The following is a 144,179-nucleotide window of genomic DNA, read 5'->3' as shown; positions in this document are numbered from 1 at the left end:
TGTGATTCTACTTTAAAACAGGGTTTCAAGGTTTTCTAGGGAAGGAGATTGGTGTCAGAATTTCCAATAAAAGCTTGATTGTGTGATAGATGACCTATTCACGCAGTGATACAGAGTTTCCAATAATTTTAAAAGCACATTTAGCCCTCATTCCACCATACATATTACACAGACTTTATTCGAAATTTTGCAAAAGTGCTACCCAATCATTCTTTGTACTTAAGTTGAAGGGGAAAGCTGTAAGTTTCACTAAAGCATGACATTTCCAAGCCCATATTCACAATATATATATGTTTTCACATTTTTCCTTGAACACTTAACAGGTCAGTAGGCAGGATATTATAGAGACAGAGTACTTTAGTGTAATGCAAGTGTTTTAGAAGTAGATTGATGTCTGTCCTCATAAATTAGGAACTGGGCGATTACAAAAAAACAGCAATTCAGCAGCCTTTTGTTTTCAATGAAGAGCTAGAAGACGACAGCCAGGGATGTGTTCCAGGTAACTTCAATGGTTATCAGGAAGCTTCGTGGTACACGATTGGGGGTGCAATTAAATAGCACGATCATGAACATCACTGATGGCTTTGGTCAGGTCTCCAGTGCAGTGAAGTGTATGACCATGATTTTCTTTCCAGTTGAAGAGCCTAAAGAGGGAAGTATCTTCAGGGAGAGAAAGTGGTGCCTTGAAGTAAAGGAGAAACAACTTTCCTTTTCTTAGTTGTTCAGAATCTTCTCACTCTGTTGAGCAATCGACACAGAGACAACTGACGCTATGGATTTGTCCCATGGTCAAAGAAGGTGAGAATCAGAACAACTTAGGAGGAGAGTAGGTGCCACGGCACTGAGAAGCCCAATAATACTTTCCCCAAATGCTCAGTGAGGAGGTGAGCTAAGACATACTGCACTGGTGAGGTAGTGTGAGGGGTTCCTTCCATACATTAAAGCAGGGAACAGCACACCACAGCCCTCGGCCCTATCCTCCTGCTGTCTGCTTTTGCGTGGCCCATCAACTAAGGATGCTTTCATATTTTTATATACCTAAGAGCAATCCAAATAATAAGAACAATGCTATGAATGCAAATTTCATTGGCCCTAAACAAGTTTGTCTTGAAACACAGCCACACACTTTCATTTCTCTCTCTCTGGCTGCTTTTACACTGTAGCAGCAGTGTTGAGTAGGTACAACAGAGACTACAGCCCACAAAGTCTAAAATATTTACTATTAGTCCTTTAGATAAAAAAGTTGGCAACTCCTGAACTGAACATTGAATTAGTGCTGTTTTATGATAACTGCAAATAACATATCCTTTGGTATTATCATGTTTCTGTTTTTCAGGTATTCTCAGGAATGCTGGGATGATGGGCGAAGAGAGAGAAATGACATAAAACAAACAGCCTAGACAATGACTTGTCTTAAGTAATGATTTAATTATGTGATAGACAACAAGGGGAAAATCTCCCAGCTTGGAGGATTGGGATAACAGAGAATCTACCTTGGAAGCCCCAAAGGGCAGGTTGTCTCGATAGCTGTAATCAGAGCTGGGGTGGAATCTGGTTGTCCCTAATTAAGCACAGTCCACGCCCCTGAGGCAGACAGCAATCTGACCCACAAGGCCCTTTAGTGCCGCCTCCGTTTTTTCTCAACCTTGTCCGTCACTCCCCCTCAAGATTGTGTATGTACCATCATATCCTCACATCCATTACAGCCCATGATTGAATGACTCCCTGATGTTACTGAAGGCTTCCACATTAATTGTATTGAGGATTATTTGCCACAGCTAGCAAATATGTAAGAGAATTAACATTCACTTTTGTATTATTTTTGTGGGGTCAGGTAAGTGACATCTGCAGTACAGTAGTTTTACTATGTAACAGACAACACTCAAAGTTTTTTTAAAATTTATTTCATTTTTATGGTTTTTACCAATGTTATCTCTGTCACTCTTTTTAACAACTTGAAGAGGTGAGTATTATAAGCCCATATTACAGCGAAGGAAATCGAGTCATAAATTATAAGGCCATACAGGTAATGAGTGTCGTGGCCAGGATACTGATTCTAGAACCCCAGCTCTCAACAATCCTGATCACATTTGCGTTTCTGGACATAACCTAGACTCCAGCTGTACACTCTGATGGGGAAATGCTAGTGAAATTTGCAAATCTTTTCGGTATTTTCTCACTGATCCCTTCTCCCCTGCTCCATCCCCCCCCTCCTTGGTCTTTAATGCTCTCACCAGAAAAGAAGGTGAGAGATGACAGGGACTTTTCTAATGAAATAACTAAGACATGGAAGCTCTATGGGGAGGGATCCTAGAGGCTCTTTTCTCCCCTGATCCTGTCCTGGTTTGTCCCTGGGGAAATAATGCATCAGGTCCAGAAGATAATATTCGAGGAGGATCCATCTCACTCTCAGCAGGACCCTGGCCAGCCCCAGTGTCCACTGGTACTTGAACCTGGACATAGTTTAAATAACCAACACCACTGTGGCAGTCCTGGGAAACAGTCACCTCACTGTCCATGAAGCAGTAGACGCTCAGTGCTCTCCTTTGGCAGAATTCAACCCTGGACCATGTTTCAGTTATAGAACATGTGTGACAGTAAGCTCACTCATATTTTTTCCTAGATCACATCACTCTTGTCATATAGGCAAATAAATTCTTCTTCTTAAGCTTCCCACTAAAACGCAGAAATCTCCATCTCCATCTCAATGCATATTTCTGCTCAAAGAGAAATTGCACTGTTTTGCAAACTGATGTTTTGATATTCCCTTGTTCCTTCTTGGCACAGATTCCTGCAAATGGCTTCAAATACTACAAAGTCAATCTAAGTGAAAAGTGTCACTTTCACTCCCCACAGAATTCAAGGGTCTCCATCTTAATAGACTTACACTCTTTCTGCTACCCAATGATGTCATATAAATATGTGAAATGGTGAGTTCCGTTTATTCTGCATGAGTTGCTTGCTTTTCCTTCTATAGATGCTAGGCACAGTGACTTCCCCTTACATTCCAGGCTGAGGATAAGCCGTGTTTTCGAATGTCTCTCTACAAAGCTCTGTCCTCTATACGTCATGGAGAATCTTCTCTATTCCCATACTTGGGCTTCTCCTTTTCTTTGGGCATTTTCTTTCCTCCATTCTTCTGGCCAGCATTTGCTGCCTCTATCAGCACATATATACCTAAATAAACTTTTTTGTGACTTTCAGTACACTATCTTCTTAAATTGAGGTTGATTTACATACCATAAAATTCACTCGATTTAAATTACAATTCATTTAGAGATTTCATGAATTTATATAGTAGTGAAAGCATCACCACGATCCTGTTTTAGACCAATCTCATCATCCACAAATGTTTTTTCATGTCCTTTTTTCAATCTCCCTTCACATATGTGGCCCCAGACATCCACTGATATGCTTTCTAATACTATAGTCTTGAATTTAAAAAAAAATGTTGTGTCTGCTTCTTTCGTTTATCATGATGTTTTTGAGATTCACCCCTGCATTAGTGATTTGTTCCTTTCATGTTTCCTCTATCGCTGGGTAGTATTGCATTGTATGGCTATACCACATATTGTTAAAACAATTCAAATTTTGCTATTATGAATAATAGTGCTATAGTGAGCAGCATATAACTCTTTGTGTGGACATGTTTTCATTTCTTTTAGGAAAACAATCACTTGTAGAAGGGCTGTGATATATGATAAAACGTCTTTTATATTTTAAGAAACTGCCAAACTCTTTTCAAAAGTGGCTGTACAATTTTAAATTTACAAGTGTCACCAGCAATATATGAAGCTTCTCCAAATCTTTAGCATTCTAGTGGGCACATTGTGCTATGTTATTGCAGTTTTTTTTTTTTTTTGAGGAAGATTAGCCCTGAGATAACTACTGCCAATCTTTTTGTTTTTGCTGAGGAAGACTGGCCCTGAGCTAACATCCATGCCCATCTTCCTCTACTTTATATGTGGGACACCTGCCACAGCATGGTTTTTGCCAAGCGGTGCTGTATCTGCACCCGGAATCCAAACTGGGGAACCCCGGGCTGCCGAGAAGCGGAACGTGCGAACTTAACCGCTGCGCCACCAGGCCAGCCCCTGTAATTGCAGTTTTAACATTCAATTACTTAATAACTAATGATGTTAATCACTTTTCATGTGCTTACTTGACATTTGTATATTTTCTTTGGTAAAGCATCTATTTAAATAGCTTGCTCATTTCATATTTTTTTCTTCTCATTCTTGAATGTAATAGTATTTTCTTATATATTCTGGATACAAATTCTTTATCAATAGATAAATAAGGCCACTGAATTACTGCCATTCTTACCTGATGCAAAAGCAGTTTTTCAAGAGTAAATTTTATCAACTGGTTATCTACCTTTGATCATTTCCCAGTGTCTGAAATGGTTGCTATCAATAATTTCATCACTTTTATACTTGTTTCCTGTGGAGCAGAATTGTCCAATCTATTCATGTCTTCATTAGCCAAACTTAGTTTTCTATATGATCATTAAAAATATAATAATATACTTTAAATATAATTATTAACACTGTGTGTAACCTTTATTATTCATGTCATAATAGGATTGGAAGGCAATGCAACTCTGCCTATTCTTTTGTGACAAGAGTGACAAGAGTACGTGTTGTCTCAGGCATCCTTCCATGAAACTATATGTCTGGGAATTTGGGGGAAGGCTGAACTGGCGTTAATGATCACTGCAGAATTCTGAAAGATTCTGATCTGTGTCTTTTTCTTCTTTTTTATATCTTTCTTACCAAGGAAGAGATTGTTAATTTTTTGCCAAAACCTGTTCTCAATTTGTTAAATTTACCTTTAGGATCTGAGTTTTCGTTTTCGACAGTGTTCTCAGATAGACACTACATTTTTTGCAGCCTCACTGGCTATTAAGTGTGACCACGTGACCAAGTTTGGACCAAAGGTAAACGTGAAAAAGTAAAATTCACTATTTCAAGTTAATTTCCTTAAAAACAAAGTGATTCGCTCTGAACCTTCTCTTCCTCTCTCCCTCTTGTCTAGAAAGCGGAACTGCTTGAAGAAGCTGTCTTAGATCCAGAAAAGCAAGCCACATATTGAGGCTGGGAGAGCTTCACCATCACGCTGAGTCCCTGGATGACCTCGCGGAGCAGAATCTTTTCTTCTTATTCTACACTGTTACTGTTAGGAGGAAAAATAAACTTCTATCTTGTTGAGACATTCTATTTTAGGAAACACTCGAAACAGTAACACAGCCAATAATTTTATGAATAAACTCATCCTACACCACACACACCCCCACAGACACCACTACACATACATACAATATTAGTAAGCTCCTACTAAGCAGACTTCATTTTCTATTCCTATCACTGTTACCAAAGTGTATGAAACAAGTTAAGAATCTCTTACATAACAATAACTTAACAATAGTATCAAATCATCACATTATACACTTTAAACTTATATGCCAATTACATCTCAATAAAGCTGGTAGAAAAGAAAAAACAATAGTAGCCATCAGATGATTTAAGACCCTGAGTTAAACAACCCTGGGGACCTATGCACAAGAATACAATGTGAATGGGCACTCTGATAAGGGTATAGTGGTACCTCATTGTAATTCTTAGCATCTTCATCATTACCACTTCCTCTGCATGCCTTTTAAATATTTTGTTCCATCACTCACTTTCTGTTTTCACATATACCTTTTCTTTCGTTACTCACCAATGCAGACACCTCGGCTGTACTGGAGACACATATCTCTAACTGCTTACTAAATTTTGCTAGTTGTAATTTTTAATATTTAAACTATCTTAAAATGAAAATGCGCAAAACTCAACTCAACATTTCTTTTCCGAATGGACTTATCTCCTTTGCTTCAACTAATGAAACCATCTTTCCATTGTCCACTAAAGTCAGAGATCATTGAAGTAACCTAGACTTTTCTTTCTCTGTCACCAGACAATCACCAAGTCCATTGAGTTCTCTCTTTTCAGTATCTCTCAGATGCCAACTTCTTCTCCATACTTACTACTAATTTCTGCCTCAAGTTCACCTTTCAGTTGTACTCTGAAAATTTTTCTGATTTTTTAACCTTTATTTCTTTCAGCATTAGTTTACTTTCCACAGAGCTATTAGTGACTTTCCTAAAAATATATACTCAGAATGTTACCGCTTTGCTAACAACCCTTCAATGGTTTCCCGTGGTCTATAAACTAATGTGAAATCTCATTTGCATGGCACACAGGAAGTGATATTTAGCTGGACCTATTTATTTAGCCACATCTCTCTTCACCTCCTACATGCTTTATTCTCTGAACTGAAGTATATCACCTCCTCTGATGTTATACTTTTCATGCTTCTTTGTTTTCACCGACACTCTTGCTTCTTTCTAGAATGTCCTCCCTCTTTTATCTACTTTATAAATTCTCATTCCTCAGATCTCACCTTAAATGTCTCCACCACTGAAGTATCTTTTGCTGCAACCCAAGAATTATCATCACATCTTTTGTGCTCTGACAGCAGTTTGCATATATGTAGTTGTGATACAGAAATTATTTATATGACATTCTTCCTTAGAACATCATAAGGTCCTTGAAGATAAGCTTTATATCTTACTATACCTGTTTCCTGAATATGGCATGCAGTATCTGAATATAATTGATGCTCAGTGCTTCATAAATGCCTAAAACGCTAATAAAATCTGACATCCTTTTCTTTTACATGTTTTCTCTTAAAATTGTGTGTTGAGGAAAAAAACAGAATGAGTTATGATCTCTCTTCTTATGCAACTTGTAGTCTTGTTGGGGAGACATATATAATTCACACTAGTTAGAAACATCTTGGAGAAAGCATTAGTAGGTTCTGGGTGATAGCTCAGGCACCATATTTTAGCTGTGCCAACCAGGTAGCTTGTAGCTTATTGAGGAAGGAAGCCAGTCTTTCTCTAGCACATAAAATCTATGTTAATTATATCATTCAAGCTTTCTTCAGGTATGTAATAGCCTGTTATGTGGAAGAGGAATTTGGATTTGTTCTATAAACATCAAGTAAGGTCCAGAATCAGTGCTGGGAACTGGGAGAAGATAGACTTACCCAGAAATTATTGATCATCTCTGCTGGACACAGTTGGACTGGGCTCCTTCAGAAGGCAGTGACATGTTCAATCGGGTCTGAGTGAGCAAGTACTTGTCAGGAATAGAGTAGAATGGAAGCATCAGGTGGGTCACTGGGCGATATTGCCTTTCTTTATGAATCTTAAAATAATCTAAGATTAAAAGGCACCTTAAAAACATCAAATGGATTTTTCAAAGGAAAAACACATCTTTATAATGGCAAAGTGACAAAGAATGTATGGATGTAACTACTATTCATGAAGGTGCCCAATCAAGCATAAAGGCACATTATTTTTTTAGGTACAGGTTTGTCAGGGCCACCCATAAACTTGAAAATCTTGTTCAGGCCAGTGCTATGCCATCATTTTAAGTGAGGCTCTTTCTGCTGTGAGATTTAATGCAACAGCCAGGCAGAATAGAATATAATCGTATTACAAGAAACACATATATTTTGTTGTTATAAAAATACATCATTGAATTCAATTACGCACCAATCACAGGTGTGTTTATGCTAGATTAGCTCAATTTATTTTGGTCATTTTGGCACCTTGGATTTGCACCATTAACTGTTGTCTTAAATATGAAAAATCTAGCGTCATGATGGCTAAGGATGAGCTGAGCCATCCATTAGAAATTCTTATTTCCCATCATTTATTATGTCTGTTCTCCTGTTTGATGATGCTTTATATAATATTATGTTGAGTGTGAGAAAATATATTGCTGTCAGGCTAGACTAGTTCAGACTTTTATACAACATGAGTGCATTAAAATCCAAGAGTCAAACTAGTACTTTTTCTTTATTGGCTAAAGTCTATTGAGCCAGTTCAGGGTTCACCTCTCTGGTGAGTCCTCCTTGGACTTGTCACCTACTCTCAGAATGAATTGCTCCCCTTCTCTGAGAACCCCAATGCACTACGAACACTTTTTTAATTAACAAACTTTATTTTTTAGAGCCGTTCCTCTAGGGTGAAGTCACAGCATCACCCAGCCACGGAAGTACAGGTCTTGCAAGAGGAAGAAAGGGACTATATCCAGATGGAGTTGTAGGACCAGCCAATGCGTAGTGACAGGAGCCAGGTGAGTACACATGGCACAGGATTCTGACAGTGCTAGGTGAAGAAGAACATAAATTTGGAAAAGGGAGACATTGTTAATATGGGGACACTCTCCTAATATTTAATACTGTGGGGACACAGTATTTAGGACCCTGGCTACAGCCCAGGGAGGCTGTGCTTCCAGGCACTGCTGAGATGGCTCTTATAAGCTTAGAGAAGACATGACCAAAACTAAGTAATGTAGAAATGGCAGAACCAGCAAAGCAGATGGTGGGAGAGGGAATCACAATGTTTCCCCCCCATGGAGAATTAGCTGCCGTGGAAATTGCCCCCACTGACAAAATCTATGAAAGGGCTATTTTCAGAGACTGAGCCATAAGCAGTCAAGGACTGTGATCCCAGAGAGGAAAGAAACAAATGATGTGACCTTCTGATTGCAGCAACTACTGCCTGGAGACAATTTCCAGGCTGCAGTAGGGAAGAAAACCCCAAACAGTCCCCAGGAGCCTCTCACTTGAGGAGAAAGAGATCTGAAATAGAGGAGGCTGAAGGAACTAGATTTGTGGGGCAGAATACTGAAAAAAGGGAAGCTGCACACAGAGCTCCAGAGGATTCACCTAATATTTGGTTAGGATCCTATCAGGAAATAACACCAAAAAAAGACTCAACCAAACAATTCTAGAACATACAGGATGGGAAGAGAAATAGCAACATATTCCTGTAAGGCCTGACGCTCTCTGTTTAGTGAGATATTACTTGAAGTGGAAGATGTGTATTATAAATCTGAGAACAGTCTCTCTCTATTCCCTGTAAAGACTCTTCCCTCCCACATTTTTATTATTTTCTCCTTACTGCGTAGTCCTAATTGCATGCACACTTCACAGTTTTATGCAGACATAAAAAATAAGGTGGGCGTTAAGGTCATTCTGCTCTGTTTATGCTTGGATGGAGGTGGTACCCTGTACTGCTTTCTCAGCAGAAGATTCTTCCTCTTTCTGGACCATAATTTTTCACTGCATTTAAATTTTTTAACAATCGTTAATCTACTGAAATATTACCTTAGAGAGAAATGAGAAGTGGAAAGTTAATTCTATTTCAAGAGTACATTTTATTTTTCAAATGCATCTAGTACATTTTGCAGTAGACGATCAACAGACTCTAATCTCTTTTCTCTTTCTTTTAAACCTCAACAGCCTGTTAGCACTTAAACCCTTTATTCCTGGAATCCATTTGAAATTGATCTATCCTATCAGATGGAAAAGTTAAATTACTAAATTTCATTGAATATGATTGTTACATGAGAGAGGGGAGAGGGGACCTGGATAAGTCCACAGAGGAGAGAGAGAAGAGGGGTCCAGGTGAGTCCACACAGGAGAGAGGGAATGTGAGTAGCAATCATATTCTGAATAAGAAACTAAGTTTTATGTTCATATTTTATAATACTGAAATTATTCTAAATCACAGCTCTAATAATATAATATTAAAATTTTTCAAAAGAATTTTTATGTATTTCCCCTATTATAAAGATAATACTTATTCATTACGGCATAGGATTTAAGAACAAAATGTCCAGATCCACTTTTCCTTGAAAAAGTCCTTACTCCACCTCTTCCTCCTATTTTCCTCAGTAACTCTGTACCTAACATTTCTCATCTAAACAAATAAATAAATAAAAGTATCTAAAAGAATTACATTGTGTGATACATATAAAGGGTTTAGAATTTGCATGCATATTTTAAAACAATAAATATTGTTTTTATTATTGTTATTTATGCTACAAAGTCTAGGAAAAACAGATTAAAAAAGGATAAAAATTGCTCTGTTCTTACCGTATAGACGTAACAACTGTTAGCCTCTTGTTCTTTCAGGTTGTTTCTCTGATGAATGTTTAAATCTTTTCTATAATTTAAAGTTAATAAATATTATTAGAATAGGCACTCTTCTGACCTAAAAGCATGGAAACATTATTATTTGCCTAGAAATTAGTAGAAGTAGAATTTCTGGGCATGCCTGTATTTAAAGATTTTTGGAGGACATCTCTTAAAATACGCACAAAAGTGTTATGACAATTCAAACATCCACTGTAGTGTATCCACTTCTCTTAATGCATTGCCAGCACTTGTATTAATATTTTAAAGAGATTGGATTAAATATTTGACTCAAGTTTTAGAAAACTGAAATAAAAATAATCATTACAACTGGAATATAGATGGAAGTTTCGTTAAGAGTGTTGTTTATATGTTAAATTTACTGTTATTGAAAAATATACAGTTGTTATGTAAAAAGTATTCCTGTTCTTAGCCAATAAACACTGAAGTATTTTGGGGTAAAGGGCTTTGAGATATGCAATGGACTCTCAAATGGTCCAGATAAAAAATTGAGTCAGTAACAGAGAAGAGAGAGAGAGAGAGATTGATAGCAAATGATAAAGCAAATGGGATAAAATATTATTGACACTTGATTCTGGATACAGGGCTGCTATGGTCTGATTGCTTGTGTCACCCTCAAATTCATATATTAAAATCTCAAGCACCAAAGGTGGTATTTGAAGGTGGGGACCTTGGGAGGTGCTGAGGTCGTGAAGATGGAGCCTTCATGAATGGGATTAGCGTTCTCATAAGAGAGACCCCACACAGATTCCTAGCCCATTCCACGTAAGGACACAGCAAAAGGGCTCTGGCTCTGAACCAGGAAGAGGGCCCTCACTGGCCCATGCGGCCACACTAGTACCTTAATCTTGGACTTTTCAGGCTCCAGAACTGTAAGAAATAAATTTCTATTGGTTATAGTCTCCCCACTCTGTGGCATTTCTTTATAGCAGCATGAATGGACGAAGACAGGATATATGGACACTCTTTATAATATTCTTATTCTTGCAAATTCTATAAATTTCAGATTATTCCCAAATAACCAGTTAAAAATAATCTTCGCTTATAAACTATAGGAAAATAACTAATAAAACCAAGTATTTAATTCAAAAAGAATGGTAATATAAATAATTCTGAGGACAATGTAAGCAAAAACAAGACTAAAAAAATAAACAATAAGCCTATCTTATTAGAGAAATGTTGAGTTTAAAATCAGCAGTAACTATAGATGAGCCACAATTTTCAACATACAACAGAGATAAATCTTTATTATTTATATTTATGAAGGTACCCATCAGAAATATTTTATATGTTTAAAATATTTTTCCCATAAAGTGTAAGAAAAGGGATAAGGAGGATTTTGTGGTGGAGAACACTCCTGTTCATCAAGAGCTCATCTGCATTATTTTGTTTCTAGCACATCATGTATTAATTTCGAAGGAAAAAATTCTAATTTTTGTATTTTATATATGCTAATATCCATTAGATTGGTCCCCCTTTTAAAATATTGTGACCATAGACCACTTATTTCCTTTAATGGATACTTCATTTGAGGTAGGTCAGGAAAGTAGGAGGATATCAGGTATGTTTCAGGAAATCCAAAGAGAAGGAAATTAATTAAAACTCAATTTTGATTAAGTTACAAGGTCAAGGGCTATTTCTCTCTCCATATCCCCAGGGCCTCTCCTTTTCTGTGAAGGTTACTACATTTTTCTTTCTTTCAATCTGGCCTAGCTTTCCTTTTTCAAACAAGGTTACAGTACCCTTGACTTTATATGACACCCAGTTTTAAATGTTGAAAGGAATGTGTGCTTTCATGCACCTCACACAGTTTTCCCTCCTTTAGAGAAGTTCATTGTGATTTTCAATTTCTTTGACAATATGAATAATATCTTGACTTATTAGATAATTTCCTTGAAAACTGACACTTTTTAGTTTGGTGACTGTTGAAGTTATTGAGTGAGGGATGGTATTCTTCATTGGATAGTAATTACTAGAACATCTAGGTTACTTTTTCTATATATTGATTTACTCAGTGGGATGTATATGATAAATACTCAAAAAGCTGACCTAAGCAATCAAGTCCGGTATTCTCTATCTTTGCTAGGTAATACTTTAAACACATTGACTCTACTGTGTGCCACATTTGATGATGAATAATGCATCTTCAGTGGGGTTACCCTTGGAGGAGGCCTATGGCAAGGTATACGTTGTTGGATTTGGAGGTCCAAAATTGTGATAAGCATGAAGGTGTTTTAACTTGGAGATTAACTTTTGTATAACCAATGCCTAAGTTTCACATCAGATATTGTGTCCATCTAAGATCCTTTGTATAGTGGCCCATGAAAAACATACTCGAAATCAAAAAGCTAGTACGATCTATTAGACGATGGGTCTATAATATGTCAGTTTATGCTTTATTCAATGTAATTATACCTGTTTTTAAGGTAGTTTGAGAGGTTAAAGTTATTTAATATTACTTTTGTTTGTATAGCATGGAATAGCATGCATTTGTGTTTCCTGAGAGCCTCAATAGTATGACGTGATTAAAATCATATTTGAGACTTCCAGGCTCAAGACAATGGCAGCTTATGCCTAAGTCACTTTCCCAATATTTCCTCAAAAACAGTATCAAATAACAAGAAAGGAAAAGTAAAACTACACAAAATCCATGTCTCTGAAAAGAGAGATTACCCAATCTCTGAATACTACAAATAAAAAGAGGAAAACTATAATTCTTTATTCATGCTGTTCCCAATTTCCTTTTGATATCATTTCCTTTTTATCTGTAATGTTTCTTTAGCATTTCTTTTAGAAAAGGTTTGCTGCCAACAAATACTACTAGTCTTACTTTATCTGAGAATGTCTTTATTTCATGAATTCGTGAATGGTATTTTCACTGAATATAGAATTTTGGATTGACAAGTTCTTTCCTTTTGCACTTTAAAGATGTTGTGCCATTTCCTTTGGTCTCATTGGCTTCTGATGAGAAATCTGCAGTAATTTAAATCATTATTTCCATGTATATATATATACAGAAAAAATATATATATATACACATATACAGGTACGTATATATATACAAAATATATATTTTATATATATGTATATATACAGAAAAACAAGTCATTTTTCTCTGCCTGCTTTCAATTTTTTTGCCATTAGTCTTCAATTTAATCTTGTTGTGTCTCGATACCTATTTCTTTCAGTTTATCCTGTCTGGCATTTGCTGAATTTTTTGACTTTAGTTTTATGTCTTTTCGATACTACATTCTTTCTCCTCCTCTTCTGGATTCCATTGATGCAAGTGTTATATCTTTTGTTTTGTTCTGTAGGACTGTGAACATCTGTTTATTTTTTCATTCTGGTTTTCTTTATCTTTTTTGTTTTGGTTGGATAATTTCTCTTGATTTTCGTTCAAGTTCATTGATTCTTCCCTTTCTCATCTCCATTCTGCTATTGAGACCATCCAATGAGTTTTTAGTTTTATTTTTCAGTTCTAAAATGAATTTGTTTCAAGAATATTTGTCATTGCTTATTGGAACATTTGTATAATAGCTGCCTTAAAATTTTTGTCACAAAATCCCAACATCTGTGTCATCTCAGTGTTGGTATCTGTTGATTTTCTTTTCCCACGTGAGTTGGAATTTTCCAGATTCTTCACGTCCAGAGGTATTTTGGATCATTTCTGCTGGATGGGTAGTTGTTTTATCCTTCTCAGGCTTCCACAACAGAATACCACACACTGGGTCCTTCAACAACAGAAATTTATTTCTCACAGTTCTGGAGGCTGGAAGTCTATGTTCAAGGTGTTACCAGGGTTGATTTCTGATGAGACCTCTCTCCTTGGCTTCCAAATGACAGCCTTCCTGCTGTGTCCTCCCATGGCCATTTCTCTGTGGACAAACTCCTATGTCTGTTCCTCTTCTTGTAAGAACATCAATCCTATTGGATTAGGATCTCACCCTTACAAATTCTTTAACCTTAATTACTGCCTTAAAGGCCCTATCTCCAAATACAGTCACAGTGGGCTTTAGGGCTTCAACATATGAGCTTTGGGGGAAGAGAAGTTAGTCTATAAAAGCAGTATTCAGAATTCTAGTTTCACTCCCAATATTCCTATTATTATTTACTTTATATAGTCCTCAAATAACTGTTCCATTCATTCTATCCATGTCTTATAGTTGAGTTCAATGGAACAGTCAAATGGGAGTGTGCTTATCCATAACAGGAACTACTTTCTCTTCATTTTTAAAAGTGTTTTTCACATTAGGGACATTAGCTGTACATCTTTGATATAGGTTGAAAATATTTTCTTCCAGTTTGTGATTTGAATTTTTATGAAAAGAGAGTATTGAGTCTGATATGATTAAGAATGACTTATGTAGGTGACCCATTCAATATCCTGATATCTCTGTTGCTTGACCTGTTGAGCTCCAAGTATCTTTTCCTCATAGCCCATCTCAGCCACAGACTTCCACCATCATATCCTGGAACCATAACTATACACACTCCAAACTCTTGACTTCAAACATCTCTATGAACATCAGTGGCTATAGCCCACTTATTCTAGCAATACTAATTTATCAGTTTTCTGACCTAATTGAGATATTCTTTCCTTTACCTACTGTAGGTTTTTTAAACTACTTTTAAAAATTTATCACCCCTTCCTCATGTCATCACTTCTCTCCTTTCCTGACTTGGAATGCACAGCTCAGCACTATAATCAGTCCCTTTCAAACAGTCTCAACTTCCTTGCCTTTCTCACCTACCAGAACCACAGCTCTGCTTAAAACTATCTGCTTCAGCTGTTTGAATCTCACTTCATGTTTTAACCAAAGATTTCAAACCATCATCCAACACAACCAGATAAATCTCCTAAACTTTCCCAGAACACTTTCTATTACATTTCTTAAGACAACCATTTCATTCTTACTCCTCTTTCCAAAAAACTTCAGCGGCACTTCCTCAACTCTCAGTGTCAGTTGATGACTTTGCCTTCTGATTTGTAGAGAAAATAGTCATGATCACATTAAAATACCTTCTTGTTACTACCAGTAATTTCACTCCCCTACCCATATCGGCGCATACATGCCCTTCATTCCCTCTTGTTACAAGGAGACACATGTCTCTACTCCATTCTTAGACAAACTTTCTACTGAGCTATAGAAACCGTATCCTCTCCAAAAGCCTACTGTGTTTTCTTCCATTATAAACTTCTCTGTGTCTGGATTCACTTTAAATTTAAGAAGAAAACCCTTAATATCATCTATAAGACACAAAAGAGGAGTATCAAAGAAACTGAAACCCTCCCTTGCTTGACTTCATTAATTCTTGAGCTGTTAATCCTCATGGAAAATTTTTCTAAAAAGATGCTTATTTTTACTGTGTCCTCATCCTAAGGGTGGCTTAGCTTCCCGCCAGCTCTAGCATGTAAATTTCATTTAGTTCAAGCGAAGTATTATTCCTATTTCTGTTGCAAATACCGGAGTCTACCCTGACATTTGATGCAATTCTGATCAAAGACACTGAAGGGAAAAATCTGGAATATTTTTCCTCAAGCTATTCGACTTACCACATATTCTAATCAGCCTTTAATTCTCATCACTCTACTAAAGCAGCACTGATTGAGTTACTAATTATCTATATAATGCCAAAACACAATGGTCAATTTCCTATGGTCATGTTACCCCAAAAATTTACTCATCATTACAAGAAATAAAACATTTGAGAGGGTAGGGCTTTTTGTCTTTTTTATTCTTTCAATTTGTATTGAGATGCCTGGTATATCATAAGCCTTCATTATTTTTTTAAAATCAATGAGTGAAAGAGGTTATCAGCAACATTTGGCATGAATGATCATTCTCTTTTTTCTTAATTTCTAAGTATCCTCTGATCCTATACTTTCTTGTATGCTTCCTACTTTACATTCATGGGCTCTTCCTTTATTTTATCTTTTCCAGACTCCTCCTTTCCTATTAGACCTTTCCAATATACATACTTAATTTATGTACTATTGGAAAATCTGTTTTCCAATGGTATTATATAGTTCATGCCCTATGTTAAAACCTTGCAAAAGTATACTCCAATCTTAACCTTATCCTGTTAAATGTTATAAACATTCAATTCATTGCTCTTATTTTTGTTTAAAGGGATAAATTATCTTTTAAAAAGATTCAAAATGAAAATAATGTCTTTTGATACTTACTCACTTATTCATAATTTCTGGAAATGTGCGTTTTTGTTGGTATATATCACATTTCCTTTTGGCATAATTTTTACTCTTCTTGAAGTCTTTATTTTTTTTAATTATTTTGTAGTCCAGATCTGTTGGCAATTAATTATGTTAACTTCTATTGGTCTGAAAAAGTTTTAATTTTTCCTTCAATTTTGAAAGACATTTCCTCTAAGAGTTTAGTTTTATGGTTTTATTTTTAAGAATTTAAAGACACATCTCTATTTTCTTCTGTCTTGCTTGATTCTGAAAATGTCTGCTGAAAGAATTCTGAAAAAATAAGTTATTTATTCCTTTGTACATAACACATCCTTTATTCTGTGGAATATATTTATGTATGCACATATAAATAAAATTTATCAGCAGTTTTCAGAAATTTTATTATGTGCTTTGCTGTGATTTTACTCCTATCTTCTCTTAGAGTTCATCGAGTTTTTTAGGTCTTGGAGTTTAATTTTCCATCACATTTGGAAAAAAAATTGTCCATTATTTCTTCAAGTAAGTTTCTGCTCCTATTATTTGAGACTCCAATTTCTTGTATAGTGTGTTACTCTGTATTTTCCCACAGGTATTTAATGCTCTTTTATTTTGTTTTTCAATATTTTTCCCTTTATCTTTGTAATTTAGTTTGGATGGTTTCTATAGCAATGTTCTCAAGTTTACTAATATTTGTTCTGTGGAATCTAATCTGCCGTTAATACCATTTGGAATATTTTTCATTTCAGATATTGTATTTTTCATCTCTATAAGTTACATTTTAATCTTTTTATATTGTCTATTTTCTCATTATGTTCATGATTTTTCCACATTCTTGATATGAAGCTTCTTTTATAACAGGTGTTTTGTGGTTTAATTTCATTATTTCTGTCATTTCTGGATTGATTTCTATTGATCAAGTTTATTCTAATCGTGGGTCATGTTCTGCTGCTTCTTTGCATGACTGGTAATTTTTGATGGGATGCCAAATATTGTGAATTTTATTTTGTTGGGTGCTGTATTTTGTTGTATTTCTTTAAATAGTGTAGGGCAGGGGCTAGCCCCATGGCCAAGTGGTTAAGTTCGTGTGCTCTGCTTCACGGGCCCAGGCTTTCAACAGTTCCCATCCTGGGTGCCAATTTAGCACTGCTCATCAAGCCATATTGAGGCAGCGTCCCATATGGCAGAACTAGAAGGACATACAACCAGAATATACAACTAAGTACTAGGGGGCTTTGGGGAGAAGAAGGAAAAAAGAAGATTGGCAACAGATGTCAGCTCAGGGTCAATCTCTAAAAAAAAAAAAAAAAGTAGGGATTATTAAAAATAATAGTGGAGGGCTTTATCTGTCATATGGTTAAGTGATTTGTGATTAGTTGGATCATTTTCAGATTTTCTTTTCAGGTTTGGTAGGATGACTGCTAATGAGATGCTTTTCCGATGTCCTTGGATTACAGGGTCTTTCCATGCTGGCTGGTGGGATCATGAATATTTACACTGCTTTGTGAGCCCTAGGAATTTGTTGCTTGCTTACCACATTCTGGCAGTTATTTCCCCACCTTCATGGAATTTCACCCTATGCATGTACAAATCATGCCATTCAGCCAAGGTCTCAAAGAGACCCTTCTGCAGAATTCTAGAGCTCTCTTTCTGAAACACTCTCCTCTCCAGTACTCAGCTCCACAAACTCCACAAACTAGCTGTCTGTATCTCCCTGAAATCCAATCTCTGTTTCCTCAATTTAGCAAGACTTTTGGGCTCTGAGTCCTCCTCCCTATTCAGCAGCCTGGAAAGTGCCTCCAGCTGGTAAGCTGGGGAAATTGTAGGGTTCAGTTCTTTCGCTTCCCTTTCCTTAGGGATCACATTCTTGCAATTAGACCTTGCCTACTGTGCAATGTCTGAAAATAGTTGTCATGTATATTTTATTCAGTTTTCTAGTTATTTATGACAATGGCAATTCCTGTAACGGTTAATTCTCCATGGACAGAACTGGAAGTTCTCCCACCAGATCTTTAAATGTTGGCGTGCTCCAGAGCTACGCACTTAGACTTCTCTTTTCATTTTCTTTTTACACTCTTTCTCCTAAATAATCGTATGCAGTCCACTCACTTTAAGTATTATTTATATGATGATGGTTCAAGTGTATATTACACGGCCCAGACTTTTCTCTCTGCTCCATTCTATTCAACCGCCTGCCTGACATTTCATCCATTAGACCTCTCAGGATTATTCTGACGAAACAGAACTATTGATTCTTTGGCCTGCAATAAATTGAACCACCATTCACACAGATATTAAGGCCAAAAATCTAAGAGTCATCCTTGCTTTCTCTCTTTCTTTAACCCTCACATCAAATCCATTAATAAATTCTGAAGCCTCTACCTCCAAAATACTTATTCCTTTTTACCATGTCTTGCTATTTTCATTGCTATAGACTTAGTTCAAGTGAACAAAATTAATCAGATAATGTCACGCTTCTCTTTAAAACCCCCTTTTAAAATAACAATGAAATCAAATCTTTTTGCCACAGTCTGTAAAGTCCTCGGTGACCACTTAATTCTCTCCCTTTATCCTCCCATTGGCTGTGATCAACCACACTGGCCTTCTTTCTATCTCTTGGACACATTAGGTTGCTTCGACCTCAGAGGCTTCACACTTACTCTCCCCTCCCTTAAAACTTCTTCTGGAATTTGGCATGACAACCTTTAGGGGACAATTTATATACATATCTTTCCTTCGGAGAGGTGAGAAGAAACCATAACTGCCACTTTCTATAACATCACCATTGTATCTTCTATATTTTTATCACCATTATCAATGCTTCTTTTATGTTCATTTGTGTATTTATTTTCTCTGTTCACCAGAATGAAAATTCCTCAAGTGTTAAGACGTGATTTATTTTATAATCAATAAATTATGAGTTCTTAGAAGAGTGCCTGGTGCATAGTAGGAACTAAATTCATACTTATTGAACACATGAATGCATAATTATATTATAAAAGTATAACATACAGATGCGTAAATTGCTTTGATATAAAAACATCTGCCTGTGGCGGGGGTAAGAGTTGTGTCTGAAATTTTCTGTTGATACATGAAACATTTAAAAACAATACGTTATTTTGAAGTTTGATTAGAACTAAACCAGGAAATGAAAAAGCCTGGCTCCTGTGAGACTCACACAATAGAGAAAATATTATTCATCATATTATCATATTTAAAATGTAAAGAGGGGCTGGCCCAGTGGCACAACGGTTAAGTTCGCACGTTCTGCTTCAGCAGCCTGGAATTCGCTGGTTTGGATCCCGGGTGCGGACCTACACACCGATTATCAAACCATGCTGTGGCAGGCATCCCACATGTGAAATAGAGGAAGATGGGCATGAATGTTAGCTCAGGGCCAGTCTTCCTCAGCAAAAAGAGGAGGATTAGTGGCAGATGCTAGCTCAGGGCTAATCTTCCTCAAAAAAAAAAAGTAAAGAAACATTTAAATAAACAATATTACTTTGCCTCCCATTATTTTCTGGTCTACAGCCTAGTGATAGAGACTAAAGAATAAAAATCTTTTGGGAGAATTTTTAAAAGAATATTTTATTCACATCCATTATGCAGTAACCCCAAATTGTAATAACTCAAAGGATGAGGTAAGTATTTTTATAACTTCTTTATGTAATGCATATAACTTTTGTTAACTTGTATACTTTTTCTCTACTCCCACAGCTTTAAGACTGAGGTTGTCAGTTGTTGTGTTCATTATTACACTGTTTCTTAGTCTCACATCCACAAGTTTCTTTAATCGACCGAACCGTCCCTTGTTTGCTCGCATCATAGGGAACTTTACAAAGTTGTGTGTGAAACGGGAAGCTTTCATCCTTGACTATTTCATGATTTTGATAAGTTTCTTGCCGTTTCTAATGGAAATGTTTATTCAGTGGCAACTTCAAATGAATTGTGTAAGCAGTATACAAGTTAAGTCATATGGATTCTTAGCCCTGTCAAATAGCACGGAGAAAATATGAGGTATCCTTACAAATTTAGGTGAATACTTTTTTTTTCACAAATGTACAACTTCAACAATTCCTACCATATATATTGAAACACAACCTGTTATAGTAAAAGGAACAGAGACTTTGGAGTTAGAAGAGAAAATTGGGACAAGAAATGGGGATTTGATATCTTTAGAATTTAAGAAAGTTGTATAATTTCTTTGAGCTCCAGTTTGTGTATCTGTAAAGTGTGATATAGTATCTAGTTCATTGTATGGTTAGGAAGATGAAATGAGTTAATGAAAAGCAATCAGAATAGAGGCTTGCATGCAGTTAAATGATAAAGTTATCTATATTTAGTATTCTGTTATTATTATCCATCAAAAATGTTTAACTCACACCTTGTAATCCCGTTGTGTGAAAAGCAGAGAAGCATATACTATTGGGTACATAGTAAAACTTTAATAAAATAAATCATTTTTTATGATACTAGTAAGGACCAGAAGAAGTTACAGTAAAGAGTATCATAGGCTAGAAAATTTTATTTTTTCCTGACCTTAAAATTTACCTTTTCTGCTTTGTTTCCTAATATTAAAGTTCTTTGTACTGCTACTGCTAAAGACAACCATCTTGGGACATTCTAAAAAAGTACATTCAACAAATGTTTATTGAATATTTATTATCCAGGAAAATTTGTTTCTATATCCATTCATTTTATTTTTTGTTTGTTTATATGTCCATTCATCTATTTATTTACTATGTATTCATTCAGTCTTTCAACATGGATTTATTGCCTTAGCAATTTATGCTAGAAACTGGGAGAGGCTAGAAATAACAAAAGAGACAAAAAGTAAATGACCTTGCCTTTATGACTTTTATATTCATGAGGGGCTACTATCTTTATCTCTATCCTATACTGAGCACAGATAGAGTGGCAAGTGGCTAGGAATGCTACTTTGGATAAGACAGTCAGGAAAGGCCTTTCTGAGACAGTGATATATGCGTGATAACCTGAATACAGTGAAAAAGACCATTGAGACATAGTCCCAGCCTATGGTCTGGTGGAAAAGACAGGCATGCATAACGATAAATTATTCTCTGGGATAATTACTGTGACAGAATGTCAAATGGAAAGTTTGACTGAGGTGCCAAGATATGATAAATATCAGATATCAAATGAGTTGTGAGACAGATCAAAACGTAATTTTCAAGGGAAATATATATTAACAAGTTTCATAAGTCCTTAAACCTCTCATTCATTTCAAGGATGGGGAAATAAAAAACATGTTATGACGATGATGTTAGGAAGAGGAATTTCAGAGAATGTTACAAAGATTCTAGATAAAAACTTTGGAGAAAGTATCACAAACTGGGCTTTGAAGAACAAGTAGTCCTTTTTTTTTGGTAGGAAAGCAAGGGGCAAGAAGAGAAAGGGCACTTCAAGCAGGTTTAACAAGTTATGCAAAGCCAGTCATATAGAAGAATTGATTCTTTTCAACAAAGTAATCAGGTGTGAGGTACAGAGCATCAGTGATGCTGAATGGGAGGTTGAAGTTAGATCCTGAAGAGAATAGAAATCTTGAAGAAATTTTATCTATAGGTCATGGGAAGACATTAACAGTCATGAGAATAACAAGAAATTTCAGGATACGTAGCACACCTCTTGGCGATGGTGCCATGAACTGAAATATCCACTGAACTTAAATATTCTCTACACACTGAACACACTGCAACCTCTGACCTCATTTTTTGTTTTTAGTCATATTGACCTAAGGCTTCAGGGATCTGGAGAAGCTCTAGGCTTTCTCATGGAAGTTGCAGGATGAAACTTGTAATCTACTAATGCAACAGACTTCAGTAAAGACACCGAAACAGGCTTTGTGGTGGTCATTAATTCATTGCACCTTGCTTTTGCTTAAGGCACAGAAATTTTCTTTAAGTGCCTTATGTAAAATATAGTAACATTAAACTATACATGACCATGGAGGTCACTGAATAGCCTCCCCCTTTGCATGGAAAGCTTAGTAGCTGTCCAAAGACTTAAGGGAACTCTTTGGCAGAATTTTGATGCTTCTCAGTTCCTATGTCTGCTCAACTTTACCCCCAGAAATTCCAGGCAGCTTAGCAAACCCCAAATGTTGATGTCTACAGCTCTCACCCAGGAGGTGCCTGGTTGTGCTTTTGCTCTTCTTCCCTGTGCCATGATTTAGAAATTTGCATCCAGGCAGAAATCTAGGATGCATGTTGAAATTATCTTGTGTGTTCCTTTAAGGATGAAGCCATGCACTGTCTACTGTGTCTAGATTCATAGTTGTTAAAAGCGGGAGAGTTGATTTGATACCCTTTACTCCATCACAGTCAGATTTTTTTAAATTCTTTTGAGCATAGTAATTATAGTTATTTTAAAGTCTGGTTCTAATAAACATCTGGAGTCATCTACTATTTCTGTTGATTTTTATCCATGTGTTCTTATCATATAATGAGTCTGGATGTTTTTATTATGTTAGCCATTAAATTTGCAAAACTTTTGCAGAAGTAACTTAGACGCTAAGATAATATTCTAATGAGGAATTGCATATGTTTTTTTGCCAGGTGCTTGACATTAATATTCAAGGATCTTCTTAATCTAATTTCAGAGACAGGTAATTTAAAGTTGCACACCAGTCTGTGCACATTTCTATTACTGGTTCATGTTTCCTTTAGGGAGCAGACCTTGGCTATTTCAATCTTATGTGAAGAAAGCTCTCTGGGGCTATTCCCCAAACCTTAGGGGGAGCTGAACATCAGTCCTTTAGCCCTTAACCTGGAGAGATTTTAATAACATGTTTCATACTCTAGACTCTCATGATTGCATGCTAGACATGGCCTCAGATATAATACAAGGTCCCCAAATTTGGTTCCACCCTGCTGTCAATTCAGTGTGTTCACCACAAATTATTTTATTGCAATCCTAACCCCCGATATGGTGGTATTAGGAAGTGGAGCCTTTGGGTGGTGCTTAGGTCGTGAGGTGGGACCCTCATGAATGGGATTAGCCTCTATAAAAGAGATCCCAGGGAGCTCCCTCATCCCTTCTGTCAGGTGAGGACATAGGGAGATGTCTATGAACCGGGAAAGTGGCTGTCATCAGAACTTGACTATGCTGGCAGCCCTACCTCATACCTCCAGCTTCCAGAACTGTAAGAAATAAATTTCTCTTGTTTATTAGCTATTCAGTCTATGGTTCCTTATCATAGCAGCCTGATCAGGCTAAGACACAGATCCTGGGACTGACTCTGTCCTGGCAGGATTCTCTCTCAGTAATTCTTGATACTCTTCTTAGCTCTTCAGTCTACAAGCAGATAGTTTGTGTATTTCGTCCAGCTTTGCCAGTTGCCCATCTTCACCTTAATAAGTAAGGTTGATCCATATCACGTGCCCTTTCCATCCCACGTGCTGAGTCATCCTGAGACATCTTATGTTGAAGGGCAAATATGAGCATGAGGCTTCCTTGTTTAAATCTATTTAATTTTTTTCTATTGTTTTTACAATAAAGACCAAAGTATTTAGTAGATCTACATAGCTTTTCATGAACTCTTCTTGCAAATCTCACCAGCTGTATTTTATGCCACACTCAGTCTCACTTTGTTTGGTTTAGCAATACAGATCATCTTTCAAGTTCTTGGAACAACAGTGCTTATGGTGCAGGGCCTGCATACATGGTGCCCTCTGTGCCTGGAATGTTAATCTTTTTTTCCCTCTATGTAATTAATTACCATTCATCCTTCAGATGTCAGATTAGAATACTTCCTTAAAGGAGCCTGACCTCATTCCCCAGGTCTTATTACATCCTCTTAAATAGCCATGTGCTTTGTTTCAGAGCACTTCTCACAACTGTGAAATTTTGTTTATAATGTCTGTTTCCCATGCTAGAGGCATGCTCTGAACCCATTTTTTTTTTTTTTTTTTACTATCATGTTTAAAGCTTAGTATAATACCTGCTCTTAGCAGATAATCAATTCATATTTGCTTGATGAATGAATGAATGATCAAACTGTGATGTACGGTGAATAAATGCTCTGGGTCAACAGAACTTCAACAAAATCTAGTAGTGATAAGAGGTTTAGCAAAGTGTTTAAAAGGACAGCTTTCTGGGCCCACCAACCTGTTTGAGAATCCCAACTCCACATTTTAGAAGCTTTATGATATTGGACAAGTTAACAAATCTCCCTTCCATCCAAGTTTCTCATCTGTAAATTGGGTATAATAATAGTATATAGTTTTCCCATGATTGTCAGTAAATAGAATAGAAGTTAAAACATGTAAATTGCTTAGAACAATGTCTGGCATACAGTGGTAATTGTTATTTAAGATTATTTATGACTTTCTTACTAAAGTTGGACATATCATCACATTTACTTAATTTTCCAGGGTAAAGTTATTTTTACAATAGAAACTTTTCTTTTGGAATAGTATGGTAAATACTTTTCTAAAGTCAGAGTTATTAAAATATTTAATACATTTTAGACCGATAATATCCCATTCTAAAAGTGTGTCCTCAGAAGTAAACTGAGAGGGGACAGTGATTTTGGCATAACATGGTCCATCTCAGTATTATTTATAACATTTTTTATTAGTTACCTACTATAGCATAGCAATATTATCAAAAACCGAGCATGCATTTATTGTCTCACAGCTTCTGTGTGTCAGGAGTCTGGGCATGGGTTAGCTGGACCTTTTGTAAGGCTGCAGTCAAGAGTTTGGCCAGGGCTGGGTTCTCGTCTGAGGCTCAACTGGGAAAGATCTGCCTCTAAGCTCACATGGCTGGCAGCACCCAGTTTGTTGCAGCCTGCCAAAGTGTGGGCTTGCATTTCTTAGTGGTTGTCAGCCAGAAGCCACCCTCCATTCCTTGCCATGTGGACTTCTCCATAGGGCAGCTCGAAGGGTGGCAGCTTGTTGCTTCAACGGCAGTCACAGAGAGAATTTTCTAGCAAGACAGATATTACAATCTTATGCAACATAGTCACGTGCTGTTTTCTATGCTGTATTCTGTTGGGTAGAAATGAGTCACAGGTCCTGCCCACACTAAAGGGGAGGAGAGGACTCAAATGTGTGAACACCAAGGATGGCGTTTATGCGGACCACCACACTGTGATCATCACAAACATGCAGGTGTCAAAAAATTAGTTTAACAAATGATGGCAGATGTACCCAATCAAACACTAAGAACTAAAATGAACTTCTGAATACATAGGAAACCAGCATGATGTCATGTAAAGTTAAAAAAAAAGATAAAAGTGTATATATACATCGATTCCTACTAGGTACTAATATACTGCTTGCTAGAAACACTTTCGAAGTGAAAGTGTCAAGACATTATCAGATTTTGCTTTGTAGTGCTACTTTTATTTGCTTGCTTTGTATTATTTTTCCCATTTTCCAATTAATATACGACGTATTAACTACTTGTATAACTTTAGAAAACATAAATTTTACAAATTAAAATAAAAGTCCAGACTGCCTTTTTCCAGAACTCTTCTCAATTTCTTCCCCTTCCAGATGGCAGAGGATTGACAGAGATCCTGAAATCTAGGAATCAGCAAACTTTTCATTTGTGCTTGTCAAATGTCAAGAAAAGCTGAGTACTTACAAGAAACTCAGTGACCCCTGAGAGCTCTCTGCCTTTGCAGCAAAATCTCCACAGGATTGAGAGGAATATATCTGGGACAGACATCTGATCTCTACAGCAATTAAATTATCAAATACAGAACTGATACGTCTTTATGTGAAAAACTCCAACCAGGCGCAGGAAACTACTGACTCCCTCTGAGGGTCCATACTGTGGATACATTTGAAGCATCCTTCTTTAAATGCTTCCCAGTTGAACAGGGATCTGAAAGACACACATAAATTCATTTGCTATAAGCTTAGTTACAGTTTTAATGGAAATAAACGTACACAAAAGTTGCATCTCTAAAACAAAGAAGCTTGGGGGGATTGTAAGAGTTACAAATTCATTTTATCTAACAATTATTCTCAAAGTTAGTGAGGATGTTGAGCACCTGAAAATTATAGAGTTTGTTTCATGATGCTGGAAATCCTGATATATTTAATTTCCCAACAAAGACTGATTAGAATTATATATTTTTTGATATTATAAATTGCTTAGAAATAGTAAGTGAGTCAAGTTTACGTATGATAATATATATTATAAACATAAATTTACTACTTTGGAATTTACTGGTTAGACATTTCCAATTTGCTCTCTGAAATGTTTGTGTGTGTGTATATTTAACGCTGGCAGTTTTCTTTCATAGTTTATAGTATGTTTATTTATTTACCTTTTTCTTTCTCCAGACTGAAGAAATCTCTCTTAGTTTCCACTTCGCACTAATAAATGTTGAGAATGCTGAACGGACATGATGTGCATCTCATCCATCTTTTCTGGTGAGTGGGAGAGAATCACCAAGCAGACACATTGGGGCTTACTAAGATGCATCATCCGTATGATGCAAAGGCTCAGTCTGAGAATCCGCATTTTATTAGGCTGCACCATGCCTGCCACTTGCCACAGTTCAATACAGTGAATTTGGGCTGAAAACTGGTGTATCGTGGTGATTTGGGGTGGAGGAAAGTTTTTTCTCATAGAAATATGTTTTGATTATAGTTGAATGTAAAGAACTTATAATTTTCTTCTTGGAGGCGCTCATTACACAGCACCAGGAGAAAAAGTCAGGAAACAGCAGATAAGAGGAATAATTTCTACCTGAGTTTTCATGCAATACATTAAAGTAAATTCTCAGCAATAAAAAGTTATGATAATCTGGTGAGGAACACGAATATTATTGTTCATATTTAGTAAGTGGCCTTTTCCTTGTGTCTGATCTGAAATATATGACGTTAAATACTATTTGGGGAGAAAGTTGAGTTTATTACTTCTTACTTTATCTTACCAATTTTGTTTAATGACCTCTTGGATACATTCAACTGTAATAATCCTAGTATTTTACTTAAAGTTCTAATTAAACTGAGTAAATTCATATCTTTAAAATTGTTCCACTTTGATCATAACCAGGTAATGTATTCTGTTTTTATTGGTCTTAATATATTGTAAAGGATAATGTCACAGAGGGGGATTTCTCTTAAGTAAGAGATGTTTTAAAGCCTGTAGATACTCTTGGATCCAGGGAAAAGCAGTGTAAATATCCTGAGCCACATGGACAGGAGAGGGAATTGCTGTTATCTCTATTTTACCTGCGTAGCTTTAAAGAGTACTTAACAGGAGTAGCAACTTGTTAAAATTTAATAGCTAATATTTGATGAGTGCCTGTGTTTTCTCATATACCTTGATGTGCTATTACATGTTATATTTAATCACCAAAGCAATGCTTAACATGTTTATTTTATACTATCACTATACAGTGAGTGAACAGAAACCTAGAGAAACCCAAGTTGCAAGTGATAGAAACGGGATTCAAACCTGTGTGTCTGACTGCAAGGCACCTGACTAGAACTTTTCATGTTTTATATTTACCAGATTGTCTTAATTTCTCAAATAAAAATTTGACTGATTGAAGTGGTATGTGTACTAATGAAGTTACTTTTTATTAATCTTCCGCACTGTAGTTGTAGTTTAAGCTTTGCCTCCCACCCATCCATATTCATCGTAAAAACTGAAATATGCCTCACATCTACAAACCACTAATGGTAACTTACATTGTGAATATTCGGACAGATTATTCACAAACAAATTATTATATTAAAATTTTATATTAAGTTATATACTATGCATCTGGTCAAATATATTATGGCAAAAGAAATAAAAAGCTATCATATTAGCCTGATTAACTCCCTGGGGTAAAGAAACAAATAAAAAAGCAACTATGTTCATGGAAAGTCAAATTTACAAAATTTGTCCTGGGTATGATGGCATTCAAATCTGGCATCAGTCCTTACACTAAATAAACAAAGAAGTTATTTTAACAAATAAGTTTATATAAATAAATACATTTAGCAGTATAAAATGGAGTAAGCACTACAATATAGTCACTTGGTCTCTTAGATTATCTCAACTTCAAATACTTTCCCCATTATCACACCTATGGCAACCTATGTCCTGACATTATTGGAAAAATAAGGTTGGGATAATGCTGAAGATGTAGAGAAAGCCTTCTTGGGAGATTTGGCTCTTAAATAGGGCCTTAAACATTGGGTAGGAGTTAAACATGTAGCCATACTTCAGTGTTATTCCATGGGGGGACCACAATTCATCTATAGCATGAAATAACAATGGCTACCCTTTATTGACCTCTGTTATGAGTGTCATTAACTTTCTCTACAATGGAGAGACAGAACTTATTAAAATATGCTTTCTTCCATCTGGCAGTATATGACCTACTTGGAGAGAAATGTATCTAAATATTTATATGAGAGTAAAACATATAAATAATTTCTCACCTAATTCTTGTCACATTGTAGGAACACACTATATAATTATAAATATTTAATAATTATTGAATTAATTAATGATCATCTCTTTAGACCATCATGGGTGACAAGCATATGTTAATGGCTGCCTAAGGTCTCATTGTCTAGCTCCATTATCAAATCTCTTATCAGGGAAAATTCTATTAGTCATTTAAAGGAAAAAAATATATAATAAAAAAATACCTGATGACTGGATATACATCTTGCTTGAACCACTAATTCACACTAGTTGATTCTCATTGCCTCTCTGTGCATTTTTCCATCTTCAAAGTGTGGTCGAATCTCTGTCCTGATTATTCCTTAGTGTCGTTTTGAGAATAAAATGAGATAATAAATATGAAACTGTTTAGTAGACCATAAAGAAGTGCATGTGTGTTGGGGAATTATGTAATTATATACATCACTGGTTTCTTATCACAAAGGAATCTAAAATCTATTCCATAAAAAGTATGCTTTGCCTCGGGAAATAAATAACTTTGTCTTAATAAAGATACTAGACTTCAGTGAAAAAGTGGGAGGAAATAACTACTTGCAGAAATCTCTAAAATCAGTTCAAGAAGATTGGGTGAACTTGAGCATGTCTGCTTATGAACCCAGAATAAAACATCCTTGTTTACTAGGTTTTAAATTGTACTTTATGCTAATCTAACAACAGAGATCACTTTGTAAAATCCCCTAAAATTTGACATTGAACTTTGTTATCCAAGGATCAGAACAGCTTTATGTTTCAGCCCCCACTGTTGGTTGCATCTCCGGATGTTTATACGTAAAAAAGGTAAGACATATCTGTGTAAGCATTGGAGTGCAGATGCAAAATTACTTTCCTTTCACAAGTGAGAAGAGAACAAAAACTCAGATCATGAATTATAAACCAGACCATGCAGTCAGTAGGTATTTGGGGGGAATTGTTGGTCTCTAACAGAGGAACTTTGATATTTATAGTCACATGGGCAAAGAAGACAAAATCTTGAACCTACATGAGGAGTGGAATTGGAAATAAGACCCTACATTAATTTGGGATATTCGAACGTTTTAAACTTGATGAAAACATTACCGAGGGCGGAAGAGCTTTTACTCCATTCAGTGGTATAGAGAGAAATTTTTTTTGGTTTGGCTTGGACTCTGGGTTGGAAAAGCAAAAATATTAAACTTTTCTAACAATTGATTTATACTCATAAGGCCTAGAAAAACCCAACCGATAAATTAATGTTAAAATGAGGAGGCATATATTGTTTATTCTTATTATTATGCCTTGTGGACACATGACTAGCAGTTATTTACTGCAGCTGTTTCACAGTGACCAAGCAAAAATAACTATGCTTATGACTCTGCATATGCAGGAACTAAGTCTTAGGGACCTAAAGGAAGTGCGTAGGCACTATAACATGGTGGCTAAACCTGTCATCTCTGAAATCCAAAGCTCGGGTTAGATCTCATCCACACCACATATCAGCATGACTTTGGCCACTTTACCTTTGTAAGCTAACTCGTCCTCAACTGTAAAATGTGAAGAAGAATATCTGGCTCATACGCTTGCATGGTTAGTAAGTAGTTTAGGTACGATTTAAAGTCAGATCTGCTTAACAATTCTATACATTTTTCTATAAAATTCTACATATTTTCCACCATCTTGCTACATCCTAAATACAGCTCTCATTATTTTCCCCAGATCCCTCTGGTTCAGTGACTTAACTAGAAAACATCAACACTAAGGTAAAATCTGTAGCAGTCGTCCTTTGGAGAGGCTCCTAGTACTTACCACATAAAAAACTGAGTATTAACAACGATTATGTGAACAGAAAATGCCGTGAGGAATATGATCAGAGAATAAATTATTGTGAAATTCAAATCATCGAGGCAAACATTCTATACTTTAAATATATTTAGCTATAGATGTCAAACTGTAATAATGACATTCTTAGTCTCATGTTCTGAAAAACACTTAGAATGTACCTGGAAAAGTTTCAATGCAAGTTAATAACATATGAGTAATTTTACAAATACATGTTAAGTAGGTACAGTAAAGTAATATTCTTTCATTAACACGATGTTTAGATATGGAAATGTGAGTAAGCTACTGAAGTAGCTGTTGTTATATTTGCCATATAAACTATATAGAAAAAGTAAAGTTAATCTATTACAAATAGAAATTATCAAAAGGAAATAAACCCAGTTACTCATAATATATTTATACATTTAACTTCTAATCTGTTTTAAATTTCATATATTATTTCTCATTTTGTAATTATAGACATTATTTAACATTTTGTAATTTTCCCCTGACATTATAGCATGGGCTGTTCTTATGTTACAATACTCTTTAAGTAGACATTATATTAATAGGTCCATATTTACATGGATATATTATAATCTATATTTTATACTACTCTAAATCTAGTTATTTTTATATGAGGATGTGTTTAATAGTTTTCTGGTTTATTACTAGAAATTATAATAAAAATATTTGTATATAAAGATTGGTAGGTACTTCAGGTTACTTTCTCAGGATAGATTTTAAGAGGCAGGTTGAAATGAATGAATATTCTTTAATACATATCACCAAATTGAAAGGTTCTATTTGAACCAATAATCAGTAGGATAATTCACCATTAAATATCAAACATTTAAATGATCTGATTAGTCATCTGACCATAGTTTTTTTTTAAATAAATTGAGAAGATCAAACTTGTACAGAGGCTCATAAGGTCTGCATTTAAGTCTTACCTAATTTACTTTTTAAGTTTTATTTATCAGATTTTTATAATGCACATTTAACTGTGAAATAAGATTATGCTCAGAATGAGATAACTGGTATCACTATGCAGAGTTAACATAAGTACAGTTCAATTCAAACAAAAAACGCGTTTAGGTATACCTGTCTTACATTATGAAGTGTTTATATTTAATTTATATGTAACATCACTCTTAAATCCAATTAATACTTTTGCAGACACTTAGGATCTTTGAATCCCCTGTTAGGACTTATTAGACTACATAACTCTAAACTTTCTTCCAGAAACAAGATTCAGCAGCACAAAGAAAAGTGCAAAATAAAATAACCATAAAAAAGAATGATTCTACACAGCTGTAAAAGGTCAGAGAAAATGCCAAATACAAGAGAAATTCATAGGATCTTACTCGTTATTTTGACCAACCTGAAAAACTGCCTTTTAAATTTTTAGGGAGACTAATGCAAATTATATATGCTGTAAAGAAATAAGAATCCATTCCAAATCACCAGGAAATCATTTAAAAACTGCAACGAAATAAGCTTTGATAAATTTTAAGGAGTATTCCATCTTCAAGAAGTTAGCTTATGAATTTGATTTTAGTGCTAGTGCTTATAAACATTAATTTCATTATGAAAGGTTGTAAATTTATTTTCCCCCTAGGAAAGGAAACTCTGTCTTGGATTATATTTGCATTTCTTTTTTTAATAGCTTCATTCCCTTTTTGACATGTAAAAGGATTTATAGTGCTGGGAGGTCTGGTATTTTTGTACTCTTGGCAGTATTAGGAACAACTGGCTTAGTGATGGCTATGAAGCCACATCTTATTAATGTCACATCCAGGAATAAAGAGACCCACTCGGTGTCCCTAGATCAATGATGATGATCAAATGGTGACACTGTAATTGTACTTTCACATAGATATTGGCACTTCTCCAAAAAGTACTAATCCTAAGAAGGAGTAAGTACTTTTTATTGGGAGAGGGTTTTTTAACGTTTTAGAATTCTAAAACTGGAACCCTCTAAAATTGTCATTTTGATCGTACAGTTTGGGCTTCTTTTCTGAATTTAGTCCCCTCTTCTCATTTACTACTACTCCTGCCCTCGTTCAGGCTTGATTATTTCTTGTCTGGTCTGTTACAGATGCTTGCTAATTTATCACCTCCCAGTTCTGAATCTCCCTTCCCCGAACCCTCCTCCACATCTGTATTGTTCGGCCATTGTCACAATAAGGCTGTGTAAAGAATCACCCAAAAACGCAGTGGCTGAAGCTACAATCATTTATTTTCATTGCTCTGTAAACATCGGGTGGTTCATCTCATCTCCTCTATGAAATGTTTTCTCCCTGTCCCCATATCCGGAGAGCTGCCAATGCTCTTCAAATGCTCCTCTGTAACCTGAGCATGTTTTTTCACAGCATACATTAATCAGAATTTTTACTGAATGCCTACTGGAATAGGCATTTGGGATAAATCAATAAACAGAACAAAGATTCCTGCGCCTTATTTTATATACTGAATTTTCTGTCTCTCTTCTGCTATTACACTAAAAACTCCTTAAGATTAATTACTTACCTTCATATCTGCAGAGCTTAGCAGAGTGCTCTGCACGTATTTCGTGCTCAGTGAAAAAATAAATAAATGGATGAATAGATGCATGAATAAATTAATGTGCTCCGAGGTCTTGAACAAACTCTCCTGGCTGAGTCCTTTTGGATAGTTTTTCAATGACCTGTCTATGCTGTGATGTACCTAGTGTACTTGAGATTGGTTTTTGACTCTCTCTATGAGAAAATTATTTTTAGTAATAGTTATAGTAATTACAGAAAAAGGCACAATTAATTAATAAAATACATATTATTGGCAATAAAGGAAAAAACTAATAAATTAAGACTTTCAAATTGCACTAATGTATTTTTCAAAAGAAGGCATGTATTTAATGGCCTGTCACAATAATGAATATAACAATACAGTTTCTACTTTCTTTTTTCTTTAGTTTTAAAACATGCAGTCAACAATTTTAAGAAGAATAATTTTCTATTTCAAAGATATTCAAATTCAGTAAAATATTTTATGTTAAAACTTGCATTTAGCAAAGATAGTGTGCTTGACAGTTTGCATGTTACACTGTTGTGAATTTTAAACATAAATCTAGATTCCAAGTTGGTTTTCTTACGTTTTTTAAATTCTCTATAGACGATGAACTCACTGCCAGCATCTAGAGCAGACTGCTCCCACCACCTCTGCTCTCTCGATATGTCATCATGAAAAAAAATAATGTGCATACACACACAAAATTGTATGTTCTACTATAGTCAGGTAATGAAGAAATGATAAAAGCAATTCTAGAATAATGAGACAAAGTTGAAAAAAAACTGATCAAATAACCACAAAATGGAAAAAATGGCCCTTTCGGGAAGTAGTCCATTCTAAAGGATTAACTGTCAAGCCCTCATGAGAAAAATCACGCCCTGTTCTATTAAGCCCAGGAGCATCCTCCTGTCTCCTTAGTGATATATCAGTTGTGTTAACTTCTTTCTTCCATGAGATTCTTTGAGGATGACAGAAGAGGGAGTTGCCAAATAAGAGCTTGTTAACATGTGTTAAACATGGTCAAAGTATCTTGATAAAATTATCATTAGAGTAGGAAAGGGATATCTGTGTACCTGCCTAACTTGTTGGACATATCCATTGTAAGGCTTTCAATCAATTGCCCATTGAAAGGGGAACTCACACAGTTTGAATCAGGGTAGGATTCTGAAAACAGAGGCTGTCAGAATTGAGAATAATTACAAGATAACTGGATTAAATGTGCACGTGTGTGGGACCTGCAGTGGATGGGAAGAATGAATCAAGGGAGTGGATCTGAGGCAAAAAGTAGCATCTGCAAAATCAAGAAGCTGAGAGAGACCATGGCTTGTTCTTAACAAGTCATTCACTAAGGCTGTGTAGTGAAGGTAATGTGAGAATGAGGAAGATGAACCCAGAGTGGTGGATAAGAGGCTGAGTATGAAGGAATTTATGTGACATACCAAGAAGGGTGGATTTTACCCTAAGGCTATTGGAAAGCAATGAGAGTTTTTGGCCAGAAATGACATGACGAGATTTTATTTCCCTAGCTTGATGCATCCCCAAATGTAAATCAATTGGCATGCTGGTTTATAAATGAGTAAACACTGACAATGTGTGACATAAATCAGTCATTCAGAAACTAGTTCATCGCTGGGTTAGCAGGGGGAAAAATCTTATTTATGATTACCTTTCCTGAGGCTTTACCTGTCTTTGACATCTCTGTAGCCATAAATTTATACATTTCAAACAAATTCAGTCATGTCAAAAATTTCTGCATAGAAACAACTGAGATATGGCTTTTCACTACAACAATTTGTGACGGGGCTTAACATCAAATTTATCTGTGCAATATCTTAATTATCTTAAATTTTTTTCTTTGTAAATACTTGGTGATCACATCTATGTAAGTAGATTTTAAGATCAACTTCTTTGTGACAAAACTTTGCTAGAAGTTTACTGTCAAATTGGCCAACCCTACATAGAATTTACCATTAAAAAGTCAGAGGTTCATAGAGATCATACTTATTTACAAAAATAAATAAATAAATGAGTAGAAAAATTTTCCATTAGAAATAAACTCTACAGTCAGATAATTTCTTTACATTTTACCATCAAATGACAGAATCCTGGATCCACCATCCTCAAGAATCAGTCCTCTTCCAGCTATGCCAGCACAGTTTGTCCAGGTCCTACAGCTCCTTGCAATATAATTCCTTTCTTCCTTTAGTACACATAGCAGAAACCTTGTCAGATTATGTTGTGACTTGATCATAGTTATTGATCTGTTCTCCAGAAAAGAAGATCATGACGGTTTCATATGTTGCCTTGCATTGTGGTGGCCTCCACATCATCTTCATGAAATGGGTGAGTATATGCTTCCAACAGAAAGGAGTGGGCCACTTTGGCAGGCCTAGAGGATTCAGAGGGATTGCAGGCTTCAAGGTTTTCACGTTTATCAATCCACATGTCCTAATTTAAAGTCTTAGATTCACCCTTCCCAACAAGGGCCTTAAGTTGGCATTGCAGACTCACTCCGGCTGAGAATTTAACTTTCTATGCAGCTCTGTTACTGGCATAATTAACATCTGGACCTCATCTTTAACTTTTCCTGCTCTCTGACATGAGATAGGGCTTTCTTCATATTCTACTAAGGAAGTCCTCTTCAACTGTTGAATAAGCATGCTTAGCTTTGCCTTGTCTTTTTGCAATTCATTAATGGAACTCAGTAATAGCCATCGGATTGCATTTCCCTTATAATTAGTACTTTCCTTTAATCTTTCAAAAGTCTGAGATATGCCACTGGCCAGTGCATTCCTTTCTACCTGTGTCCCAACCTGGTTCATCACTGGTGAAAACTTTAACAATTGCAAACCTACAACATATCAGGGACTATCAGTACTCCCAGCAGGAGTTAAGGGGCCCTCATTGCCAGCTGGCTGGCGGGTGATTCAGCTCTAAAATATCCTTGTAGCAGCCAGCCCTGTGGCACAGCAGTTAAGTGCACACATTCTCCTTCGGTGGCCCAGGGTTTGCAGGTTCGGATCCTGGGTGTGAACATGGCACTGCTAGGCAAGCCATGCTGTGGTAGGCATCCCACATATAAAGTAGAGGAAGATGGGCATAGATGTCAGCTCAGGGCCAGTCTTCCTCAGCAAAAAGAGGGGGATTGGCAGCAGACGTTAGCTCAGGGCTAATCTTCCTCAAAAAAATAAAAAATATAATAAAATATCCTTTTAGAGTTGGCTTCCTTAGTTCTGGAACCAACTACCATAGGTTGAGTTCCCAGGATAACAAACTCAGGTTGATATTTGTGTACTGGAGGTACTTCACCGTGAAGGAATAAGAGAAGTAGGGTCAAAGAGAGAAGTCGAACTGAAAAGCATTTACTAAAAAGACCACAGCCGACTCCAGGGTGCGCTGGAGCTGTGACTGGCCTTCACAGTTGTCCCACTCTAAGCAAGAGGCTATTACTCCCGACCTTCTCCATCATGGACTGGTTGGTGGATTTAGCATGTCCCCAGGAATGGATCTTGATCTTGGGTGAGGTGGTTTACTAGGGAGAGGGCAATTCCTGGAGAAGATTTCAACTGACAGCTGTCAGTCAGTCAACATTCCAAGAAGCTAGGAGAATGAGTGCCTCAATTTTGAAATGGAGGTATGATCGGTCCACCACAACATCTTCTCCACTTAACAAACTGTAAAACAACCTAATCCACTTCACTACAACTTTTAGTAGAGGTGGGGAAAAATGATGTCTGTGAAAACCTGGTAACAAGTACTACGTAGTCAATCATTTTGAATGAATTAATGTTTCCTCTGAAGATTTTTGAAAGAGATTACCAAAGCTGAACCTAGGAGAAAAAGAAATTTCTGAAGGGAGATGATAGACAGATAGATAGATTTATCCTGCCATCTATTTCTATTTTTCATTCACTTAGTATCACTGAATTTTTTAGAGAATTGTTTTTCCCAATTTCAGGACTCTATAAGTGAATTTCTGTCATCATTATAGTACTCTTTGCAAAGCTATTTATTTAATCAAAAATTAGCTTTCAATGATGTCTACTTTCCCTTTAAAATGTAATTTTTTAAATTCTTCAAAAATGTTATATGCCTTCTACATGCGTTAAGTGGCACCTTAAAATGATTAACATTCTCAATACCCAAGAGAATTCAGTGGTTTCTACATCTATTTTCTGAATCTACCTTTCATTATTAGCATTGAAACATTTTGTTACATCACCTTCACGTAAAATAAAACAATCTCTTCTCCACAGTCTTCTCAATCACAGATCTTGGCCAAGATGGCCTTATGTTTTCCTCAGCTTGAGGAACTTTAAACACACTGCTTCTTCCTGCCTCTGAGCCACTGACCTCCCTCTCACACTTGCTCCTAAGGAATCTACATGGTCTAAGGACAGAGATCCCTCTCTTCCCTTTTTTTAGATCATTTATTTTAGAAAACTTGGAATTGCAAATTCCTTCTCTATCTCTTTGAAATGTAAATCTTTAAACATCTTCTTGCCAGTTTTATTACCTTAGGACTCTTTCTCAAGGACCTGGGAGCCATCTCTTTGCAATGCAGTCATCAAAGATGATATGCCCCTCTCTCAGTTTCTGTGGTTGGGTAGGAGCCTAACTTCCACAGGCACCTGCTCCAAGTTGTAAAACAATCTTCCATCATGAAGATAGGAGAAAGTTTACTTTTTCTTTGAGTAACGCCTATTAGCAAACACAGGTGACCTGTGACCCCCCCCACCTCAGCTCTTAAAAATTGTCCCCTTCAGCCCCTTTTTCTCAGCTGAGTTGATTAAGACTGCATTCTGGCACCTCTCCCCTATTGTCGTAGCCTTGAATAAAGTCCTTTGTCTTTTTAACTTTGTCCAGTATGATTTTCACTTTGACAATTTATAAAATTTCCTAATTCTTCCCATAATTTCTTATATTTTATCTATTTTATTTCTTGTTTCTCTATTTATTTCACTCTTGTAAAATTCAAAATTATTAAACTTTGTTTAGATTATCAATTTAATTTAGTCTTATTTATTTCCCTTTGAACTGGATATCAATACTAAGAAGTACAATGGACTCAGTCACATTCATAGATATTAATGTAATTAACAGAATTCACAGATATTAATGTATTTTAATGAAAAATCCTTAAATTCCCTTTTAGTTTAATTCACTAATCATTCTATCCTTCAAGCTATAGCTGTGGACTTTTTATATTTACACAGGAATATCAACAGATTGTTTTATATTCCTTTATTTAGACATTTCTATTCAGATTACAATATGAAACAAAAGACTAGGAGTAAATAGTACTACAAATTAACTACTGGAAAGAATAGCACTAACATGTAAAATGCCAGATATCAAGGGTAGACTGAACAAGAGATAAGAACAATTCAAATCCTGAGATTTTAATTTTGAAAGCATTTGGGAAATCTATTTAAAACCTATTTTCTTTAGTTTGCAGATAGGAAAAGCCAAAATTAAGATAATCTAAATATGAGTGTTCTTATGATATTGCTGGGAACAAAATCACAGACTGAAATCTGTGATCTTAGCACAAAACTATTTCCATTGACTTTTTTCTCCCAAAACATATCGAATAAAGTAGCTTTAATAAAAGTAATAAAAATATTCATGTTTTCTAAAACCTTCAAATTAGGACTAAATTAGGACCAATAGAAACATGAAAACACAATGTGGTTGTTACCACTGTTCATTCTCTGTAAGAATCACTATCATTCTCAGTGTAACTTCAATAAACACAATGGAAGATTCATCCCTACTTGTCTCCATTGCCTTAGACTGAGACATCTGGAAGCTCCCCACCTGTGTCTTAATCTCTAGAATCCTCCCACTTCCATCAGTTCTTGACATTCCATTGAAATAGTTTGTTTCTCCTTTTTTTCTTGTGTGTGTATTCCATACTATCAGGCACTTATTCCATGCAAAGCAGTCTACCAAGTTCTGCATCTAAAAGAGTGTGTACATCCTATCCTCATGGACCTGGCCGTCTCACAGGGTAAATAGTATTCATGTAGATTATTACATAAGTGATTACTTAGCTATAATTATAGTAGGATCTATAAAATAAGAATGCAGAGTGACGCCAAACTTTTTACCTGAAGGATGGACTAAACTTTAGAGTAAGTAGTGAGGGAAATACTCTGAGGGAGTGACATTTTGGAGGACTTGAAAGTTAACAGTAGGATAGAGGAAGCCTGGTGAAGAAGCACACGAAAGACCTTGGGTTCAAGGTCCTTGAGAAGGGAGGATGGTGTTGAGGCAGTAGAGGAATGGAAGATGGTGAAGGAAACCAGAGATACCAGAGAGGGAGTCGGGGAGATGCACCGAGTGCAAGTGGTCAGAGAGAGGGAACAGACAAAGGAGCTTTTTGAACACATCAAAGATTTTGGATTTGATACAAGAGCAGTCGAAAGTTTGACGCAGAGTAGTGTGTGAAGAGTTGAGCTGAAAGAAGCTTGGTCAGATTTTTTTCTTCCTTTTTAAAGTATTGTTTTCTTTCCACGTGGGTTACAGATTAGAACTGGGCAAAAACAATGGAGGGAATGCTATTTAGGGAGAGATGGTATTTCAGTTAAGGTATAATTGTGGTTTTTAAATTAGCAAATCATTACATTATAGAAAACAGAAACACACACACTTCCACTCCAGGAGCAGCTGTTATTATTTTGGTGCTTTTCATCCTAAGCTCTTTTTCTCTTGACCTATCTTTATAATTTTCACATTCTCTTAATCTTATTGTACTCATCAGGTTTGTTTAATCTGCTCGAATAAGTTAAGTTCCTGTGTTTTATCATGTGACTAAATAAACACTGCAAATGTTATTTTACCTATAATCTTAGAAGTGTATCACTCTAAACACATATCTTCACTGTTTACTGAACATTTCTATTTGGATATCTAAAAGACCTTTCAAAGGGGCTATATTCAAAACCAAACACTTAATTCCTTCCCTCACTCAAAAGCTGCTTTTCTCAAAATTTTCCCCATCTCAGGAAATGCCAATTCTATCCTATCTATTGCTCAAACTAAATCTCTTGTGGTCATCAGAATGTGTTTTTCCTCTTATCAAAAGTATCGAATAGTCCTACCAGCTCTAACTTTGAAACATATTCAGAATCTTATTTTTCACCATCATCACTACTACTGCTTATGTCTCTTGCCTGACTGGTTGATTTCAACGTTCTTCTTAATATCTTCCCTTGAATGTAGAGAATATGGGGCAAATACTTACTGACAAAAAGCGCCTACCTAACACTCTTCCCTCTGCTTTCCCAGACACACAATCTATGGTCAGAGGTTAACCAACTTGCTCACAATACATATAAAGTTAGTAACAGGGACAGGACTGAAAACAGACTTCTATTTTTGTCTCTACTTCTGTGGTCTTTGAACTTTATCATATTCCCATTTTAAATACTAAAACTTGGCCATTTATAGTGAAACCTAGACAGAGTAATATTAAATGAGATAATTGCCAAATGCTCATTGTTCAATTTAATGAAATTCAAGACAGTGAAGAATTATTACCTTCCTCTCTAACTTTTCTTTCTCATCCGGCTGCACTGTTCACTTCAGTTAGGCGACCTGTTAGATCTTTGCCATTTATTATAGCTTCCTGTGACTTATAATATTTCCCAACAGCATGTGATCCATTTTGCTTTAAAATTATTGATTAAAGTAGGCCAAATTAATGTGGCATGTAAATTAATGGAGTGGCATTCAAATTTTATGAAATGTTCATAGACTTCAAAAAGACATTTTTGCTATCAAACAATTAGAGTTATTTAGGATCTAAGAGAATGAGATTGTGGCGAAATAAATTTTTCTCAATTTTGACAGCAAGGAAGAGTTACAACTTACGATATCTTCTATCTTAATGCTATCTGATTTTAGATGCCCATAGTCTCCTGAATCTTGAATTTAAAGGTGACATCTGAATGATTAAAGGTAAATTTTTATGGAAATATAGAATTGAATGAATCATATCCCCAGGGTAATGATTATAGATTAAGAACACAGGGTTTAAGTCTCACAGTTTTTAGCTCTTTTGTTTACAAAGCACAGTTGTTAGCAAAATCTCTTAATTTCTAAGCCTCAGATTCCTTTTCTGTTGAATCTATATCCTAAAGTGTTTTACGAATTAAATAGACACCATATGTAAATTGCATCGCATGCTCTCATACACAAAGTGATTGCCCAATCCGTGGTAATATTATTAGTATCTGGAGGTAAATAAAACTGAAGCTTTCCTGAATAAAATGTCAAAAAGATGTTTTACTATACTTCAAAAATGATAATGAATCCAATAGTCAACTTGTCCTTTTCTCTCTCTTTTTCCTTTTGTGTCTATATTCTGTAATTGGACCCTTGGTGCTACCCACCTTATTCAGAAGTCTTCTTATTAGAAGGTAGATTTCAGCACTTAGCAAAGTGTTGGGTATATCATAGGCGACCAAGAAATATTTTAAATAGAAAATTTCAAACTATATGCCTTTTAATCCTTTTTAAAGTTTTTCTCAAATTGTCATTCCACTGGATTTAAGTCCCGTTAGCCCTGTCCTCATATTGCCCTTTATGTACATTCCTGCAGCCACACCTTACTCCTTGCTTTCTGCTTTAAGACCTCAGTATCTCCTAATGGTGGACAGTGATGTTTGCATAGCGGGTAATTGACCACACTCTGCAACCGAAGTATCTTCAAATGAAGGTTTTACTAATTTCAAGTTGGGCAAATTATTCAACCATTCTGTGCTGAAGTTCCCTTGTCAGTAAATGTGGTAATCATTATGCCTACATCATGAATGTTATGAGGAGTAAATGCATATAAATTAATTTTCTCTGCATACCACCTTACATAAAATAAGCACTCAAATTATCGTTATTATTGCTATTTAATTGTACCATTGTAATATTTCATCTCCCTGAATCTTGATCTTCCTGAAAGATCAATCCAATTAGCAATTCATTTGTTCTTTCCTTAGGGCACATATTTATTTATTACTACTCAGATGCTGTGATGGGTACTATATCCACAAAAGTGAATCTTTCACAATTCTTGCTACTCAAAGACTTCCTAGTCTTGAGCAGAGGCAGAATTGTTGAAGAGAAATAGACAAATCGTTGTTCAAAACCACTTCCTTCAAAATAAGCAAGCAAAATCAGAAAATTTTAATGACAAATCTAAGAAATAATTGCAAAACTAACGCACCAATTTCTGTAAGAACAGTTTTCATGAGGAATGGACTTATATTTATCATGATTTTAAAATAATTTTAATATTCCAATTTTTATATAATGAGATTATTTTTCATTTATCATCACAAGTAAATTATCAAAACTATTCCTTGTAGGATCCTGCCAAACCACTTACCCTCTTTTTTCACCCTCTCTCCCTTTTCATCTGACATAGACAGCTCCCCCAATGACTTTTCAAACATTTTCTCTCCTCCTCAATGCTTCCTATCTCCCTTATTTTTCTCTTTTCACAACCCTTCAGTATTTTTTCCCTTTGTAATCAATCTTCCAACAACGTCAGATGTCAGTTTTTCTCTCTTCACCCAAATAGCAATTGTGAATACTGAGAAATTATATAGTGTTTTTAATAATCATTTTTTCATTCTTTTAGCCCATTTAGATTATAAATTTCCTCTGGTCAAGAACATAGTGTGCTTCATTTTTGTATTACCTATTTGGCACACCCCGACCCCCCAGCCTCCACCTAAAGCCTGGCATAATGAGTGCTCAGTAAATATTTGTAGAAGAAAAATAAAAGTAAGAAAATAATTAACAAATAAGCAAATAAAAGAAATAAATTGGTCACTATGTTTCAAATTTTGTTCTGAAAACTGCTGGTCCCACACCAAGCTTCGTGGTGGGGACGGGCAGGAGGTGGGCGGGACAGGGCACACGGGAAGAACTGTGAGACACTTTATGAAAGCATCCCGCATTGTGTTCTCATCCTTGATAGTCGCAATAGACATTCATAACTTAAAGGCTCTGAGAAATATCCTGCTAAATGACCCAGCATTTCCTTTATGTATTGATTATTTATCCTCCTTTTTCATTTAATATACAAATCTAACTATATTTGAGAAATGTTGATTTTTTATTAAAAATATCCTTTACTGTGGTTCATTTCTTATTTGGTGTACAGTCACAGAAGAAAAAATCAGAAAAGATAATATTATTACTGTTAACAAATTTGAAAGATATATATAAGCAATTATATTACATATATATTAACTGTATATACATATGTGGATACATATATTACATATGTTATATACACATACATGCTTTTTATATATATAATCTTTAATTGTGTAAAACATAAAAGTTGCATGGTTTGGATTGATATGATAAAGTAAGCATACAGTTTGAAACAAGACTACACTAAAACTGATGTAAGCTGTCCTTCCAGCTTTGACATTCTGATGAAAGAATATCAGTAGTCTTAATTTTCTACTTTGTAATCAGGAAGACAAGGTTTTTCAAATTTCATTTTTTTCTCACTCTTTTTTTTGAGGAAGATTAGCCCTGAGCTAACATCTGCCACCAATCTTCCTCTTTTTTGCTGAGGAAGACTGGCCCTGAGCTAACATCCATGCCCATCTTCCTCTACTTTCTATGTGGGACGCCTGCCACAGCATGACTTGACAAGTCATGCCATGTCCACACCCAGGATTTGAACCGGTGAACCCTGGTCTGCCGAAGTGGAATGTGCAACCTTAACCACTGCACCACCCGGCAGGCCCCTTTTAAATTTCATTTTTATCGTACGTTTAATTACTGAACATCATGGCATTTTACATTGCATTAGTTTAAATTTTATTCTAGTTCTCAACTGTATTGTCTAAAGAACAAGGAAAATAAAAACAAAAACAGAATAGTACAACACATAGGGCATAGCTCTGGAAGACAGACGATGACAGTTATCATCTCAGTTCAGTCACCAACCAGCTGTGGGAACTTTGCCAAGCCCCCTCATCCAGGAACAACCAACACCACAGCAACAGTAGTATTGTTAAAACTGATAGTCATTGTTCTGAATACTGTCTCTTTCTTTCAAAATCATACACATACCCCAACTTTGTTATGCCTATCAGTCAAAGACTGCCAGAAACACAGCTGTAGTCCAACAAAGTTGGGTTTACTGGACTTGTTGCAATGAGGGGGAAGACATGCGGTTGGAAATGTGGGCTTCTCAGAAAAGGATTTTAAAAGGGACGACTTAAAGGGCTTGGGGAATTCTTAGATTTGGGGCACAGTTTAAGATAGGAGAGTTTTGCTCTTAATTGGGTATGTTCTGGAAGCAAGGACTATTTTATGCTTATGCATTTTTATTAAATCATATTTGAAGGCGAGAGAAACAAAACAAATCAAAAGCGATAATTGTTAAAAAGAGCAGCTCATTTTTTTTTAGTTGCCCATGTGAGACATGAAAGAGGATGTTTGGTCATTTTGGGGTTTTGGATAGTGTTCTTGGTATTGTCTTTATACTCTGAAATGATTATAGAATGGTCTTGTTTTTGTCCTACTCTATCATGTCACAGGGAGGCCTTGTTTGATGTTGCTGTTCTATAAAATTCTTCATGTACAAAAGGAGAAAAGCATGGCTGAGCTAAGAGTGCCAGGCCAGATTCTAGCAACCCAAAGGCTAGCTGTCAGTGCCAAACGAACTCCCCGCTGTCAGGGGCTGCTTTTCTTTTCTCTTCTCTGTCTGTTTCAACACATTGCTCTACATTATGTGCTGCATTAAAATTATAGTGCATGCTTGTCTCTTTTACTAGATTTTGAGATCCTAGAGAGCTATTAATTTTTATCCTCCTTTATATCACCCATAACCTATAGTACTGGACCTTCCAGATAGTAGGTATTAAGACATTGTTAATTTGAATAGCAGTGAACTCAAAGATGTCTCTTTCTATCGTGGTCCTGCAAGAGTTTAGGCTAACTGTGAGAATTCTCTAACTACAGAGGTGGAGGAACCACAGTCCACAGTCGTCCACAAAGATCACCCTCACTTTTGACACCAGCAAGTTTGAGGTCAAGACTACTCTTGGATTTGATAATTCACTAGAAAGACTCATAGAACTCACTGAAAGCTGTTATACTCACAGTTATGGTTTATTACAGGGAAAGGAGACAGATTAAGATCAGCCAAAGGAAGAGACACATGAGGCAGAGTCCAGGAGACAGACTAACACAGAATTTTTGCTGTCATTCCCCTGCTATTCTCCTGGCATTGACGGGTGGCAATACTCACAGAGTATTGCCAACTAGGGAAGATCACTTGAGCCTTGATTTCAGAATTTTTACTGGGGCTCCATTATGTAGGCATGGTTGATTGATTGATTGATTGATGTCCATGTGGTTGATCTCAGTCTCTAGATTGATTAATACTTCATTACCCCCACTATAAATCATCTTGTTGCTACTTCTGGCATATCTAGCCCTCACCCTAAGATATGGCCAGCTCCCACTCTAAATCATAGTGTTATTATCTGGCTACCCCAAGGCCCCCAAGCAAACAAAGATTACCTCCCAGGGATAAAGGGCAAAGGCTAGATCTCCTTTGAGGCAAGGTTAAGTTCTTTACTACACAGGCTCTCATATCAAATTCTTATAATGAAAATTATTCATCAGAGCAGATCTTTCTGTATCCTGAAGTATCCTCATTCTAACAATGCACCAGAAGAATGGCTAATTTCAGAAAAATCATAGTTCATAAAAAAATGGATCAGGAATAGACCTGAAAATTATACTGCAGATAATGAAAGTATAATCTAGAGAGAGGAAGCCTATCATTACAAACAGTTTGAAGATTTCTACTATATTTCATTCTTTTTTTCTCTCTCTCCCACTCTCTCTCTTTCATTTTCCTCCTCTGCTCTTATCATCAACTTTTAGCCATTCTTCTTCTTTCTTGAGTAAGCCATTAAGAGTATTATTTTTCCACTAACAGTGCCTGTCTTTCTTGAAAATAATGCTCTTTTTGAAAAATACCTGTGATCATTTCATAACATTAAAAAATCCCAAGTATGTTCTGGGATTTTCCTTAGACCTCATCAAGCATATTTTGCTAGGTTAACATGAGATTGGAGGCTGTACTGCTTTATAGATGTTCCCTGTTTTCTCTGTATATGTCCATTTGGGCACTTTCAATACCGTGTAGGAACTGCTTATTTAGCTGAATTGATATGAGCTTTTGGATAAACCTGTGTGTTGATTTTCATTGATTAGATTGGGTAATGTTGTGTTTGAGTGTGAATGTGTATGTAGGGAGTAGAATGGGAATGTGGTTGCTCCAGAAACCTAGAAGTAGTGTAACATCATTCATTCATTGAGCATTTATCAATACCTATCAATTGCCAGATGCTGTGGTCCTAACTATAGTTGCTATAAAAATGTGAGGCATGATCCTCTCACCCCAAGTTCAGGATATAAAGGTTACATATCTACACTTTGGAAGTACAACTATTTATTTCAAAACAAGTTTACCAGGCATTTTTTCTTATAGGAAAATTCTAAGTTTATGATTCAACTAACTTTTAGAAGTTATTTTTGAAATTACTAGATTTTGAATGAAAGGTGGAATCCCCAACTCTCTCTCCTGATTTGCTCTGCACTTTTCTTTAAAACAAGGATAGATTTCTACATGAATTGCTCTTTCCTTAGGCCATTCCAGAGGGTCTCATCTTTTTTGCGCCCAACATTGCTTAACATCGCATATTAATGGCAGTTGCTCTCAAACTTCTCTCAATTCCTCACTGAAATACTGCTACACTTTGGTGATTTTAGGACTCCTATATGTACTTCATGTCAAATTATATCAGTGCAATGAAGCTAGACACATTCATCAAAATTTTTAAGAATAGCAACACAGTGAAGATAAGTAATGAATTTAAATTTGTGATTAATTATTATCAGAGGAGCCAAATGGTATTTCCAGTTAATAATCCTACAGAACAATTTCCAATAGACAAGTGGTTTCTACCAAGAAGCTGCATAATGAATGAAAAGAACACATTATAGAGCCTGGGTCTCTTCAAGTGTAAGGTCCAACAGTTACCAAGTATACGAATTGGGCGAATGAATCACTACACCGTCAAAGTTATCTCCAATAGAAATCATCTAGTTACATAATACTCATGGTGTTATTTTAAGGCTCATGATAAAAATGAACAAGCGTTTGTGAAGTACTTTGAAAATGCTAAATATCTTGTTTCTATTTTAATTATTTCAGTGCAATTTTCCTTGATTTCACAGTGATGAGTTCTATGAATAAATGCAGATTTAAGTTGGGTGGGGCAGTCTAACTGGTTTAATTAGAACACAATTATTATTCCCTATAAAACTAACAATAATCTTAAATATTCATTGAATGAAATGATGAATAACAATGAATATGTTCTTAAAGCACTACAAGAAGTGATTCATTTTTCACTGCTTTGACCACAAAGAAGGATGTCAGAAACGATTACATGAAGCATTAATTTTTGCCTTAATTAGATATGTTGATGATGCAAAACTTTCATTGTAAAATATTACATTCTAAATCCTAAAGAAACTTTCAACATGCGGCCTTATATAACAACAGAAGAGTTAAGACTAAGAAAGTTAAAAAATCAATGGGAATCATTTTATTCCTTAAGTGGATAGGATCTTTGGTGCTAAATGATGACATGAATAGGATGCAGAAAGTCGACCTTATTTTTATTAACTCCTGCATCAAATTAGGCAACAGGTTCTATCAATATTTGTTCACTAAATAAACACAAACACACACAGTTCTGGTAGTATAGGTACCTAACTCCTTGTCCATTTATCATGTCCTTCAGGTCATCATTGACTCTTAACTAGGTTATTACAAAAATCATAACACTGATCACCCTGTGTTTATCCTTAAATATTTCAAATACCTGTTACCAAATTTCCTATTGTTGAAATAATCTTTCCATCATGCAAATATAATCATGCCACAACATTGCCTAAAATTATTAAATAACTCCATTAACAGGATCAGGCCTTAAATTCATTGGTTGGACAAATAAAGATCCTGCTTACCTAACTAATACTAACTCTTGCCACTTAACTCTCAATCTACAGTTTACAGCAATATTAAGCTACTTTTTCAAAAACATGATAGTATTTTTCATACATCTTGGATTTTGCTCACGTTTCTTCCTCTGCTCAGAATTCCATCTTCAGGTTTGTACATCTCAGAAAAAAAAATTGTCTTTTTCAAGTTTCAAGTCTCAGATCAAAAGTCTTTGAATTTTGAAGTCTTCCTATATTCTTCCAGGTAAATTATTTTATTGCTACCTATATGCTATCATTACCTTTTATACATTTATTAAGAAAAAAATCATTGTTTTGTCTACTAAGTAGCCTACATCATGATTCATTTATTTATTTTCTTATCTAGGCTTACTTCTGCTATTGTCCAAGATGCACTGTATTTGAGGTGACTAACTTTCATATCTTTTGAGGTCAAGAATTATATGATCATTTGGTATCTCCAGTTCTAGCACAGTGCTGGACACATATAAGTTGCAAATAAAATATTTTTGAAATGAGATAGAAATGGATGGAAAATAATCAAAAAAGGAAAAGAAAATCCTCAGCTTGAGTCAGCAATACTGTAAATATATTAATAACACGAGATAACGATTACTGAGTGCTGATTATATAACTTTCCTTGATAGCAACTGAGATCACAGGGCTAGCCATTATTAGAGATTAGGGTGAGGACTCTAATATGAGCAGTCTGATCTGAGAAAGATATGAGTAACAGAAATCAATATATATATATATATAATTGCATATTTATGTATATATATAGATATATGGATGTATATATATATATACACACACACATATATCAGGTATATTAGATAAAATCTAAAACGGCCTTTACTTGGTCTCATCTGTTTTATTTGTTTTTTTTTTGTTGTTGTTATTGGTCTGGTTTCCTTGGAAAGAGTAATCTGTATGCTACTAATTAAACCTCAGTGCTCATTCTTGGTAAAAAAAGGAAAGCGATGAAGGGAATCACCATGTACTGTGAATGATAATTTTCCAGGCACTCTCCCAGCTGTCTTGCATTTATAATTTCACTTCATCTTCCTAATAAATCTGTGAAGGAGGAATCACGACTCCCATTTCACAGATGGAAGCATGGCCGAGACCTGAATAAGGATACCTGGCCAGCACTGACAGATGTTTAGTGGACCAGAAAATATGTACCGGTCTAAGGCCTCAGGGCATATGAAAAAGCAGTCACTGTTAAATGAATTAAGTAGGTTAAGGTGATAGAGGAGAAACCAGTTTAAGAAATTTTCACAGGGAAAGTATTACAGAGCCGTCCAACAACCTTTAGCATGTGTTCGTTTCCTTCCCCAGTGAAAAGAATGAGAGTTCAGCAAATTAAGCATTCTGGTTGGTTGTATATTCATGGATGATTTAGGAGTATCGTTGAAGAAATAATATGGCATGTTTCTGAATCCAATAATAGACACGTTTCATTTTGATTACCTAATTGATTCTACCAAGAAGGAATAATAATGACTGGAACAAACTGACTACCCAATGCAGGAATAAATCTCAGGCCTTGTCATAATGCAAAATCAACAAATGTAGCACCCGTCTTTACACCCTAAAACATTAGAATGGAAAAAGAACATTTTTGTCTCTAATGCGGCCAGCAAGGAATGAGTGTGCCAAGGTCCACTACCTTTGTGTTTAGTCAATGAGTATTTACTGACTCCTATTTTGTGCCAAACTCTGTGCAAAAATCTGGGGACAAAGAAGCAAATAAGCAAGATTGCTTTCTTCTGAGAGGCTCAGTTTAGCGAAGGAGAAAAGAAGTTAGGCAAGGAGATAAAACATAGTGTTAAATATTGTAGTGGAGGTAAGCAAAAGTATCATGAAAACAAAGATTAGTATGCCCTTGGAAGGGTCCTCCTAACTTATCACTTGCAGGGTACCATGCTTTATGACATGTCTGACATTCACTTGCTTTTTAATTGTTACAGCAAAATTATTTGAAGTATAATTACTGCAATTTACAAATGAGGTCATGGGGACTCAGTTTAAGTCGTTGGCAAAAAGTCACAGAGACCAAAGGAGAGAAGCCAGAATTTGAAACCACTTCTACGTAGCTTCGAAAATTGATTTTAAGGGCACACTGCATCTCAAAAGATGATTCATGAATTTTTAACGCTTCACAATGTACTTTTCGACATATTACAATAGAATTCTTTTTTAAAAATTTAAGACCTGTGTTAACAGGTGCTTGCAGTTTGTTGACTTTTTTGAAAAAATCAAGTTGTAATCTTTTATTACAAATTAAAAATGAGGTTCTTAAAAATCTCAACTTGACCAGATATGAAACAATTTAAAAACATTTAAAGGTGTATCGAGAAAAACCAGACTTTTTTTTCTTAGACACGTTTGTCATTACCAAAAGGAGACATCTTTAGGTAAAAATAATAACAACCCCACGCTGCATAGATAACACAGATGGTTCTAGTTATCTGGTCAACAGGCAAAAAGCAAGCACTTAAGGTCTTCAGCTCCAGTCTTTCGTTCATTTCTTATAACTGGAATTTCATATGTATTTCTTATTGTTGCATGACTAAACCGGGAGATGGTAAGCTGGCATTTACTCAGCCCCGCCCCGCTCAGCCTCGGGAACAGATGAATTCTCAGCTGGTGGATCGGCTGCTTTTGTCTCTGCCGTCTTGTGGTTTAGGGTTTTCTGGGCGTCTGCGTTGGTAATTGAAGTTGCAGTGGTACAGACGTTGAGGTGGCAGCTGACCTTGGGTCTCACGTCCTTTATTTTCCTTATCTTCTTCATTGCCGTCCTCTCTAGGCTGTCTTTGGCGAGGAGAGCCGCTGTGGAATCCTGGGCTACAACCCCGATACGTATTCTGCCTCACTGGTCTACCTTGTTCCCTGCACCCTGGTTGTCAGCACCCTCCATCACTTCTCCTTGCACATGCTGCGTTCTTTTCCCCACTCTCACTATTCTGGTAATTCTGCTGGTGATTGCGTGGAGGAGCCCTGCGACGTGGATAGCGTCTACAATGATTACCCGTCTGCAGCATATTTACTGCCTTGCCCTGGAACTCCAGAGGGCCTGTAACATTTGCCGCCTCTGCACCTTTTTCTCCTTCAACATCAGACTTCACAGTCTCTCCATCGCTGGGGTTATTCTTCTTTATGGCAGCCTGGTGTACAAATGTCTTCCTTGATGTCATTCCTGTTAAGGAAACCATATCCGTTTCTTACATTGAACCATTTTACTGTTCCCAAAACCTTCGTTGTGGTGGCCTTCTTGTCCCCGCTGGCAGGCGCTGCGGACGTGAGGCCACCCGGGCCGCCGCTCCCTGCGCCGGGGGCGGGGGTCTCTGCCTGGCTGCTCACGGTTGTGGCGTTGGTGACTGGGGCCGGCTGCCGCTGCGGCTCCTCCCCGGGGTGTGATGGTAACTAGGCCGGCGGCGGCGGTGGGGTGCTCAGGGCTGTCTGAGGTCCGCTCTCCGCTCCCACTACCAATAGAACTCTACAACAGAATTCTTTAATTTTAGTGTGGTAGTTGTTTTCATACTAACTCCTCCACTCCGTAGCTTTGTAACTTTGGCCGTGTTACTAAATATCTCTATGCTTCAGCATCCTCATTTGTAAAATGTGGATAATAACTGTAACTACCTATAGTGTTGTTGTAAAGAATAAAATAGTTATGTACTATATAGATCAGAGGTTGGCCAAACTTTTCTGTAAAGAGCTAGATAGTAAATACTTTAGGTTTTTCAGGTAATGCCATATGTGAATGACTGCTCAGCTCTGCTGTTGTAGCGTGAAAGCAGCAACAGACAACTTGCAAATTAATGTTCCTGCAAATAAAGAAAACTTCACTTGCAAAAACAGATGGAGGGCCTTCATTTGCCAACTCCTGCAATAATGTATGTGCTGATTAAGTATTAATTAATATTATTATTACTATTATATATATATATATTTTCCTTTTTTGCTGAGAAAGATTTGCTCTAAGGTAACATCCGGGCCAATCTTCCTCTATTTTTCAGTATGTGGGCTGCCAGCACAGCATGGCCACTAACAGAGTGGTGTAGGTCTGTGCCTGGGAACCCAACCCAGGCTACCGAAGCAGAGTATGCTAAACTTAAGCACTGGGGCTGGCCTGTATTATATTTTTTAAGCGAGAAAAGTTTGGATGCTAAGTACCTTATCCAGGGTCAAACATATAGCATATTTATTAGAGTTGAAGCTTGCATCCGATCTTCTCAATTCAACTCCAGTGATCTTTCCTCAAGGGTAACTTATATACTGGTGATCTTTCCAATTTGTCTATTAAGAACATCCCATCATTAGAGTATGTTTCATGAGAAATAAGTGCATCTTTTCCATTTTAGGCTCCAACTGCTTACTCATTGAGGCAGAAAAACAGGGTTTTTAGACGGAAAAACTCTAATATGTTGATAAATGAAAGATCACTGGGTTTTGCTGACTCTGGAGATTGCTATACAGAGGAAAAGTATAAGAACAAAATTATTCTCACAGCTTTGACTGCTATTTTCAATTAAATCTCAAATAACATGTCATCAAATAGGCCATCACGTGGACTTTATGATCTTTCTCAATTCTATGCCTCTAAACCCTGTGGGAAATGTTTGGAATCTCCACTGATGTCTAGTTATCTTACTCTACTGCAAGCTGTATTTCAACGTCCCCCTACCACTGCTGGCATGTCTGGCCATTCCTCTGAGCATTGCTGTCATTTAGTACAAGGATATTCTTGGCCTTTATCACTAACATCTCATATTTCTTACTTAGTTTTACTGTTTACAAAGACCTTAAGGTCTTTCAAGTACATTATTTCTTTGACATCACTTACACTTTCAAGGTTGGTTACTTTATACACATATCAACTCCTCTCCAGCTAGTAGGAAGAGCCCATGGAAACCTGGGCCCCATGTGAGGAGATGGAATAGGTGGTGGATTTGCCTGGGTTTGAATCCAGCTTGTGCTTGGAATTAGCTCTGTGACCATGGGCAAGTTATAGGACTTCTCTTATCTTGCTTCCTTATGTAGAGAATTGAAAGACCGTCTATGTCTTCACATTGTTTTAAGGAATACTAAGGATATATAAGATAACAAATGCAAGAACTTTGCTCTGTGCCTGCAACCTAATTTTTTCTCACCACGTATTCCTTTTCTCCTAGTTTGTTTTCTCATGCTGCCTCGCAGAGAGGAGGCCCTTGGAATTTGTTAATTGTTTGACGAATATACTATTAGAGATTTGACCATTTGTTGTGTACTTGATGTTCATAAAAAATGACTTCTTGAATTCTTTCCATATTCTTCTTCTATCTTAATGAAAATATAATAATAAGGTAGCTATAGTAGAGAAATACTTGGAATGGTACATATTGTATTATGTGTCTTTTAAGATACATTTTAAAATTCATTCCACTTTCCTCAAACCATTCAATTTTTACACACATCATTTTATTTACAGCAAAACTGCATTATTTTGGTCTTTATGACTAAATAAATAGGTTCTCTAGGTTTATCTCCTCTATTTATTGTTGCAAATTTTTCAAAGTAATTTCACTTTTGCTTTCATAAAACCTCCCTGAAATAATCAGGGCAGGGATTTATCAATCCAATTTCCACACAAGGAAACACGCTGATGGAATCATAGTGACTACAGAAATATGTACAATAAAAGTAGAACTTGGGTCTTCTGGGGCTCAGTTCTTAAAAGATGTACCACTATCTTTGTTGCTGCTGTAAGCGCAAGTCAAGGAAAACATAAAGAAGGTAGAGGAATAGACGTGTTTGTAAAGATAAGGGCTGGATTAAGCGTAGATAACATGCAGTTCTACTTTCAAGCAACCCACGTACTGAGCTGCTTCAGTTTTCTGAGGTGATCAGTTTTGAGGAGGTAAAAAATAGGAATATTTGGATGAGACACAACTAAGAAACACTAATTTCCAGACAGGTAGACAGTTTTCTTTCATTTTTACTACAAATTGTGTAATTGTTTCATAGACATCAATTCCTACTGATACAAGAGAACGGTTCCTAATATAACAAATGTTTATATGATGTGAACTACATGCCAACATTGCATTACTCGATGAGGTATTATTATTATCCCCATTTTACAGATAATAGAATTGAGACACAAATAGGTTAAGAGACTGTCCCAAGATTATAACAGGTAGCTAATATGCCCAGGATTTGAACCTAAGAATTCTATCTGTAGGGCCCACAGTCTTAACTTCTGTATATTTTGATCCTCTAATAAGGACCTTTATTATTCAGAATCCCCAAACTAATTCTCAGCTCCTAGATTTTTGACTTGTTAATTACCCTGTAGACAATGAGTCTGTAATCTGTGGTCTCTCCTTCCGAAGAGCTGAGCCTCTTGGTTTGTCCCAGTTTCTGAGGAGAAAATAGTTTACTCTCACAGAAGAAATAGTGTGGGATGTAATTAACCCAGAATTTATCAGTTTGAGGGGAAAATGTGCATATTGTCCCTGTGTCTTTTCTTCTAAACATCATCAAACCACTTGAAAGCATGTACTTGAAGGCACCAAAAGAGAAACGACAGATGGAGAAGCCACCCACCTCCATGAAGGAGGGCTTCCTGAGGGTTCTACTTTTGTACCTTAACCAGGCTACCCGACCCTAGCACAAAGAGAAGGGATGAGACCGTGGAAGGGGGTTCAGTGGTAGAATCAATTATGAGTTTAAATTCTCTTTTAAAAACGTTGAAATGACCATAGTTTATTTCTCCATATGTACAATGGGGTTAACAATGGGGAGTTAGAACTGATAAAAAGAAATTGTCTGCTACCGTATCTGGTATTTATAGGGTGGTTACTAATAGACTATATGCGTGCATAGATACAAACACGTTTTCAAGTTTCACCAGCAGGTAAAATATGCTTCACTCAGTTTTTCTGGGGAAATAACCAAGGATTATGGTTAAAAACAGGAACACTGGGGTCAGAAACATCTGAATTTGGAGCTTGGCTCTTCCATTGCCTAATTGTCTAATCTTGGGCAAGTTACTCATCTATTCTCATTTTGAAGTGAAAAAAATTAATATCACTTACCACTGTAGACATTAAATGAGAATATTTGTGAAGGTTTGGGATTATGCCTAATGCACAGTGAGTGAAGTGTGTGATCTCTACTTACCACCTACAATATAACTATTAAATTCACATTTTAGAGTCAAGAGTTGCCATTTGATTTGTAGGTTCCATGTATTCCTCTCCCAAACATTTCTGAAAGTCCTCAGGTGTCCTGGGTAAAATTAAGTTACCTTTAAAAGTCTATGGGATCAGGAGGGGGTACAGGGTGTGGTAAAGCACATCTCATGGATAACCAACGCTCACAGGCAGAGCAGCACTTCTCTGCTTCACTACCCCTTGCTTGAGGAATTCCTCAATTCCATTGCTTGTCTGATTCTGTTGCTTTTATTAATTTTCCTTAGACTCTTCTTATCTGTGGGTCATTTATGATCCCTGTCTGTGCCACTGCTGATTTAATTTTTCCCCTCAACTAGGGCAGAACTTCTCAAGCTATCTGTGATGAAGGACTAGTGTTTGTTTGTTTTCCAATTCATTAACTATACTAGTTTCCTTTATTGTCTCACAGTTATGGAGACTAGAAGTCCAAAATTAAGGTGTTGGGAGAGCCATGTTCTCCCTAAAACCAGTAGGGGGGAATTCTTGTTTCTTCTAGCCTCTGGAAGTAAATACTTCCAGATATTGGTGGCCTGTTGACAATTCTTGGCATTCTTTGGTTTGAAGCTGCAGCATTTCCATTGCTGCCACTGTCATCATGTGGTGTTCTCCCCATGTGACTTTGTCTTCATATGGTATTCTCTATGTTTGCCTATGCTCAATTTTACTTTTTATAAGGATGCTAGTCCTATTGGATTAGGGCCCAGCCTAATGACTTCATCTTGGCTGGATTATATCTGCAAAGATCTAGGTACTGAGTACTGAGGTACTAGGGTTAGGACTTGGAACATATTTTGGGGAGGGGGAGGCATAATTCAACCCATGGCAGTTGCATGCAAATCTTTTTTTCCAATATCCCATTCAAGGAGACAAGCCCATTGATCATGTGTTTGAATGTCACAGCAACGAAAATGGTTATTAAAATCCTAAACACTATTGATGTCTGCCTTATCTCATCACTGTACGTTAACAGTTTATAGACTGACATCTCAACCCTACTTTAGGAAACATTGCTAAGGGACAAACTGATAGGTGCATGAATGCTAGTTGGTGAATTCTGCATCAGAGCAATGATGTTGGAAATGCTTAATAGATGAGCCTATTCAAGGTATGCTAACAGGATTTATGGGGCTTTGATAAATCCTCCTACCTTGCCATTCCATGTCTGAATTTCTTCCCTTATTTTCATCTAGGTAACTCTTGCTTGTCTTTTGTACTTCAAATTAGATTTTCTGTAACGCCCCAGGAAGTCTAATTTAGATGTGTCTCCTCTGCATTTCCAAAGCAGCCTGGTATGCTTCTATGCTAGCTCCATAATTATTGATCAACTTGTCCCTCTTACCTTCAATAAGGTGAATTAATTCCCCTGAAGGCAAGACTCATGTCTTATTCTACTGATTCTCCCAAGGTCCTGTTAGTGCCTGGCTCATGCTGCTTGTGTTGTTTACATTAATATGTGGAAAAATAAATCAATTTATTTCCTCTCCTGGGAAAAGTGCTTCCCCTTAGACTGGATGACTTGTCTCCTTTTCACCAGATGTTTGAGCCACCATGGACAATACAAAATTTAGAATAGTAATTTTTAGACTTGTGGACACAAGACTTCCACCAAAGCGATAAGGACCATTGAAGACCTTTCAAATTATGTTTAAATAGATCATATTTTTCAAGACTTATTAGTCTGCTGGCTGGTAAGATACCCTGGAGGCCATGATTATATTTGAGACATACGCTGTGCCCATTTGCTAACATCTAATTATGTAGCACACTAACACCTCTTATTTTATATATTTTATTTAGGATTTAAACAGTCACCATAGCAAAACGTAATGATTTCTATCTTTGCCCTCAAATTTGGACAGTATACTATTGTTGGATATTGGAGAGTATATATTACTGAGGTTTTTCATTTTTAGTGTACTGACTAGAGAGACATTTGTCTTTATCTTAGGGAGTAAACCTAAAACTCCCCTGAAATTCTGAATTGGTTTTCAGACAGGATAGTTTCTCACGTCAGTGATTCTTAACCCAAGTCCACGGGGGAGCTGTCCATGGGGGACAAGAAACTTGAAGCCACAGTGCCTTGAAAACAGTTGGCATTCAATTAATATTTGTGGAGCTGTATTGAACTGAATGTAATAGACTTGTCTACACTCTGATTAGGCTTTTCTTTTTCTAAAACTAATTCGTCATCATTTTTTATAAAGCAGTTCCTTTCAGGAAGTTTCATTCTAAATTTGTATGTGACCAAAATTATTCTATTCATTCTTTTCAACAGGCAATTATGAGCCATTAAGAGACTAAAAGAATGTACTATTAATCAAATTGGGAGTTGGTTGATTTATCATTGTCAGTTTCAGGTTCACATTTTTCAAGTTTCCCTTTCAAAGGGCACTGGCAGAGGTGAGTACCCTTCTCTTTCCCGTGATCCTATGGTTATAAGAGGCACAATCAAACTTTTGCCCAGGGATCAGGAAGAATTACCTTCTGCTGATTGGTTTCATCCCAGCGGGACATATGATGGACATGCATGAGTGTCAGCACCCATTTTGCAGGTTGTTTTCCACTTAGTCCCAGCTGATAACCTTGATCCCCACTCTGGCTTCCTCCTTCCACTGATTTTATCGACTGAACTGTCAATTGTTCCTGGGAATAGTTTATTTCAACAGAAGACAGTGATTAGAGAAAAATGAGCTTAACACAGGAGGAAGGAAAATAAATGATGTCCTTTTATTAAGAAGCTTGCCATTTCTGATAATGCTAACAGATCTGTTTTGCTTTCTGTGAAAGTCTTGCTTTGCTATTCTTAATTTTATATAATAACCATGTCAAAAGAAATCATTTGAAATTTATAGGAACCTTAGCTTACTTTTGCATACTAATTCCATTCATGAATTACTTTGAAAGTTTTTTTTTTTAATTGATAGATACAAGTTTTTAAATCATAAGGCAGACTATTGGTGGCTATTTTCTGAATTTTTCATATGTGTAATCTTCTCTTTTTTCTCATCCATCTGCAAGTCTGAATCCTAAATATTCCTTGTGTCCAATAATATGTAGTGCCAGAGGAACATTATTCTGGTGAGTAGCAGGGGATCGTTTTTGCAATCCACTTAGCTCTGGGTTAAGAGGATTTCAAGAAAGCAGTCATGAGAAAAGAAGAGAAGAGAAGAGATGCAGTGCTGTTAAACCTTTGTGTCTCCACTTCTAAAAGGCTCCTCAATGTGCTAATCATCTCACATTTTCAATATTGCAACCTTTGCTTTGCTAGCCTGCCTTCATGTCAATTCTGTCTCTATTGTCACTTGAAAATTGCCATGTGAAAATTGACTTTTATTGCTGCCAATTCACAATTTGTAGTTAGGGAGTGTGTGCGCGCGTGTGTGTGTATGTACCTCTTAGATCCATTCTGGCTTTTTATAAGATAGTGCTATTCCTCTGTAATTACTCATTCCCATTCAACCTCTTTGTCTATCTGCTTCCATTGGAATAGATGGAGAAGGGCATTATCAGTGGAAGATTTAGACCCAACAAGTCCTAGTTGACCCATACACTTGTACAGATGGTGGCTCTCCCAAGAGGGCGTGGTCACGAGTGTGAAGGAAGCCTAAATCTAACCCACGTTTTTCTTATTAAGTGTTTCCCTCGGATTTTCTGGCAGGAGTGTGTCTGTGTCTGAACATGTCCACCTAGAATAGGCATCTTTTTATTCTAATTTATGTAAAGGCACCATATAAGCTAGCAGTGCCCCACAATGAGGGCGTAAGATGAGATTCTAGATGAAGAAAGTTAAAAAGTTAAATTATCTAAAAGTCCCCCAATCCTATTTGCATAATGATTCAAATAGTCTGCCTTTGTATTCCTATTGATAGATATTTTTTGTGATGAGAATAATTTCATTTTTATTAGTAGTTAATAACATCATGTAATTTACATTTGATTTGCATTTTTTATATATTTCAACCTAGACTATTAGAATTTAGTAAACAGATTCCATTAACTAGAATAAATAAACAGCTCTTTGTATGTGATAGGCATATAATTAGGGCATTGTTCAGTTTTTATTCAGGAAAATACTTTTTCAATATCATTAAGTGTAAATATTGCCTTAACTATACCTCTAGACATATTTGCAAAGAACATTAATTTGATTTGTCTTCTCTAAATATCTGATAGTATTCATTTCAATTGATTATGTAGAAAAATGTCCTCAAAATAATCTCTTAAAAAAGACTAAAACTACTTGGGTTTTTATGTAGCTAAAAAATCCAAAGTTATATATATGAAGCATAGATATGATTACATGTAAGAGGCTTTTTTCTTACTTTCATGAGTTTGAAATCCTAGTTGTCTTACCTTACTATAAATAACCTTCCTCCAACCTTGCCTCAGCAAGATGGTGGAATAGGAGGTTCCTCACTCATGTCACCCCTCAGTAACAATAATTTGGGAGCCATTCATAGACAAAGGTGATTTTGTGGGAGCTTAGGAATAAAGGTAGGAAACATGTGAAAACCTAGTGGAGTCTAAGACTGAGGAGGGCCTTTTCAAGCAGACAGATCCATGCCCCGGTAGCTGACCCACTGACAGTGGTCCCGGCTACAGACACAGAAAGAGTTCCACACTCCTCTGGACTTGTCTAAAGCCCCATTTGGCTTGGGTCCAACCAGCAGCCCCATACACCAAGAGATTTAAGAAAAGTCACACCTGCCTGTGACTTGGGTAATAGGCACACAGACTGAGTCCTGACTGTGGACTCTAAAGTAGCCTGTGACCCAGCTCTAGCCCCCTATGGTCTGGGAGTCCCTGGAGACAAGCCTGCTGAACTCAAGAAAATATAATAATTGTAAATATACATGCATTTAACATTGGAATATCTAAATACATAGAACAAATATAACAGGACTGAAGGGAGGAATAGATAGCAATACAATAATAGTAGGGGACTTCAATACCACAATTTCATCAATGGATAAACCATCCAGACAGAAAAATCAATAAAGAAACACCAGACTTGAATTACATTTTAGACCAAATATACCTAACAGTCATATACAGCTCATTCCATCCAACAGCAGCAGAATACACATTCTTCTGAAGCACATATGGAACATTCTTCAAAATAGATCATCTATTGGGCCACAAAGCAAGTCTTAAAAAATTTAAGAAGATTGAAATCATATGAAGTAACTTTTCCAATCACAATGCTATGAAACTAGAAATCAATACAGGCGCAAAAGTGGAAAATTCACAACATACTTAATGGACAACAAATGGGTCAAAGAAGAAATCAAAAGGGAAAACAAAGTATCTTGAGACTAACAAAAATGGAAACACCATACCCTCAAACTTACGAGATGGAACAAAAGCAGTTCTAAGAGGACAGTGTATAGTGATAAACATCTACATTAAGAAGAAGTAAGGGTCTCAAATAAACAACTTAACACTATACCTCAAGGAACCATAAAAAGAAGAACAAACATAGCCCATCTTTAGCAGAAGAAAGGAAATAATATAGACGAGAGTAGAAGTAATGAAATAGAGACTAGAAAGACAATAGAAAAGATCAATGAAGCTAAGAATTCTTTTCAATAAATAAAATTGACAGATTTTTAGGTAGACTAACAAAGGAAAAAGAAGACCCAATTGATAAAATTATAAATGAAAAGGGAGACATTATATCTGACACTACAGAAATACAACAGTTCATAACAGACGACTATAAAAATAGGCCAACCAGTTGGATAATCTAAAACAAATGGATAAATTCCTGGAAACATACAACCTACCAACACTGAATCATGAAGAAATAGAAAATCTGAACAGATCACTAATGAGTAAGGTAATGGAAGCAGTCATCAGAAACCTCCCAACAAAGACAATCCCAGGACCAGATGGCTTCACTGGTGAATTCTACCAAACACTTAAAGAATTAACAGCAATCCTTCTCAAACGTTTCTAAAAAACTGAAGAGAAAGAAACCTCCCCAAACTCATTTTACAAGGTCAGCATTAACCTTATACCAAAGCCAGATAAAGACACTACAAGGAGAGAAAATTATGGGCCAATATCCCTGATGAACACAGATGCAAAAATCCTTAACACAATATTATCAAGCCAAATTCAACAGCACATTAAAAGGATCAGTCACCATGATCAAGTGGGATTTATCCCTGGGAGGCAAGGATGATTCAACATCTGCAAATCAATAAACATAATACACTACATCAACAAAATGAAGGATAAGAATCATATAATCTTGTCAATAGATGCATTTGACAAAATTCAACATCCTTTCATGATAAAAACTCTCAACGAATTAGGTATGGGAGAAATATAATTCAACATAATAAAAGCCATATGTGATAAGCCTAGAGCTAGCATCATTCCCAACAGTGAAAGTTTGGAAGCTTTTTCTCTAAGATTAGGAACAAGACTTTTCAACATAGCACTGGAAATTTTAGCCACAGCAACAAAATGATTAGTCAATGGGATAAAATATTTGCAAATGATATATCTGACAAGGGGTTAATATCCAAAATATATAATGAACTCATAGAACTGGATGGCAAATACAATTAGTAATAATAATAATAATCCAATTTAAAAATGGTCAAAGAACCTTACTGGATTTTTTTTTCAAAAAGACATACAAATAGCAAACAGGTACAAGAAAAGGTGTTCAACATTACTAATCATCAGGGAAATGCAAATTAAAACCACAATGAGGGATCACCTCACAACTGTTGGGATGGCTATTATTAAAAAAGTCAAGAGATAAGTGTTAGCAAGAGTGTAAAGAAAAGAGAACACTTACACACTGTTGTTGAGAATGTAAATTGTTTCAGCCCTTATGGAAAACAGGATGGAGGCTCCTCAAAAAATTAAAAATAGAACTATCACACAACCCAGTAATCCCACTACTGGGTATATATCCAAAGGAAATGAAACCAATATCATGAAAAGGTGTCTGCACCCCTATGGTCATTGCAGCATTGTTCACAACTGTCAAGATATAGAAACAACTTAAGTATCTGTCAAGGATAAATGAATAAAGAAAATGTGATGTGTGTATGTGCATGTGTGTATGTATGAATGTATGTGTACGTATACATACAACAATCAAATATTATTCAGCTGTAAAAAAGAAGGAAATCCTGCCATTTGTGACAACATAGATGAACTGGAGGATATTATGCTAAGTGAAATAAGCCAGACACAGAAAGACAAATGCTGTATGATCTCACTTGTATGTGGAATCTATAAAAGCCAAAACTCATCAAAAGATCAAAAGTCGATCTACATGTAAAGTACATCGGTAGTTACCAGGGGCTGGGGAGTCGGGGAAATGGATCATTGTTGGTCAAAGAGTACAAACTTTGAGTTATAAGATGAGTAAGTTCTGGGGATCTTATAACATGGTGACTATAGTTAACAATACTGTGTTGCATATTTGAAATTTGCTAAGACAGCAGATTTTATATGCTCTCACTACACCAAAACAGATAAATAAAAGGCAACTATGTGAGATGATGAATATGTTAAATAGCTTGATTGTGGTAATCATTTCACAATGAATATGCATATCACACCATTATGTTGTACACCTCAAATGCATACAATTTTTATTTGTTAATTATACCTCAATAAAACTGGAAATAAATAAAAATAATTTAATCTATTAAAAAACCCAAACAAACCTTGCCTCACTCAGACTTCACTTCAAATTCCAGTTCAGCCTCTTGCTAGTTGTATGATCTGGCTTATTTACCCTTATCAAGCCTCCTTTTCATCTTTCAATAAATGGAATTTAAAAAATACTTTCATATTTTGTGCTGAGAATTACACGACATAATGCATTTGGCTGTCTACCACGTCATATTACACACTTAATAAATGGAGCTATTAATTTTGAAAGATTTTATTTTTCAAAACCTAGTTGACATTTAGGGTTGATAGATTTAGCAAATAAAAAATGGAGGATACCCAGTTAAATTTGAAAATTAGGTAAACAACAAATAACTGTGAGTACAAGTAAGTCCTAATTATGATATGGAACATACCTCTACTAAAACATTATTTGTATGATTTAAGTTTCAGGTTTAACTGTGCCTCCTATATTTTATCTGGCAACCCTACTTATATCTCATGTTTTCCATGAGACTATTTCAGATCCCAAATTAATGAATTCAGCAATATTAATTCCCTCTTTCTTCCCTTCTAGCTATGCTTGCACTTACCTAAAACATTTTATGGTGCTTTTCGTAGCCTGTGTCCACCTCCTTGTTGACTTTGCGAACGACTGAAGGATAAATATTATGCCTTATTCATCATTATCCCTCCTCAGAATGAGCAGGTTCTTCCCTTCTCAAACGGTAAACCATGCCCGCTCAGGCCAGTGATTCTAAAGTACTAAATTTACATTCATTCCCCTTTCCTTCATAAGTGAATTTTTTAAAAAACAGATTCTGGAAAAATATTCATTTTCGAGTACTGATACACTCTGCTAGTTAAAAACTTTGTAACTCCAAATTTACAAAACACACGTTATACATTGTAATTTGCAAAAAAGTATTCTTTCCATTTTAAAGATATTCTTTCCTTTAAAATGTTATTCCCTGGTTGATTTAAAATTGTTTGACTTATTAAAATTCATTGTGCTCTTGCTTTCCAACACTAGGATAAAGTGAAATACAGCTAGAATACTTTCAAAAGATAATTTATTTGCAGCACCCACTAAAAAAGATCTAAATGCTTTTTAGTCTAAAAAACAAGAAGTGTCTCTAAAGATTTTCAGAGCAAACAAAAAATATTAGAACACTTCTACAGCTGAGGAATATCATGTAGTTTTTAAAAATTCCTTGGAGTGCCCTTATAAAATTTTCAAGAAAAAGCTTAAGCAGAGCATTTCTATCTGTTATAATCCCTCAACAATCTGACGTAGATCTTGTCCTTTTCCTCACGAATAGACTGCAGTCATCTAAGCACAGACATTATTAAGCAACATCCTACGCAGAACTTCTCAATGGTTCCCTGTTACCTGTTCTAAACTGCTCAATGCCAAAACAGAGTAGGGTGACCATACAATCTGTTTTCAAAACTGGAAGATTTTGAGAATGAAAAGGGTAATAAAAACAATTCAAATGATATACTTACAAATCATTATGTTGTATACCTAAAATACATGTTATATGTCAATTATATCTCAGTTTAAAAAAAAAGGTACTTATTGATTGACAAAACAGCAAACCTAAAAAACAGCTCTATTCAAATTCTGTTCTTAAACTAATTTTAAGTAAACAAAAATGTATCCACAATAAAGCAAGTTAAAAAATAAACTTTGTATTGTTTAGAACATGGCAGTAATATAACAGTAATAGTCTTGGAACATACTCAACATACTATAATCAGTTTTTTAGTCATAACTGTCATTAATTGCATGTTAGTGGTATTTTATTGCCAAAGTACATTTTTTCCATATGGTTTTAGTATTTTAAGCATTTTTTTCATAAAAAATTACAATCTTCTTCAAAGTTGCACTTAATTGAAAAAATAATATTTTTTCCTCCTTCAGCATATGCTTCTCTGCAGGCCATATTCTTAATTGAGAAAATATTATCTTATAAGTGCTGAGATAATTGGTAAGTTCAAAGTAAACTCTATTAAAAGAAGATATTCTCAATTCTATTATTCTTTGTAAGATATACACAAATATTTAGTTCCTAATATGTTCATGGAAACTATACTTTTACTTCTATTCAGTGTATCTTTCTTTGAACATTTTTTTATTGCAGTAACATTGGATTATAATATTATACAGCTTTCAGATGTCCTTCGTAATATATTTGGAATTCTGTGTAGATTACATCAAGTTCACCACCCAAAAACGAATTATAGTCCATTACCACACATGTCAGCCTAATCACCCCTTTTGCCCTCTCCCCACCCCCTTTCCCCTATGGTAACATCAATCCAATGTCTGTTGCTATGTATTTGTTTGTCATTGAACATATTTTTATAAAACAAAACGTCAAAATAGTTGTGTCTTTGACTTTTTTAAAGGTTCTACCAAATTACACCTTGAAGGATCATTAGCTTTTTAACTTTCATTTTACACCTATACAGAACATAAACTTAACTCTTAAAAATAAGAGTTCCATCAGAAGATTGTTTCTAAGAGTCAATACATTTCAAAATGCAATATAGAATTCAAAACTGAAATCCTCTGTATCATTTTGGCTCACAAAATTAAATTTATTCAACTTATTACCTGCTTTTGTAGAGAGAATTTTCAATGTCTTCTTATTTGCAAGCTTTATTTTCAATAAATATAATTTTCTAAAACCATAAAAACTGAAGTTTTTTTGGCTCTTAAAGTTGATATAATCACTTCCTCTTTTTTAAAAAAAATCTCAACTGCATTGGCCTGTCCCCAATTTTTCAGTGTTCATGAGTCATTTGTTGTTGTTGCTCTTCAAATTAACCCCTTAAACGTTATCTTAGAGACATACAAGAAAAATAGAAAATAGGAATGTTTGTGATTTCTATGATCGATGCAGTAAGAACAGCTAGATGAGTATTAACTGCTGCCTAACTAACTCTCACAAACAAACATTAATATGTTAGCTACAGAGGGTTTTTCCCCCTGAAATCTCTTAATTTTCTCTGTAAGCCAATGAATACAATCAGGTGACAGAATTAAATTACATATATGTATCAAGTTTTCTGGTCTAAGGAATTCCAGGGATTGGGTATCATTGAAATATTTTGGTATGCACATAGATCATAAAGGGACTTGAATAATATTCATAATTTCATACTATGTTTAAAGCTGAAATTAATCATAGATATCATCCAAACCCACCTTTTATAGATGAAGATACTGAGGATGAAAATTCGAATAGCTCCAACGAGTTGACTCCTAACAAGGTAAGATTGGAAGGCCCATTTAATGCCCGGTCTCTTAGGATGACTTTCTCCTCTTTCTCACTCCTCCTACTCCCCTCATTTTCATGGGCTCAGTCTGAGCATTGGCGTTACCTAAACTACTCAAACTCTGAAGCTGTATAAAGGCTCTGATCTCTTCTTCCTTTCCTTTCTCTCAAATACAAACACTGTGTTTTAATGTGATTTAAACATTTTACCCTCTACTTTTTCCTCAAATTCCTCTTGCATCACTTCCATTCCCAATGTACTTAGATTACAGGGACCATTAAAAGTGTTCTACGCTCTGACTGCATATCCAATGCTTTAATTTTTTTAATTACAGGTTTACATGAGATCCCTTACTCAGGGAATAAGGACTCTTCTCCCACAAGGTTGATCATAGCTTGACTATTTTTTAAATAGCTCTATATGTGATTTTGATGTAAATCCAATATTCTAACCAATTTATCTCCCTATCTTATACTACTTCTTACTTCTCTTTACATTTTTTGTTTCCATTTTCTTCCAAAACACTTAGAAAACTCTGTCCATGAGACCGCTGAGTGCTAGGCATCTCAAGAAAAAAAAAATCATACAACCAACCACTCTGATTGTTGTCATTAAAAATCTATGGTCTTTCTCAAACACTGACTTAAAGTTCCCACTCTCAAATTCCTTTTCTTTTCTAGTAAGTTTGCTCTTCTGTTCTCTCAACCTGCTTCTTCAATTATTTAATCGACCAATTAACTACCCAGCATCCTCCCTTTCTTTTACCAGGTGGACTTTTCTCTGATTTCCTCACACCTAGCAGATTTGCATCTGCCCCTTCCTTTTATCCTAGCAGAGGGAGAGAGATCCATTCTTCAAACTAAGACTTGTGCTCCGGGTTCTCTGTTATCCCGCTTTCACAGAGAACTTACCTTATCAGTTGTCTGCTCGACTAGCCTCTGTCTTCTGCCTCTCAGCGTCCACTGATCCTTCCCAAAGGCATTTACAGATCAGTATGGTCTTTTTCTTCTTAAAACACTGCCCAGTACTAAAACAACCACAACTACTTTTAGTCAGTGCCCCACTCTAGCTTTCATCCTCTCTCCTCTTCACAAATTCTTAAATTTTTAGTGAAATTCTTCTCTTAGACTGCCCCAATAAACTCTTTGATTTCAAATCCTTGTATTTTCCCTTAGTGGCATCTCACCTGCTGATCACCATCCTTTTTCACAAATTTCACTTTGGTTCCCACGAAACCACTGTCTCGGGGCCTTCCACTTCAAATCCTTTTGTGTATTCTATCTTTTGTTTATTCCACTAAATCTATTAAATCAAAGTTTCTCAGAATACCATCCATGCTCTCTTCTTAACTGTCTCTGCATCTCTTTTCTCTCACATCACCTTTAATCTAATCGACTAAGAGTCAGCCTCAAATAAGAGAAGGTGATTTCCTTAAGGTCAGTGATACACATCTGACATATGTCTTACACAGTAACTAGTAGACTGTCTAATACATGGTAAGAATCTATTAAATGTCTTTTAAATAAATGAGTGTCCACTCTGGATACAATGGGGCAACCTTATTTACTATTTCTTTGTAATTTTCTCAAACTGTTGATTTTCTCACTTATAAAATTATTTTGACTGTTTAAATCCTTTCAAGCTTGTCATGAAACTTCAATAAAATAATTTATGCCACGCATTGTGCATAACTGATCCTGTTCAGTTTGCACACTTCCTTTACTCACAACTGAGAGCAACATAGTCCATTAATGTTCAGCTTCATAGAGCAGCTGACCAACAGGAGGGAAGGCAGCTAGGCTGGGAACTGAATAGACTCGAAAGTGTAAGAAGAGGTGGAGACTATGAGAGCCAGTCATCTTTACATGGAAAAGATGTTTGCAGAAGAACAAAACTCACTCATACAAAAATAAAGGATATAAACCATCATTTGGTTTGCGCATGTATTCAACAGCTTTTCTTATAAGACCTAGCCTGTTTTATGGAGCAATCTGGAAAGGATATTAACTATTGATGAGGTGTTTAGAGAGCCAAGAAGGTGAAGAAGATAAGATATTGCTGATACGAGGTAGCAGCTGAGTACAATGGTTTTCTTCTTCAAGTCAATAAAAAACACTCAATAGCAGAAAAGTCAGTAATCCGGATTGATTGGAACCAGACCCTGTTTTAAGAAAAACAGTCTTAGCAGGCTGAGCAGCGGCTCACTGTGTGTCTTCTTATGGAGCAATAGAGATGAGAGGAAATAGCACGGCCCAGAAATGAGGAAATCATCTCTGATTTCTCTGAGACTGTCTCCTAGTATGTAAAATACTGAAATTATACCACACGATTCCAAAGACCCCTTACAGCTCTGAAATCATAGAACTGTATTTCTGCAATTAGCCCCTTCCCAAAGAGTAAGTCTTAGTAGGACTGCCATGGTAGTTTCCTTCACCTTATTCTATTACCAAGGAAATCAATGACATAGATGTTTTGCTTAACATCAGAGATTAAGGTGATACTTTATTATAAATACCTAGATGAATAGCTCCTAAATTACACTTATAGCAATGACCTGAATTTCTCCTTTTATTTCTAATAACATGCACATTATTAGTGTGTTTTATACGTGAAATTTGCTAAAAGAATAGATCTTACCACATGCAAAAACATGGTAACTAGGTGAGATAATGTACATGCTAATTAGTTTGATTGTGGCAATCATTTTGCAATGTATACCTACATCAAAACAACCACTGTACACCTTAAATATATACAATTTGTCAGACGTGCTTCAAAAAAGCTTGAAAAACAAAGAATGTACTATATTCTGGAAAATATCATCCTTTCTTATAAAGTATTGCCTATAAACCAGTGCTTTACCTGAGCCTTTAATGGCCTTATCCAACTTTCTATCGGGCTAGCAGCTTCTGTGTGTATGGTATGTGATATAATCAGTAGAGTCCAAGTTACTGCCCCACTGCACCTCTGTGGCTATAAAATGCATCCTTTGGGCTGATGTGATATTGTCTGGGCTCACATGGAACAAAAGCCCTATAAGTCCTCAGATAGTGGTGCTAGCTAGGCCCCGACGACAGGAAAGGCAAAACCATGCCCAGAATATGTGAAATGCTGGTTCTTCTAACACAGAAAATGTCCTGTGTGAATAATTTGCCAACAGGAAGCCTGTTGGTCTTTTGAAAGATAATATTGTTTAGGGGATTCGGTATTGGTCTTTGCTCCAGGCAGCTTGGATATTTGGTGACACCAGTGGCTAATCAGTCTTGATAAGTGGGAGTTCATATTCTTGGACCTATACATAGCTTCCATGGCTACTTAATATACAAGTCCATTGTACAACGCTGGGGTGATCAAGACAGACTAGTTGAACTTTGATGGCTGTGTCATTTTGTCCACTTGGTTGTGGGGATTAACTGACTTTATGACTTGGTGGGTCTCACAAAGCTCAGCGTATGATGGGCATTTACAGTTGCATGGTCATTTGATGACTCAAAGTGAGGCCCTTTTACTCTAGTAGAACCTGATAGCATGCCAACAGCTATTTTCAAATATAATCTCCGATGCAGTTGTCATGATCTTACTAGGGCTCTAGGAACTTTAGTAGTGTGCTATGATTCTCCCACTGGTGCTTATAATAAATCCTTCAAAACGTCCTTCCCACCAGTGATGCTTGTGAGTACCATGGCATCTACTGGATCATACGGGCCAAGCATCAGGGCCACTTGTACCATAGCCTGCATCTACAGCAAAACCTTTTTCCTTCTCTGACCTCTTTTTAAAGCTGGGAAACTTTTATATCACCCAATATATGGTCAAAACAGTATTCCCAGGGTGAAATATAATATTCTACATCAAAAACTGAAAGCAACCCACCAGGAATTGTGTCTCCTTCCTTCTTGTGGGATACGCAAGGAACAATGTGTCTTTTACTTTTGGAGGATATTCTAGCATAACTCAGACCTCTGATCCCCCTAAAAATTTTATTGATATTGGAGGTCCTTGAGACCTGGTAGCATGGTAGCATTTATCTTGCACCCTCTGGAGGACAAATGTCTTACCAAGACCTCTAACATGCTAGCCATTTCTTTCTCATTTGGTCTGAATATATGAATATATAATTTCATTGATATAATGCACCACTATATTGTGTTAAGGGACTATAGAAGGTCTAGATCTCTTTGGACTATATTATGACAGAATTCAGGAGACTTAACAGACCTCTGGGCAAAAGTTGAATTATATACTGTTGTCACTTCCATGTGAATACAAACAGGTTTTAATCCCCTGCCATTTAACCTGAGATGTGATGCCGTTTTGTATTTTTCATCTTGTCTGAAATGGGGAGAATCAATTTAGAGGCTTCCACTTGGCCTTCCTCAATATTGTAGTGCTAATCCCAAAGACTAAGGAGCCACTTTGGTGTTTGTGCTAATAAACAAGTATGTCTGTTTGTGGATTGTGTAAATGACCAGAGGATGGGTCTAGAATTCAATGGACCCACTGTGAGCCCAACATTGGGCAGGACTTCATTTATGACTTGACCCCAAAATGACCCCAACTTTCTAATAGAGCATCCCTGAGGATACTTTGGTCAACATTGCTTCTGTGTTCAATAGTGCTGAAAAGTTTGCAGTATTCCTCTTTACCTAAGTACAGTTCATCAAATAAATTATCATAGCTCCTTGGTGGTAAGGACTAGGCAGGAATATCATGTACATGTGCAATGTTTCAGATTCTCTCCTCCTGGTGATCCAGTCTCTTCTGTTATCTATCTATTCTGAGTCTGAAATCTCACTCAAATTTTGATACTGAGAAAGGGTCTTACTTTTTATTGGGATGATGGCTTTCAGCCTCTTGATTATCCACCCTTGATTTCTTTTGATGGTACATATTGAGTCATACCTTCTTGGCTGCCCATATATTTTGATCCCAGGGATGCCATATTTTATTAATCATCTCTAACATTTTTAAGGTCAGGCCACCCAGCTGCCCCTCCAATTCTGCCACTCACTGCAATAATTGTGACCACGTGGCTTCTGATGGTTGAGTGATACCTCCTGTCCTCTATTGTTATAGTGGTCTTGTCAGACCCATTGCCAACAGAAGTCCAGTTCTATGGCAGCATCTCCTACTGTTAACCCTGGCTTACAGAGCAGAGCCACCACTGAACTTCTAAGTGATGCTATTGCCCCTCTCACCAGTGCATTAGATATTGCTTTGGTAAATATTGTATCCTTTGTGGCCACCATGTGCCACTTCTGCAGACTCAGAGGGTCTCTAGGAAATTGGGATTACATTATTTTCAGGAGAATCAGTCTGATGTTTTCATTTCGTTTGTCAGGATCCCATTCCACCTCAGCTAAGGCCTTGACCTTGGCATAGCAAACCTGCCTGTATTAAGAGTTTAAACTTCTTTAGGGCTCATTTATTCTTAAGATTAAGTTCTGGTACTCAGCATTCTCTGCCCTATCACTGTAGGAGATGAGGGCCGCTTTACATGCTATTAATGAAGCCCTCTGAATTTAACATTTAGCTTTGAATTGCCAATTAAATGATCTCGACTTTTCAACATCTTTTTTTCCTTAGCAATAATTATCTTATATTGTTCTTACAGCTGCCATTTCACCCAGGTTTCTCAAATCCTTGATAAATCACACTAGCCAATGAATTTCTTTTGCTGGTATACCATCTGAGTTCACCAGTGGGGATGTTTCAACAATTGAATTGCCACTTTGTGCCAAAGTCAACATGTGTTTTACTTACCACTTGAATGGGGTCATCTCCCTGGCAGCTGGGTGACAGATGTTCCAGTTCCAAATTTCATCCCATAGCTTCTTTCTTATACCCCTGCCAGTTCCAATCATCAAAATTGAGTCCCCTGGGAAATAGAATCAGAACTCTTGAAATTAGATTCAAAGGGTGTCTTAGTCTGCTCAGGCTGCTATAACAAAATACCATAGCCTGGGTGGCTTGAACTACAGAAATTTATTTTCTCACAGTTCTGGAGGCTGGAAAGTCAAAGATCAAGATTCTCGCAGGGTTTGCTTTCTGGTGAGGTCTCTCTTCCTGGCTGGCAGAAGGCTGTCTTCTCACTGTGTCCTCACATGATGGAGAAAGAGCAAGCTCTGGTGTCTCTTCATCGTTTATAAAGATGCCAGTTCTACCAGATCAGGGCTTTGCCCTTATGGCCTCATTTAACATTAACCACCTCCTTAAAGGCCCTATCTTCCATACAGACATATGGGGGATTAAGGCTTCAGCATATACATTTTAAGAGAATACAATTCAGACCATATCAATGTGTCAGGCTTTTATACTCCCCATCCATCAATCATTGAATGCAGGCCACTTGGGAATGTGTCATGGCCTTAGAAAGTTGGTTCCTTTCAGATGAGGCAATCTCCAAAGAAAGCTGACAGCTGAGGACTACCTGCCATTTGTACCTGAGTGGCATCCCCTATATGTGCCCCTGGAATAATTGCTTTCAGCTGTGAACCCCTCAAACAAGGCCATGACTCTTTCCTAGAGACAGCCTTCATTCAATAACTGGTTGAGAGGGACCAGTCGCCTTGCCCCAAGTCAGCACAATTCTGCAGGGCTCTCCCATCTCCCAAACCCCTGTAGGATTTCCTGGATCTTTGTTGTTTCTGCTTCACAGCGTCTTCTCTTTCTGCCAAGAAAGACTTTCCGCCATCACTCCCTACCTCAGATGCTGATCACTAGGTTACTGTCCAGCAAACTTTCTGTATATTCTCTCCCCGGAGAACCCAACCAGTGCCATTGGAAATCAATAAATATATTTTAAAAATTGAGGGATTTTGAAGCAAGGAAGTTTTCTTGGTTGCACTTAGGTCTTTACATACTGTAAAATTGCATAAAACACTACAATAATAGTAGCCAAAAGAAATATATCCACAAAATCTATATTAAGCAGGCAACCAAAATGCCATAAATATAAGATTATAATCACCTTTAAGTATGTATTGTGCAATGGTATCTTTTACGAAATAGTCTTTTTTATGAACCAGCACTTGGAAATGCAAAGTCAGTGAATTGCAATTCAGTGAATCAAAAGCTTAAAAATTGAAATTCAAATTAAATACCTTCTCTATTCATAGCCATATATCATGCTGAAAATAATCTATATTTTTACTAGACAAGAATAATTTAAGAAATGCTTAGAGAATTGTTTAACCTAATATTTGCAATCGTGTTATATTAATATTATTAAAAAATTTCTCTCAGATATATCAGACTACACATAGTCACAGCAAAGCTATTCTGCATCAACATATATGCCTCCCTCAGTCTGATGATGAATATGCTGTGGATGTTAAAAATTGATCGAACAAGAGTTCAATTCCTTTTCAGCTTCCAAAGTCCAAAGGTCATTGCATGCTGGGAAAATATTTTGAGTTGTTCAAAACTTTCCCATTACATAGAAAAAAATAATAAAAATCACTCAGGTCACCCAAATTCAGTGTTATTTATTTGAGACATATTCTGGTTTAATTCAGTTAGATTTTTTTAGCAGGTAGTATTGTTCAGTGCGTATGAACTCAGACTCTGATGTCAAATAAGATATTGAATTTTGGCTTGTCACTTACCAGTAACCTCCAGCAACTGAATCTCTGTAAGCCTCAGTTTCCTTATCTCTAAATCAGGATTGATCATAATAAAGCATGTACCAAAGAGTTGTTTTTAGAATGAAATGAGATAATGGATGTAAAGTGATTAGCAGGGACCCTATCACACCGCAAGCAGTCAAGAAAGGTGAGCTGCTGTTATTATGGCTTCTGTTTACCTGTTGGAAAATAAGTTGTATGTGAAAGGAGCTTTGGAAACTACAAAGAATTATGTATAATTAAGGGTTTGTTAAACTACTATCTCCCAAGCCATAGCTCCTTGATTAATAATGAGAGCCAGTCTTTGTCCCTGTGCCAAGGGCTAATATAATTATATAGTAGTAATCTTCACAGCAGCCTTCAAATTAGACTTCATTTTCCCCTTTCTATGTATGAAAGATCTGAAAATCAGAGGAGTAAATGATGTGTTCAAAGTCAAACACTTGGCACATAATGTAATCAAGTGCCAAATTTATGTTTTTCTGAATTCAAAGTTTGCAGTTCCTTCCTTATACTATATTAGCTTTCTAAGAAAATGGTAAGAATAATGACAATTAACTGCATTATTCTCTAAAAGCTCTTTCAATGTCAACATTTAAAGATGCTTTAATTGGTGAATTTCTCGTGCCTTACATTCTCATGGCTTAATCTCAGAAATTTTCCACAAAGGGAAGTTATAGCTCGCTTGGCTTTGTGAGTTTTTATGCAGTCAAATTAATAATGTCCATGTTCTTAATCTCAAAGTTGCTGGCAATTTTGTGATTCATAATAAGACACTAAACCATCCACTGGCAAAATACCAAAAACGATGAAACTTGGGTATTCATAGGTCTCTATTTTCAACACAGACACTTTACATAGTTTGCTGGTAAAATAAATAAGAATTTAAACGTAGTCGTAAGAAAATAGCACTTTCTTAGTATTATTTTTTCCCTTTGGCTTCAAGAGAAGGCGATTGACTGAGGAGGAAACAGAAATAAGGTCAAATATACCTACTTTTTATAAAGGAAGGCAGAAATAGGAAAGTAAGAGAGAAGAAACTTTTTGAGCATTATCTAGAAGTTGGCTCACTGTAAGTCAGGCACAGGTGGTTTGGCAGTTTGCTGTAGGTAATGAGGATACCTGGCACCTACATAACTGTTAGAGGCTTCTGCCAAACTAAGATCCTGAGAGAGTCATGTATTAACATTTTACAGACAGTTTATATCTACCTATTATCTATCTCACAACAACTCAGGGAGCTGGATGGTAATAGCATTTTCTTCTGTTTTTTAAAGAAGAATATAAGGCTGAAAGAGGTTAATATTTTTCTGAGTCACAAAAATAAGGGTTAAAAGAATAAGTAATCTCTCTCTCTCTGGGTCATATTCTGGATAAATCTTTACTCTAAAATAAGACCTATTTCTCTGAATATAATGACAAAGAGAATGGGCCAATCTAAATTTTCGTGTATTTCATTTATATCTATCTATCTATCTATAGATAGATAGATAGATATACCAACATATATCTACTTATTTGGAAAAGTCCTTGAAAACTCTAAAAACTAACTTTATTTAGATTCCTTCAATCCCCTTAGAATTTATGTTTCATCTACTCTTTAGCTCTGGATATGTAGTGTAGTAAGACATAACACAGAAGGAAAAATTCAATAATGACTAACAAAAATTATATATATATTTGGTATGATGTTAACTGTTAATTATTCTTCACTAAGTACTAGGGAATTGGTGAAAGTTTTACCTAGGAGTCATCAGTCATGTTTCTGCCTCTTGATTTCCGTTAGAAAATGCATAATCTTTTGTTGTTCTATTTCTGGGGCTAATGCTACACATTCTGTGATTTTATATAGGACTTGGTCCAAAGCTGTTCTTTTACTTCTTGCTAACAACACTAATTTCTTAAATTAAGTAGGTTTTATAGTCTCTGTGACTATCAGTCCAGATCTACAAATTAAATTTCAGGCTTTCACTTTAGTCCAGTAACTGTACTTCCAGATCCTGCTTTTTTCCAGCTGTCTCCCCTGAAATCTGCATCTTTTGGGTTCAGCTCAGCTCTTGAATCATTCATGACTAATGCAAGCATTATGTTAGGAGCCGTGTGTCCCACAAAGGCTAGGTCCCAAATTAATGCTGTCTTCATAGGAGTTGAAGTGTGCTCACCTTGCCTTTATCCTCTACTGTGCATTGCCCTTTTGGCAAGATTGATTGGACTTCTCTCTTGGTTACATGCGTAACCATTGCCTTCTTGAGATGTATGTTCTTGTATTAGGGCTGACACCCCGTCCCTGGCTTAGGTTTGTTCCTATAACCTAGAAAGGCAGATGCCTATCTTTTATAACCCCAGTTATCATCTGTACTTTTGCTGCCAAAAAGCTCTTTACCCAGAGTCACCATGCAATTAATCCCTGTGAACTTGAATATCTGCTGTTGTCAATATTTCTGCAACCATACCCATCCTCACATTTCACATGGAATAGAGCATTTATTTTTTAATGTCAGGTTAGATCATGGTTACTCCAACCTTTTGGAGAAAGATTTTAGGCTTCTGATTCTCCCTTTGGTACTAATCCCAAATGCATGCTAGACCCCACATTCAAATTCTCTTTCTATTCATCCCAACATCCTTCCTAGTCTCCAATTTTGGTAATTTGAACTAAGCTGCATAAAAAGTTTGAAAATTCCTCTTGGGTCATTTTAATAGCAGGTCAAATCTAGTAGTGGAGCAGAAGAATCCGCTCTGCCCTTTTTTCCTGTACTTTCCCAGATCCATCCCAGCTCCCTGATTCTTAACGCTCCATTAGTGAAAGGATAGATAGTTGATGATGATAGATAGACAGAAGTCGACAGACAAAATCGTTTTCTTTGTGTTCCATGAGAAAGCTAGTTTAGAAAACAAATAAATAAAAGTTCTCTTTGCCCTTTGTAACTCTATTCCAAAGAGGCCCTCTTTCATACCGTAAGCCCACTGGATGTTCCTTATCATTTCATTTTGCCTGTGATGCACAGCAAAGATTCTTCTCTCTGGGGATGGAATGATTGTCAGAACTTTATAATTCTCCTGGAGAAATTCAAACCAAAGTATTAAGAATAAAGAAAAAAAAGGGTCGCCCTGTCTTCAGGGAACTTAAGATATACTGAAGTAGACAGTAAAGAGTGAAAGCATGACTGTCCATTAACACCAGGTATCCTTCAGATTTTTGTGAACTTTATTTTATCTGTCCTTACATTGATGTATATTATCTTGTCCTTATCACACGTGGATCCAGGATGGACCTGACAAATGCCCTGAGGAAGGAAGTTGACCGCAGATTGGTGTTCCAGTAAATGGAACACTATAGTGTGAGGTCTTTGTGTAAAGTAGCCAGAAAAAAAAGAACATAAAAAAGAGCATGCAAGCTGAGTCCCTAGAGATAGATGACAGACAAACAGTGGAAAATAAGAACATTTTTTAAAATCCGAGTTATAAGTACCTGAACAATAAGAGGCAATGAAAACATTCTGAAGAAAGGAAACACTGGAATAGACTGGGAAATGCATGTGAAAGGTAAAATCTGAAGAAAGGGCTCCAAGAGAACCATCGCCACAAAAGCCAGAGTGCCTCCAAGTTGCTTTAACTGGACATTAGTTTCTAACCAATGTAAAGTTCAAACTATGGGTCAAAATTGTGTTTCTATTTTCCCCACACATCTCTGTCTTGCGTTTGCCAAGACAACTAATCCACATGCCTGTCTATTCATGCCCAGAATGCTAGAAGTAATTTCTAGATGATGTAAAGTCATTGTGTTTCTCATATGTTGGAAGTTTAGGAGAGTCTCAGGATTTATTGACAAAGGAATGTCTAGTAAGGGAGTCAGACTGGATTACCTATCTTGCAATTTGTGGATGAATATGGAATAAAAATAAAAATGGCAAAGTCTCCTATCTTTAAAATCACAGAATACCAGAGGTGGAAAGGAACTAAAACACTTATAAATTCAGCCTTTTAAAAAGTAAAGACTCAGTACAACTAGAAGGACCTACAACTAGAATATACAACTATGTACTGGGGGGATTTGGGGAGAAAGAAAAAAAAAGTGAAGAATCTTGGATATGTGACTCTGACTTATTTTGGTTATCCGGCTTCCATTTGACTATCTTGAGGAGCAGGGGTAGCTCCTCACTCTTTACAATGTTATATCAACACCTGCTTCCTATAATCTCTGTCCACGTGAGATTTATGGAACAAGACAGCACTCGGTATTTTCTCATCCACATGACAGCCATTCAGAGATTTGGAAGTGTATCTATTGCCTCTCCTGAATCAACAATACACCCAGATATTCCAGTTCTTTCTATGATTCTGCCTATATGTAGACTTCTCAATCACTTCACCATCTTAGGCACCCCTGGTAGTTTTTCAGTGTCCCTGCATTTGTAGTGTCTCACCACTCAGTCATGTCTAAGATTTAATCACCAAGACAGCTATTCAAGATCATGCGTGTTCCTTGTGTGTTTGTTTTGATAGTGTAAGGAAATGTGGAAACATTTGTTCTTAGGAGATAATGTCAGAAGTAGATCTTTACGCTTTTCTCTAAGTGGGCTCATCTTTCTAATCTAACTCATTTGTTATACTGGAGCACAAAGAGGTACAAAAATAAAATTCTTAAAGTTGTTGAAAAGGTGACGCTGTCTCAAAGTAGAGATAATTCACTTTCGCTCTAGCATACAATATGAGAGGAAACTACCATGGACTTAAGTGAACGGGTTACAAACTGCACCTACTATTATGCTTTATACCCACTAGTACTCTATACATATTTGGTTGAGATGTAATAATAGAGTCTATGACCTTGGGATGCAGTGAAGCAAGAACAGCATGAGTTACAAAATCAAGTAAGAGTGCGTTTGAGTCTCTTCAACAGCATCTTTCAGCTGCGTGACATCAGTCAAGTTAGTTAACCTTTCTAAGTTTCATATATGTAAAATAGAAAGATAGCACCTTCCAGTAAGATTGAAATATACAAATAGGGTCCATATTTAAATATGTTACACACAGAAGATGCCGCATAGTAGAGTGCTATTGTATCTGATGCAATTATTGCAATGATGAATTTGCTCATATCTGTTTGATATGTCTTTGACCTTTCATGTATACGAGCATATACAGACAACAGTTATACATGATACCCGCATACAGAATGTATAGATGTAATAAAAGTCTAAAAATCAAGATTGTTGTATACAACTTCCAAAAAGTGGTTAATAAGCCTTTGCTTTAGAAATGAATTTGGAATATATTAATTCACTACGCATTACAATTTATAATTAACTTGAAAGGAGTGGCCATAACAATATTAGGGAATTGAGTTATCCAAGTGACAGAACTAATCATTTACAAGGTAATTCGATGTCATTCACTGATGGGATACAATATATTGAATTTGGTAAATCAGGAAGTGAGAAAAAATATGGCACAATGTAATAAATATATTATAAGGCTTAGGAGAAAATTTCCTTGATCAAAGAAGGAGTGTTTCCTGCTTTTAAGAGCTGATTACACTTTTACATAGTTTTACATTAAGGGAGTAACCACTTCATCAACCAGATTAGGGAAATTGGGCCTAGAGATTAATGGAGTGACAAATGTTTCAGTCAGAGTTCTTTCATATGAATTATATTCCAAATTCAGTCACTTAGTTGAGTATAATATTGGACAAGTAAATTAACTATGATGATTCTTAATTCCCTCAGCTATTTTATGGAGAAGATAAACTTACCTTCACAACACCTCATTTAAAATTACTTAAAGGATATAATGAAATAATATATATGAATGAGTATTGTGGCTTTAAATTGGCTATAAAATATCAGGTGCCAGTATAATAATGAGAATGGAATATTTCATAAATGTGCTTTGATGATTGCTTATTCATATGGAAAAAGTCATATTAGATTTCTGCCTCACATCATTAAGAAAAATAAATTTTAGTATGGTTAAAACTTAAGGTAAAAGAAAAAACTTTAAAATTTCAGTATGTTAAAAGGAGTTTAGACTTCCTCTTCTGGACAAGATGAAGTAATAGGTATCTGATCTAACCTCTAGGAAAAACACACAAACGAAGACAAAATATAGGGCACAACAGTTTTTTTTTTTTTTTTTTTTAAGGATTGGCACCTGAGTTAACAACTGTTGCCAATCTTTTTTGTTTTCTTATTATCCCCAAAGCCCCCCAGTACATAGCTGTATATTCTAGTTGTGAGCACCTCTGGTTGTGCTATGTGGGACGCTGTCTCAGCATGGCCTGATGAGTGGCGGCGCCATGTCCGCGCCCAGGATCTGAACTGGCGAATCCCTGGGTTGCCGAAGCAGAGCGAGCGAACTTAACCATTCAGCCATGGGGTGGCCCGGGCACAGCAGTTTTGAAGATGCTGGCAAGTGAGCAATATAGGACATTGATCCCTGAAATACGAGAAACAAATGAAGCTAGTCATATAAATAACCTAGCTTATTGCCTTATGAGAGTTATCAAACTGTGGTACAGGGAAGAGGAACCCAAGCGGAGTCCAGCTGACTATGAGTTAAAGAAATGAAGCTGAGTCCAGGAGACCACAGTGGCTAGACTTTGCAGCACAAAGCACCAAAGATGACAAAACTGCCTAGACTGAGAATTCCAGACATCAGCACAGAGCAGTTCTGGGGTATCTAGTAGAGTATAGATCAGCAATTGCATGTGAGTAAATTACTCAAGGCTGGGGAAAGAATCATCAGATCAAATGAGAAGGAATCATACCTGTGTTGACACAGGGTTAGAAATAGTGCCTGTTCCCACTAGTCAGAATGATAAACTTCATGATTTGTCTAGCATTGGTTAGAGTACTCAGAAGATCCTTGCTTTAGTATTGAAAAATAATTAGTCCTAGGCTAAATATGGTTCACTTCCCATTTAAAAATCTTAAAATCAAGTCCTGAAAAGATCAAACTGTTTTAAAATAACATAACTGCATCCAAGAACAAAAATCAAGAATTTTTATAGGCAAACAAAAATACCCAGCACTCTACAATGCATAATTTACAATGTATGGCATCCAATTAAAAATTATCAGGCATGCAAAAAAAAGTAGGAAAATGCAAATCATAATAAAGAGGAAAATCAATTGATTAAAACTGTTCCATATCTAACAGATGTTAGGATTATTAGACAAGGAAATTAAAAGTTATTACAATTGTATTCCATATGTTTAAGAAAGTTAAATAGACATATGTATGTTACAGAACATAGAAAAGACAAAAATTAAACCTCCAGAGATGAAATTATAATGCATTAAATAAAAAAATACCATAGGTGGAATTAAAAGTAGACTAGACATTATAAAAAAAAAAAAAAACCCAGAGAGAGAGAAAAAATGTAACAAAAAGACCAGAGTATCAGTGAGCTGTGGAAAATCTTCAAGCATACTAGAAAAGAAAGGTTGAGGACAGAAAAAACACTTAAATGATAGCTAAATATTTATTAAATTCAACAAAAACTATACAGCTTCAAGACAATCAATGATCTCCAAATGTAAGAAACTTCAAGAAAACTCCACAAACCCTCATCATAACCAAACTGTTCTATGTTTCAGTGATATAATAATATTGATTATTACTTAAAAATTTTTACATAAAAATTTTGTGAGGTATTTGAAACTCTTTAAAAGATCATCATGTTAAAAATAAGAACATGGTAGTGAGGGCTATATAACATATGTAAAACAAATGTATGTCAGCAATACTACAAAGTCTGGAATAAAGGAAAAAGAAATATAGCATTGTAACTTTCTTACACTATAAGTGAACATATATAGCACTAGAATATAGACTGCCATAAGTTAAATATAAGTGAAAGTGTAAACTTCATAAAAAATCAATAATAAACACAAAACAAAGGAAATAAGTCAAAAAAGCAAGATGAAATGAAACCATAAAAAACAGAGTTAATGTAAAAGAAGGCAGAAAGAGAGGAAAAAGTGAACCAAGAACAGATGGGCCAAATAGAAAATAAATAGAAACATGATAGATTTAAACAAAACCATATCAATAATCACATTAAATGTTAATTGTCTAAACATCTTAATCAAAAGGCAGAGATTTTTACCAGATTATAAAATAAAAACAAAACCATCAAAAGACCTCTTTCTTTCTGTGTATCTATAACTTACAGAAGCTGAAATATGATAATATACATCTGAAATTTACAGGATGTTAATAAACCAATGTGACCTCAATAAAATCATTTAAAAAAAACAATAAAATATTATGAACTTTGTACCAACAAAATTTCACAACTAGATAAAATTGACAAATTCCATGAACTGCACAAACTGCCGAGGCTCACTCAAGAAGAACTAGACAACCTGAATACAATGTATCTATTAAAGATACTGAACATCTTCATTCGAAATACCTCCAAATTGAAGACAGTCCAAATATCTATCAAAATATGAATAAATGAACAAATGATGATATGTCCATACTATGGAATACTACTTACCAATAAAAAGGAAACAAGTATTGACACACAATACAATCTGATGCATCTCTAAATAATTATTCTCAGTGAAAGAAGACTGACAGACATATGCATGAATTTATATGAAGTGCAAAAAATAAAAAAAGAGGCAAACTAATAGTGACTTAAGATCAGAATTTGCCAGGGAATGGGGGTAAAGCTAGGGAGGGATTACCAAGGGGTACAAAGAAAGATTTTGAGGTGGTATATATATTCATTATTTTGATTACAGTGATTTTTTGGGGGTACACATCTACGGCAAAACTTATCACATTGTACACTTTACATATGTGCAGTTTATTTCATGTAACTAACTACATTCCAATAAAGCTGTTAAAAATCAAGATTTAAATGTATGTAGAAGGATCATGAGAAAATGGAAAATTTCTGAAATCAGAGGCCTAAGAACCTAATCGTGGCATGTAGTAAAAATTCCACTCGTAATAATAAGGTGGCAAACAGTGAAAATTTGTGAGGTGTTATGAGTGGAACTTGCATGTAAATATCAAATCCGATCTCTAGTGTAGATCTGAACAGTAGTAAAACCAAACACAAAATGGTTATGAATGGAGCCACAGCCCTACTTGTTTCAGAAAACATGAATTTCAGAGGCAGCTCTTTACAGAATAAATGAAAAAGGAATCATAGCAAAGAGAAAGAGGATATCAACCAGAAATTTCAAAGAACTGCCTTCTAGAAAAAAATGATTTAGTATTTTAATTGGAATAACATTTTAAGAGACACATTATCTGCAATAGGATGGAAGAAATTATAAATACCAAATAGAAGTAGATATCTATAGTGATGAAATAAACTGAAATTATTATGAAGTAGATATCTATAGTGATGAAATAAACTGAAATTATTATGAAATGAGCATAGAGATGGGAAAGATAAACCTAAAATATAAGAGCAGAACTAAAATTTTTAATGAAGGTTTATGAATAGAATATCTCAAAAAACATCAAATAAATTATATGAAGCACATATTTAATAAACTCATTAAGAACCAGAGAAACAAAGAGTTGAAAATGATTGGATGACAGATCAGAAGGACACAAAAAAGAAATCTAATCTAGTGACTAGAGTAGTTCATCAACAAGAAAAAAAAATCTGTATTCAAGAATCAAAATTAACACTATTTAGAAAAATTATGAATATGGAACAATATCTGGGCATAGAGATCAAAATGGTTGACTATTGGCGCCAGTCCGGTGGCGCAGTGGTTAAGTTTGCAGGTGCTGCTTCAGGGGCCCTGGGTTCCCCAGTTCGGACCCTGGGTGTGGACATGGCACCGTTTGGCAAGCCATGCTATGGTTGGCGTCCCACATATAAAGTGGAGGAAGATGGGCGCAGACGTTAGCTCAGGTCAGCCTTCCTCAGCAAAAAGAGGAGGCTTGGCAGCAGATGCTAGCTCAGGGCTAATCTTCCTCAAAAAAAAAACCAAAACAACAACAAAAGGTTGACTATGTTAACAGCAAAAATGATAAACAGAAAACCACAGGCAAAAATATCCTATTTATATTTTTAATTTTAGGTCAAAGGGGAAAATGCTTTAATATGCAGGAATCAAAAATTACAGTTTGTCTTAAAGGAACAAAGATAACTAGACTCTCCATGTCAGTTAAAATTTGTAGGTTAGAAACCAAAAAGGTTTTAGTTAACTTAATCAAGGGCTATTTTTGGATGAATATTATCACCTCTAAGTATTTATTTGTTGCTTGAGAAAAAAAAGCTTGGGAAGCAATAAAACAAAAGAAAAATAACCAAACTTTTTTATTAGCTTCACATAATTTGAAACTAGAAACTATAAATGCCAATAGCAGAATGGAAAACGGCAAAACAATCTCATTCATGAACATAGATACAAATAATCTAAACAGATTATTAACAAACTGGGTTCAGAAGGATATAATCCTTCTGTGCTCCTTCCTCCATGCAAGGATTGTGTTTAACACTGAAAAACAGTATCATTCTCCATATTAACACATTACAGGAGAAAAACATGATAAGCTTATCTCAACAGATAAAGAACTCATGCAGCTGATAATATTAAAGATCCATTTATGATAAAAGTTTATCCAACCTAGAAAGAGAAGGTAACTTCCTTCACCTGATAAAAGATATTTATAAAAACCTATAGCAAGTATACTTAATGACAAATGTTAACTTTTCTTTTGAGAGAGAAAAGATAAAGATATCTGGTATCACTAGTTCTATTCCATATTGGGCTAGGGTTCCTAGTTGGCGTAAAAGGATGCAATAAAAAATATTAGAAAGGAAGAAACAAAACTGATTATTTGCAAACCAATATGATTATATGCATAGAAAAATCTATAAGATCTTACAGATATATTTTTAGAGTTAATAAGAATTTAGTAAGATTTTGGGATGAAATATCAATGTCTAAAATTCATTGGCTTTTGATATATTAGAAATAAAGTTAGAAAATAAAGATTAAACATACACTTTTAAAGAATACCAAAATTTATGAAGTACTTAGGAAGCAATCAAACATAAGATGCAGAAGATCGATGGAGAAAATTTATTATGAGTAACCTAAATGGATATAGAGGTAAGATATGTTCTTTGTTTGAAGGAATCAATATATTTTAGATGCAATTCTCCTCATATTGATTTATAGGTTCAATGCAATTCCACTTTTTTTAAAGCATGATTTTATAATTAACAGAGCAAAAATGAAAAAAAAAATAGCAATATTCTTGAACAAGACTAAAGGGGAAGGATTTACTTTAGAATAGATGAAGACATCATAAAGATCAAAATAATTAAGACTGTAGTATTGGTGAAGGAATGCAGAAACCGACAAATTGAACATGATATAGAGGCTTAAAAAATTCCATATATACATGATATATGGAAGCGGCATTGCAGTCAGTGAGAAATGCAAAATGCTAGGACAATTGAGAAAAGAATATAATAGCATCATTACTTCATAGTATAAAAAATGATTATAAGTAGATCAAAGACATAGATAAAACTATAAAGCTTTTACAAATTAACATAACTGAATCTTTTCATAACCCTAAATGAACTACAAAAATTATTAATCGTAAAGGAAAAGACAAATCATCAACTATATCTAGATTAAAAATTCAATTCATCAAAAGGTACCACATGGAGTGAAAATCAAAGTTATCTGCAACATACATAACCAACAAAGTTTAAGCATCCAGAATATATAAATAATTCCAACAATTAAATAACAAAAGACTTTAAAGAACAACAGAAAATTGGAAAAATTAAATTTGATCAGCACTTCATAAGAGAAAAACATACGGTCAGTAAATATGAACATATTCTCAACTACAGGGTTGTCTTATTTCATAACTCTGGGCGATACAATTCACAATGTTAATTCAAAGGGCAGCCTCGCTGTCTGATCACCTTCCATATTTGATCAAATTCTTCATCCCCGCCATCACCCAAGTGATATCTGATCACCCTGGCCTGCCTACAGCAAGAATCCCCCTACTCTTGATGTCTGATGTTGTAAATTTCTGTCCACTGACCCCCTTACTCCACTAGTTGGCTATAAATCTCCACTTGTTCTTCTTGTATCCATAGTTGAGCTCCATCTCTCTCCCCTATTGCAATTGTCTTGACCCACATTGTGATAGTTCTGAATAAAGTCTTTCTTACTCTTTTGAGAAGTGTCAGAATAACTTTTTTCTTTAACACTGTGACCATTATTGTATTCCACAAGCACGTGTCCCTTACCACACTTCTTTGCTTTAAACCAGCTGACAACTCAACTCCTCAAGTATGCCTTCCAAATAGACACTCACTATGGGATCAAGTACTGCAAAGCTATCGTCTCAAAGAAGTCATCGTACACATACACATGATTTGTTACATCATTCTTGAGACAAAGAATTTCTGGATTACAAGGAGGATCTAAGTGATGTAGGATTGTGAGCAGCAGGTAGGTGGAGAGGTGAGGAAATGGTGTTCATTCTTTTACTTTTTTATCCATGCCCAGATAAATAGGCTAATTTTCTTGGCTGAATGCCCGGTACAAAGAGAACAATTCTGCCAAAACAGGGATGAAGCCAGATACAGACTGCCCATTTGTAAGTTAGATTTACATCCCAATTTATTTAACCAAGAATCTAGAAATGCAGCTAATCTGTATGGCCACACAGAATAGAAACATTTGGCTTCTCCCAGGTGCGTTTCCCAAGGTTCCACAGAGACCCTAATGGAAATGTGCAGCTGGTACTAACAGTTTGTGCAAAGATGATCTTGCTGATTTCAACATGCTTAATTGTTGCCGTGCCACAGTCTTGTTATGCTTTAGCTTATACCATCATTCAGGAAGGATTTAGGCAAGCTAACTGTGCATGTACTTGTTCTATTTAAGGAAATATCTACAAAGAGCCAAACTCAGAATTAGCAAAATCATATTCTTACCCTAAGTAAAAAGCAGTCACTTATCTGACACACCCAAATCTAACTGGTTATTGACTCTTGTAATATTGGTTTTCTGCTATTCTGCTCCTATTTTGCTCACTAGAGAGCCTGGAAACATTTGATAAAGCTAGTCAAAAAGGAAATCTTACACTGAAACTCTATGCCGATTTAGTAGGTACAGCTAAAAGAAAACATTCACACAAATAAACGCGGTGGAACAATGATACACCAGGAAAAATCAAACAATAAGCTTGAGTGACAATATTGAATATCATAAAAATATAAGGAAAGGTAAAATTATGAGCTAGCACAAACTGGGTTGATTTATATTAGCTTGACAATGAATCTAAATATACAATTAATATTTAAACAATATTCATGAGTTTTTATTTTCCAATAATCTACTATAAGGTAAGGAGATACATCTACCAATCCAGCTGATTTTGGAAATATTAGCATGTCCCTTTTATTTGTTGATTTTCAAGCAGAAAACAATAATGCATAGATTTTTTAAAAATATACAGAAAACTTTATACCTACAAAAAGCACAAAGAATGTCTTGACATCAAGAAAAAAGAAACTGCAAGCATCAAAAAAAAAAATACTATTTATAAAGGATGAAAAATTGGTCAGGAAATTAGATGCCAGATTTTAGGAACACATATAGAGATTTTAGAGAAAAACTTTATGTTCCAAGAATTTTATGCCCTGCCAAGTTGTCATTCACTTGTATGAATGCAACAGAAAGACATTTTCTGCTTTCTATGGGCTTAAAAGAATTTTCCTAATGTCTGGATTTTGGAAGATAGACTGAACACATGCTGGATTTGCCCATGTCTCACCAAAACCCAGAAAAATGATATAAAAGTTATATTAAATTCAAGTTAATGAATACTTAGTAACTATCAAATACATAAAAGAGAATTCTTTGTGGTCAAGAGGCATGATGTACACCCAGAAAAACTATCAAAGTAAGACACTGTGGATACCATAAACCTTAGACATCTAACAAAATGTCAACGTGAATGATCCATACAAATCTGCTTGAGAAGCCGGAGTTCACTGGCCATTAAAAAAAAAAAAAAAACAGAAAAGATAGACAAAATGTTTACACTTTAGGACAGTAAATACAAATTTTTAAACACTTAATGTACTAAAAAGGAAATAAAAAGAAAATTGAAAAATATTTAAAACTAAGCAAAACTTATAATCTCAAGTTATGGAATGAAGCCATAATGGTAAAAAGGGGACCAAAAGAAACGTACTCTTCAGTGAGCTTACTAGAAAATAGTATACTGGGGCCAGAAATTATACACATCAGTTCATGTATGTAAAGGTATAACTTTCTTGGTTTTCTCTAACTGGCTTTGTCTTCCTGTGTAGACCCTGTCCTCTCTGCGGCTGTTAAGAATTTGGACTGGGGAGCCACCTGCCCAAGTTTGCATCTAAGCTCTGCCATTTCCTGATTGTGTGAATTGGGAAATTTCCCTGTGCCTCAGTTTCCTCATTTGTAAAACAAGGACAATTATAGTCACCTACCTCATGTGGTAATTGTTGGAATGAATGAGCTATAGTATAGATAAACTACTCAGAATCATATCTGGTCCATACAAGTGTTCGCTACTATTTCTTTTTATATTGGAGGCCAACTATTCTTAAATTTTTCAATTAAATACAGGGGATGCCTTTTTGTTTTAAACCATTTTCTTTGTGGTAACTATAGAGTCACTTTGAAAATCACATTCCATATTAAAATTATTTTATCACCTTGCAGCTTAGGCGTCAACATATGAATTTTTCGGGGACACAAACATTCAGACCAAAGCAGTCCATCAGAGAAACCGTCTGATTCTCAGGCTTTCTTTTTTGGAAGAGTCTTAATTATTGATTCAAATATATGTCTCCAAATAATCTAGTCCTCTTGGTGTGAGTTTTGGTAGTTTGCGTCTCTCAAATAGTAGATCCATTTCATCTCTATTACAGAATTTAATGAGCATAATTTCATTCATAGTATTTTTTATTATTTTTATTATCCTTTATGATTTATTTATTAGCCTTTATCACCCACGGAATCACTAGCAATGCTCAATCTTTCATTTCTCTTTTTTCTTGGTTAGCCTAACTAGACATTTATCACTTTCATGGATCTTTTCAAAGAACCATATTTTGCTGTCATTGTTTTCTTTTCTAGTACTTCCCTATTATACCATTAAGATATTATAAAAATATCTTTACATTTCTAAATTTGTGTATGGCTGTTTTTAAAAATCCATTATTCTTTCAATAGTCTTCTTGCACTTTCACATTTTTGTCTTAAAATATTTTACTGTTTTCCAGTGTCTCTGGATTAATCTGGGGTTTTCAGCTACAGCTCCCCTGATTTGCAGCTGGCTAAAGGGATCATTTCCAGATTTAATGGTGATAAGAGACACTTGTTTTCAGTCCCACCCCCTGATTTCATATATGCTTACTTCCCATTCTAATTTCAACTCATAATTATACTTGTCCCTGGCAATTCCCTTTATTTCTTGCAAGCTAAAAAAAAAGTATTGAAAAATATTTGTGCAGAATGCCTCAAAAGATCTTTTCTTTCATCTGTAAGTAAAATCTCCCTTAAAAATATAAATTGCAGAAAACAAAGCTAAAAGGTATTTTAGTAGAATGAGGGACTAAACATAAATAGAGTTAGGAAACAACTAAAACAGGAAAATGTATAAAGAGGACGCTTACTAGATTCATGTTGTATTTACTTTGTTATCTATAAGCAGCAAATTGCTAAAATATGGCTGGTAGATTTTATTATAATTGAATGTGACAAATTAGATATTACTTATAAAACCAACATCATTTGTTAAACATGAATACAATTTGATTGCTACTATCATTCGAAAATGAGACGAGCTCTGAATTTCGCTTTGTTATTCTTGTTCTTACGTAGCCTCTTTTTTTCTATTATTGAGGATAAGTTCAATAAAGACCATGCAAACTAGAAGCCAAAAGCTTTTAAGATCAGGTCATTTATATTTGGCCCAAAACCGCAAAGAATTAGTCAAACTTATCCACATGGAGATTATTTAAATATATACATTTTGTTGTTGAAGAACTATGCAATTCTTGAGGATGGAGACGCTGTTTCCTTGACTATTACATCCCTATTACAGTGACTTGCAAATAAAAGGATCTTAAAATTATCAACAAAGAAACAAATACCATCTCATGGTTCCTTGCTGCAGAAATTCAACAGAATGCACTGTCATAATCTCTCATTTATTCTTTTTTTGTTGGTTTGTTTCAAGCAGTTGAAGACAGTGGCAAAAAATCAAGAAAAATTAGGTATTTCTTCATATAATGTAAAGAGTGATGTGCAAATTCTTTAGTGTGATCAATGTCTAGTATGTGTCAAGTAAAGATTTCATGTAGCCTTCTCAGATTGAAAGGCATTTGTGTTAAATATCAAGAAATATTATTAAAAATGAAAGTGGAGATTTTCTGCATAGTGAAATATCTATATCACAGAAGATTATATAAAATGAGAATATATTATCAAATTATTAAAAAGCGTGAGAGAGTTAAGATGATAAAGAATCCCAAGTAATAACTGTACATCAGTTAAGAAACTGGTATCATTTGCATTCTGTGTGATATCAAAATTATCTCTAAAGAAAAATGAGAAGACTTTCAATAACAGTAATTTTTCCAATTCCAAAGTAAATTATGGAACTTATAGTTTAAAGGAATATATTGAATTATATGTTTGGAAAATTTAAAAAAAATTTTTTGTGAAAAATCTAGATCTGAAACAAATTTGAAATATTTGGGTTGAAGATATGGTAGAAGAAATACTATTTTATGAAAATTTAGTGTCTACTGCCAAAGTTGATGCCAACTTTAAAATTGTTTCCTAATTTCTTTTTCAAGTAAATGGTCTGAATTAGAGGAAAAGAATAATCAGACTAGAGCTTTTTCCATAATTCTGGAATCCTAATCATATTTTCAGGGAGGAAAAATTCTGTTTGTAGAATATATAGTATCATTTCATAAAAAAGAATTGCCACTCAATGCTTTATAAAATAACTATTTAAATATGAAAATAAAGGAACACAACAGAGCTTTATCTTTCATGTTTCCTGGGATAGGAAAATAAGCTAACATATGTAAGTTAACTCTGCCATTGATATCATGTGATCAATCATATATATATAAAATGATTACAGATAATATTTCCACTACATTGACTTCTTCTCAATGTTTACTTTTATGTTTTATTTTGAAATTTTAAACACAAATTGTATCTTTGCTTTTAAAAAGAGACATCTCAGTAAGATTAAGCAATTCTAGTATGGCAATCTTCCTCAAGCAAAAAGAGGAAAATTGGCAACAGATATTAGCTCAGGACCAATCTTCTCCACCAAAAAAAAAAAAAAAAAAAAAAAGGAATGTCTAATATGGTTAGGTAGGAACTGAATGCCCATGGGTTTATGTGTCATCAGGTCATCAGGATATTTTGAAACTAACAGTGAATTATGAACCAAGAGCTCGGCGGGTTACTCGGAGATATTCATGAGTCACTTTATTTCCGTGCATAACACCCTGAGCTGCTGTTTTTCCTCGGTACCAGCAGAAGAATGCACTACGCAGATTGAGCTCCAGAATCTGTTGCAGATCTAATAATCTATGACTCTGCTTTGAAATTAACCTTCTCCCATCCAATAATTTACATTAAGTTATGCAGAGAAAGAATATTAGTATAGATTTAGGTTTGTCTGAATGTACCATATTTATGCTAACGTTGTTCGTGAGAAATTTACAAATAACACAAAATACGGAAGTAATTATACACTAACTTTAAAATTATGAAACTGCTCAAAAATTTTCTGAGCTAACATTTTTTGGATGTTTATAATATCATATAACGACTGTTTTTTTGGAGAATGGTTCAAGATGTGAGCAGGAAGACCCTGAACTCACCTCCTCCCAGGGACAGAGTCTACAGCTCCATATGGAACAATTTTCTCTTAAAAAACCTCAAGGCTGGCTGAGTGATGGCTACACACGGGGCAAAGGAGAAGAAAACCACACCGCGGCAGGTAGGACAGTCTGGGACACAATCTCGCCATAAACCCCTCCCCCAGGGGGGTGACCCACAATTGGGAGGGCCTCAAAATCTGGAGCTTCTCCATGAAGAGCAAAGGTTCAAACCCCACATTGGGCACCTCAATTTTCAATACCTGCACCTGAAAGACAAGCTCCCGCAAACATCCAGTTTGGGAAAGGAACGAGTCTGGTGTCCTGAGACCTGCAAGATTGTAGCCAGATGAAAACCTCTCTAAAGGGCTCTCACATTGGGGTTCGCCCACCCGGGACCCAGCTTAGAGGCAGCCATGGCGCCCAGACTTAGAGTGAAGGAGGCTCACCCGCTTCTATTAAAGCGCCGTGCTGAGGAGCAGGCAGCTAATTTAACACGCACACCTAGGAGTTGCTGGAACACCCCCTGGGATGGAGACTGGAGGGCGCCATCTCCACGCTCTCCCTTTCGCGGGCTCCAGAGCACCAGTGTCTCCCAGAAGCGAGCTTTTACACGCGTCTGGTGCCCTGACTTTTGCAGCTGCCACACAGGGGGCACCTCTTGATCGCCTGGCTCTGGAGGGGAGCTTGCCTTCCTGGCCATGGGACTGTGACTATCTGAGTCAGCCAGAAAGGAGCTTAAACCCTTGTTTGGTGCGCTGATTTTTACAGCTGCTACCAGGGGACACCTCTACAGTGCCCGGGTCTGGTGGCCAGTAGGGCTTAAGCTCACGGGTCCCATAAGACTGTAACTCATGGAGAAAGAATTCTTAAACAGCTGCCACCCCCAGAGCACAGCAAGAGGCAACAGACCCAGGAGCTCAGTCTTTCTGTGAAGGCAACCTGTTAGCTCACTGTGGCGGCTGTGGCCTGAGGGGCAGGCTTCTAATTAAACGCGCCTCCAGGGGCTGACTGCCATCCTATCCAGAGACCTCAGAGGGCGCTATCTTCTGCTCTCCCTCTGCCACACTCCTGAGTGCCAGTGTCCCCTGAAGGGGAGCTTTACATGAGTCTGGTGCCTGGTTTTTCCATCTGGTTCCCTGGTGTTTGCAGCTGCTGCCTAGGGACACCCCGTGAGTGCCTGGCTCTGGTGGCCACGGGGGCTTGCATTCCTGAGTCCCATAGGACCGTGGCAATCGGAGAAACAGTTTTCAGCGGGCTACCACCTCCAGGGCATTGCTTGGACAGCAGACTGGGGGACACCTCAAGTCTCTCTGTGCGGAAGGGCTCTCCTCTTGTCCTGAAGCTTCGGCCTGAGGGACAGGCCTCAGGTCTGGGACACACCTAGTGGCCTACAGAGCTGCTCTCAAGGAACACAGCTTGTGGACACCAGCTTATTGCTCTCCTTCTGGCTTACTCCAGCTTGCTGGCATCTCCCAGAAAAGAGCTTATACAGTCATCAGGAGCCCTGATTTTTGTGACTGCCACCCAGGGGACACCTCCAGATCACCTGGCTCTGGTGACCTGCAGGGCTTCCCATTATGGTCCCACAGGACTGTATACACTCGCATACTTTTAAAAGCTGCTGCTTGAGGGTCTGGCTTCCAATCAGCCTGAATCTAGGTGCTGAGAACCTCCCCTCTCAGACACTGGCAGGTCTTGGCACACACTGAACCACTGGGAGCTATTAAAAATATAATAGGCTGAGGCTGGCCCTGTGGCCTAGTGGTTAAGTTCAGTGTGTCCTGCTTTAGTGACCTGGGTTCAGTTCCTGGGCATGGACCTGCACCACTCATTGGCAACCATTCTGTGGTGGCAACTCACATACAAAATAGAAGAAGACTGTCACAGACGTTAGGTCAGGGTGAATCTTCCTCAGCAAAAAAACCCCCCAAAAAACCCATACAGTAGACTGCTTGAACAAGCACAAAGATTTGAGAGACAACCAAGAGCTAGGGCAGGGTTCAACAATAAGGTTCATCTCCTACACAAGGTTACTCCTTCAAGACGGGGAAAGCTGGCTGTTTCATCGGATGCATAGAAACCAACACAGAGAGTCAAGCAAAATAAAGAAACAGAAGAATATGTTCCAAATAAAAGAACAAAATAAAACTTCAGAAAAAAACTTTAATGAGATGGAGATAGGTAATTTACCTGTTAAAGAATTCAGAGTGATAGTCATAAAGAAGCTCATTGAACTTGGGAGAAGAATGGATGAACACAGTGAGAATTTCAACAAAGAGAAGGAAAATATAAAAAAGTACCAAATAGAAGTGACAGAGCTGAAGAGTACAATAATCAAGCTGCAAAATACACTAAAGGGGTTCATCAGAAAACTAAAGCAAAGAAATGATCGTGATTCTACATTATAAAATTGTAGTGATTAAGCACACTCATTATGATTTTTGTGGTCCAGAAATGCTATAATCGGTAAGTCTACTTGTCTACTCATCAAATATTTTCTCTGAGAGAAACTAAGGGACAATTCTGGGGATAATCAGAGAGATGCATTTTCAATTCATTTCAATTTTGTTAAAGTATATAAGGAATATAGTTTGTGGGCCAAGGATTTTGAAAGGCACTATAAATTCAACTGTAAAAGATACACGAAATTTATGTACAAAAAGCTTCTAATGGGTTCTATCGTACACTAAACTTTTCCCAATTCCAGGAACATAAAAATACTCAAATATGAGCCCTACCCTACAGAAATGCAATGTTTCTTTGGTGAATGTTAACACTGTGTTATTGTCATTGCTGTTGGTGGTGACAGCAGCAGCACATATATAAGGCACTCTATACAAGGCAAACTTTTAGAGACACAGAGATGATGCTAAGAGCATTTGGAAGAGGGAGAGGTTATTCCAAATTGGATGATGTGTACATATATAAGTATGATGGTGGGAGGAGGAGGTGACTACTGAGCTGTGTCTTGAAGGATAAGTAGTATACATGGATATGATCGAAGTTGCTTTCAGAAAGATGCTAAGACTTTCCCCAATAGCTTTATTAGAAAGTACTGGCAAAGTATGGATAAGAGTGGTGACTTCAAAGATTAATAGTATAAATAATCCTTATATAATATTAAGACACAAATGAAATTTTATTTAAAAAATAGATATATAAAACACATATACACAGAGTCATAGAATTTGTGCATGTACCAAAATATAGACAGTAGTAGATATCAAATAATTATTGAATAAAAGAATGAATAAATAAATTGATTCTCTAAGACTATGTGACTTTATTATCGTGAGCCTTAAAGATTCCATACTTTTTAAGCAAGGACTGGAATTTACTCACTTTGTATCCCTAGCAACTAATGCTATCCCTGAAACATAAGAGTCCTTCCATAAATATTTGTTGAAAGTTGTTAAATGAATTAAACCTTGATGCTTGACTTAGGATGGAAGCAACCGTAGTTCAGCTAATGCGACATAAAATGATCACTGATTAGATTTCATGTAAATAAATCTATAAATCATTAGTAAATATCGCTGAAGCACATATTCACTCTCTGTCCCAGAATTTTTTTGACTACATTTTAAAAGGACACGGTACTTTTTGCATAAAATATTGTTAAATCTTTCATGACAATGAGTTTGAAAGAAAGCATTTCCACAGTGGGCTCCTGAGAAAGTGGATAGATAATGTCTGTCTGTAGGAGAATATGGAAACATGACTCCCAGTAACCTCCTATTCCTCTGATCTTATCTACATTCTACATTCCTCTTGCCTCTGTATTTTTAAACATAGGAATTGAGTTTACATTGCTTAGACTATAATTGCTCATCCCTGCTATAATTGCTTTATTAGTTTAGCTGTACCATTGGGAAGATTATTTCCCATTGTGGTTATACAAATTTGTTTTACAAGCCTATATAACTAGAATTTAAATTATGCTGCTGTGGGTAAAAATAATAACAAGTACTTTTTCATGGATTCCTTTGGATGTCAGCTAAAATGATGAATCAGTGTGCCCAAGGAAATGAGAGAAAGTTTGTCCTTCAGAATTTTTTGTATGAAATCCTCAAATGCTTCAAAGGTTTACCTCTTTATGTGAGATCATTAAAGACAGACTTAGAAACAAAATTCATGATAGCACATTATTTTTAAGTACTGTTAATGCAGCCATTGTACTGGAGGCCCCCAGATGGATGGAATACTAGTATCTAAGAAATAGAAAAAGGAAAATTCATGGTACTTTTGTTCAATAGCAAAAAATCTTTTTGATTGTAAGTAGGATGTATTAAACAACTGAATGCCAAAGTTTAGATTAGAAGTACATTCATGGGAGAGAATAAAAAAGATTTGGCAAGATTGTTTTTGTACTGATGAAAAATAAAAAGAAGGCAAAGCCACGAAAATGAGCAAAAGCTGAATTAAAGTTCTGGACTTCCTCAACTCAATTTCCTACCACTTCAGACACTGTTTTTAATTAGATGGTTGATTCCATTTAAAGATAGGCAAAAATCAGAAAGAAATCAGAAGACGCATTCTGAAATACTGCAAATGGGGAGGACAGGGGCCCAAGAGAGGAGCGATTGGTGATGGTGGTGATGAGGAAAGGGGCTTAATCAATAGGCTAATGAAGAGGGCACATTCTAAAAGGAAATAACCTCAGAAACAAAAGAAAAATTCATACAAATACTCCCTCATGATTGTAAAGAAATAAAGATATTATCATACCAATTTAAACTGGAAGAAAAAAGATGTAAGGTTTAAAAGTAGAAATTATAAGACAATTGAAGAATAGTACATTTGATGAGATGACAAAAATAGATTATTATAACCATCAAAATGAAAGTCACAGGGGAAAGCCACAAAGGGCATAATATATGCAATTGGAAACAGTCCTGACATGAGGCATAGTACCAAATTAAAAAGCAAATAAAAACCCCAAATGTAAAAAATAAAGTATTCATTTTCTATTGTTGGACAACAAATTACCACAAATGTAGTGCCTACAAAAAAACACCAAAAAAATCAGTATTTCTTTGAGTCAAGAGTCCAGGCATGGGTCAACTGGGTCCTCTGCTCAGGATCTCTCCAGGCTGCAGCGGAAGTTCAGGCAGAGCTGTGGGTCGATTCAGTTGTTGGCAGAATTCAGTTCCTTACGGCTGTGAGACAGCTTCCTGTTTTCTTGTCGGCTATTGGCCAGAGGTATTCTCAGCTCTGAAAAGCTGTCCTCTCACAACCCGGCTGTTTGCTTATTCAAAGCCAGCAGGAGAATCTCACTAGATCTCCTATTAGGAGTCTTATTTAACTCAATGTAATCACAGATATAACTATCCCCTATTCACAGGTCCTGCCCACCGTCAGGAGAGGGGATTGCTTAGGGCATGCCTACCAGGGGATGGGGATTTTGGAGGTCACTTTAGAATTCTGCCTACCAAAAATTACAAAATAAAGAGAGAAAACAAATCAAGAAAGAAAATGTGTGCTATAAATTTGATGTGTCTGAGGAAAATAGCGGAACAAATAAAATAGGATTTCTGACTCTAAGGTGGCAAAGAACTTTGGGCCTCTTTCTGCCTTCAAAAACCACAGATAGGTGAAGACTCAATCTCTAATTTATAAGTGAAGAACTCTGATGAGAAAAATCATAATTAATTTAGCCAATTAGAGGATAATCAATCTCAAATGTCCTCAGATACTAGCAAGAAACAAGTAAGTAAGCCTTACAGCATCAACAATGCTTAGGAATGAGGCACCAGCACTGCTGTGGGTAGTGGTGGTTGGTGTGAAAGCCAAGCTAAGGAGCAAAAATATCTTCCATTTCCCACTCACATCTCAAGAAGTCAAGTGCCTATACTTTTCAGAAACATGCATAGGATTAGATATTTACTCTCTGGAGGAATTTAATAAGGGAAGTACCAGACTTGAGGACACAAGTCTCAGAGCACAGGAGTAAGGTGCTAGACTGCAAAACAGAAGGGTTACTCTGTGTATTGACATTAATTGTAATCCACCCTCATAACTTCCATAAATTAGTGGTCAATATTATAGCTCCATGCTACTGTTGAAATGCCAAATATTAACATTTATGCTTATCAAATTTTAAACCACCTGGTAACTTCTTCAGCCACAGAGAAATTCACCAGCAGACATGTAACCTCCCACACACACCACATCCAATAAGCATTGTCGATCCCCTCCTTAAATATGAATAGGTGGACAACATTTACCAATAATCTTAATAATTATAAATTCATAATAAAAGACAATGTGAGGAATAGAAGAAAATCTCAAAAAGTGATATGCAGTTATCTTGAGAGAGAGAAAAATCTATGGCATCTATATAGTTGAAAACCTATAAAAAATAAGAGTTTTTGAAAATTAAGAAATACAATTGCAAGAGTAAAATATTCACCAAGAAGAGTTGGAAGTTTAGTATAATCTTAGCAGCAACAGCCGAAATTGATGCCTCTGGGGTGGAGAACTCTCCACAGCAGCATTCAATGCCAAAAGGCAATGAGGCAATGACTACAAAATTCTGACAGAAAGAAATGTGACCCTAGAATTCTGAAACCAGTCATGTGTTCTTGCAAATGTAATAGAACAGGATACCCATGAGCTTTACTTTGAAATCTTACTGAATAAGAAGAGATAGTCAAGTCACACAGAAATTAAAATAAGGGACCAAAGAATATGAAGATTTAGTAAAATGATGCTGATAACTCTATAAATATGGAAATAAAATTAAAAATAGAACAGAATTTGTGTAAATTATAGTTCAAGGGAGAATGACTTTTTAAAGCATCGGCAATGTAAGCTTTATAACATAACCAAAAATATCCATATGGAGAATAGAGGTCTTCTATTAAATATCATGTCTTCTCTTAAATAAGGATTTGAAATGACTATTTAAAGTTGAATCATAGAAAAAGCAATCCCAAACTCTTCATCTTCGTATGTTTTGTTGTTGTTATTGTTGCTGTTTCTAATTTAGAAATCTGTTTTAGGACTATAATCTCTTGTGATGGAATATTTAAGTAAAGTTTACTTATCCTACAATTTTACCTCTTGTTCATTTTATTCCATTAAATTAAATTAGTATTAAATTAAATATCCTAAAAATAAAAATAATGTAGTATGGGATAGAATCCCCATCAAAATCGTTTGTATCAGTTTATGATTCTTTTATTTATCTATTTATAAGTGTGTCTAAATAGAGAAATATCCGGAATGTCCTTCACCAAGGAGTAAAAACGTTTCTATTTTGGCTCTATTTCTGGGCAATGGGATTTTGATAATGCTGGGGAAGGTCATTAAGAGGGCATGACAGTGGGTTGACCTGCGAGATGGACCCAGGCAATTGGAGCCTCCTTTACCCCTCCCCTGTCCTTGGAATGTATGTTCCAACTATTCTTCACATACTAGCAGCTTCTTCAAGGATGTACCTTGAGAGAATAAAGTGATCGTGAGACATCTGGACCGTATGTGACTAAACCCCATTAAGGCTTCTGTGTAAACTTTTAAGATTCTGACAAGTAGGTCCAGAGATCTATTCACCTCATGGCCGTCCAAGACAAACCTTGTATGTAAGTCTCCTGTTTATTACCCTTCCACCTACCAACCTAGAGTGGTCTGCCTCTTTCTTAGGTCTCTCCCTGCCTTTTGTGTACAGGGGCCAGTTTCAGATTCCATCTGTGAAGCTCCTGAGGTTGTGAATCAACAATTGATGAGCCAGCGAGGAGACCAAAGAAATGGGTCTTGGGAAGGAGGCATCTGTGGGGGAAATCTGGCATTGGCCATTGAGCTGTATGTGGGAAGGGGTGGCCTGTATGTTAGATGCTTGTGAATCACTGCCTGAGGATGGTGACACTCTGAAAAGACTGGCTGGTTTAATGTGTTTAAAGAATTGCCCATAGCATACTGCTGCAAAGAAAGGAAACCAGTGGGCTGGCCACTGATGCCCAAGAAGAAGCTGAAGCTCAAGTTAGAAAGTTGGAAGAAGAGCTGAGGTTATAGAAGGTTGTCTACTTTTCTGCTTGCTTCAGGGCTAGGAGACAAGGTGGGAGAGCAGGATAATAAGTTGGAGACCTTAGTATGCTGTTTTGCAAAGCTGAGAGGGTGCAAGCTGCTGAGGCTTAAGGTCCAAGTGCTTGTGAGGAAGCCTGATTAGCATGCTAAGAGGTGGAATCCCTGGGAAAGTGGAGAAGGCAAAGGGGAAAATGTGATGATTGACAGTCAAACAGCTAAAGCTCCCCATGATGTCTGACCTCTAACACAAAGGAAAATTTTAAATAGCAATTGCCCTAGACTTCTGATAATAAAAAAATATATCTCAAAACTCCTAGGAGAAAACTTGCATTCTTTCTCTGTCCCTTGAAGGTGTAAATCTTTTGTCTTTGAAATGTAAACACACCAGGAGATAACTAAACCACTGCTGACAATTTAAAAAGGGAAAAAGAGGCTTTTTAAAATACAGACTGCTATAGCAGCTCCTTTGCCCAAAATCTAGTCCACAGTATCCATAAGATTACTCATCAAGGGCAAATACAAATAACAAAAGTCTTCTCCACAAAGAGTCAAAAGCTTTAGCCATTTGAATGTGTAACCTTAACTTGTTCCGTTTTCCAGAGACACAAGTTGAGTTCACCTGTTATTTATAAACTAGTGAGTTCTGTATTGTTGTACCTGGTTCAGGGCTGAAATTTTGGAATGAAACCTATAGGGTCTCTGTGTCTGTCTGTATGCTATGTATGTCTATGGATGTATCTTACGTATATGTAATGTTTTTCTATCTGCAGATGACATTGTTAAAATTTGTAGAGGAGCTATATTTAATTGGCTTGTCCGTATTTTGGTATGAAGTCTACTGGGATCACTTCTTGCTGAATGCTCTCCCCTAGCTAGTCTCATGGCCCCTTACCCCCAACTTGTGTCGGATGGTGCCTTCTCTCATTGCATCCTGTACTTCAGCTGAGCACTGCCTGTATCAAAATGTACAACAGCTGTCTTTTTCACATCTCTCTCCTCAATTAGATTTTGAGGTCCCAGAGAAAATGGATCTCATTTGTTAACTTCTATGACTCTATATGTAGCAGTGACATTGGTGATGCCATCAATAAGGGCTTAAATGAATTAATGAATGACATAGCTTGTCCTCCACTCTTCCTTACTTGGACTTAACCAGGGTTGTGACTACTTCTTCTGTAGGGACAAATAGTAAATACTTAGAATTTCTGCACATAGTCTTTACTGCGTATTCTTCTGGTTTTAATTTAAAAAATTTTTAATGACCATTTAGAAATGGAAAAAACATTATTAGCTCCAGTGTCATTAGAAAAAACAGGCCATAGGCCACATTTGGCCCATGGGCTGTAGTTTGTCAACCATTGGTCTAAAAGCCATGGACACCAATGAGTCATTAATAAGCCTTGCCTCAACACATTCACCCTTTTGGTAGAGGTTATTCCAGACTATCAGAGACATTATTGCTTGGGTTTGTAAACATTTAAGCTTGATCCCATGCGATAACAACCTTTCCTTCACCTGATTCAGAAGTAGAATCCTTTCAGTTTTTGCTTCTGTTGATTGCCCCAGTCTATACATTTGGCCACCTCAGATAGTACATACAAGTCAAAGTAATTCAATGGTAGATATGGGATTCTACCTGCCACCACTGAGTGTCTTGACCTACAAGTATGAGAATCCTGTTACTCCTAAGACTTCTTTTAAATTTTATTCTTTACAGCTGTCTTGGCTATCACTGATTTTTATGGTTCAAGTTCAAATGCTTGCATAGTGTGAGAGGATTTCAATCTAAAATGGAACCAGAGGCTATGAAATGGAGAATTTCATGCATGCACACTCAGAAGAATGGAACTTGAGAACTGAGAGACTGATTTCCCATAAATGCCTGATTTACAGAAGGCTGAGGCTTCTCTCCTGACCAGTGAACATCTGCCAAGAATCTCTCCCCATCCTCAAGCCAACGAACTTACTGCTTGGATTCTGGCTGGAGTTCGCTCTCTCAGCACTCCTTGTCCATAAATACAGCCCACCCCAAACCCTCAAAGACTCGCCTGTAGCTTGCTACAGCATGTGTTTCCCAAATTGCGATTCCTCTGCCATTCCCAAATAAACTCAATTTCTGGTAATTTGAGTTTGCCTCTGTTGACCTCTTTATTTAGGTTGACAACAGTAAAATGCAAATATTCCAAAGAAGGATTATTATTTTGATCTCAAATTGCTGTTTTCACTTTAGTCAGAGATGAGTGAGTAGTCTCTTTGGTAGTGAAGAAGACAACTATCATGGTTTATAGTTTTAATATGAAATTGAACTTTGTGAAATTCCAAAAAGGAATGATAAAAATCATAAGATAGCATTGTATACTTGAAGACACTCTGGAGGTGAAAACGAACCTTATGTTTTCTGAAAATACAAACAAAGACCAAATACTGAGATACAGACCTCACATATATCACCTTTACTCTTTGCAAATCTTTATTAAACCATATAATTCCCATTTTACTAACAAAACAGATATAAGAATTTAGATAACTTCCAGATATCCTTTAATTAGTAGGTTGGGGAATTAATATTTATGTCGAGAACTTTTGATACAAAGCTTATTCCTCCAGTCAAGTTCTTGGGAAGACAGTTATAAAATGAGACACTCTTAAAGCTTTGACTTTTCGTCTTTGGAAGTTTTTAAAAAGTATATGGCTGGGTCGTGGTCACCTCAACTAATGTGGAGATCAAATAATGGCTTAGGACTATTTTTTATATCCTATTGAAATTGGAAATCACTAGATTATAATAACTTTACTATAACAATGGTTTCTTTGTTGTTCTCAATATGACTTCATGAGTTGGTAAAAACATGACTCAAAACTATGTGATGGAATCTTCTGTCTTTTTATGCCGTGCCACTTCACCTATAAAATGAGACACCCACCAGGTACTGTATAAAATGCCTTTCTATATGGTTTTACCATTTTTCAAAAATGTATAATGGCTTAAAATTGGACTCTAGACAACCAAGTGCAGAACATGCTTTATCACATTACTTTTTAAAATGATCTCTCTTGAGGCCTGGGATAAAAACCTATTTCTGGAAATTCCTGGATTCTAGCTTGCTGGTCACTGTTCTCATTGTTTTACTCTTGGTAGCAAACTTCTAAAGCTTCCCCTGCAGATATGTAGTGCTGCTATGGTTTGAATTCTGTGTCCTCCCCAAATTCATGTTGAAATCCTAATCCCCAAAGGTGATGGTATTAGTAGGTGAGGCCTTTGAGAGGCGATTTTGTCATGAGGGCAGAACCCACATAAATGGGATTTGTGCTCTTATAAAAGAGATCCCACAGAGCTCCCCAGCCACTTCCTGTATGTGAGGAGGCAATGAGAAGTTTGCAACCAGGAAGAGAACCTATACCTTTCCATGCTGGCACCCTGATCTTGGACTTCCAGCTTCCAGAAGTGCAAGAAATAAATTTCTATTGTTTATAAGCTATCCAGTTTATGGTTTTGTTATAGCAATCCAAACAGGCTAAGACAAGTACTTTCATCTTCAACAAATACCTAGGAAGTAGAGTGGTGGTCATACTGGAAAAACATGTTAGGCATTAGCACCTGAGTATTATTGGGTCGTGTTCAATTACATGGCTTTGTGAAATATTAACATGCTGATACTTCACTCAGAAACATTCAACTAAATAAACTTTCATAGATATGGAAAAAGATGCAAACCAAAAAATGCTAAATCTGTCTGCCCATAACTCACAACTATAGCAGTGAGCAATTTTATTTTGGATTGAAAGCTATAGGACTTAAATTTTTCCAAATTTAATGTGCAGATAGTTATTGCTTTTGTTATGATTGTGATGGTTCTCATATTTTTTCACGGAATTGCCTCAGTGGATAAAGGAGTTAATAGCTCGTTTCAAAAAATATTTTTTGAAGTCTCTACTCTTTTTTAAAAAATAGGCATTATTATTCTATGAAATACTAATGATCATTTTAATACAAAATTTTTAAAAAATATACAATTGTTGCTTTATGAAGATTAAATGGATTGAGTTGACTGCACAGTTGCTTCCTATGCCAACAAGCATACTTCTCTGGGGATACACAAACTCATTTATTAAGAAAGAGAGGTCAGAACAATGATGATCGTGGCAGAGAAAATGCAGATACGGCATGCCTAGAATAGTCAGAAAGTGTAGTGCCACACAACTCTCCTGAGGTTAATGGATTAGATGGCCAGAAATTTGCAAGCCAGAAAGTATCAGATGAAGACTTAGTGCTTAAATGCTGAACCTTGGCCAAATGCGTTGGTGTAAAATATAAGAGTTTGAAAGCCTCTGGCATGAGATCTAGCTCTCCCAAGTGAGAGAGCAGGAGATGAGCCTAGAGGAACCACCCACAGAACACAGAAAAATAATCTCCCCCAGCACAGACCTATCCCGTCAGCCATTCTGGGTAACAAGTTTTATTTATTTCTTAAGGTGGAGGAACCAGAAATTGAGACCAGAACCCATCCTGGTCACCTTAATCATTGCACAGGATATGAATGTAGTAAACCCATGTATCTCTCATTCCAGAGTGTGGATTTGGTCATTTGCAACAAATCTTTTTGTTGTTTTAATGAAATTCTGAGTCAAAGAGCCCCTGCTGCTCTTTAATAGAGAGAGAAGTCCGCTTTATGAAGTCTACTTGAGTGGTACCTGCAGTAGGCAAATGAGAAAAGTAGCCCAATTCAGAAAACCATATTAACCAGGGATTAATTCTGACTGAGTGTTACATATGCCTTATTACTAGAAGATATTTTTCCTTTGCATGACTTTTTTTTTTTAAGGAAAGGATGAATCTGTATGTGGTCAATTCACTTTTCAACAATTCTTCCTCTAGTGACAGGCTGAAGTGATTTCACATTAAGGAAAATGAGTTTTGCTGCTCTTCATAAATTGCTAATGAGCTTTTTGAACAATTGTAGCCCTAACCTGATTCACAAAAAAATCTTTCCAGATTTGCCATTAACATGTCTGTAACGATAAAGGGAGAGAAAAATAGCGAGTAAGTTGATGCCACTTGCTGAGAACTATTTTCCTCTCTTCATTTCAGCCCATTAGATTATTTCTCCCCACAACACTGCCAAGTAGCCTGGATTCAGTTTGACAGTTAAGCCTTCAGATGTCTCTTCTGCTAGCCTGTCTCACTTTGTAAAGGAAAGAAAGCTTCAATTCTGTGTAGCAAGAAGGATATCAGAAGAACTAGATTTTATTTCCAGCTCTGCCACTCACCAGTTTGTGTGACAGTGGGCAATTTATTCCTCTGCTCTGGAATAGTTTCTAATATGTCAAATATGTATAAAATGGACCTGTTTCTGAAAAGCTAAAAGACCTCCAAAGTCCCTTTCTTTGTTAAGATACAATGATGCTAGAAAATGTATAACTTCTGCAATTCTGTCCTTTAATTTTGTTCCGTGATTTCCTCCTGGGTGGTTTCCTGTCACTTATTTCCATTTCCCTCAAACCAACCAACAACTCATGAGATGCTGCATTTAAATTAGAATGGACTGAGATGAACTTGAGAAAAAACTCAATGGTTCCTCCTTTACTCATCTAACTTCTCACTTTCTTTATCATAGGCAAAGTAAAGAAGCCCATTGGCACTTTTACCACTTTCCTTGGAAATTTCCTTAGCCAGATTCACAAGTTCATCAGGTGCATTTTCCATCTTCCATGTAATTATAGGTGGCAGTTTTACTAATCTTTCTGCCAGTACCTCATTAAGGTTCCCTTCTCTGGAGCTATTATGAACAGTCTCCTCAAAATTCTTTTAGCTCATGCTGTTTCTTGATCCTAAAGTCAAGTGCTTTGTATTTTGAGTTTCTGTTACTGTAGCACCCCTCTTCTAGGCACCAAGTTCTCTTTTTTTCTTCCACATAACAAACTACCCTCAAAACTTAGCATATTAAAATAGCAATAAACTTTACTGTTTCTCCTGATTTCACAGAGGGCAGTGAACTTATCTGTTCTCACCTTGATGGCTGCTAGGCCTGGAGAATTGTCAATGGCTTGTTTAGTCCTGTGTCGAGTGGTTCAGGGCTGGCTGGGGGAGCTAAATTGGATTCATGCCTGGATTTGCAGTTCTCCTCTATGTAATCACAAGGCCTCTCCCTGTCCACATGGGCTCTCCATATTTTTTCTTCATGTGGTCTCCTCTAAAACTCTGACATGAGAGTTTAGGATTCCTAAGGGTTCAGAATGGAAGCTTTAAGAAGATATACCTTCTTAAAGTTTAGGTAAGAATTGGCACAGTAATATTTTTGCCATATTCTATTCTTAAAGTGTCTTAGTTCAGGCTTCTCTAAAAGAATACTGTAGATTAGGTGGCTTATAATACTGCAGATTGTGTGGCTTTTCACAGTGCTAGAGGCTAGAAGTCTGAGATCAGGGTGCCAACATGGTTGGGTTCTGGTGAAGACTTTTTTCTGGGTTGCAGAGGCCCTTTTCTCGCTGTATCCTTACACGGCAGAGGGAGAGAGAGAGCACTCTCTGGGGTCTCTAAGGGCACTAATGTCCTCATGAGGTCTCTACCCTCATGACCTAATCACCTTCTTAAGGCCTGCTAAAACCATCACATTGGGGGTTAGAAGTTCAACACACGAATTTGGGGAAGACACAAACATTCAGGCCATAACAGTAAGTCATAAGAAAAGCTTCGATTTAAGAGGTGAGCACTACACAAAGGAATATCAAACCATGATTCATTTGGTATTCCCAGTGCATCTGATTCCCACGATGATATAGGGAAAATTAACAAAGCCAATGATAGTTTTTTAAAGATTTGGATAATCAGTAAGTTTTCTGCAAGTTGAATTTAAAATCATAGAGATGATCATTGTTTTCAATCAGAGGATGGAAATGGAAATAGCAATAAGTGGATAGTTTTGCAAGGTCTTTAAGAACTAAAATTCATGGGCTTGGCAATTGCCTGGATGTTAGAGTGAGGAAGACAGCAGGTGAAAGCATATACAAAAAGATAACAGCCAAGCCAATAGGATATGAAGAAAGATAAAAAAACATAGAAGATGAATTGGCTCCACTGTCACAAACAGCACTCCACATATGTTGCTGGCAGGGGTTGGAAGTCCACACACAAAGCTAGTCACATATTGCCCTTCAAAGAGCTCACATACTACATAGTAGGTGCATCTGTAGATATACATCAACAAGAAACAAGGTGATGGGACAACTCAGCATAAGTTCCATGCTACTGAACTATATTTTACTGACTGTAATAATAAAGGACTAGAGTGAAGGGGAGGTATCAGTATGGGGGTAAGTGCGATCTCAGATAGCAGCCATATAGTTTCACTCCTCCCCAAGACTGGAGAGGGACAAGGAGTGGGAATTGCATAGTGATTCAGGCTGAAGTCTTCCTGATTGGTGGACCCTCAGAATGCAATTGTGCACATCTGGAATAGCCAACTCAAAATATCTTACAGTCTTGAGATTTGTGAGAGCTCCATATTTGTAATATGTTAGAAGTGGAAGGTAGCTTTATCTGATTTAACAGATAGACATAAAAAGGGATAGAGAAAAGGAGAAAAAGAGAATGAGATCTTTACTCAGTGGTGATGTACATTAAAATGTGAGAACCACTCATTTAAATTAAAAGAACTATAAGAGTTATACCAACCACTTTTTATGTGTAGACCTTGTTTGGATCCCAATTTGGACAAATTAACTACAAAAAATATAATATGATTGAAGAAATGAAGAATGACTGATGGATTATTTGATGATATTAAGGACTTACCATTACTTTTTGCTTAGCAGAAAAATAATCCTGTGGTTATATTCAATAAAAGACTTCATAGCTTTTAGAGACACACACAAACATATTTATAGATGAAATCATATAATGCATGTAATTTAATTAAAAATAACATAGGCAACATAGTGTCAAAATAGGTGGGAGTATACATAAAAAAACAAAACTGATCATGACATGATAATTGTTGTAGTTGGATTTTGGCTATATAAGGATTCACTATTTTATTCTCTCTTTTTTAAATATTTGAAATTTTTTATAAGAAGTAAATTCCTTCACAACAAAAAATAAATTCCAATATTAAGAATAAAAAATAGATCACAACACTGATCTTACAATATTAAAAATATAATAAGAGAATATTATGAATATCTTCAGGCCAAGAAATTTGACCTTTTAGATGAAATATATATATATTTTGAAAAGAAAAACTTATCCAAACTGACTCGAGAAGAATTAGAAAACCTAAATAGTCCTATTTAGAAAACAATCAATTCATTAGTACCCTAAATACAATGCAAATTTTAGGCATACGTGATATACCCAATGAATTATTTCAAATGTTTAGAAAAGAAATAGCATCAATATTACAAAAACATTTTTAGAAAAATTTAATGTGAGAATGCTTCTCAATTCCTTTTATGAAACCATGTTACCCTTTATAATGCAGTATGCAAGAACATTAAAAGAAAGGAAAATTCCAGAATATCCTACTAATAGATTGTAACATGCAACATCTCTGTCTACCAATATAGATGCAAACATTTTCAGTAAAATATGTAAAAAAAAAAAAGATAAGATATTATAGCCAGTTGGAATCTATTCTAGGAATTCAAGGGTGGTTTATCATTTTTAAATCAATATAATCCATCATGTATTTATAAGAAAGAAAATTATTATACCTTTTGATAGATTCAGAAAAAAAGCATTTGATAAAATTAACCATCCATCAATAAAAGTTTGACAACACTATAGAAGTAGGTGGAAACTTATATAATATGACAAAGAGTATTAAACAGAAATTTACTGTAAATTTTATATTTATCAGTGAATTATTACAAGTATTCCTTATGAGATGACAAATGTCATAATTATTCCTACTCTCACCACTTCTATTCACTATTCCACAAGGAATCTTAGCCATTGCGACAATAGAACGAAAAGAAATAAAAAACATGAGACTAAAGAGAAAGAAATAAAAGTCTCATTACTCATTAATCATCTGATATATATAGAAAATCCAAAATTATCTTCTAGAAAACTATAGGAATTAATAAGTGAATTTAGCATGCTGGCTGTATAAAGTCAACAAAAAATTAAATTTTACATGAACATATTCGCAATAAACTGTTAGAAAATGGAATTTCAAAGTGAGTCCATTCATAATAGGATTAATATAAAATAACAATAAAACGCATTTGGAGCCTTGACTCTAAAGGCTACAAAACATTACTATAAGAAATTAAGGAAGATAGGTATGTATATACACACATGTATGTACAGATATGTCATACACACACAGATATTCATGTGCTTGGATAAGAAGACAAGATTATAAAGATGACACTTTTTACTAAACAAATATTTTGATTCAATTTGATATAAATAAAAACTAGGTATAATTTTCTGTTATGTCTGTTGAAATTGGTACACCCTAAAGTTAATTTAGAAATACAAAGAGTCTTAGCTCCACTATTTAAGAAGAAAAACAAAGCTGAATGACTTATGTAAATATTTATCATACAGCTTTAGTAATTAAGACAATTTAGAACTGATGAAAGTATACCAAAGAAATCTAGAAGAGTATAAAAAAAATTCACATTCAAGCAATTTCCTTATACGTGAAAATGAGACACTAACGCACAGTGGGGAAAAGACAGTCTTTTTAATAATTATTGCATGCCAAATGTATATCAGTGTTTTCCCCAAAATGTCTAGATTGCTATCTTATGCTATACACAGAAATAAACCAAAACTGAGCCCAAATCTAAATGTATAAAGTAAAACTGCCAAAATATAAAATAAAAGAATATATTTATGAACTTGAGCTGGCAAAATTTTTAAAACAGGTCAAAAAAGCATTAATCATAATGAGAAAAAATTATGAGCTTGATTCAATGCAATTAAGATTTTCAAAACTCACCATAAAGAGTGAGAAAGTAAGCCACAAAGGACTCTTATCCAATATATATAAATAAGTCAGTAATCTCCAATTGGAAAATGGAGAAAACACTGCAACATGTACTTTATAAAACAGGATATCCACATGAAAAGGTACTGACCTTCACAGTAAATATAACTGTATGTTTAAATACAAACTATAGCCAAAGTACGAAAACCTTACACACCAGAAGAATGGCTAAAATGAGAATACAGACAATATGAAGTGTTTATGGGAATGTGGAATAATGGAAACACTCGAAACTACTGCCGAACTTTCACATGCAAAAGAATAAAGTTAAACCATATTAAAAATTTACTCAAAATGGATCAGGGGCCTAAATATGAAAGCTAAACCCATAAAATTCTTAGAAGAAAACATAGACAAATCTTCATGACCTTAGATTTGCCAAAGAATTCTTATATGTGACACCAAAAGCACGAGGAACAAAAGAAAAAATAAAGTGAACTTCTACAGAATAAAACTTTTGTGCAAAGGAGATTATTAAGTAACAGACATTTTTCCAAAGAAGATAAACCGATAGCCAACAGGCACATGAGAAGATGCTCAACATCACTAATTATCAGGGAAATGCAAATCAGAACTACAATGAGATACCTCCTCGTGCCTGTCATAATGGCTATAATTAACAAGACAGAAAGAAACAAGTGTTGCAGAGGATGCAGAGGAAAGAGAACTCTCATGCACTGCTGGTGGGAGTGCAGCCACTGTGGAAAACAGTATGGAGATTCCTCAAAAAATTAAGAATAGAGGGGCCAGCCCAGTGGCGCAGCAGTTAAGTTCACACATTGTGCTTTGGCGCCCTGGGGTTCATAGGTTTGGATCCTGGGTGAAGAACTACGCACCATTTGGAAAGCCATGCTGTGGCAGGCGTCCCACATAAAACGGAGGAAGATGGGCACAGATGTTAGCTCAGGGCCAGTCTTCCTCAAAAAAAGAAAATTAAGAAGAGAACTACCATACATTCCAGCTATTCCACCACTGGGTACTTATCCAAAGAACATGAAAACATGAATGTGTAAAGATGTATGCCTCCCTATGTTCATTGTAGCATTATTCACAAAGCCAAGACTTGGAAGCAACCTAGGTGCCCATCAAGGAATGAATGGATAAAGAAGATGTGGTGTTTATACACAATGGAATACTACTCAGCCATAAAAAATAATGAAATCTTGCCATTTGTGACAACATGGATGGACCTTGAGGGTATTAAGCTAAGTGAAATAAGTCAGAGGGCGAAAGTTAAATCCTGTATGATCTTACTCATAAATAGAAGATAATAACAACAGCAAGCAAACACATAGCAACAGAGATTGGATTGGTGTTAGCAGAGGAGAAGGTGGGAGGGAGGAGGGCAAAAGGGATGATTAGGTACATGTGTGTGGTGATTGATTGTAATTAGTCTTTAGGTAGTGAACATGATGTAATCTACACAGAAATTGAAATGTAATGATGTACACTTGAAATTTATATAATGTTATAAACCAATGTTACTGCAAGAAAAAAAAAGAGAAAAGAAAAAGAGAAAGTGAAAAGACAATCTACAGGATGGGAGAAAATATGTCCAAATCATAATCTGATAAAAGTATAATATCCGGAATATACAAAGTACTACAATTCAACAACAAAAGGGCAAATCAATTAAAAATTGAGCCATGGGCTTGAATTGACATTTCTCCAAAGAAGATATACAAATGGCCAATAAACACATGAAAAGATGAACAACATCATTATTCATCAAAATCACAATGAAATATTACTTGACAACTACTAGTATGGCAATAATAACAATATTATCAACAGCAAAACAGAAAATTTACAATTGTTGGCTAGGATGTGGAGAAACTGGAACCTTCATACATTGCTGATGGGAATGTAAAATAGCTAAATGCAGAATTACGATATGATCCAGTCATTCTACTTCTAGATATATACTCAAGAGAATTTTAAAATAGAGACTTAAGCAGATACTTGTATGCCAATATTGATTGCATCATTATTTCTAATGGTCAAAAGGTCAAAACACCTTGAGTGTCCATCAACAGAAGACTGTATAAACAAAATGTGGTGTATGATACAATGAAATATTATTCAGCCCTTAAAAAGAATGAAGCTCTGATGGATGCTACAACATGGATGACACTTGAAAACATTATGCTAAGTGATACAAGCTAGACAACATAGGTAAAATATGGTATGATTCCACTTAAACAAAATATCTTGAGTAGTCAAATTCATTGAGACAGAAAGTAGAGATAACCAGAGGCTGGAAGAAGGGGTCAATGAGGAGCTATTGCTTAATGGATACAGAGTTTGTGTTTGAGTGATGAAAATTTTTCGAAACAGATAGTAATAATAGTTGCACAATGTTGTAAATGTAATTAATACCATTGAATTATATACTTAAAAGTGGTAGGAAAAAAAATCGCAAATTTTATGTTATATTTTATCACATGAAAAAAAGTAAATCTGCTGGGAATTTCAATTTGTAAAATCACTTTGGAACACTGTTTGAGAGTATCTAGGGAATGTATTCATACCCCATGTCTCGGTATTTACACTCATACCAAACATAATTGTGTAGATACCTCCACCAAAAGACATTTGTTAAAATTGTCACTGAAGCATTGTATACAGTAGAATACATGATTTGTAGTATATTTATACTCTACTGCAATGAAAATGAACAAAGTACAACTATGCACATAAACTTGCAAAAAAACTCACCAATAAACTTGAGTTAAAGAAGCCAGAGGCAAAATGCATATTTTCTGATTCTAATAATATAATACATCTCAAAGATAGGCAACATTAATCTATGGTTTGTGGTAAGAATACGGTTATCCTTGGGGCGGGGGTTAAGTACTTGAAAGGATCACAGTGTTGAGGGAGTTTCTGGATTGTGATAACATTCCGTATTCTGACAGGGTTGTGAATTTTTCCAAACTTATCTTATGCTCCAATGAAAAGGTTACATAAAAAATACAAAACTAATAACATAAAATGTACATAGTAAGTGAGCAAAATTATCTATTTCATTTATTTAAATGTTACACCAGAGAGGCAAATGTGATTACATTGGCAACTGGAAGCCATGTGAATTGCTGCCAGGGTTTTGGTAATGTTAAATTCAACTAATACAAGGTTTATTTCAAAATCTGCTGACAAGAGAGAAATGTGATTACGAAGTAGCTAGAGCTACTGGAGTTTATAGGCAGGCTGAAAGGCATAAATGTCTCTGGCTAGCAACCCATTCATGGACACCAGGTCTATGATAAACTTAGCACTTCCTCAGTTACAGCGTAATGCACATTCACCAAATCCTTTCTTGGAATTTATCCCAAAGTTATAGCCAGTATCCTGTTTACTGAATAACTATTTATGAGTATTTTTACACCTAAATAATATCTAGAAGTGCTTTGGATCTTTAGGAAGACACCAAGGTTGTACAAATTTATTTCTCTGAGCTGTTCAGATGATGACAGCCACTAAAAGTGACTGAATTGGGAAGGTGAATAACTGATGACATGGGGGGTATGTTGTATTTTTGCTTCCTAACTAGAAATGAAATAGAAGTGTTAACTCACATAATCATTTTGAACACTAATTTGGTAATATGAACAGCCTTCAAAGTGTTATTGTTTCTGATTCAGTAATTCTTCAAATGGGAATCAAACCTAAATAAACAGTGTATGGAAAATACTGTGCACAAAGATCTCCACGTTGACATGAATTGCAAAAGTGAAGTGGAAGTTGTATGCTATAAATTTTCAACAAGAGGGGGATAATTGAATAAACTATGGTTAAGTCATTCATTTGGTATGATTATTAATGACAGAAGAATATAATTCCGAGTCATAATGTCAATTCTTTTTTACTTTGCCCATAATTAAAACAACTCAATATTATTAGAGCAATAGAAATTCCAATTAGAAATTATACACATCTTTGATTATTAAAATAGGAAATACATTATTTTAATATATGGAGCTTAACATAAAAGTATTAAATTGTAAAAACAGAATATGCTTACAAAAAGTTTTTAATTCAGACTATGCTTATGATAATGTAAATAAGTAATGTAATGTATATCATGTATGTAATGTAACAAGATATATAAAATGATGATGATGATAAAGGAAAATACAACATTTTATAATAGTGTATCAATCATGTGAAACATATCTGGGAAGTTGAATAAGTAGAACTTGGTGACTATAAGACAGAAAAAGAAAGAGAGGACTCTGGAGTGATTTATAGTTCTCTAACTTATACAACTTCACAGGAAGAGAGTCAGTTTGAGGATGATTATAGATTTGGTTCTATGTTTGATGAATGTCACATGCTTAAGATATATTCAAGTTGCTTGTTTACGCATTCTAGCTTTGAGAAAAAAAATACAATAATTTGTTATTAGAATTCATTTCAGATCCAGTACTTCAGCTCTCTGATACCAACCTCATCTGTACCTGCAATTTACTCTAACAGACTTGCCTTGTGATATAAAATATGGACTCTCTTATTTTACTACTGTTGTATGTTATTTTAGGAACAATTTTACATCCTGACTTGTCTATGATTTATATCTTTCTCCCTAACATTTCAGGTCAACTGAAAGAGGAAAAGAATGCTCTGAGCTGCATATCAAAAAGGCTGTCATTAGAGGTAAGAATAGAAGAGCAAACGAGCTAGGTGTCAGTGTTTTGGGACAATGTAAAATAAATGTCTTTTAAGCAAATAATTCCCTGTTATTTAAAAAAAGTTTTATTTACTTCAGATGACACATCGAATAAATGACCAACTTGATGTTTTAATTAAGTTCCTTGGTCTATAAAACTAGTGCTCTAGTTGAGTTGTGAAAAGGATTTGACTGTAACAATAATAAAAAATGAAAGAGAAGAGATTCAAGGGTTGTGAAAAGGATGATCAGGTGAAGTAAGTAAGTGAGTTTCTGGCAACTTTCAGAAAATAGTAGCTAATATGGATATCAAATTACAATTGGTTGAAAAGTGAATGGGAGTTTTAGTAAGATGAAGTTAATCAATGTTACTGCTTCCTTTGAAAAGTCAGAGTCTGAAGGAAATAGAAGAGGATTATTTGCATATTAAGAAGTATTTATATTGGGAGATAAATTTTTTGAGGTAAGAATAAAACTAAACATTATACAGGTATATTTGAAAGCACTGTATGAGATAAATTGATGGAATAGTTTGGACACTTGTAAGTAATGAGACTCAATTAACTATTGTTTTCAAATAGGAGGTCATTTATTGTCATTTACTACCCCAAAGAGAGTGAATTTGAAACAGCAAGACTATTAAGGGTATATTTTATATACTTATTGTTGTCCCTCTTTGTACTTTTTATTATTCTATTTATTTATTTTTCTATTTATATTTATAGTCTATTATATTTCTATAGAAATATAATGTTACATTATATATTTAATATATATTTAATATATACTTAAAGGTATAATATATTAAATGTTTCTCATCTCCCTCACGCAATGCAGATTTCTGTGTAAGCATAATTGCTAACTCTTATTTATATTAAGGTTTGTAAACATAAAACAGAATCAGAGAGGAGTAAAATCAGATTTCTTTTGGATATCATCTATGCACAATATATCAGCTTTCTAATATAGGAATATATAAATAATCTTGTTGACCATATATAAGAGGGGCTTATTAATATCTTCTAACAATTTTATGTTCTGAAACAGAGAATACGTAAGTTATCTTTAGAGAGAATATATATTATATACACGTTCTATTTCACAAAATAAACTTGTAAGAAGATATAAGCCCATTTTACATATAGTCAACAAGATTAGTTACATTTTCCTAAATTAGAGAGCTGATATATATATTATATATACAATAATGCTTAGCCTGATAAAAATTAGTGTTCAATAAAGAAGTCGTCGTGATTTTTAATAATCTAAGAAAAAGTAGGAAAATTGTTTAAATCATAGAAATTTCAATTATCAACCCTATCTTTGAAGTAAAACTTGGCTACCATATTAATTACATTGACACGTGAAATATATTGTAATTTGAATTCTTATCAGAAAATTTTTGGAAAGCAAATTTCAATTATTCACTGACTACAGATCAACCTTTAATTCGAATTTACCTTTCTAAGGTAATTGGGTTGCAGATAACATGTTTTCTTTTGGAGATATCCAAAATATAATTCTCTCAAAAAGTCATAAAAGATTTATTGTAACTCCTTGCATACGTTTTTCAGTTTTAATGAAATTGTCTTATTAATAAGATATGATTTGATAGGATATTAGTTTACTGAAATTTGGTTTGGTTTGTGATTTATTAGCTCTTTGAATGTTGGCCTCTCAAACACTATTCTCCCAATCACTGTTGGCCTTTTTGTCATATTTTTCTCTTACTCGTTTTGTAGTAGATTGATTATTCCACAGTATAACACAACTAGAAAAGGAAACCCTTCAGTATTTGTGACTTCTCATTTTGTACCAATATTTTGCTACCACTTATATCCTAGCTTAATAGTGAAAGTTCAAATGATTTTCCCCCAACATCTGCAAAAAGCCAAGGAAGTCCTGTTGGTTTGAAACCTCAGGAGTCCCCTGGGTAAGGTCTGAAACTGACCCCCATACACAAAGGGCAAGGAGAGACCAAAGAAAGAGGCAGATAACCTCAGGTTGGCAGGGGACAGGTTTAACAAGCAGGGGAACTTACCTGTCAGGCTTGTCTTGAGTGGCTGCAAGACTAGGAGATCTCTGCACCTGCCTGCAACAATTATAAAAGTTTATATAGAGGCCTTAATGGAGTTCAATAACATATTCAGTCCAGATAGTCTCAACATCACCTCACTCTCTCAAGGTTACATCCTTGAAATGACCGCTAGTGTGGGAATAGTAGGCAGAACATACATTCCAAGGACAGGAGAGGGGGTAAGGAGCCTCCAGTTGCCTGGGTCCAGCTCCCATGTCAATCAGTTGTCACATCCTCTCAATGACCTCCTCCAACATATCCTCACTATTCACTCTGACTCGATATTGTATTATCTAGCCAGTATAATGAGGCACAGTCAATTACTCAATCATTCAGAAAAAAAATATTAATCATCCCACTAGGAAAGGTAGAAGTCAAACTATATTCTCTGATGACATAACCCTGTAGAAAATCCTAAAGAACAAACGTAAAAACTACTAGAACTAAAAAAGTAATTTATCAAGTTTGCAGAATACAAAAATCAATGTTAAAAAACCCCAATTGCATTTCTACATATTAGCAACAGATAATTCAAATATGAAATTAACAATTTCTTTTACAGTAACATCAGAAATAGAATATTTAGGAATATATTTAATAAAATTTCAGGATATGTTCAATTAAAACTATAAAATATTGCCAAAAAAATTCAAGTAGTTCCAAATAAATGGAAGCTTATTTCATCTTCATGGGTTAGAAGACTTAATGGTGTAAGGATGTCTAAATTGATCCATAGAATCAACATGATGTCTATCAAAATCCCAGCATGGAGTGACATCAGCATCATGGCTGATTGAGCTCTTCCCTTAGTCTCTCCCCACTAAGATACAATGAAAAGGACATTCATAAATCAAGAGAGGACATTCACATGACACAGTAGATGTCTGAGAGATCCACACAGCCATACATTTGAAGGTGGGGGTGCTGGAACCCTCCAGGAGACAGTGGAAGGTGGCAAGGGGATCTCCTCTCCCTCTTGAGCGGCAGCAACCTAGGGAATGGGCCCTCACACGGTGGCTGGACTGTGACCCTGAGAAGGGGGAAAAGGCAGCATTCTGTGGGAATACTTGTGCTCTTGGAGTTGCCTCCCAGCCTGTGGGAAACACACCTCAGCTCTAAAGACAAAAGTACAAACTGAAGAAATGGAAGATGATACGCCAAGCTAATTGCAAACAGAAGAAAGCAGGTGTTGCCATATTTATATCAAACAAAATAGACTTCAAAATAAAAAAGGCAGTGAGAGTCAAAAAGGGGTAGTATATAATGATAAGAGGGACACTCCATCCAGAGGACATAACATATATAAATATATATGCATCTGACACAAAAGCACCAAAGTGCATAAGGCACTATTAACAGATCTAAAAGAAGAAATTAACAGAAACACAATAATAGTAGAGGACCTCAACACTCCACTTACATCAATGGATGGATCATTTAGACAGAAAGTCAACAAGAAAATAGTGGAATTAAACAAAAAACTAGACCAGATGGACTTAGATATATATGGAACACTCCATCCAAAATCAGCAGAGTATACATTCTACTCAAGTGGACATGGAACATTGTCAAAGATAGACCATATGTTGGGAAACAAAGCAACCCTCACTAAATTTAAAAAGATTGAAATCACATCAAGCATCTTTTCCAACCATAATGCTATGAAATTGGAAGTCAACTAAAAGAAAAAAACTATGAAAAGTGACAAATAGTGGAGACTAAACAACATGCTACTGTACAACCAATGGATAAATGGAGAAATTAAAGGAGAAATCAAAAAAATCTCTGGAGATGAATGAAAATGAATATACACCATACTAACTCATATGGGATGCAGCAAAAGCAGTCCTAAGAGGAAAATCCACAGCGATACAGGCCCATCTTAACAAAAAAGAAAAATCTCAAATAAATAATCTTAAACTAACCCTAACGAAACTAGAAAAAGAACAAACAAAGCCCCAAGTCAGAAGAAGGAGGGAAATAAAAATTAGAGCAGAAATAAATGAAAGAGAAACAAAAAAAAACAGCAGAAAGGACCAATGAAACTAAGAGCTGTTTCTTTGAGAAGATAAACAAAACTGACAAACCCTTAGCCAGACTCACTAAGAGAAAAAGAGAGAAGCCTCAAATAAATAAAATTAGAAGTGAAAGATGAGAAATTACAATGGATACCACAGAAATACAAAAGATTATAAGAGAATACTATGAAAAACTATTCGCCAACAAATTGGACAATCTAGAAGAAATGGATAAATTCTTAGACTCATGCAACCTCCCACGACTGAATCAAGAAGAAACAGGGAATCTGAATAGACCAATCACAGTAAAGAGATTGAAACAGTAATCAAAAATCTCCCAAAAAATAAAAGTCCAGGACAAGATGGTTTGTCTAGAGAATTGTACCAAAAATTCAAAGAAGATATAATACCCATCCTTCTCAAACTATTCCAAAAAATTGAAGAAAACAGAATACTTCCTAACTCATTCTAGGAAACCAACATCATCCTGATGCCAAAGCCAAATGGGGACAACACAGAGAAAGAAAATTACAGGCCAATATTGCTGATGAATATAGATGCAAAAATGCTCAACAAAATATTGGCAAACCAAATACAGCAATATATTAAAAGGATCATACACCCAGATCAAGTGGGATTTATATCAGGGATGTAGGGGTGGTTCAACATCCACGAATCAATCAATGTGATATACCACACTAACAAATGAGGAATAAAAACCACATGATCATCTAAATAGATGCAGAGAAAGCATTTGACGAGATCCAACATCCATTTATGATAAAAACTCTCAATAAAATGGGTATAGAAGGAAAGTCCCTTGAGATAATAAAGACTATATATGACAAACTCACAGCCAACATCATACTCAATGGGAAATAACTGAACCTCATCCCTCTGAGAGCAGGAACAAGACAGGGTATCCACTCTTGCCACTCCTGTGCAACAGAATACTGGAGGTTTTGGCCAGAGAAATCAGGCAAGAAAAAGAAATAAAAGGTATCCAAATTGGCAAGGAAGAAATGAAATTCTTGCTGTTTGCAGACGACATGATTCTATATATAGAAAATCCTAAAGAATCCATCAGAAAACTATTAGAAGCAATCATCAACTACAGCAAAGTTACAGGGTACAAAATCGACTTAGAAAAATCAATTGCATCTCTGTACTCTATTAACAAACTAATAGAAGGAGAACTCAAGAATGAAATCCCACTTACAATTGCAACAAAAAGAATAAAATATCTAGGAATAAATTTAACGAAGGACATGAAAGACCTGTTGACAAAAATAATCCAAAACCAATCTATAACTGAAAATTTGGCTGAGTTTATTCTGAGCTTAAATCTGAGGATTATAACCCGGGAGAGTCTTTCCACAAAGGAACAGAGCACTCCAAAGAAGTGAGGGTATACAGGGGGGTTATATACCCTCAAAGACTATGTTTCACGTATGATTGAAATGTCCCTTTTACAACAGTCACGAGGCTGCTCTGTCAGCACAGCGATTGATGGAAACAGCAGATAGGCCTGCTGTCTTGGTGAACCCCGCAAGGTGGCAGGTCTGTTGCCTCGAGCTGGGCAGTCACAGATGAGAGCTGCAATCAGTTTGCAGCCTAAAGAAAGATGCTTAATCTTTAAGGAGATGCCAACCTTGGGAGGGGGAGGGAAGTTGCGCCTTTATCTCAAAATGTCTAAGCAGATATACAATGCATGCTCAATGGCCACAGTCAGGCCCTCTTGGAAAAACAAAGTCAGGCAGAATTAGGTTTATACCAAATGGCTTCCTCATATACTCCAATATATCCTATTGCTTGCCATTTTTATTTGTCAGATGTATACAATGAAGACTATAAGACATTATTGAAAGAAATAAATGATAACATAAAGAAATGGAATGATATCCCATGCACCTGGATTGGAAGAATAAACATAGTTAAAGTGTCCACACTACCTAAAGCAATCTATAGATTTAACATAATCCCAATGACATTCTTCATGGAAATAGAACAAAGCACCCTAAAATTCATATAGGGCAATAAAAGACCCAGAATAGCCAAAGAAATCCTGAGAAAAGAGAATACAGCTGGAGGCATCACAATCCCTGACTTCAAAACATACTACAAAGTTACGGTAATCAAAACAGCATGGCACTGGTACAGAAACAGACACACAGGTCAATGGAACAGAATTGAAAGCCCAGAAATAAAACCACACATCTATGGACAGCTAATCTTTGACAAAGGAGCCAAGAACATACAATGGAGAAAGGAAAATCTCTTCAATAAATGATGTTGGGAAAACTGCATAGTCACATGCAAAAGAATGAAAGTAGACCATTATATTCTACCATACACAAAAATTAACTCAAATGAATTAAAAAATTGAAGGTAAGATGTGAAACAATAAAACTCCTAGAAGTAAATATAGGCAGTACACTTTTTGACATAGGTCTTAAAAGCATCTTTCTGAAAACCATGTCTACTCAGGCAAGGGAAACAAAAGAAAAAATTAGCATATGGGTCTTCAGACTAAAGAAATTCTGCAAGGCAAAGGAAACCAGGAACAAAACAAAAAGACAATCCACCAATGGGGAGAAAATGTTGGCAAATCATATCTCTGACTAGGGGTTAATCTCCAAAATATGTAAAGAACTCACACAACTCAACAATAAAAAAAACAAACAACCCAATCAAAAGAAGGGCAGAGGATATGAACAGACATTTTTCCAAACAAGATGTACAGATGGCCAACAGGCACATGAAAAGATGTTCAACATCACTGATCATTAGGGAAATGCAAATCAAAACTACAACAAAATATCACCTTATAACCATTAGAATGGCTATAATTACCAAGACAAAAAATAACAAATGTTGGAGAGGATTTGGAGAAAAGGGAACCCTCATACACTGCTGGTGGGAATGCAAACTGGTGCAGTCACTGTGGAAAACAGTATGGAGATTTCTGAAAAATTAGAAATAGAGATACCATATGACCCAGCTATTCCACTACTGGGTATTTAGTCAAAGAACTTGAAATCAACAAATCAAAGAGACTTATGCACTCCATGTTCATTGCAGCATTATTCACAATAGCCAAGACATAGAAGCAACCCAAGTGCACGTTGACTGATGAATGGATAAGGAAGATGTAGGATATACATACAACGGAATACTACTCAGCCATAAAAAAGACAAAATTGTCCCGTTTGCAACAACATGGATGGATCTTGAGGGTATGACGTTAAGCGAAATAAGCCAAACAGAGTAAGAAACACCATATGATTTCACTCATATGTGAAACATAAACACATGGACAAAGAGAACAAATTAGTGGTTACCAGAAGGGAAAGGGATTGGGTGCTGGTAGAAGAACTAGAGGGGCACATATATTTGGTGACAAATAACAATGCACAATTGAAGTTTCACAATGTTATAAACTATTATGACCTCAATAAAATAATTTTGAAAAAGAAAAATTGACTACTTATGGTGAGCATGATACAGTCTATACAGAAATTGATGAGTAATAATGTACACTTGACATTACACAATATTATAAACCTTTTTAATTTCAATAAAATAATTGAAAAAAGTCCCAGCAGACTTTGTTGAAATTCACAGTCACTTAAAATTTTACATGAAAATGCAAAAGCCCTTATATACCCAAAACTGTTTTAGAAAAGAATAGCTGGAGGACTTATATTGCCTGATTTCAAAACTTACTATAAAGCTGAAATAATCAATAGACTGTGGTATTGGCATAACAATAAGCATACAGATCAATAGCTTAGAGTTGAGAATCTAGAAATAAATCTTTACATTTATGGTCAATTGATTTTCAGAAAAGGAGTCAGGGTATTTGCTGTGGAAAGGATAATTTTCAAAAAACTTATGCCAGGACATTAGATATCAGTTTTAAGGAAATGTACATTTTTTATTGTCAATCTAAAAATTCAAATTGGTGTTCTATTAGTATAAAAGGTACTGAGACAAAAGTCACACATATCTGACTCCCAAACCAGGGATGATCCCTGTAGCTGATCAACCTTATAGGCAACTAAATAAAGCAAAGGATAAGGGTGGACATTTGAGAACCTGTACTTCATTAATGATGACAGTATTAGTTTCCTGTGGCCTTTACTATTACAAACATCTGTCAGAGGTTTTGGTCAGTGACACGAACCAATGGAGGAAAAGCATCACATGGTGTCATAAGTGGACTCCTAACTAGATTTGGATTTGCAGTGTGTTGCAATCAGTATTTTTTAAGCACATAGATGCATATATATTTAGAATCAGATGACTATGGGTGCTGATTCTACTATTGATTATTTACTATGATTTATGATAAATTTCATAGGAATTATAATCTTTACCATGCCAGGTGCTGTGAATTTTGAAATAGATGACACATGTAAACCAATTCCCACTATCAACCTATGAACAATTATGTTCATACACACACACACACACACATCAACAATCTTAAGGAGCATGTTATCTTCTAGGAAGAATTTTAAAAAGTCAGAAGTTTTTCTAAATTTGGGGTAGGAGACGGCTGTTTGTATTATATTTCAAGAGTTTAAAGTCTACTGTTGATTGCTATCACACACAGGCAATAAATCTGAAAAACAACAGTGGCAACCCAATATCTAATTGGGTGAACCAAAAGATCATTTACATGAAAATGCTCAGAGACTGATGCACAGTAAGATTAACTCCTCCTGGATGCTTTCCACACCAAGGAAGCTGAGATAAAGTCTCCTTAAGCTTGTCATTTTTATCTTTACATGACTAATACTTTATTCTGATTTTCCAACCCAGAGATGGGTCACCACATATTGCCTGAGTATAAGATGGTGTCAGTAATTGCCATTATGAGGAATTTGTGCTCAGTAATACTCTCCTATACCTTATCAGTAATGAAATGGTGGGAGAATACAGGAATACATCACAGTCATTCAGAGTTGATAAGATTGAACAGATTCACGTTTAAAATTCTATGGACTTGTAAGACAAAGATCTACGGTTATTTAGATTTGTTTTTATATCTCCAATTGGGGAAGAAAAACTCACTGACTTGTAACGTTGTGAAGCTCCACAAAGATTACACTTTCTATGATCATGTACAGATTACATGGTACAGGTAGTATTCAAATTTATGTCTATTTATCTAATATAATAATTTTGGTTTTCTTCACAGATTTATTCTTTTCTTCAACTACTTTAAATAACCTGGTTTAGAAAATTATGAACAAGAAACGTAGGAATCCTAACATTGTGTTGGACTGAAATGAATCACTATACCAGTGAACAGGCAATGTGAGATGGAGTTACCAGGGAACCTGCAAAAGCAACTAACCAAAGAATCATCCAACCATTCAAGTTAGTGTCTGTGGTTCATGCTTGAAAAGATCTTGTTGGAGATTACAACACATACCTAAATTTTTTCATATGTTTGAGAAAGACTACACTGTAGTAGTATTCAACCAACATCACACACTAATAAATATAGTATGGCACTTTATCATTTTAAAATGCTTTCACATGTACCATTATACTAGACATATTTTATTCATATGAAAAGTGAAGTTCATGGAATTAGGGCAATGGATTCTGTTGCCAGAGAGTGAAAGAGCTTGTCTCAAACCCAGTTTTCCAAATTCTTTTTTATTATATCTATGGTGCCTTGTATAGCTATTATCATGAAAAAGATTTACTGATAAGCATTAAAATTACTAATGATGATAAAAATGATACCATCAACATCCTGAAAATAGTAGAGAAAGCCTTGGCATATCTGTTCTCTTGTTCCCTTGTTACCGCTAGCTACTTCATCATATGCATATTTCTAAATATTATGAATTATGAATTTGTCTATAGTTTCCTTCTGGAGCAAATAACCCCAATGTATGCAGTAAAGAGGGGATCATAAATCAGTAACTGCAGCAAATGATTATTTTGTACTTTCTAATCAACACTGCCTAAATATCCAGCCTCATTTTTCTTATACTAAAATCTTACAGAATCATTACTCTTGTTTTAATTCTTACTCAGACCAATGGAAGAAAGATTTACATTTTCTTACCATACACCTTGATACTGATATTATTTCCCCAGAAAAATGATATATTAGTGGTGATAGAATGTTCCGTATGGCACCAAAATGACAGAGACTATCTGTAAAATGCCAAAGTGAGGAACAAGATAATTCCACTTAAGAACAGTGCTGAAGAGATAAGCCATGGAATAGATTTAACAAAACATCTCACTCTTCTGTACCTGTTAGCTTTTGGAGGGTAGCACCTGGACATTGCTAAGGGGGAGAAATAAGAAAGGGGCTCATCGAACATCAACTGTGGAGCAGTACCTGTGTCATACACTCCGCTTCTGTTACAGTGTTTAGTTATACTCCCAGCGAATGTGATGGGTAGATAATGTAGATCACAAGATACAGAGATAGCATCTTAACTGGAGTTTACATAATCACGATAAGGTTATCATTTAATAAAATCAAAATAATAGAACAGAACTCATAGATTTCTCATTTCATAAAGGTAACATCTGAGACCCAGTGAGATGGAATGACTCACCCAGAGTCAGACAGGAAGGGCAGTGGAGCTGTATAGACTCCTTTCATTCTGTGACTTAGGCTATGGCTTATCTGGCTTGATTTGATGGACCTCAAGTGCTTCACTCAGGCTGGTTACATTCTAGTTCATACAAAAATAGGATTGATAGACTAACGCCTGCTGTAGTCTGGAGTTTAGACAGGTCCACTCAATCAGCAGGTATTTAAAGAGTGCTTCTATGGACAAGACATTGTGCTAGGGCTGGGGATAATTTGGTGAATTACAATAACAGCAGAATATAATTTCTCTCTTCATTGAACTTAACCTCTAATTGAACTCTTTTGCCCACTTTCATAAACGTACATGAAATTCCTCCATTGGAAACATTTTTCTGTGGATTTAGAGAGGCTTCTGCTCCAGTTAGCTTGGCTTTAAAGCATCCTAGAACACCTTTCCCACATTAACATCCCCACGTATATGTTGTAAATAACATTAACAATAGCTAATAATTTTTGGAGCTTGTATAAATGCTCTGCTTTATGTGCTTTAGACATATTTACACAATAAATTCCCAGTGCTACTCTTCCTTTTACAGGAATAAACAGAGCCATAAAGGGTTTAAATAGTCACCTTAAAGGGCCAGCCTGATGGCATAGTGGTTAAGTTTGTGTGTTCCACTTCAGAGGTCCAGGGTTTGCCAGTTCAGATCCCAGGTGCGAACCTATGCACTGTTTACCAAGCCATGCTGGGCAGGCATCCTACATACAGAGTGGAGGAAGATGGGCTCGGATGTTAGCTCAGGGCCAATCTTCCTAAAATACCAAAAAAATAGTCACCTTAAGCTGCCAAAATCTGGAAGTTATGGAACCAGGATTCGAACCAAAGCAGTCTGGCTCCAGAGCCCACATTTATAACCATCTGGCAGCACTGCCTGAAGCTCTGCTAGGCTGCCCCCTACTACCTTACATTGAACATAAATTTGAGCCAGGCTGAATGCCCTGCCTTTTACTGTATTCACATGTGTAAAGCTTTCCCTTCATGCAAGGCCAAGGTCAGCTCAACGTCTTTCAGAAGCCTCATCGGAACTCCCACCATTCATTTATGCCTTATTGCATTCACCATGCAAAATGATTATCTTCACTGTGGTACATTCATTTTACTCCAACTGCGTACTATGGCCCACAGCAGATGATTTACACATTATTGTTAATCTTTGCAATACCCCTGTGAAGTATATATTATCTTGATTAAAGAGACAAAAATATTTAGTAGTTTAGCAATTTGTCCAAGGTCACAAATGTTGTGTATTGGGCTAGGATTCCAGAGCCATCTAATTTTTAAACTCAATGTATTTTCACTACATTATATTTCCTAATGTTTAAAGACCCTGAACATGACTTCATCACTGTTATAGGTAGAAAACCTAACTATTCATATACAAGGGAGGGAACAATCAAAAACCCCTACAATTATATTATGATATCTATTAGTTTCCTATTGTTGCTGTAGCAAGTTACCACAAATTTGGGCATTAACCACACAAATTTATTATCTTAACAGTTCTCAAGATTGGAAGTCTGAAATGGGTCTCACTGGGCTGAAATCAAGGTGTTGGGAGGGAGCATTCCTTCTGCAGGCTTAGAGGATAATTTGTTTCCTTGCTTTTTCCAGCTTCTAGAGGCTGTCCACATTCCTTAGCTCCTGTCTCCCTTCCATTTTCAAAGCCAGAAACAGCCAGTCAAGTCTTTCTCATGCTGCATCATTCTGACACTGACTCTCTTGCCTCCTTCATTTCTAGGACCCTTGAGATTACATGAAGCCCAGGGATAATCCCCATCTCAAGTTCAGCTGGTGAGAAACCTAAATTCCATCTGCAATATTATTATCCCCTTGCCACATAACCTAAGATATTCATAGTTTCTGAGGATTAGACTGTGGACATCTTTAGAGGAGAGGGGCATTATTTTGCCTACCACAGCGTTGTAAACTGAATTCATTCACTTAACTAACATTTCTAAATTGACTAAATGTGCCAAGAATTGCGCTAGGTACTAAAGATAATGAGGTAAAGAGTGGAACCATAATGGGAGGGAGTCAGAGAAGGATTCCAATAGAGTATGACCCTTGGCTTGAGTCTAAGAGAAATGCAATGATTTATGAATTGATGACAGGGCAGTTGAGACATAAGGCAAAAGGGAGAAAAGGTTGGTTAATGGGAAGAGTATTTTCACTTAATTTCTATTATTAATTTGTTTACATTCTAATCTCCATTCGCTGTAAGAAGTTAGCACTGCATCCAGATTTAAAGCATTTTCGTGGGTTTCCCAGTCTAGGAGATTAAGCTATGATATTTAATCCAACTACTTAATTTTATTTGATTAAAAAATATTAGATTGTTAGATAAAAAAATATCCTCAGGGGCAGTATGCTGTATTTTTTTTTTTAGCCAAAAATAGTCCCAACAAGTAACATCTGGACAAGAACTACAAAGTTAAAGTATAATTTTTAAGAAGAATGAACTCAGCGGCTAAGAAAGAATACAAATGCAGTGACTTCAATTAGCGCTGGAGACCTAGCGGGTTCCTGTTAACAATGGGTGGGCAAACACTCAAAGCTTTGGCTGCAGTTCCTTGGGTTTTCCCTAGGGAAGCCTTAATGGTGACCTGTAGGCACTGACACAGTGGTGAAGACCAGCCAGCCTTGCAGATACAAAGCATGGTTCAGGATATACATGATAAACATCACTGTGTGCAAAACAAATGCAGTAGGACAAGTGGATTCTATCTTCTAATTCCTTTAGACGCCACAAGATTACCAGCTGATACTGCTCCAGATCTTTTGAGCTATCTTCCGGAAAGCCTGACAGATATGTTGCAGACGCAGTTATGCTTTAGAATTTGCAACAGTCTTTAAAAAGCATTATCTTGTTTAATAGTAATCAGTTCCATTTTCAGGTACTTTATAAATTTTTGTCATTCTGTTCCTTTGTTACCCACAAAACATTGTCAAAGAAGAAGGAAGATATTTTTTGTTAGCACTTGGACAATTTCATACAGGATGTTCAGATAGATATGAATTGCATAATGAATGTTTTATAGATAAATGGAAGTTCAAAGTAGCCAGATGATATTTCTCAAGTCATATGGACACATATCTTGGACCTTTTATTTTGTTATTATATTGTTTATATAGACATATTCAAAATACTTTTTACAGTGTAGTAGTTAAACCAACTCATCATTTCCTGTTATCTTTCATTTCTTTAAGTCATACAAAATCATTTCCCAACCACAAATGATCACCTACCTTTTCCTGAGTTTTTAAAAATATGAGTAGCCAAGTGGGTACATACAGGAGTTAGCATCCCAAGGGGAAATAGTTTCTACCTGGTTGTCAGGTACAGAGAGAGCCAGAATACACTTAAAACCTGTACCCGTAAGGATATTGTGAGGTCAACCAAGAGATTTCAGAGCTCTCCACAGTTTAGTCATTCTTTTCTTTAAAATCTTCTGATTCATGAGATTATAGTCGTGGCAGCCATTTTGTACAATTTAATCATGCCCCCAGTCCCAGTCACAGTTGGTAAGCCACAAATCAAAAGTCGATAAAGCTAGCGCAATTAGAGGTCTTTCTCTTAAAATGGGTAAAAAAGAGATTAGATTTCTGAGTTTTGTGGGTGATTATCTGCATGGCACACAAAAATCCAGCCTTCAGAGAGAGAATGTACAAAAAATAAATCAGACTCTTAGCAACTGGAATAACAAAGGAAAACAAAGAAAGAATCTTGGTCATTTTTCTAGTTTCTGGTTCCAGAAATTTCCTCAAGCCAAGCTGCACTCTGATCTTTTGGTTCCTTTAGTCACCACTCAACTCTTTTTTGAATTCCCCAATTTGTGTTAACACTTGCCTACATTGATATATATTTGCAACTACATGAACGTGAAATCCACAGGGTTCTGTTGGTTTGGCTATTACTCTGTCCTTTGGCACTAAAATAATGCTTGCACATAGAAGCCTCTCAATAAATAGCTGTTGAATGAATGAATGAATTGAAAGAGAATACCAACAAAAAATATCTACACAAAGTCTCATAGACTGTGACCCCAGTTTGAAGGGACTTCTGGTTAGAGGATGACAGGAGTAAGGAAAGAAAATATTTAGACTCTAAAATAAAAGACAAAAGTATAAGCTTTGTGATTTACACAAAAATAATTGAGATCCACTGAAAATCATGTCACTCCTCACAATAACTCGATATCCCAAGACTGTGATTTGTCTTCATTTCCTGCCTACTGGATCCCTTGCCAGCATCTCACCATCCCTGCATTTGAATGATAAGTTAAGTAAATAGCTTACATTTTAAGTTTTTCAGTCCATTATTTTCCTCATGGTACATTGCTTGGTTGATATACTTCTCTATACTACTTCAGAATTCAAATTTTAGTCATTTGCGATTTAAAGCAGAATGAAATGTCTCACTCTAGCACATATGTTTAAAATAGAAATAAAGTATATTTTGCAGTTTTGAAAAAAATATTGCAGTTAAAGAAACGATTTCTCAAGCTAAATTAGAGTTTCAGACAGAAACTGCAAAAGGGCAGAGGTAATCTGGCTTCATTTGGCATGACAGTTATATACCATGTTTTTCACCTCTTTCAAAGGCACCAAAATCTCACCAGACTGCATCAGATTGGGAACAAAATAATTTTTGTGGACTGAGAACTCTATTTCATTTCCACAGCTAGACTTGGAATTTTCCACAGAAGGTGGATAAAAGTAAGTCATTTGTCCTATGTCCTAGAAAACTAAGTGCCTCTACAGTCTCCAAAAATACATGAGCTAATCATTTGCTATATTTCAAATATTTCCACTTTGTTTAATTCCCTCTCCTAATGGGAAAAAAGCAGGAGAAAGTAGGACTAGCCAGTTAGAGGCAGTACTGCAGAGCAGACATGAACACAGACTTTGAAGTCAGAATGAGTGCGTTTAATCCAGGATGTAGTACTTACCAAGATTAGAAGCGATATTGGGTTCTAAACAGGGATCTGAGGCCAAGAGAGGGCAAAAATAACAGGTCCTATCCTTGGTACCTGTGAGGGAATTTTACCTGCTTCTAACATAATTAAAGTCCATTGTCATTATTCATGCTTTCCTCACTTTTGAATTAGTCTATGAGCTAAAGTTTATTTGTAACTTCAAAATTAACACTTGTGGCACTTCCAGTTTATGGACATACGCAGAGTGGAGAAAAGTTGAGTCACCCTGCATGCACATTCCCAGCTGATGTCCAACCATGTGACGATCTGTCTTGTAGCTCTCATACTCTCAACAACGGTCTTTTTCATGACCTATTTGGTATCAGTTCTTTCATATGTTTGTGCTTTTTTTATGATTTCGCTGTTTAAAATGGCTCCTTTAAAGCATAGTGCAGATGTGCTGTGTAGTGTTCCTCAGCACAAGGAAGCTGTGATGGGCCTCATCGGGAAAACGTGTGTGCTAGATAAGCTTCATTCAGGCATAAGTTACAGTGTTGTGGGCTGCAAGCTCAATGTTGATAAAAACATGTTGGGTATCTTTAAACAGAAACATACATAAAATAAAGTTATGTATTGATCAGTTGATGAATGTATGATCAGAGGCTTGTAGAAACCTAAAACCCAGAATTTCTCCTAGGAATAATTGCTCAGTATTCACTAATTCAGTGTTTTCAGTGACTTTACAGTTAAAACAATAGTTAATATTCATAATTATTTGGCAAATCACAATTCACAAAATATTTATTTGCAAGTACATGGTATTATTCAATCTACGCCTGAGAGTGAAGTAAGACTTCAAGGCCTGTTTTCCAGACACAAGGCTTCAGGAAGGGTCAGAGAAATGACAAGTCTTGTTTAATGAAGACTCAGATAGTAAATGACAGAGTCAGGATTAGAAAACTCTCAGCCCTGTGATTTTTTTTCTATAAAATCACTCTTCAGAGCCATCAAATGCACCATCCTGGGCCACTAAGTGGGGCCAACTTGCTGGCATGGAGTCAGGGCAGAGCCAGAGCAGTCACTAGACAAAGACAAAAGGCCAGGGCAATCAAGTCACCAGCCGAGCTCTGCCTGCAGATGTAATTGATGGAGAAGGAGGTTGTGGCCAAGACCGCAGCTCAGAGAACAGCAGCAACAACCGAGGGAAAGAATAGCCACCACTTACTGATGACCCAGTGCATTACGTGGATCCTATTCAAACACTTTCTAGTTAAGTTTATTCCTAAGCATTTTATCATTTTTGATTTTATTGTAAAATGTGTTTTTTCTTCCATATATTTAACATTTTACTTTTGAAAGATACCAATTTCCTACCCAGAAAACTTGTGAATAAATGCAAAAATCGTATACTTATTTTGTACCCCTAAAAAATACCAACTTATTTTATGCAGAATATTCTCAGTGTCTCTTTTAATTCCCCAATTTCTCTAAGTTCTTTCCATCTTTTTGTCCTTCATAATTTTGTTTCCTCTGTCTGTGTACTACCACTCTTTGTTCTTCCTTTTCATTTAAAGGATCAAAGGGAGTCGACACCGAATTCTGTTGATCATTTAGTGGACAATTGCAGTAATAGAAGGACAATTTTTGGTAAAGGAAATAAATAGATGGATTCCAGAGATGTATAGGATAATAAGTAGTTATGATTTAATGATTAATTACTTGTTTGAATGTGGGGTAATGGAAGGTGTGGAAGTATGCTAGGTAATGTAATGATAATGTGGTCTTGGCAAGTAGATGAGTCCAAGTTGGAAAGATGCACATCCTGAAGTCTATTGCATTTATAGAGAGGAGAAGGTAGAAAAGGCATTATTGGCCAGTGAGAAAAGTTTGAAAGTGATGCAATGAAGCATTTATTAAATGGCATGATAGGGTTGAGGAAAGTGGGGCAGGGATAACAGAGATTCTATAAGCTTCCAGATAGCAGAAGCCATGTTCATCATTGTTTCCTGAAACTGTCTACAAAAATTTATCCCTTAAGGGAATAACATTTTATTCAGCTATCCACCCCTTCTCCTAGGACTCCAGCAAAATTCCCCAAGTTCACAGCTCCAGAATTAGATCCTGATTAGTTGATGAAAATTAAGTTTTTCCTTTTCTTTTTAAAGTAATTTAGAATGGCCTGAGCTTCAATGCTGGTCAATGAAATTCAAGGAGAATTCTATAGTAGGATCTCTTTCCTAAAACTCAACTATCTTACCCCTTTGATCATTACCAGTTCTGGAAAATGGTGCCTGGAATTGCTACCATACTGAGCATGAGGCCAAAACACAGAAAGATCAAAATCAATAGAATCAAAACTAAGCAGAGCAGAAGACCTGATATATCACAATTGAAGTTATCCTCACTATTGATATTATTGAAAAAAATAATTTATTAATTAATCCATTTTTGAATTGGATTTCTATTGCTTGCAGCAGAAACCATCTCTGGAGATCCTACAGAATAAATGGGATATGAAAGGCATCTATCAAAAATCGTTCAATAGCAAATGGTGCAGATGCATGTAAATAAAGTTTAGCAATCTTTTCTGACATCTGCACCTTGTAGGGTCATCATGATAAACGTTTATTCTCCCTGCCTTTTTACACAATACAAGGTGATTTAGCCATGTCTAATGTTTCACGGGGAACACAACATGTACACATCCTCTTCTATGAATGTGTATTTTAAAAGCTGAGACAATTTGTATAATTAAGAATGATAATTTTTTCCAAGTTAACCAATATAAAGTCAGGTTAATTATATCCATTTCATATAATGCCTAAGAATACCAGATATTCACTTGTATGCGAATTTTACAGGAGATATCTAGTATAAGCATGAGAAATCTATTTTTATTTCTTCTTTGTATCATTGGCATATTCCCCTCTTCCTCTCATTGCTGTAGTACACAAGTACCAGAGAGGTTAAACTTTGATTCAGAAGGTTACATTCAATACAAATAGATGTATCTTAGTGGAGAATCACACTAGTGATTGGCCATCTCTAAAGATGCAACCAAATGGTTCTTTTGGAATCTAGTGAACATTTAATCTCCACTCAGAGAGCTTCTTTACTACACTTTATTGTGGCTGGACTACTCTAGACATTGAAATGAATGGTGAGCATAAATCTATCTGCTCTGAGGCTCAATTACGCTTCCATAAAAAAAGAGTAAACTAACTCTTAGTATATTCTATTTACCCATTCATTGCTTTGGAATTCTATGGCTGCATGGGAAAAGTCATCCATTTAAAGAATGGTTTTTCTCTTAGTGTCTGCATCCCCTCGGTTGAATTCTGTGACAGTATGTGCAAAGAAAACAGTAACATCTGAGTAGATGATGTCTGTAAGAATTATTATTTTCTTGTGGTTTTAACATACATTCACAAGTAAAATGTCCTTTTAATGTACTTAGAGCAAATAGAAGTAAACTGGCATCAAATCCTCTCTTATTATTTCTCACCCTTATTGATCCTGGCATATTTTAAGCAGATTTCCTTTTGCCATTCAAAGTTAACCCTTCTAACTGGCTTCCAGATTCCCTCCTTCTTCTCTCCTTCTCTCCCAACTCCATCCACGGTCTTATAGAATACTGAATCTTGAACCTATCTTTTTCCATTGGCTCCTTTTCCTTAGCAGATAATCATTTTGATTTTTTAAGGTACATTTCAAATGCAAAATGCTTCCAATGATACTTCGCCCACACAAAAATCATTTCTTGAAAGAAATATTACCTCTTGGCTTCCTACAAGTCTAGAAGAACATTTATTGGACCAAAATGCCATAACATTTTTTAATCTTTTTTCAGAGCATTATTTTGTTATTATATCTCCATCTTATCCACTATAGATTGTGCGGTAAGATGAAGTACTAACTGACATGTGGGGAGTTGGATTTGTCCTCTAAAAGCTAAGAAAACTAGAGAAAGTTCTTCAAAGCTAAACAGAAAGGGATTTGGGGGAGATGGATTAGTCCTTTTACTGTAAAGAAAATATTTTCTTTTTCTGATTTTTTTCTTTGGCACTGGATTCATCAACAACATTCATAATGTTGGAAGCCAACATTAGGGTGTAGGCATAAAAGACAAAAAAAACATGTATCACTGAGAGTGCTTTTATTTTTCTAATCTTTATTTTTTCTTGTAGCCCAGGAATGGGTCCATGTGTTCTAGCCTAGCTCTACTGAAGACTGTCTTCAATTCATGTAGAGGTTTTTAGCTATATATGCAGCATCTAGATATTTTTTCCCCCAGAGTGTGGGGAGGGTAGATGAATAGATCAGGATTAAAGACTTCTAACCCCTACAAAGTGCCATTTCATCAGAGTTACATCTCCCTTGATTCCAAATCTCTCTTCAGGACCTTTCAGTCTAAGTTTATTCTCACCATTTCTTTGAAAACTCTCTCATTGCCATTAGCATTTTTCACTCACAATCTAGGCTGACCTCTTGGAAGCTTCTAATATTGTATCATGTTCCTTTCTTTTCCAAATTTTCTTTCTAATTCCAGTGTGCTATGCTCTTCTGGATTTTCTCCTACTTCATTGACCATTCCTTCTCACTCTTTTCTCTTTTGCTATAAATATTTGTTTACTTGGATTTTTGAACCTAGATTGATTTTTTTCCTCTCTTCCTTTTTCTTCTCCTCCTCCTTTTCCTTCCTCTTCCTCCTTTTCACCTCCATTATTCTCTTCCCTCCTTCCTTTTCTCTCTCTCTAGTTCCCACATTTGTTTTCATTTCTTGCACTTAATTTTACCTCCTTTTCTAATTTCCATTGAATGCATCAATTTTTCTACTGCTAATTGGAAATTTATGCACCCTCATTTTATTGTTGGTTTGTTCACTTTAATTTAAGCCATATTTGTTTGTTTACTACTATCAATTTCATATACTATCAATGTTTATATCTTTTTTCTTCCAAGATAAGTAACAAATATTCTCATAGGCCCGTTTTTTTCTTTCTAGCTTCAACCTTGCATTATACTATATTTTGTAGGATTTTTATTCTATAGTATTAGTTCTTTTCTCATTTTAATTTTATACTTTTCCTCATCAGACTCAGCCAACCTCAAATATTTATTCATCACACAAAATGGTGTCTGTGTGTGTGTGTGTGTATGTTAAAGTCAGCCTAAACCTCTATACTAAGTTTTAACTCTGGTCATTGACCTGGACATCAACCGTCTGTATTGCCATACAAATGAAATTGAGTGTCCCAGATTAAATTCTTCACATCTCTCTTTAGATCTGCTGCTTCTTTATTGCCCAAACTCCCCACTCATATCCAGTTTTTAGTCAGTTCCCTGGTTTTGTGGGTAAATACTCACAGCAGCAGATCTTTCCCAACTTCAGAAATCCTAACATTTATTACCTTTTCCCCGAACTACTTGGGTAGATAATTAATCTTCACAAATCATGCTCTTAAAAACTCTTATATATCCTCCAGATATATAATTATTTAATAAAACCACATTTGATAATATAATTCCCAGTTCCAACAAATATCAATAAATAAAGTCCTCCTTTGGACAGCCCCTGCCCCCACCTTATCTGCCATGCCACTCTTCTAAACCATGCACTTTATCTAAGTCAATTCCTCACCATTCTTTAAATTTGCCACATTCTTGAATGTCTCCTTGTTTGTGTTTATTTTCCCTTGTATCTGGGATACCTTTAAACTCTTATCTAACAATTTTATATCCTCCTAAATCTAGACTAATCATCCCTTTCTCTCTTAAAACTTCACAGCAAAGCAAAAAGCAGAATTAATTGCTCTTCCTTCTTTCCCTTAACACTTTGTTCATGACCCTTTATTAATACTCATTACAATGTATTGTGTTTAGCTATGCTTTCTTAAACTACATTATGAACCTCCTTAGGATAGCGACAAGGTCTTAGTTATCCTTTATAGTTTCAATTTCACTGCCAGGTGGAATTTCTTGAAGGAATTAACAAATACTGCAATGTATTGCTGTTCTGAGGAATCATGCATGCTAAACTAATGTGAGTTCTTTGTGTTAGTAGGTGTTAGTGTAAAGCGATATAGTGGGAAAGAAAGATGCGCCTTAGATCCAGACAGGCTTCCAGAGTGTTTACATTTTAATCTTTTTTAAATTGGAAATGAATTTCAATAAACTAGATTCATTTAATACATATTCATCACATATAATGTGCTATGCTAAGGACTGTTAGGAACAAAAAGATGAAAATTATAAAATTCTCTCCTGAGTTTATATAGCAGAGAGCCTTAGTAGTAAAGTATCTATTGCAGATTAAATTCCCTGGGAAGCTTATCCAAAGATAAAGATTAGCATGCAAAAGATTTCTTAAGGAGTGCATTTAGAGTATCACCTGTGGGAAATAGAATTTGGCATACAGAGATGTTGGGAATGCATCTCAACTGGGAAAAACTTACCAGACTGAAGAGGAGTTCTCAGTCTGGTATGGCCTTTCAGAGTTGTCCCAAGCTAGAGGGAAGGCTGGGCCTTTATATCCTGATACTGACTACTCACTGGATAGTGGCTGCCGGGAAGTGGGCTTAACCTCAGGTGAGGCGATGTCGCCAACAGGTGTTAACAGCTGAGAATTATCTGCTGATAGAACTCTAAAAACCTAGGAGAATAAGACCTTCATTCCTGAAGGAGGATATAGGTGTTGCATCAAAACATCCACTTAAGTCCAGCCCTTACACCACACAACTCCATCCCAGGGATAGATTACCTGGGGTTCTGATGGGCCTGTTTCCCTGGGGGAAACGTAAAAGCTAAAAGAGGCCTAGTGGAACAAATTACAGCCTTTATCTGTTTTTGAGGCCGCAACTGACATTTGTCATGTTTATGCTCTACTCTTATTCTATATATTTTTTTCCCCTCTGCTAGCATCTCTACTGAACCACTGACATGACCTACTGTCAAAATTGGACCAGAGAATACCAATATACACCCAAGTGAATGACCTGGTGCCAAACATATTACTTCCTGACGCCATTGTCTAGCAGCAGATCTACCACACTCTGATGATCAGAGTGATCAGATTGCGCTGCAGATGCATGCATTTGGGGTTATTATTTGGTCGAGTTTTTAGTACTCCAGTCTCATCTTGAAAGGACTAGGAGCCAGATGGCTGAATTAAATGGAGATATAATGAGGACCACCAGCCCTTTGGATGCAATAATGGCTGTGGCTTATTTTTTTGGCCAGGGTGAGGGGCAGTTTCAGAGGCTTCTATTTTACCTTCCCCACCATTTTAGCTCTTACTCTACAGGTGTTAAGAGTCAATGTAGAGGTTGTGGCAAGTACTAACTATGTCTATTCCAAGTATACATTAAAGAATTAGGGATATAAGTACTGGTGAAGGAGGCATACACGGACAAGTGGTCCCACTGCAGGCTGACCTGTGACTGGACTCCATTTATTAAGTGGCTTTGATATGCCCATGATGATGCTTCAAGTTTCTAGGTATCATTATCACCTCAAACCCTGTGTGCAACAGTCCTTGGTGTGTTTGGGTAGTCCCCTTCCTTAAGTATGTGTTTAGTTGAATGAATGCCTTAAATCTCTTTGAGGAAGGACTTGGAGGTGTCATTATTTTCATGGTAATATAAGACCTTTTTTGGGACTCACCCTTTTCTTCAATCAAGGAGTTCTATGTCCAAAATTGACTCAGGAATAGAAACTGAGAAAATGATGATTTTTGTTGTTGTTGTTGAAATAGTTGCTCACAGCCTCCTATTCAACCATTCTTGTTATGTTTGGTTGTACAGATTGCCTGCCCATCAAATTTACATCAAAGGAAGCCATATTCCATTAGCCATCTCATAACTCTCAGTAAGTCAGATCCCCTTAGGTACTACTACAGTCTTGGCTTTCTTTACAGTAACTATATCCACATGGCTACTCACAGTTAACTGCCACCACGTGGTCTCTGTTGTTATGGTGTTCTGTCATCATCACTGCTATTAATGAGCCCAGTTCTACAATTACATCTCATGCAATCAGTCATGACCAACCGTGGAGAGCTTCCACTGAATTTCTTAGTGATAATGGAGTCCATTCTGCCAACACACTCTTAAGGGCTCTTCAATGAAAGAGAGTAATTTAGTGTTTCTATTTTTTTCAGCTTACATGTTATATCCACTCTAGCTTGCCCACTTCTTTAAGCCTTTTAATCCTGTTCTGCATTACCTATCATGACAAGGCCAGCATTTCTAGCTCACCAAATATGGGTCATCAGTTTTTCCATTCTAACTCTGTGTTTTCATTTTTTCTAGGAGGCCTGAACCCTTGGATAACACTCCAAAATTGACCAACTCTTCTTTATGTAACTTTATTCACCTGCTCCACCCCGCAAGTCCTTGACTATCATCTCATTATCTAGTCTCCCAGCCATTGCTGCTAAGTGTTGGCTAAACCCTTTAACTCCTTTGAAGTATGGTCCTATCAGGCCCAGCATGTGACCAGATAGGTTAAGTTGTGACTTAGCTCTGGTTATTGACCTAATGGCCAGAAAGGATGTAGGGGCAGATCCTGAGGGTGGAACCTTTTGTCATGCAAGGGATAGGTCTCTGTGTCATCTTGATGCAAAGGGGGAAGGCAGGTGTTATTTCGTAATAAGAGTGTGTTGGCCACTTCTGCCAGCACAGAAGGGAGGATCTAGAGGAATATAGGGGTAGAATATTTTCAGATACATTAACCCAGATCTTCTCATTCCATGAGACAGAGTTCCATTCCTCTCAACCTGAGTTCCAATGTCATCATAGTTGACCCACTTAGTTTGAGAATTTAACTTTCTTTGTAGCTCTGCTACTCTGGTGATTGAGACCTTGGTCTAATCTTCAGCATTCTTTGCTCTCTACCTGCAACAAACGAAATTCTCTTTATAAGCTACTAACATATCCACTTGTATTCATACTTAGATTTTAATTCCAGATTAATAAATCATATCTTTGTTATTTTTTCCAAAGCGTACATCAAGCTTGGCAAAACTATTTAATCCAATTCTCCTTATAACTACTATGCCCCAATATTTCTTGAATATTTAACATATCACATCATCTAACAAATTCCTTTCCACTACTTTCCTGAGCATATACAATCTCAGTTCACCACGACTGAAAGTTTTAAGAATTATCCCACTACCTTATGCCAGGAGCTACCTGTACTCCACCTACCACCAGTGATGGGGTTGTCTTTTTCATCTGGGCAATGAGTAATCCAACTGAAAAATTCCATATTATCATCTTCTTTCTCAGAATAATTTGGATACCAGCCCTTTTTGGTCAGGTTCCCTAGGAAGAAGGGCCTGATGTGGACAATAACATGCAGAAGATTTATTAGGGAATTACTTATTTGGGAGTATAACCCGTGGAAGGAAAGGAAAGGAAACAAGATTGGGCTGAAGGAGGTGTTTCTAGTCTTAATGAACACTTCATCCAACTTATGAGGAGGTCTTAATCTGAGAAAGGAATTGGGCAGTTATTGGATACACGCTGCCCCAGAAGGGCAAAGTGACATTGAACAAGATGGCTGTTTTCATCTGAAGATTCCAATGAGGGCTAAGAGCTGAAACTCTCTGCTGGCAGTATTTCCAGCACGTGAGGGAATAAATCCAGCAGTTCTGAAGAGAGACTTGGAGGGCTTATCATACATCCACTCTAGCAACACATACCATAATCTTGTTAGCTCTGTGTTTAAAGAGCTAAGTAGGGTACCTGGTCACTTCATGGCTTAGCTGCAAATTGATGGATCTAGACCCAAGAACTTGTCATTAGATCAATGGTTCTCAAGTAGGAGCAATTTTTTCCTTCACAGAACATTTGGCAATATCTGGAATCATTTTGTTTGTCACAACTGGTGGAAGGTTCTACTACATCTAGTGGGTAGAGGTCAGGGATGCTTCTGAACATCTTACAATGCATAAGAAACCCAACAAAGAATTATGCTTCATGGAATATTAGCAGTGCTGAGGTTGAGAAACCCTGGTTTAGAATCTGTGGATGCTCCTTTTTTTTTTTTTTTTATGAATCTATTGATTGTAAACATAACAGTCCAAGCCAATTTCTCTTTAAGCAAGAGGAAATTCATTACTTTTAACTAAAATTATACATATTATCTTAAAAATATTAGATCTTTTTTTTTTCTCTTGTGACATTTAATAATTTCTTGGTTCCAGTTATTTTCCTATCTTCTACAAAACTAAAAAGTTTTTAGGCAAAACAGCGCATCACTAATTCAATGGTTAGACTAAGTGTATAAGGCTTATTTTTCCCCAGGTGATATCACGAAGAAAAGGAATGCTGAATCTAGCTAATTGCAAGATTTCACATAATATTTTCTAACATTTTGCCATGGTAAAACAGGAGTTAAATGAAGTTTGAAATAACAATGCAGGTATCTTTTTAATCCCTTGTGTAAGTATCTTTCAATATCTCCTTAGGCTAAAATCCAGAGTGTTCTTCTCATCTCCAAACAGTGACCCGTTTTAGAAGAGAAGATTGGAGCTGCTGTCACGAGCATTTACAATGGCAATCACAAGCTTTGTAGTGTATGCATAAATGTGTGTGCTATGCATTAAAAACAGGCTTCACAAACTACCACATGTCCATAATGAAAAGGTAGTAGAAGGAGCATGAAATGTGCTAACGAGTTTGAAATACTCCTGAGCCACTGACGAGCTCTGTGTCCTTGATCATGTCACTTACTCACTGAACCTGTTTTCTCACTTTAATATGAGGATGATGCATACTTTACAGTATGAATATTTGCATGTCCATGTGTGTGCATTGCAAGTTTAAAGTTTAAATGCAATTAAATTACTAAATGCACATAAAAACATCAAGCATTATGCCTGGCCCATAGTACTGGCTCAAATGCCAGGTGAATCTTAATGACTAGTACTCAGGGCTACCTAGAAAGACAAGAACATCTTGCAAGTAATTACTTCTGTCTTCTAAGATAACCACTGCTGTTTGGCAACATGGTAGGGACTCCCAGTAGAAGCAACCTTGTTCTCATTGCATCTGCTCCAGAGAAATCAAGAAATAATTACCTTTTTATTTGGAGATTTGATTGATGCAGCAACCTTCCCCGTGACCGGGCCAGATAAACTGGTCCAAGGAGAATAACCTGGGTTTTATTCTGCCTTGATTGCTCCTGCTGCAGAGATAATGTGAGTTCTGGGTGCGGTGTACCACAGCTGATTAAAGAGAAGTCCTTGGGCACATCAACTCTCAGACAACCTGATGGCCGGCATTGGGGAGCTCCTATTCCACGCTCATGAATACTATGAGAAAGCAACACTCTGCATTGCCAGGGATGCTTTCTCCGAATACAAGGAGAAAGCCAGTTTGAGAGTCAGTGGCATTTTCACAGGACCAGAATTATGACAAAAGCAAGTATTGCTTCCCAATAGGCGCTTCTTTGCCCCAGGGAAAATACATAGTGACAATTATTTATAGTTGAAAATAGCAATTACCTTAGTTTTTATTGACCAAAATGGAATTCCTTTTAAAAGTGTCTATTTTGTTTAAAAATATGTGCCTTTCTCAGTGACAATGGTGGCCACAAGACTACTTAAAATTATCAATTGGAAATTAGCAGTAAAAATACCTTTCACCTACATAATTTTTGGAACAAATTTGGAAAAAAGTCAAACTTCTAAGGAGTGTAAACACTTCAATCCTAAAAGCTCTCATTAATCCATTCTTAAAAGATACTTAAAAACAAATTGAAAACTAAGTTCTAGAAACAGTAACCAGGTAAACAGGGGGAGCAGGAGAATAATGGAATGCTTTGGACAGAGGGGCTCAGCAAGGTTAGTAAATGTTGGTAAAGTATAAGGAGATGAGTGTTACAATTCAGAGCACCGGGGTTCAAATCCTAACCGTCACACATCAGCTATCTGGCATTTTACAAATCATTTTATCCCTCTAGGTTTCAGTTTCTTACGTGCAAAGTTGGGATGGCAAGTAGATCTGTCCCTTAAAAGTTTCTAGAAATTTACATGGGACTGTAAACGTGAAATACTCTGTAGATTATTTTAAAGTACTGTGAAAGTGTTAACCATTAACAGCGCTACCTAAAAATATAAATGATTTATTAAGGAATGAATAAAATGTCTAAAATGTGCCCACAGTAGGTCTAAATAATGATGATAGATGAAAATGGTATATAGATAAGACTAAAGAAAGAATGCCACTTAAAAGTGATGTGATGCTGAACCCACTATTTATTATTTAATTCTCAGTTCCCTTATCAGCTAAATGTTGAATGATGATTAATCGACACATGTGAATGTACAATGTATGTATAAACACACTTACATGGTCAAATAAACATTAAAAATATTAGATGTACTGATGATAGTAATATTTAATATTAGTAGTGGCAACAGTATAAGTGGAATTAATAACACAAGTATTTTGTGAAACATCTTGAATGCCTACCTCCTTATGCTGACTCAATTCAACATTTAGAATGGCTCAGTCAAAAAATAATCTGGCCCTGTGGCTGAATGGTTAAGTTCACGGGCTCCACTTCAGCAGCCCGGGGTTCACCAGTTTGGATCCTGAGCACAGACCTACACACCACTCATCAAGCCATGCTGTGGCAGCATCCCACACAGAAGAACTAGAATGACTTACAACTAGGATATATAACAATGTACTGGGGCTTTGGGGAGAAAAAAAAATAAACAGGAAGTTTGGCAACAGATGTTGGCTCAGGGCCAATCTGCCCCACCAAAAAAATATTAATAATAATAACCTGGAATTATTATCTACCATGGTTTATCACATATTCTTTGTTTTATGTGTGTAAGAATATATACCTATATATATGATTCTGGGACAGAGAAGAATCTTGATTTTATTCTCCTTAATTTCTCTTGCTGCAAAGATAGTATAAGTTTAGGATGCTATGTGGATATTTTACTGCAACATTTGGAGTCGTGTGCTATCTATAAAATTTATGACAAAATAAAAAAGACAGATTAATGTATACATGCATATCATAATATACGTGTGCAATTATTTTTAGATATATAGTATATTGTTACAAATCAATGTCATATCTATAAAATCTTAAATTGTAAAACATAAGGAATTACTTAAATACCATTGATTTAATTAATTAATATATATATTTTCCAATCTCCTTTATATTTCATTTATATTTCATCTGTAATCTATTTACTACCAATCATCGCACTTCCCATACAACGATGTATGTGACTCCATGATAGCAATGATAAATTATATTTCATTTATTTCATTGGTTTGAAGGGAAATTGCTCAAGATACAAGGAGTCTGCATTTGTCTGCGTCATATCTTAACATCAAGGCTCAGAATCAGGGAGAATTCTCTAAGGGAAACTAAGAGGCCAGGACAATGCAAGCTCTGCAGGCTGCCTGTTCAAATCAAAGTTTAGCTGCTTCATAGCTATGTAGCTTGGGGAAATAAGCAAAGAAAATATATAGAATAGTTATAAATGGCACAGAGTTGTGAGCACTGAAGAAAATTATATACATATACTGCTTAATAGTTCTGGGCTGGCACATAATATGCATTTGATAAGTGTTATGTATCATTGTTGGCTTTATTATCAAAGTATAAAAAAATGCCTCACTTAGCCTGGCCTGAAGATGAGTCTACCAGTTCTCCTCACTATTTTTGTCTGTTATTTATTGTTTGTTTGTTTTGTTTTGCTTTGGAAAAGAAATCTTACTTAAAGAGAAGTTGTTTCATGTTCTGTCTGTAGCTGATGGAAAAGCAGTAGGGAATCAGAGCGGCAAGTGTGTCCCTGGTTCTTACAAATATCGAAGGGGGTCCATTAAGGATCTTTGTTGCAATCTTATAAAGAGACACGAGGACTAAGCAAAGGCTAAAGGAGAGAGACCTTTTTCAAGCGTATAAACTACATATGGAAGTACTTTTGTTAATTTTATTTATTGATGTGTCACTAAATCTTAAAACGGGGACTTTCACATGGTAGGTA

General features: G+C 35.9%; 1 pseudogene; it reads right to left on the bottom strand.

Annotated features, from left to right (window-relative positions):
• Positions 1-50,699: 50,699 nt before the first annotated feature.
• Positions 50,700-92,509, bottom strand: LOC100072248 (Y-box-binding protein 1-like; annotated as a pseudogene).
• Between the last annotated feature and the right edge of the window lie 51,670 nt (positions 92,510-144,179).

Source organism: Equus caballus, chromosome 15 (genome assembly GCF_041296265.1).
Source record: "Equus caballus isolate H_3958 breed thoroughbred chromosome 15, TB-T2T, whole genome shotgun sequence".
Lineage (NCBI taxonomy): Eukaryota > Metazoa > Chordata > Mammalia > Perissodactyla > Equidae > Equus > Equus caballus.
Note: the sequence above shows the minus strand (reverse complement) of the source record. Positions and strands in the feature narration are given on the sequence as shown.